General features: G+C 36.7%; 2 protein-coding genes across 2 annotated transcripts; one reads left to right on the forward strand and one right to left on the reverse strand.

Annotated features, from left to right (window-relative positions):
• Positions 1 to 55,042: 55,042 nt before the first annotated feature.
• On the reverse strand, positions 55,043 to 106,824 carry ADGRA3 (adhesion G protein-coupled receptor A3). The gene is made up of 19 exons (XM_027883353.1): positions 106,556 to 106,824; positions 93,207 to 93,278; positions 88,455 to 88,526; positions 87,002 to 87,073; positions 86,057 to 86,128; positions 84,343 to 84,503; positions 83,277 to 83,490; positions 82,267 to 82,431; positions 75,308 to 75,509; positions 72,050 to 72,199; positions 69,217 to 69,378; positions 68,751 to 68,954; positions 67,437 to 67,650; positions 67,082 to 67,290; positions 62,131 to 62,255; positions 61,458 to 61,581; positions 59,442 to 59,587; positions 57,180 to 57,275; positions 55,043 to 56,994 (listed from the first exon to the last, which is right to left on the reverse strand). The coding sequence occupies exons 1-19, from the start codon at positions 106,822 to 106,824 to the stop codon at positions 55,752 to 55,754; spliced, it is 3,972 nt and encodes a 1,323-aa protein (XP_027739154.1). The 3' UTR covers positions 55,043 to 55,751.
• A 25,949-nt stretch (positions 106,825 to 132,773) lies between these two features.
• On the forward strand, positions 132,774 to 143,400 carry LOC114057301 (cytosolic beta-glucosidase-like). The gene is given in 3 exon segments (XM_027883380.1): positions 132,774 to 132,897; positions 137,065 to 137,292; positions 143,381 to 143,400. Coding segments are annotated over 3 exon segments (372 nt in total).
• The last annotated feature ends 779 nt before the right edge of the window (positions 143,401 to 144,179 follow it).

Consider the following 144,179-nt stretch of genomic DNA (forward strand, 5'->3'; position numbering starts at 1 on the left):
CATCTTCCGGTTGCATAAGATTTCAGGAATTCATGCTGATATAAGATGAAACAAAAGAGTTACTATCCCATATCTGCTTTTTCCAAGAAAAACCTTTCCTATCTTTACATTCAGTTGGGTATGGCACATAAGTTCAGCTACCATTTGAATGTTCATTTGTGTAAGAAGCAAGAAGAGTTCATATGTCTACACAAAAATAATTCTGCAATGACCTTCTGTGAATGTTCTAAGACCAGTTTGCACCGTTAGTAATCCAGCATGAGGTCATACCTCACAAGTGAAGGCCAGTGGTTTAGACAGATAAAGGTTATTCTGTACAAGCTCAGTTATTGGAAAACTTGCATTCAATGTGGCAGATGATATCTTAGCAATGTAAATATTAGAAGCACCAAAGATTAAAGAAGTCGTAATTTTTGCGGGCATAAAAGTGTTAATTTTTTTTCACAATGTAAATTCTGATCAGTTTACACAACAAGACAAGGATTTTTAATAAATGTAGTTACCAATTTGTCAAACTTTACAGAAGACTTCATTCGGACAATCACAGAACACAAAGTGGGCAAAATGTAATTTATATTAGTACAAATTTCTAATCTCATAATGAAAAGAAGATACTGGAAAAAAAAGACAGAACTAGGTCACTCTTCACAAGGGTGCAGTAAAATGTGATGATGTGTATGCTAACTGGTTTAGAACTGGGAAAATAAGGTTAGTGGCTATTTTTGCTGCACCTGGTTTCATATATCATTCAATACATGTGTAGTTCACAAAAACTCATTATATTTCTGGAAGTAAAAAACATTCTGAAATATTTTGTGTAAAATAATGGATTGAGCTGTTCCCACTCATAGGCGAGATATTTCAGCAGATCTCAACGTTTTCCCCAAGGTACCAGGACTCCATGAAAGAACTAATGCAATAGTTATAATTAATTTTCCTTTGTTCAAAACCAAATTATATAGTGCTTAGTCAGTGGATGCCAGAATACAGACCCTCAAAGAACTTTGATACGATACAAATACTTAAAAATTACATAGGAGAGGACAGAAACCCTTCTTTGTAGGATAAAATTAAGTAAAATTAATTATACGAGGACTAAAATAAAATTGGCCCAATTGCTATTCCTGCCCCCACACATTTGCAATGAGGTATCAAGTCAAATCTCTGTTCATCCTTTCAACTGAAGAAAAATATTTTTGGACTTTCTTTCACCTTTATATTACCGACTACAGTTTTTCAGAAAACAAAAAAATTTATATTCAATAGAAATAATTTTACTTGTCATATTTTCTGCAGAAAATACCAACACTTTGCCTATTTTTTAATGAAAAAAGTGAGAGGGGTTTTTTAAAAAAATATTGCTGTTTTCTTGAGAAGGATACACTTTCCAAATAAAGTAGTTTTGTTTATTTTTTTTTTTTAAATTAGCTATGTTGAACTTGATTGTTAAAGAAGAAAAAAGTTAGAGAGAGGCGTATCTCGATTGTTACATAGTGTAGATGGCCCAGTTTTCAGACTACCAGAAAATACAAATACTCTTCTAATTACTTTGGACACTTTATGTACTGAGTTTAATACTCAGAACACTCAAACTTCGTGTACCTTTTTGTGTTCCAAAATGCGCACCCACTGAATTAATTCAGTCTGTTATTTATTATGAGAACCAGCAGTAGAATCAGAAACAAATATCTGTCTTTTCAGAGTTACCTAATTAACAGAAATAGCTCAGTGAAGTGAGAGAGGATAAAAGGACCAAGTTAGAAACACATGAGTTGGGAAGAGACACTTGGCAACAACAGCAGTGATATGCTCATTCAGACACAGAAAAGCCAAATCTTCTCTTAGTATCTCAGAAAGGGACAAGGGATTTATCATTTGTTGCAATTAAAGTTTAACAGCTGGAAGTAGCAGTTGGAAGTAAAAGTTGGAAGTAACATTGGACAATACTTGTAACCCAGAAGAATAAAACTCAACATTTTGTATCAGCCATAACCTTCATGTTTGTGATTCTTAACAGGCACACTGAAGTAGTCTCCTGACCACAGCTAGTGGAATCTGTTTTCCCACAGGTCGTGCCTCCTGTTTGATTGTTTCTTTCATAGATGAGGTATGTATAATACCCATTTTCCCATGAAGACTCTCTTAGTGGCTGATGTGATTTTGTGGCTCATCTGTAGCTTTTCCCTCACTGAAAGCCATTTGTGCATCTCTTTTATGGACCAGAAAACTCTTTTTATGAAATATGCATAAGTGTTTTTAGAACTTTAGTCCTCTACCGTGTTTGGTTGAAATTGGTAAGCAGATTGAAATTGGTCAGTAGATAGATATAGAACGTATTTCTCAAGAACCCAAAACGAACCAGAATTTTCAACTCCTTCATTATGATTATGATGTCTTCCAGAACTACCAAACACGTAAGGAAAAAAAGTAAACCCCCTAAAAGCTATTTCAGTAACAACCAGCTCTGAGTATTATTGATTATTTGAAGTAGCAAATCTACCCAAGTTTCCAAGTCTAGTTCAAAGATCAATGAAATGCAGTTGTTTGTGCTGTGTTCATAGCCCATTCATCCAGTAGAGTAAGTGTGTCATTTAATTTCTCCACCTCAGTTAATGTTCCTGGATTACAAGCAAAAGAAAACTGACATAGCAGTATAAAATATAAACTTCACATCCCAGAGTAGGTATGGCCTCCCAACCAAAAGCTATTGTTCAGGGTCATGATATCTTAAAATTTTTATTTGCTAATATGACAAATATAAGTCAGGAGGAGCTTTGAACATGTCTATGAAAGAGAATTGTCATTAAGTGCACTTCTCAATACCTGAAATTCCAGCTATAGTAAATGAGTCTCTCAGGGACTTATTCTGATGCTGAGCATAAAAGACTGACAGACTCCTTCACATGTCTCCTATATCTTCTTTACTTAATATTTAATAACTGAAAGACATATCAACATTCTCACAAGACCACTATCATTATTTTGCTTAATGAATGATATTTCAATCTTTTAAAATTTTCTTTCTTTTTTTTTTCTTTATTTTGCTATATCAGAGAAATTATTTCATAAGCAGATGTTCTTTTACTCTAGAATAGGCAACGACCAAGATAGGCCAGCTTATGGAAATGTAAGGTCTATTTTTTCTGCATTTTGATCATGCATAAGTGAGCCTCATTAGGCTGCCATGTTAAAATTGCTTCCTGCAGTGCAGGGCAGAAGTTAATAATTTGCCTTAAGATGACTCACTCTCGAAGAAAAAATTAAAGGAATCAAAAATATACAATGCAAAAAAATATTTGTCTGCTTACTGCAATAATGCAAAAGGGTAAGAATGCTATTTACTTTACAAGTTATTAATTCAGCATTGTTTGTCTACAATACTTCATAGCACTTTGGGAAAGATTCATTTTATCATGCTGCTTAATTTTAGTGTTTAGTACTAGAAAAGAAATAATTCATCAGCAGTTAAAAGAACAAATAATAATATTTGTGAAAGTGTACAGAAAGTGGAAAGAAACTGTACAAAAGTTTGCTAGAGATGTAGGTAAAGTTGAAAAGAAATTGAGTATTTATCTGCAAGAAGCAGTTTTGGCTAAAAGACTTGAACTAACACAAGATTCAAGACCCTATTAAGACATTACCTGAAACAGGGGGTATCGCTCTAGTCACCTTCATACAGGAAAGATGAACAGAATGAAGGCTATCATTATATATGTTGTCTGCAAACTGTTTGGGGGATAAAAATATGAAGGAAGGAGCTAAACTTGAGGTCGGGGATAAAGCTGGCACAGGAACATATGTGTGAATGACACATTACTAAATTGACGGTGAAATTTCAAGACACTGGAATTATCAAATTTGCTGAAGAAGAAATTTGCTGGAACAGAAATTTGCCTTTATATAGGCAAAGATTATTCCATAATTCTGTTTATTGTCAAAAGGCTAACAAAGTTACATATGAGAGCCAATAGATGTGCAGAGCTAATTCCTTTACCTGTTTCCTGTAATCTTCACAAAATCACAGAATTACAGGATATGTTGAATTGGAAGGGACCCACAAGGATCACCGAGTCTAACTCCTGGCCCAACACAGGACCATCCCCAAGATTCACACCATGTGCCTGAGAGTATTGTCCTTACACCCTGTCATGCTTGGTGCTGTGACCACTTCTGTGAGGAGTCTGTTCCAATACCCAATCACCCTCTGAGGGAAGAAAGAACCTTTTTCTAATATCCAAGCTCACCTTCCCTGAATTCCACAAGTCCTGTCTCTGGTCACCAGAGAGAAAAGATCAGTGCCTGCCCCTCCCCTTCTCACAAGGATGCTGTAACTGCAATGAGGTCTCCCCTCAGTCTCCTCCAGGCTGAACAGACCAAGTGCCCTCAGCTGCTCCTCATACGGCTTCCCCTCAAGGCCCTTCGCCATCTTCATTGACCTCCTCTGGACACTCACTAATGGCTTAATATCTTTCTTATTTTGCAGTGAACCAAAACTGTACATAATATTTGTATAATAAGCAGCTTCAGTTTAGTGATATCCATACACAAACACAACATTGTATATCACTGCTCCATACTCTACTTCCCAATGGATTCAGTTTATTAACTTGTGCTTATGAATATTTATAAGACATATGACATGACTGGCTTGACAAGAACAAAACCTATGGAGCATATCAAGCTGTAAATATGAATAGTGAGATGGTGAAATCATTAAACTCAACAGCACTTTGCCATTGAATTCAGGCTAAGTAAGTACAAGAATCAGGCTTCAACACATGGCAGCAGTAGAAGAGCTGCATATGTCTTTGTAATAGTTCCCACCTATTTTAAAAGCCCTATCAAAGTGCAGAAGAGCAACAGTATTGCAATGCTTTCAAAGACCTGAGGTTCTGCTGGCAATTGGCCAGCTATTATCATGGTGACAGAGCTACACTAAGTGCCACTGTCTCAGGCTGATACACAGTCTTTGCTACCTGGGAGCCAACACATGTCTAGTTTATTGCCAAGATTTTCTGAGAGGACTCACTCCCATCTTTTTATATGGATAGATATAGTGCATTTGAAATGGAGTTTATTTTCTTCACAGCAGTGGCGTGGTGCTCTGTTATGGATTTGTAGGTAAAACTGTTGAATATGCAGCAGTATCTCAGCTATAACTGAGTAGTGCTGAAATAGGCTGGAGTTTTTCTCTTCTTCACATTCCATCTCTGCTCCCAGCAAGTGAGCTGAGGTTGGGCAAGAAGCTGGGTGTGGACACAGCTGGGACAGCTGAGCTGGATTGAACAAAGGCATATTCCATACCCTATGTTGTTGTGTTCTGCCATAAAAGCAGAGGGAAAGGACAAGGAAGGAGGAATATTTGTGGTTATGGCACTTGACTTTCTAAGTTATCGTTACACACAGTGAGGCTCTGCTTGCCAGGAAGCGTCTGGACATTTGCCTGCCCATGGGAAGTAGTGAATAAATTCCTTCATCTGCTTTGCTTGTGTGTGCAGCTTTTGGTTCACTTATTAAACTGTCACATAAGTCTTCTCACCTTCTTCCTACTTCCCCAGGCCACAGGAGAGAGAGTGAGTGTCGTGCAGGTGCTTGACTGCTGGCCAGTGTCAACCCACTACAGACAAACACAGTTTATAGGGCTGCTCATGATAGAACAAAAGTAGCTGATGTCTGTGTCAGGGAATCCTCTATAAGGTTGAATTACTCTGCTAAATCACACTTTAAATATTTATTACAGAGCAGTAAACTGAATTTTATATAAATTATATTATGCCGAACAATATGATTTTTCCCTTCAGCTGTATGGTTCAGTTCCATACTCAGATATTTTCTACAGAAAGCTGCTTTATAATTCTTCTGCAGGAAACAGAGGCTACTGTTCAAAAGATTACAGGAGGGGTTGCAAAATGTAACTCATGCTACACATCTGTTCAGGAGAGATGATGAAGTAATATTCTAGACTGTTGATTATCCTTACTCAAATAGGCCTTTCAAACACATTTGGGGGGCCACACACTTATAAGTTTCTTCATTTTCTTATTGTATAACAAGAAAAGGCCAAAGATCATAATAGCTGATGTTACAGGCCACCTCAGCTAAAATTAGATGTGCCCTATCCCTGTTCTCAGTATTTTCCCCTGATACTTACCACAGGTTTCCTGAGCCATGTGAGTACCAGATAGGATGGATATCAACTAATTGCAGGGGTATTAAAACGAGACTGTGATGGCTGTGTGATATAGGAGTCTTCTGTCTGGCATTAAAATCTGTAAGTTTGTGGCTACATGGCAGAAAGTCAGCAAAAGCATCTGAACATTTACTTTGTAAAGTAAGGTAGGTATCTGTTTAGGAAAAATTTTTAGAATATCCTGTAAGCATGCATCCTATTCACAACAACCTTTACAATCTTTTGATTTTAGCATTCTTATTGTTCACATTTTCTTATCTAACCTTACTAAACATTGTTTTAATTCCATTAAAAGCCTTAGCTTCAAGTTCTGCATGAAACATCAATATTATTGATTCATGCTTTTTGTGTCCTCTGGGCATGGTTTAATTTCACATCAATTTGTATAATGAAAAAATGAGTGAATCTGCCAGAAATAAATGCTAACAGAAAACGCTAAAAATCAATTAAAATACCTTATCAGCTACAAAGATAGTCATATCCTTTTACTAATGACAGAAGATATATTGCAACAAAGGAAATCAGAGCTAATCTGATACCTGTTTCCACTAGTAGATTTTGTCCTTCAATTGGCTACAATGATTTTATGCTGATCTATTAGAATTTAATTTGCCCAGTATTAACATTAAATTAATGGGAGATTAAACAAACTTCAATTGAATGAAAATTGAATTATAAAATTAAATAATCAAAAATATTTTTATTCTTTTCTATTTTGTTAGGTATCTATTTTTGTTTCATCAGCATAAACCATTTGTACAGTATGACTTCTACTCACAGCCAGGAAAATCAAATATATACAAAAAATACATGTAGTTTAGATACTCCAGAATCCATTTTAAAAGTAGTATGTACTTTTTTTCTCAGAATGAACTCTTTCTCTTGAATAATTGTTGAAAGACTTGCCATTGAATTCAGCAGTGACAGTTTACCCTATAAAGTATGCATAAAATATGTTCATCTTGTAGAACCACAGAGATGCTGGTTGGAAGAAACTTGTAGCCCAACTTTCCACCTGATGTAGTGCCACTTGTCTAGGTAAGTCTTGAACACTTCCAAGGTTGCCATTTTTGCAGTCTCCCAGGCTAACTGTAAAGAGTGCTGCTGGATCAAAGGGATGCTATTTAAAGTCTGACATTCAAAACCCTTAACACTGGGAATTTACATGAAGTTAGGAACATCAAGTAGTTAGCTTTTCTCAAACCCACATCCTTCTTGTCCTCAGAGAGTTAAGTTCTCTGTTTTTCAGTTTCTTTCTCTCTGTTTCTTTAACATGGGGTTTACTGTTACAATTGGAACATATTTTGTGATAATAAAGGATATGTCAACCCTCTAGGTAGCATGGCCCAGCACCAGGACCCACTGTAGTGCCAAATATCAACACCACAAATGTAAATTAGTATTTTCTTATGATCTAGAAAGAGAATCTGTGTTGGCTATTATAGCTCCACCAACCTCTGTTAACTAGATGATGGATAGCTGGGGTCTGAAATTATATTCTGTCAGCTGAGACCCTGACAGAATTTTGTTATTAAGAATGAGTTTCCATATGGAAAGCTTTCTGTATAATTCAAAAAGTAAATTTTCATCTCTTATTTAATGTGATGTGTCTTAAGCTGTCATTCAGTTTTACCCCAGAAGTTATTGAAATATACTAAGTGGAACAGGATCCCTCAGTATATGTGAAGTTCTGATTGTTTGGCTATGTAAGGGCTATTTCAGAATAAAATGTGATTTTATAAAGTCAATAGCCACAGCCTTTGAGAACTTGTTATTTCTTGCTTTTAAAAATAAACATTGAAGTTTTTATTCCATTCTACTTCAGGCTTTAAGAACACTAACCCTCAAAATTTTTATTCTTTTAACTATAGGCTACTAGTGTATCACAGTGGAGGCCAACAGTGCACAAAATGACAAGCTTTTACAGTGGCAATTCCAGAATTCTATAAAGTAAAATTATTAAGGATTTTAAAATAAATGGGCAACTTATCTTAGGCCAGGAATATTGTGCCAATTTCATTAGGCAAGAAATATACTTGGTAATCCATCCTTACAGTTGCCATAAAATGTTGCATTTTCAAATTTCTTTAAAACCTTTGAAGGTGCATTTGCCTGTGATACTTTCAAAATTACTGTAACAGATTTGGCATATGGTGTTTTTGAAAATCACAGCAGAAACTGCCTACAACTGTTGAATATCTAATCTCAACAGCGTGTCTACCTAACATATTACAGCAGTGAACTATCACTGAATAACAAAAGTATGTACATACCTTTTGTCCCTTACTATGTCTCTGTACCTTCCATTTAATTCCCCTGGGTGATCTACAAGCCAAACATCATTCTAAATCCAAAGCGTAGCAGTAAATTGTGAATACAAATGTATTTCAATGTAAGAAAGACAAATATGAAATTTAAAGATAAACTTCTTTCTTTTTTTCCCCCTTTCTTTTCCAAATGGTGTAGATTCTTAGAGTTTAAAATCAGAAGAAACTTTTACAAATACTTTTAGTGATTTCAGTATAACATAGTCCATTAGACTTCCCTGTTTTTCCAATGGTACCTCAGAGCAAGAAAGTCGTTTTCTGTCAAATGGCGTTGATTGTGGTTTTTCTCTTTGTTATAAAGGAATCAGTTTGTTCAAATCTGTCCTGGGGATAATATTCAGAAATACAGTTAGTATAGGATACAGACATTAGTAAATTGGATTTATGGCCCTAAGAAGTTGGCTGTGAAGGCTTGTAAGTTGAAGTCTAGAATAAAAAAAATAAGAAATAGTAGAGTTGGGTTTTATGATGTATCTTCTTGCTTCTTATGTCATGGATATTAATGTGACCTTCTTTCTTGAGGGCATTTATAATTAGATAATAAAATCATCATTGGTTTCTGTATTCAGGATGTTCAGACTCATACTCAGGACTGGAAAACCTATTTTGATTACTGCATCTCAAGGTTTGACAGTGAGTTAGAAACTGTATTTGATTATACTTTCTTCTGTAATTTCTGTGCACAAATTTGAAATTATTTTGATGATAATCTGAATGCATCTGATATATCCTTGGCAACGCACTTCCAATGAGTTCACCAGGAAGTTTTTATGGGACAGACCATGAAAATCCTTACAAGACCCTATTTTTAAAAAGGGCTTGTTGAATGAGGGTACATTCTTTCATAGTTCTTTACGTTTCCCATTTTACAAACAAGGCAACTCAAGCAAGGGAACAGTATATTACAAAATACCATAGACTATACATTGGTCTTTTTTAGATGTTTTTTACATAAAGCCAATATTTGAACCTTCAGGTTTATTCAAGCTCTTTATCTCAATTTGCTTTCGAAGTTTCCACTGATCAGGGAGACCTGATTTGTAACTTATGAACTGGTATTTGTGAATTTGTCAATTTGACAGCTTGAGACTACTGAAAAGCAGAATAATTCAGTTTAATAATATGTGGACATTAAGTCATTATGAAATAAGTTTCCAAAATGCTGAGAAAATATATTTAGGATACATAAGCACACAAGCAAAAGTGCCATTTTTATATAAATTACATATGTTTCCGAACAGCAAGAAACTGAAGATTAATATAGGGGCAATTAAGCTCAGAGATTAGTTGTAAATTTACATTATTAAAATCAGCAATAAACAAGGAAGTTTGATAAGATGTTTCTTCTAGAAGCTGTTGATTCAGTGAAGACTAAGTGTCTTTCACAAGCAGTCTAAATTCACCAAAAAAAAAAACCCAGGAATTTTCTGGATGAGATTTTGCTGATGTATCTGGTAACATCTCAGAAAAGAAAACCTGGCAGATGAAGGAATTGCTCAGTTTGTAGGCTCCTTGACATCAAGCTGACACCAAGACAGTTCCCCATGTGGGCATTACCAGAACTAGAGTGCCTCTTTCTTAGCATTTTTGCATTTTCAATAGAATACAATAAGTTTTCCTGGTGTTGTTCTAAATTACATGGTTAGCCAGAAATCAAGCTCAGGGATTCAAGTGGCAAAATCCTCTTGCATATACTGAATGTCTGAGTCCAAGTTGATGTGGGTATTGACTGTTAGCTAAATAAATAAGGAAGATGAACAAAAGTGGAAAAAAGGTGAAAGCAATAAATACAATACTAGAGTTACAATGAAGCAAAGTCTTTGAATGTGGGAACATTTTAGGATTATATCCAGTATGTTCAATTTTAGGAATAGTTTTGACTATTTGTACATAAAAAACACTGCTGAGACCTAAAAACATGCTGAAAATTAATTTATCCAGTATTGGCTGGGTTCTAATTTCCACCAAAATGCTTGAGAAATATAATACTAGTTTTAGTGAGAGATAAACAAGAGTTACTTGTGTGATCCAAATAGCCTTAGTTTATGCTATTTGATTATTCACAAGCATTTAATCAACTGGTGCTTTCACACCTTTTTGCTAAAAACAACGTAACTGACTGAAGATACTATATTTACACTATAATATAACTGTTATGTCATAAATATGTAGGTCTTAAAGTGAGGGGTTTAATTTACGACAAAACCAAGAGAGAATGAAGAGAGCTAATCAGAGATACTTGTATGATACCCACATGGCTTGGAGACAGAAACTCAGAAAGTGAAATAAAATGGGACTTCTATTCAGCATACAGTATTAAAAAATCATTAAATTCAGCTTACTTAGCAGGTATTTGCTTCCAATTAGTCAAAATCTCCCTAAAATTCCATCTTCTGCATGGTTTATTCAGCACTGCAGAGAAGTGTATCAATTCAGTCAAGGCCCACATGCTATAACCTGCAAGTGCAATAGCCTCCTTTCTTTTGAAAAGCCAGGAATGAGTTATTTTTCAAATGTGGGTTTGTACAGTGAACACGAGCCATGTACTAAGGAAGTAGGAAGCTCATGTTTCCATCCTCTGCCTGAGGAGATTAAAACTCCTGTCTACTGTTTCCTGAAAGAATACTCAGACTCTCAAACCATAGAGTTTTTCTGTGCTTTTTACTGAGACTGTGCCAAAAGAAGGAAAACAAAAGATTCATTAAGCACAAATGAGAACCTTCTTGTACCATTAAGCTGCAGCATTTTTCACCTTGAAGAATAGATCCTCCTGTTCTGGTTTCTGAAAGAAAAGCAGCTTGTGTAATTTAAAGCAAGAATCCCTAACTACTAACTATTCAATAAAGAGCATTGGAGGATTAGATGGCAGGTCAGTGGGGTTTTTTAGTACTTCAACATTGAATTAAGGCACAATACCAGATCTCCCTGCTTGTGTCTTCTGACAGGTGATAACAGCATAATACAAAATGATTCACAGATGGTCCTTCTATTTTCTCATGCCACAACAATCTATTAGTGTATTAAAAGAGACCTATTGTGCTGGTTCCCTAGCAGGTATATATATTCATTCAAATATGAATTAATTGTTGCCTTGTTTCATACTATAGTAATTTAAACTGCAGTGATTTCCCCATTTACTAGCAACTTTAATCGATGTACCTAATTAAATTACAATATGATTAATAGATACTTGAATATAGACATAAGAAGCTTAGAAATACTGCCTGTTTTCTTCTTTATTAAAATATGGCATATTTTTGGCATCACTTCCTTTCAATTTTAATGACCAAGGCTTAGGAAGTGTTCTGCTGAAAGTGATTAAGAATGGAGGCGTAAGGTTTCTTACTGAATTAAATTAAGAGAGTTTCAACATCCTTTTCCCTGTCCAGAATTCACTCCAAGATCAACTGTTCTACATTAACATAACTTGCAGCTTCTTCCAACTGTCCAAAGTTTCTCTCGGTTTCATCTTTCAGTCTGAGAAAAACTGAAATGTCTTGCATTAATTTCGAGTCTTGCAAAGCTCTTAATTAGCATTATAAATAAATAATTCATCCATTCTTTAAAACAAAGCATTTATTAATGGTTTAAAAGAAAGAAAAAACAAAGCAGCACAAAACAGACACACTCCCCTCAAAAACAGACAAACCCTAACTGCTGAAAGCTCGGTCTGAGCAGCAGCTGGTTTTTGGTTGTCTGACAGAGGGCAAGTTATAAGGTAGATATCTAGAGACAGAAAAAGATTAAATCAAACATGTCCTCTTCCTTGCACTTGTGTTACCACGAGAGAAAAGAAATTTGGTTATTCATATTTCTACATCTTCTCCCCCTTTATTAGGAGGATAAGTGTCAGGACTGATGGACTGGGGAAAAATACATCTTTTCTGGAGTTAGTCAATACTTTGAAAATATATGACAAATGATGCTCTGCAATCAGAAATGGGAGGAGTGCAAGGCGATCTTGGTAGAGTTAGGTGCAGGCATTATACTTGTTTTTTACCAAAATTTCCATGCTGCAGCAAATTCTCTTTATCAGTCATTTAGGTGCTATCAGAATTAACTTAATGGAAGTTTAAGAGTCAAGAGACTGTAGATATCAATATACTGTCATTTCACAGTATGTATGCATTACACATTAATATGTGGCTGTGTCTCTGGAGCACTTTCCAATGAACATTGAAAGGCTGCGTGAATAACAGATGTGACATTATTTAAAAGATGAAAAATGTGTATAAGTATGACACCAATGATGCACTGAAAACTGAGGAAACTGATATCTGGGGTGTTAAGCATAGCCTGTTCCTAATGGAACAGCTAGAGCATGTGTATAGTTCAGTGCAGGTCTGATATCCCAGAAAACTCACAGAACATTTAATAGATAATTAAATTTCCTGCCTTACCACTTGTATTCTCTTTATGTAGTTCCAGCTACAGAAAGAAGCAGTTACAGGGAGAAATTACCACTTACTTTGAGACATCATAGAAGCATGAGAAGTTTCTTCCATATGCTAGCATTTTCATTCAATTTGTTGGACTTATGAAACAGTATATGTAGGATTTAATAGACACATACTAAAAACGCAAAAAAGAGTTTGTAAATATTTTTCTCTAATCAAAATAAGAAAATAAGATTACAGTAGTTTTCACTACGTTCATTATTCAAGAAAAGCATGCCAGTATAGTTTGTTTACCTCTTATTGTTTTAGACAATTGTAAAATATTCTGCAAGAGGCTAGATGATAGTGTAGTTGCTAAAAATCAACCACACACCACTGAATAATTTAATTCAGATTCATGGTGATATGTGTCTACTGAGGTTCTCGCTCCCTGACAGTGGTTTTCTCATACACGAGGTTCCCAGTTTTGCAGTAAGAGGGATCCAAAGGGCAGCAGAAATTAACATCTCACTGGGGAGTGTGGTGATTTGTAGTGTGTGAGCTATTTCTACTTTGAGTTCTCAAAGAAATTTTCCTTTTTGGCTTATGTCACTAATGATAAATGACTCAGTTGGCCGTTAAGCATTGCCAATCCGTTTCAAAGAGATAAAATTATGGCTTTGTAATAGTGAAAAGTGATTGCAAATTTTAGCTTGGTAAAGTTAATACCTCAGACAGAAAGAACCACCATCAGTCATTCTATTCTATTCTAAAATGAAAGCTCTAATTCCCATTGATATAAAATGTTGTCCAGGTCAACAAGATTCCCAGCAGAAGGTCCAACAAACAGTTCACTCACTCTGCTATATGGCAGATTTCCAGTATATATTCATTGTCTGATATGTGTGACAAAAGCAGATATTTCTTTTTTATACACCTCAGGACAGAAGAGACCTTTGAGTGGTCCTATCCTAATACTCCCCATCTTTCTCTAGTAATGGAGCCTTTTCTATTTTGTCTCTGTTTCAAGTGATGATTTACTGTAGCAAGCAAAAACGAAGAGTGTTTATGAGACCTCTTAACTCTCATACTGTCTGTCAGTGTTAGACTTCAACATCTTCTTTCTCCTATCTCTTTCCCCCAACTCCAGCTGTACAGCACAGTCACTGTGAAGCAAAGGGAATTGCCTCCCAGTATGAGCTGCATCCAGTGCATAAAGCCTGAGAACACAGACAAATGGGTCCATGTTCAGCTGCAGGCAGCACTGTACCTCCCCATGTTCCCATGGCATAGTGGGAAAAATACTCCTCCAGTCATTGCAATCCTGCTACTACCTATTGGCAGGGACACTCATGACCAACCTTGGCAACTCAGAAAACCTCCTTCTTGCATGATCTAGCTCCTTGCCTGAACGCGATGAAATGCATGTTGACAGTCCCCTGTGCATGAGGAATGATTTCTTCAATGAGGAATGCACCTGGGAAGTGACTTCTGGACAAGTATGATCTGGGAGGAACATTTTTCCCTCCTATCCAGATATATCCTGGCTTCCCCTTTAGCAACGAAACACAGATAAACCTATTATTCCTCACGTAATTTCCAAGGACTGAGAAGAGTAACTTGACTCTTTCGGATTTCATTAGACTAGGGGCTCCTGCAAAATGTGCCAATGGTTTCTAATTAAACTAGCAGGGGAAAAAAAATGCTTGATGTCGTAGCTAGTGCAGAAACTGTCCTATCACCCCGCTACTCAAATTCCACATTTTAGAAATCTTGACATGTCTGTAAATCAATGAGCTATTTTTATTTGTTTACCTGATGGTAAGCTGGTGAAACTCTGAATATATTTATAAATACTGATATATCCTGTGCTAAGAACTGCATGTTCAGTATAAAGCACACCTGAGCCCACTGAATTTTGTCAGATATTTATGTCATCTCATTATCTATCTTTTCAGACTACTTCACCTCAGTTTCAGTTTCTTAATGAAAAACAGTCATTTCTTCGGCTGGTTTTATTTAGTATTTTACTGAGTTTCATATTTATATGTAAGATAAATTCCCTATTCTGTTACATCTCCTGCCTATTCTTTAGAGTATTATTGTCAAAAGGTTATGCCAATTCTGCTGTCTATATAGCTGAAAAATTTAACAATTGGTGGACCTGAACTAGGACATCAAGTTGAAGCTTCCTTATATTTTGAACACATGGAGATGCAGTGCAAATTTTGATCCAAACTATCCAAAATTAAATATAGATTTGTGTCATTTTATTTTAATATTTCCCTTAGATATAGGTGTAAGCAAAGTCACAACAATGCATAGTCAGAAAAGTTATTACTGAGAAATCAGCACAATTCCTACACTCTAATTTTATTTTCAAGAAATAAATGAGTGTTTAGGGATGATTTTATACAGCAGCCAGTTGTTAATTGTGGTGAAGATTTAAGCCTGGGAGAATGACTGGAACAAGACGACACCTTTCCCTAAACATTGCCAAATTATTTGATTTACTCAGTAGACCAGGAAAGTGCTGAATTGCTTCAGTTTCTTGTTGCTGGTAGAAGACCACTTGGATGCGAGACAGGGTTTTTAGTTGGTGCAGAGGCTCCATGACAATTTAGAGTAAAATTCCTGTCTGGTGTGTGTTCTTTCAGGAAAGTGTGGCAAAGGGTAAAGAGAGTTAGCAAGTAGGGCTGTGCCCTCCTTTTAAAGATCTGTTTTTCAGGAACAGCTTTTTCGTCTTTTTGATGGCACACACAGACATGGTGTCCTCAAACACTGACATGCACACACTTAAATGTGCACACCTGCTCATGTGGCAGAGCCTCCTAAAGACGATGTTGAGCTGCAGCATATCTAAATATGAAGATTTGTAGGAGAGCAAATTCATTTCTTGATCTGGGTTAAATCATTGCTCAAAGCATTATTTTTAATATTTTTTAAAAGCCTGGACTAGCTCCAAGCCCTGTGTCCCACAGGCTTTCAGGTTTCTCTATCTTACCTTAGTTTCCTTCTATAAAAATGGAATCTGCCAGCATCTAGCCGCAGAATGTTGTAAGTAGTTCTCATTTCCTCCTCATGCAAGATTCCCGCAGCTGACAGCATCTCTACATCCTGCTTTGAACTCTATTCCAGCTAGCCCACGCTGCACCCAGCATGTCATAAGCTATTGCAGCAGTCCTCTTGTTTCTCTCCTGTAAAAATTCTTCACCTTCTCAGCTTTCTGACAGTTTGCCCTTGCTCTGACTCCTGCCTTTTCATAGTATGGTGTCACAGCCTGACAAAGATGGTGTGCCAAGAAAGAGGAACACATCTGCTTATACATCTTGGCTAGGTCAGCAGAAAGAGAACTGATTTAATAACATTTATTTTTGGAGATTCTACCTTTCCAGGATCCAATACAATCAAATCAAACAGTGAAATAATTCCTAAACTGCCTATTTTGCCTTCTGTGTTGTAACCATAGCACAACATCTCAGTTCTTCCTGACGTGTTAAAATAACATTACTAAAAAAATCTAAGGCACTTTGAAATTGAATTAATTTTATCTTAACCAGTTAAAAACCTGCATTTGGATTTTGAGGAGGTAAGTTGGATCTTTAGTTAGGAATAAGACTTAATTAATCTACTTACAATCATGAGCAAGACACCGTTTGAAAGGGAAGATTTCACCAAAGTAGTCTTCTAATTCCACTAGCAGAGTTAGACTAGCTCCTAATACTCTAGAAAATGCCACCCTTTGCTCTTGTAAAGTAATAAAGACTTCATGGTTTCTTTATATGGAGTTTATATCAGCTGAGTAAGAGGCAGATGAGGTTTGTATGGTAATAAGAGTTGGAATTCATTGCCTGGGGTAGGCAAATGAACACAATAAATTATAAAGCCAAATAAAATTGTCAAGATGCATTTTTGAAAACTCAGTGATTTTTTCAAAAAGATTTTCTGTACCTTTCACAGTGATTAGATGTGACTAAACCACTGGCAGAAAATGAAAGCTAATTGTGAGTGTCTGGGCAGCTACAAAAATTAACAATAAATTTGTGTTCACTGAATATGACAGAAATGCAGACTGTCCTGATGGGAGAATGAAGTCTCACTGCACAGTGTGAAACTGCAGGTTAGGGACAGTGTTCCAAGTGCTAGAGGAAAAAGCTTGTTTAAGCACCAGTAGAGACAAACTCCAGAAAGCCACTGCCAAACTTTATGTTTGAGCCTCATATTTTAGCTAGTTTTTATTTTGATTACTTATTAGTTTTTTAAGCACTACCTATATTTATGTCAAATAATCACAGTGGGAACAGAACTTTTACAGCCTCTCATATCACCATTTTTGTTTTGAGTGATCCCACTGAGTAGGAAGACACCCAGTGCTGCTGCTGATTTATTTCTCTTGCACCTTTGCTCTTCCAGTGTCTCAGAAAGTCTGGTAACCCTAACTGGAGTCATGTTCATCCTCAAAGGCCTCTAAGATGAGGTAAGCAGGGAATGTTCAAGAAACTGGTGCCCAGGTATGAGGAAACTGATTCAAAGGATGCATTCCCTGCTACCTGCATCTGCTGAAGCATATGGCTGGCTCTGCACACAGCAGCCAGCCATTTAGCTTGAAATGACTGCACACCATTTTATAGCTCAGAAGTTAATCTGATATAGCACAAAGATTTTTGCCTTTACTCTGTTCTAAGTTAATGACTACTATGTCTTAATTCACCTGATAGCCAATAGCTTGACTATTGATAGCAATGAGATCAGTGGCATCTCTTGAGATATGGCTCCAGGATAGTGAAGAACTATGTAAAATTTCTCAGGAATTATTTTCCACTGAGCTCTCATAGAGGGGATATATAAGCCAGCCTCTAACTAATGAGGATTTTGACACAGTTCTTCTTGCAGGTATTCCTAAACACATACCAAACATTTTTTTCATTTCATTGACTGAAGCAGTTAGTGATGTCTGAAGATGAGACACTCAGTCATCTGGCCTTGCTGCATCTATACCTATTGACTATGTGACCGATCCCTCACCAAACAATTTTTTAGAGGTAGAAACAAATTGAGAGTGGAACTACTTATGTAGAGTAAAATTGCTTTGGGTACATTTTTGAGGATGAATTTTGGAGTGGATCCACTCCTTCAGATAAAAGATTTCTGCCACTAAGGTTTAAGATGGCTTTAAGGTGGCCTTAAAGCAAACATACAGATAGTTGAAATGGGTAGGATATACTATGTATGGAAATGCAAAGTACACAACAAAAGGACCTAGGCTTAAGGTGTTTATTCTAGAGCCCATCAAGACATGATCTCAGAGCTCATTGATACCTGTGTGTGAGAATCATTAAAATAATCCTTTGTGACTAATACAGTGATAAGGATCATAGGTAAATTCATGAAACACAGACCACAGTTTTCATAGTTATTTCTAGGAACTTGAATATGCTTCTTAGATTCAGATCCTCACTGATAGAGGATGAATCTGTGGATCGGTGGAAACCATCTGAGAAAGACCTGGCCCGTGGAAGGGTCAAATCATTTTCTGGAGTTACTTGATTCACTTTTCACTGGAGATGTCTTATTTTGCCAATTATATAAGAAGTCTAGAGCAACTAGGCTCATGGAGACCTCAATTAAATACCTAAAATTTTTCAAAGTAAAATGGCCCCAGGAAAATGGTTCCAAAAACTTCAAATGCACCAGGCTCTGCTGTGATTCAGTTAACAGACTTTCAAATTAGTCAGAAAATGTGATCAAAGCATCACATTAAGGCACAATTAAGAGGAATACACTTTGATCATGACTAATGAGGTGCAAAAGCAAAAAAAAAAAAAGACAAAACTTCTGTGGAATAAAAAGATAATTAAATATGAGAACTAATCTGCCTTCAGACTGTCTTATTGACAGGGCGCAGGTTAATATCAGTGCATGGTTAGGTATACTTTATTATCTAATTCTCTAACCAATTTTTTTTTCATGAAAGCTGAGGCTACTTGTCCTGACAGCAAAAAAAAGAGATCTAACATAAAACTGTGGTGTTATAAATGGGTGGTTCTAATTTATTTTTTTCCATACCTTTTCAGGACTCAAGTATCAAGTCTAAATTTTAGTTTTGGAAAAACTGGTGAGGCCTTAATAATTCATGAAAGAACTAAAACTAACCAAATACTGAATACATTGATCAACCTTTGTATCTCTCTGTGAGAGGTTAAATAAGAGCCCCATTTATTAGCAGGAAACCAGAAAAACCTGAGGTGTTTGTTTTCTAGTAAAAAAAGAATACTTAAATTTTTTTGACTTTTCACTTATTTGCCAGATAAGTCAGGGCCTCTGGTTTATGGACAAGAAAACTGATATTGATGTACTTTGTACTGCAAAAGAGTATAGCCATGCTACTGGACAAGAAAGAGGCATCTGTGTTCTATGCTCTGCTGATCTAACACAATATATATGTGATAATAAAGCTAGAATTAAAGGGAATTTAAAAGCTGTTAATTTATCACCATTTATCTTCATCTTTTATTGATCAGAAAAAGGCTGTGTTACTAAAAAAGGAAAAAAAAAGCCTTATAAATTACATGAGTCAACAGTTCTGATGTATTGTCACAACAGTTGCAAGCATGAAAAATAATAAATATAACACAAACAGTACTCAAGGTCTTAGGTGAAATTTCAACCCAGCAGCAGCTGGTTGTGACACACATTTTTGATCAGTGCAACAAACTTTATACCCCGCTTCCCTACAATCAATTACATCTAGTAGCAACAATGATGTATAAATAATATATTATCCAATAAATAGCACATAATTATGATATATAAGTGTGCTATGCTATCTTTAGTAGGTGTAGTATAGTATATCTAAATATAGTGGGATATAGTATGAATATTATATTATCCTATAATTATACTATATATTTATATGACATATGTTATTAATAAAATTTTATTATAACATGCATTTTAAAAGCCAGAGTCATTAACATTTATGTAACCTTCTAGTAATATGCATATGATAATCTAAAAAATGATGTGGAGTCTATAGCTTGACTACGATACAGCATTTTACTGACCACTTCTTTATTGAATTACTGCATTCATATTTTTAATTTAATTAGTTTAATTAAACAGCTAGCTAAGAATCCCTTTCATATTGTGACCACTAAAGCTAGGGAAAAAATATTTAAATTTGCCAAGTTTTTTGCAAAGTCAGAATTTAATTTATGCAGCCTGAAAATATCATCCATCATTATGTCTTTTCTGTCTTTTCTCATTGATGAATGATGGGCCTTATACTGAAATAAAAGATAACAAAACCAAACATGTTTTTAAGCTTGATAAATGGAAATGCTTTTAAAGGGAGAATTAGAATTACCTTGTGGAACTCGCTGATAAAATATCACTGATCCTAAAAGTTTATCTAGGATTATTTGGACAAGATGACCTCCAGAGGTCTCTTTTAGCTCCAACATTCTGTGGTAAAAATGATTAAGAGTTTAAATAGCAAGAAAAGTAATACAGTAATAAATTCAGAGGATTTTGAAAAAAATACACATTAAGGGGAAAAAAATCTCACCTGCATAGTGCAAATTTCCACAGAAGAAGTAGAAAGAAATATTCCCCAGAGAAGTATTATCTTGTTATGCTTGCACTTTAAGCCATTGCTCAAAAACTTTCTTTAATATGTTTAAAACTTTATTATCAAATACTTTCTTTAATATGTACTGTAAAATATTTCAAGGTAACAGTCAGTTCTAATAGGAATTTGCAGGACATAGGCTCCAGGTACAGTGCAGAATTTACTTATGAAGTGTTACTGGTTATGTATCAGACTATTTTAGCTATGAATTTTCTTTCTTATCTACTTTTAATTTCCTATTTTTCAGCAATCAAATTTTTGAAATACTAGATAAGAGAGTGTGTTACTCTTCCTCTTCTTTATATTAAATGAAGTTGGTAGATTTTTGACCCTGAAGTTTAATTTTAGTATAGTAAAAACTCAAGATCAATGCTATGTACTCATTCACTACACCTATATGTTACCACAATCAGAGAAACATCTTATTGTTAGAAACTCTAGGCCATCATATATAAAAAGGGGTCTTGCCTGTAGATGTGAACTGGTTACCTTAACATGCCAAAATCTGTGCATTATGACAAAAATTCCAAACCATTGAAAGACATATTTTTTCCTTATGCCTTCAGGTAAATTTCAAAGAACACGAGGGGAAACATTTGTAAGGAGTGAGCAATGGGTCAAATCGCACTCAGCTATCCAAAGTTATTGCTTGGTTTTCACGTGAATGAACAAGCATATCAGTGCATTTTTAATTCACCAGCAGCAGGGAAACCTTGCAGAAAGAAATAGAGGGACAAAAGTCTGAAAATATTCTTCTCCTTAACATTCTGATAGGAGAGAAAAACATCATTTTCTAAGTATAACACTTAAGGAGATGTATTATTGCACTCGATATTTTAAAATAATGTACAAAAGACAATTCAATTAATGGTAGGTATATTTCTCCATCAGTTTGTATCTGTATGCTTTTAGCATGCACTCTCCTCTGAAAAACAGAAAAATAAGAATTTCCTTCAGAGGTAGCAAGTGCTGGGAAAGCAGAGGTGATGTTCATGGACAAATAAATGAGTCATGGAACACTAATTGTTCTGGGAACCCAAGCATTGTGTTAGTCTGATATAAACACTTCAAACTAATATCTTGAAAAATTAAGAATGTTGTGTTGTGAGGTACTCTAAGCTGTGATTAAATATTGATGTGTTGTATATACATGAGTCTTATGGAGTAATTTGCAGAGGTTATTCTTTTTACCAAGTCAGTGATAGTTCTCAAGCCAAGAAAGCTCCGTCTGGGAGATACTTTAAGTTCCATTTCATTGCCATATATCAAGCAGAAAAGAAAGTAGCAGCAATCCAACTATGAGAAGATGATAATGGGAGATTTGATAGGTAAATATGGAATCATTAGTGCACTTCCCAGTATTAAGAAATTAGGAGAGGCTCATAACGTCTTCTGCTTTCTTTCTCTCCTGCACTTCAGAAAGAAAAGGTGAGAAACAAGCCTTGTGATGTTTCTTGGCTTTGATTAACAGAGGTTCTTCAGGCTGGACGCGTTCTCCTTTAATTTGTGTTCACTCTCTTTCAAGAGTCTCTATGTACAGTTCCTCTCACTTTTAACCAGAGATTGGAATCTTTCTGAAATCTAATTTGGATTAAAAAGTCCATCTTCTTTGGATTTACCTCTTAATTGTATCTATATTTTAGGGGTTATATTAGCTTCTATTCATTGCTCAGTATTCCATTTGGTCACCTGTAAGTACTACACTGTTCTCATCCTTTTCCATGGGCTCCAGCAGCTTTTACAGTTCTAAAGTGTGATCCTTTAATCCTTGAAACTGTCTGATTTAGGCTGCTCTAATTATCAAATGGAAAAGATTATTTATTGACATTCTTAGCTTTTTGGTAAGGCAAGAAAGAATATCAAAATTACTGAATTAATTGACTAGAGCAGCAGCTTGTTCCTATGCCAAATTATCAATGAATTCCTCACTTCCTCACATTATTAGAATGTGTTGGGGAGCAGATTTTTTTAAAGAAAGCAAATAAGTAAAAGCCAAGGAATATTTTTCTATAAAGCCAATCAACATATCTAATAACCTTTGCTAACATTTCCATGAGCAACAGTGTTTTCCAGTATTTCTAAATAATTAAATTTCTCTTTGGCCACAGTGTTTCTGATTGACAGATGGTGGCTATGCAGTATATTTTGGAACAAATGCAGCTAACAGACTGTAGGTGGATAGTACACAGAGCTGGCCAGTCTCAGCATTCTGTCCATGTATGAATAGCACAGTGTATAAGGTAATTTTTTTGCTTTTCCTAATATTGAAAATATAATTAAATACTCTGAGTGTGAGTAGGGGAATTTTTTTTTTTAAAGCACCAGTTCTTCAGATGGTAGGAACTGTGTTCACTTGACTGATGAATCATGGAGCTAATGGAAACCTGCTGATTTAGGTAACTGAGAGTGTGACTACAAGTGTGTATATCAGGAGTCACAGGGAGATATAAAGAAACTTTACTACATTTTAAAAGTTTAGCATTTTGTCTTCTCCATACAGAATGAAAAAAGTTTGGTATGTTCTTTTGGTTTTATCCATCAGCTAGAAAAACAGCATCTCAGTCTCTGACTAGACTTTACAAGATGCTCTCATAACATGAATAAATAATCTGGATTGTATTGTAAGAACACCAGCAGGCCATCAGAGAGCTAAAAGTGTGCTGTAGAGCATTTAAAGGTTGGGGAAAAAAATGGTATATTCAGTTCTGCTTCTGCTCAGGAAACAAAACCAAAACATTTTTTCACATCTCCCAACAGAAGGCTTTATTGTACTCAAAGATGAGTAAAGTTTTAGAGAAAACAGGGGCAGAATTTAAAGGGATTCTAATTTATAAAAATTTGAATTCTTAGATACAAACAACTGAAATGTGCTTATTCTCTGATAATTCACATCCTAATCAAACTACAGATCCAAAAGCTCTATCAGTCCTGTTCAGCTGCCCCATCTAACCAACACATGCTTCAAGAGGAAGAGGGTAGCTTCTGCAGGAAGCTGTGTTGAATGCAATGATCAAATGAGTGGTAAGTTGCTGAAGATGGTTTTGATCTTGACTTCTTACAATGGCCTTGGCTTTCTGTATGCTGAGGGATCAGGAAAAGGTGGCAGTATGAATAGAACCTTTGTGAAAAGAAGAAGCAGAAAGAAAAGTGCTGTTCAAAAGCTGGAAGCAGGAAATGGCTGTGAAAAGGAATTTGGTTACCAAGATACCCTACAAGAAAATGCAGCAGATAGGTAAGAATAATGTCCAGGCAGGAAATTTGCAGAATGTAGAGGACATAAAACCAGTTGGATATTAATGTCTTCCATGTTGGGAAAGTGTTAAAAGCTCCTGACTTCTAAACCAGCATGAGAAGAAAATGAAGTAAGCATCAAAGAGAAGGGTAAAAAACTTTCCCTTCATTTAAGAAGTTAATTTTGAAAGCAGACTACTGTGCAGGGTGATAGAAAATGCTCAACAGCAAATTCAAAAAATTGTAAGTCAAGAATCGGCAGGGAAAATGGGCCCTGAATTTCTGAAGATCCCTTTCATGAATGCCAACTCATTTAACTATAGAAAGAACATGAGAGGTGTGTTTTGTAGTTAACAGGCATGAGGTAGAATTGGCTGCTGTAGATGAGAATGGAAGGGAGACCCAAAAATAAGGTGCTACCTGGAACTGGTTTTACTGTGCCAGATGGGTACATTGAGAGATGACTGTTACTAAACTCTGCTTCTGGTTAACTGATGCGTGAGATGAACTCTGAGATACAGAGGCCAAATAAGGGAGCAGCTGAGGGTCTGAAAACCATCTGGCAAGGAACGAGGTAAGAAACATGTTCTATATTGCAAGCCTTGGCCTGTACTTGAAAAAGACTCTAAGAGAAATGTGTACAATAGCTAGCTGGATTCTCTGTGGGTTGTGAGGTCTTGAGACTAGCTGTTAAGTTCTTGTGCTGCTTCACTGCTGATGGAAACCAGGCTTGTGGGTGGTTGGAGGAGGAGGATGAAAATCACTAGGCATTTTTCATACAATCTGTCAGGAACTCATCATATGCCACGAGATTCTGAGGTATACTACTGTCATATGGTGTTCTGAGAGATGTGGCTGCCATACACAATGAAAAAAAAATGAAAAATGACTGCATTTGAAGTTGTTTGCAGTGCACAATGTCTCAGCATGCACCTGTGAAACTGGAGCACAATCTAACAGCAGCAAGCAATGGCCACACTATTTACCATGATGACCATTAATGTCAACATTCTGTCTTTTTTTCTTTTAATTCCAGATAAAAACTTGTGATTCACTTCTCCCCTTGTACAAATAGATGAAGGTTATCATGTAATTGACTGAGTTCACTACCTACATAAAAGAAATTAACATGATTCTTCCTTCTTTCTGTCAAATACAAAATGTCCAAGAAATATGGCTGAAAGCAACTACATTATTGGCAAAATATGTTTGACAATTGCTTATTTGTTCTGATTTTGAAGGTAATTCAACCTTTTTTAAAAAGCACCAAAGCTTTGAAAGATGAAATAATCCTTGGCAAATATCTCGACTTCTGACTTTACCCCCTGCAATGATCCCAGCATTTGAAAGAATTTTTGTGAGGCAGCTATAAAATACCATGATTGATCCTTTTCTTTGGAGATGTATTGAATGGAAACTTAGGCCTGGTGAACAAGCAAGGCAAGCTTGTTTTTGTATTGAGCTTAACACTGGAATTACCATGGTAGTTCGCCGGGATTTGATGTAGATAGATTGGTGTGACTTGCTGCTTTTACAGATATGTGAGCTTAGTTAGTTCTTGAGGTGTCTCTGCAGAGAAAATCATGGATGTAACTGTCTCAGTGAATTACTGGGATGCAAATATTAAGTAATTACAGTAATGGCTTATTTTGTCTCTAAATATCATGCTTTTAGGAAGAGAAAAATACTGAGTGGGGCACTGAAGAAGAAGACTGTTATTTGAAAACTTTTTGCCTGAAATTTGATAAAGCTATGAAGGGGAGAAAAAAAAAATCTGTGGATTACTGTCACATTCATAGACAATGAGAGGGAGTGAAAAACACAGGTGAGAGAAACTACCTGCAAAAGGATGTAGAAAGCAGAAGGATGAAGTTGGGAAGTAATTAAGAGCTCAATGATTAAATTCTTTAAGCACAAATGAGGAAGGAACACACACTTTCAGAACAGTGAACTTCAATGTTGTAACTGGTGGGAAGGAGCTGCATCAGGTCAGGAGAACTCAAGTGGCTTTTTCCTTAAAGGAAAGTCATAATATTTTTGAACAGTTATGCAAAGAAAGCCATCAGTCATATTTTTTTAACAATGTGTTTCTAAAAATGTAAGTGTTTGGAAAGAGCTTCATAGATGGCAACAGGTAAAATGAATATTTTTTGAGATTTTATTAATAACACACTTCATGTTGAGAAGAGGAGAGGAAATACAAAGGTTTTGGAGCATGTGAGGAAGTTATTGAAAGAAAAAAGACATTAAAAACTGTACCAAAAGTTTATGGCTTTTCAGGGTCTCTAGAAGAGATCTAGTGGCATTTATACAGTGAGATATTAAAGGAAAGAGCTAGCATTTCACTGAAGTATAAAGGATGACCACTGGCATTTCAAGAGCAGTAATTATCTTGAATTCTGCTTGATAAAGTAGCTGTGGAATGAACTGCTAATGAGTTGAAGTTTCCCATTTTACCTGAATACTTCTTTTATCCACTTTTATACCTTGTTTAGAAGTCTGCCTCTTGCCTATTATACCTCAACATAGCTAATACTTGATTTGCAGTGCTGTACCTTGGAGTCATCGATGCTGCGAGTGAATAAACAGCTGGCATTTGCAGTAAGGTCATTCGTGTATTATGACCAAATGACTTACACAGGCACCATGGGCACCACTGCTCTGTGAATCCCAGCCCACATGAGAAGTAAGTTCTTCTGTAACTACCAGTCTGCAGACTCAGCCTGGGTTAATGATTATCCCACTGTGATTTTCTTTCCCCTCCTCTCCTCTTTGTCAGTTAGCACAGAGTCTGCAAGGCAAGCTTATGATCTATGCTTGAGTATAACTAGAAAAATATCTCTTAAATGTGTTTCAAGAAAATTGATCATTACCAGAGAACTTGCCCTCAGCTTGCAGTTTTTTGACTGTAATGGCTTCAATGGGAAAAATGGTTGTTTAAAATGTCAAAGAAAAATACTGGCTACACAAAATAAAGGTTTGTTGGGTACAAAGGTGACAAAGTTTCAGTCAAAATCAAGTTGAATAATAAGAAATTCAAGGAAGATTACATACAACCAAAGGATTTGACACTCCAGACTGAGTACAACTTCTATAGTAAAGTGACTTGACAGACAATTTAAAGACAAACAAACAAAACCCACTATTGCTTGCATATTAATAAGCAGCATATTAGAATATTTTCTTTCTGCTAGAAAACAAATAGCTGTGAGAGAAATAACAGCTGGTATGGGAATCAGTAACATTTTTGTCTCAATTTACACATACTGGTGAATGGCACCTTGTAAAATATGTGAATAACTAAAGTGTTATAAACCTCAGGAAATTTCCCAAATACTCAGTAGTAACTAAATACAAAAAATGGTTGCTTGTTAGTAATTTACTGTAATTGAATTAATATGACCCACGTGGTAATTTTATAATTACTGAATGTGTCCAGATGTGGAAACCTCTACTTTCTTGACAGCCTGGGAAGTATTACTTCAATTAAAGGTATTAAAAAGGACTTAATGCTCTTGACAGTTATGTTACTGATCAAATATTGACTGAAGTCTGCGGAAAGATTTCATTAATTTTATGATTTTTTGAAGCAGCCCTGAGACTACTGTTTTGTGTGTTAGAGACTTCTCAAACCAGCAGCCAAACAAGGTACTTGTACTGGAGGTACCAACATATCATAAACGGACATATCTAAAGTAAATTCCTCTGGCATCACACAGCTAAATAGTTGGTTTTGATGAGCATCTTCTGCTTTTCTTGCAGCTCAGCTACCTTTTATAGGTGACAGAGAAGACACCCTATTTGCATACCTAGAAAGTGCCCAAGGAGAGCTTTACTCCTCCCAGATCATGAATATCCTTTCCTCAGACATCTTACTCAGGCTGTGGATTGAACATGAAACAGTAGTTCTAAACTTGACACCGATGCATGATCCTAGACACTGAAAAGGCTAATTACTTCTGAGAACTGTCTCAAGTGCCTTGAACAGTAATCAAACAGGAATACTGTGCTAGTACTGTAAATGGAGTAAAGGTCTACTGAGTCTCACTCAACTGCAAGAATTTTTCTGTTGATGGGGGGAACTTTCTGCCCTTGAACATATAACTGATGGTTTTATCATGATTTTCACTTAATCAAAAGCTATCTGTCTTAACAGTTTTTTAATCATAAAGGTCAAAAGCTTTTCATATGGTTGCTATCATTATTTCAGTCTCTATTATTATTGAATATGTGTAGCTTACAGAATGAAATACGCACCACAAATTATGTTTGACAATTCTTTGTGTATTTCTGAATAAAACAACAAATCTTAGATCTAATATAAGAGGAGTACAGAGGAGACCTAAACATAAAAGCCACTTGAGAGAGAAAAATTAGCCAGACAGAGAGAAAGGGTAGACAGATAAATGCCCTGAAAATATACTCTGGGTCCATTATTTAAATGTTTGCATGTAATTACAGAATGTACTGTACATGCATTTTTAGACCTCATCATCAAAAGTGGATTGCAGGTACTTAAACTATTTCAAATTAGATGTGAAGCCCTGTTCTCCCTTCCTTTTGATGTCTGAATGCATTGACATAAGGTTTAAATTACAGTCTCTGTTTTGGGATGACTACATTTGAAACATCATGCCAGTTTATAAATCTCAAAGTGAAGTGACTTAATTCATCAATACCTGTCTTTGCTTCTTACTCTTCTTCATCTTCTTTTCCTTCTATATGTATAGCCATTTTATGTAGCTGTTCTGGTTTTTGTGGCATTTGTGAAAACAAGGAGGTGCCTTTTGGAAAATATGCTGAAATGGGATATAATAGATCTTGTACCTGAAACGTTATTTTTTGTTACTTTATGCACCAATGTTTAATTTTTTTAAGCCAGGAAATCACAGTACAAACTTTCATACAGTGATTAAAAACTTGAAGTAGACAGTAAACCAATGGTTTAGACATTGAATCACAGGCTCTGTAACGCATCAGGAATGATGAAGACTCATACCTCTTAGTTGTATACTTCCTCAGCAGGGCTGGTGGTTTGGCTACCTTGATTCAGTGGGAGATGTTTCTCTTTTTCTCTGCACCTGGAGACACATCACAAAGAAAGCTAATTGCTCAGAGCTTCAGAAAATCTTGATTAGCTTTGGGAACATTGAGGAATGCCTCCCCATACCACCCACTCTGGCTCTGTTCACTGCCGCAGATTTCTCTTCATGTACTCACAGTGTAGTTAGTCACAGCAATGTCAGTTCACTTCACAAGAGAATCACTGCACCCCCATTTACAGTTGATTTGCCAAGGAATGAAAGACACAGAGATCACTCCAAAGTGATCCAAAGACAGCAGGTGTTTACCAACAGGATGGGAAATGTTGGATAACTAGAGTCAGGACTACTTTGGATACTGGAGCTGCAAAATGGAACTTGGGTGAGAAAATACAGTTTGGAAGAGGCACCAGCATGTCTTCGAAATGTCTCCAGTGTTAGTTGTAGTTTCTCTGCTAAGAGTCTTTTCAGTGAAAAGCAGCATGTACAGCCTCCATTCATGTAATAACCTAACAGATGGTGAATCAAAGACCTGTACAAAGGGGCAGACGGAGTTCTAAAGGGAAAAAAAGCACCATGCAGCATAAGAGATGAGGGAATGAACTGGGAGAAACCAGGCAAGCAGGCAAGTGTCCTTTCTGTTAACAAAAATCCAGATTTCAAAGTGTAGTGGAATAGCCAATTTGGTCTAATCAACTGATTTTTTGTGCTGAGAGAAGTTATTTTTTTTTGCAGTCATGAATGGGAAGCTGCTTTGGCAGATCCCGTTGGTTACTGAGAACCCTTTAATTCCCTTTATGAGAACTGCATGCTCTGGGTTGTGTTTTCAAACATTGTTTTTACATCTTTGACTATCTTTATGTAATATGTTACCGTAGATGTCTAATTGAGTGAGGGTAGTGGTAGGGAAGGATGTAAAAGTTTGCTGGCATGTGATGTGCTTTAGATCAAGCAGAACATAACGTGCTCCTTTGGCAAGGTTCTTCTGCAGAACTGCAGATAAATACCAGATGGGTACTTACTTTTTTGGCTCACATTTTTTGTTTTGAAATGTGTTGAAACATTTTTCTGAGAAGGACATGGTACCATCCAGAATTTCTGTCAGCCTTGCCTCATTGACTTGACTGGATATGTGCCTTCGCTGTAGACTAATCCAGGAAAATTTGTGGATTGCACACCATGAGTACGTAATCTGGAGGACAGAATGCTGCTTTTGCTCTTGATGGCATCAGTTTTCTGAAGGGTGATAAATATGTACAAACAGAAAATTACAGATGAGAGTGTCATCTAAGTCTGAGAATGTGCCTTAGTGCTGGGGACACCTGCATTAACTTAGGAAATTCTGAGCTTTCTGCTACTTTGTTACTGTAAAATATCATCAGAACCATTTCTGTGGTAGCTTGGAAAGTTTGATCAGGTATATAGTATTCTTCCTACATATTATCACAGATACTCAATTTATGCCTCCCTCTGACTATCCAAATCCTAAACTAACACATACAAAAACCATGGGTAAAGGCACCCAAATTAAGCCCTTATATTTCTGAGGTACAGTGTTTTCCAAGCAAACTTAATGGTGCAGTAGGGATGACTTTTGAGGTAATGAAACTCTCATGGGAAAAGACAATTGAAATTCCAAGTCCTTAGCAGTGGGTCTTTCTCAAAGTTGTAATACCTGTCTCTTCTCTTGAATATCACTGCTGCCTTTCCCAACACTGAAAACATAGTAAGGGAATTTTGTGGCAAGGCTCATCTACACTTCCTTAAAAAATGAGTAAAACAAATGCACAGCCAAAAATACTCATCTTTTGTTTGCTGTATATTTTACAGTCCACCCTGATCTCCATCCAGTTTTTGCTTGCTTGCAGATTTGTTGACCTCCTTCGTCTGTTCGTAAATCACTTGCAGTGTTTTCTGAGTGCAGAGGAGAGAAAAAGAGAGACATTTTGGAGAAAACTGGGAAAAGAGATGTAGGTGTAAGAAACTTTTCATGTTGCTTCCTAATTCTTTTGTGTTCACTTAAGCTTTCTTGGCACGTTTTGGTCTCTAGTGTTGCTTTTTTTCTTTTTTCTTTTTTTTTTTTTTCCCCCACGTTAAAGAATTTATTACTTTAAAATAAAATAAATTACAGCTGTGAGAAAGACCCACCGATGAGGACAATTGCATTACAATCAGCTATTCTTATGTGTTTGTTTTTTTTTTTTTTTTTTTTTTTAAAGTGGCTTCTTCCCTGTAGCCTTCCTAGAAACACTTCAGAAACTGGCTGAAGGTAACAAACTGCCTCTTTTGATGAGCTATTGCTCTTTTCAGTAAATCAGTCTTTATTAAAGTAGTTATTATGTTCCGTTTCTCTCCCTTCTATGTCTGATCTCAGCACCTAAGCAAATAGAGCTCATGGCAATTAAGTATATCCAAGGAATTGTTTTGATCACTACTGCAACAATAGATTTATCTGCACACAAAATCCTTCTCAAAATCCAGAGAGTTTGCAACAAGAGTAAGAAACAACAGACAACTGCTACACAGTTGGACAGAAGATGGCTAGAAAAAGCAGTCAGGTCCAAGCTTCAAGAAAAAATTTTAAATGTCTGTGGTAAGTTCTGAGGCATGGAACCTGAAATGCAAACATATTTCTGGTTCAGTTTACCAGTGTTTTTGATAGAAACTTGCCTAGGTTTTAGGATGTGTTTGCGTGATCCTTTGCCACTTAGGACTTACAAGGCTGGGAGCTGAGCACTCCAGCAAGAATTAGCTGCAGTCACAGTGTGTTTATCTCTTTCCCCTTCACCTTTTGATTAGGCTTTCAAGCTCAGAATAGGACACTCTGACATAATTTCACCTAAACTTTCAGAGATCCCATGTTCCTGAGATGGAGTCCTAGAGCAGCAGTTCCTCCAGGGCTTTGCTCCTGGCTTCACCACAGGAAGCCAGAATCAGATGCTTCCTGTAACTCCCTCAAACACAGATACTGATACTGCAAACAGCTGAACAAATGATAACTATTGTCCCCTAATTCCTAAGTCTTGGTGGTGTTAGACTCAAATAACAGTCTGTTACTCCTTTCTTACAGCTTTCTTTTAGGAATTAGGTCTTCTGCCTTTGTTTCATTGAATATCTGTATTATATAGGTAGTGTAAAACTGTTCTCTTCAAATCATTGTTATAAATAATTCCACTTATGTCCATATGCCAGCACTGTAAATCTTCTTTTGTCTACAAATTTTTGAAAAAATGGTAGTTTTGTATCAGTTTATAATGACATATTCTAATCTTCTTAAGAGAAAACTATTAAATTCAAGCAAATGTCAGCATTATGGCAGTGAAATTGGAACTTTTTCCCCCTTTGGTTTCTGCTGCTTAATACCAAAGGGAACTGCTGCCCTTATAAGAGGACTGACAAATCCTGTTACAAAACTTGCTTGAAAAATTTTAACACCATATATCTTATCTACCCTGCTCCCTTCTGAAAGTAGCAAGCTGGGAAATTATTAAGAAACAACTAGTGTCAAAACCAGCTTAAGGTGTGTCTCTGCCCTCTGAACCTTATGTCTCTCCCCTTACTGGCCCAACTCAATTACTTTTCCCAGATGACAGTCACTATTAATGATTTTTTTCCTCATGTGCAATGTATACGCTGAGCTAATTGCCTTCTAAAAAGAAGAAAAATCTTATCTATTTCATAATAGCTAGAATGAGCAATAGTGATCCCAGCCTATGCCATGTAGAGAGAACTTAGTGAGAACTAAGCTGAGGAGAGAAAAAGGGTTCTTCAAGTAGTCTTTACGTATAGACCTGCTTGACAGTGACAAATATTGCAGGAGGCAATTGAAAAAGCAGGGCTAGGTAAACAACTGATTGTAAAATCTGTGTGAAGAGTGAAATATTCCTCATGGGGTTTGCACAGAGTCTAGGGGCAGCTGAGCTTTCTATCTTTCAGAAAGATCCATAGGGAGAAACCACCACTGATTTGGGAATGAAAATATGATGTGTATTTTTTGTAAGTAAATAAAATGAACCAAAGAAATACCAGATCCCTTTCAGACCAATCCAGTTGATGGAAATAACCTGGTGAAGGCCCATTTATCTGTTAGCTCTTAAAGGTCAAAAAGAACAAGCCTGTCTTCATCTGGATGGCAAAAGCGAAAGGCTTATCAACATAGAGCAAAGCTATATTGTGAGGCAGAAATTACTTTAACAGAGTTAACAACATATGTGATTTAAAACATTCAGTTTGGGTGTTTAGATATTTAAGCTTGGAGTATTTAATCCAAACACACACACCTTTCCACTAAATTAAAAAGAATTTACCGTAATCAAGACCTGCATCATTATAACTTAAATACCTATCTCACAGAATAGAGCTCTAAGTTGACTTCATGCTATGCATGAAGTGAACAAATTATTTGAAGACGATTTACAAGAATCTGCTAAGAAAAAAAAAAAATCCAGAATTATTAGTAGTAAAAACAGTAGCAGCTCTTTTTACTGTGTTTGCTAAATCATTTCAGTCCACATGAAAACACCTCATTCATGAGAAAGCCATGTTGCTCTGATAGTGTCCTTTTTGCCTTTTTTTTTCTTTCAATTTAGCTTTGCTTTTCAAAGCTTAACAGATTCAGCAGAAGGGAATTGAAACATGTTAATCCAGTGCAGCAGAAAAACAGCAGTGTGTGTTTCTTTTTGCTATGAACATGAGGGAATGAAAGAGTTCTGCCACATCTTAAGTGTTTTATACAGTCACTCATTGCAATAAAAAGGATTTCTTTGTGACCAAGATTAATTTTTGAAGGGAAGAAACAGAGTCTTGTGGGATTTGCTCCAGTATGGTAGATTCACATCTGGAGATTCCTATAGGATGAGGTAGCTAAGATTACATGAGGAAATGTCTTAGTGGATCACAAGAAGACACAGGTATCTTACTAATAAAAAAGGTTTGGGAGCTTCAGTTCTGTACTGTGTGCAGTACTGCTGTGGTTGCAAAACCAAAATTGCAGTGCTCACAGATTAAATGGTGAAGTAGTAAAAGTTTTTATCTTCAAGGAACTAAGTTCATTTTGGAACTATATTATCAAATAGTGTCTCTATAGAAGTGTTAAGAGAGACACATTAAGCAGTAAGCAGGATTAGTACTCATTTCTGCATGGACTTTATCCATACCTTACTTTAAATAACATTTCCTGCTCTAATGTATTCTGCTGGCACATTCACTCTAAATTGCAAATAGCAGAGGAACAATGTAGCTTATGGTATCTTTAATAAAGCCTAATGGTTAACAAAAGATAATGTCGTAAAACAATCCAGTCACTTTCCAACTGAAACTGATTTTCACATCCATGATCTCTAAACACTATTTGGAATCCATAAAAATGATATAATGTTTAATCAGATTAGAGTACAAAAATCTATTGACTCTCCTTTGAGACTTTTTAAAATTACAGCATGTGCTTTGTTAATCAAGCTCCCTGTTGCTGAGAACAGGAACCACTATCCTCTCAGGAATGGCTTTCTGTGCCCATTTAGTGCAGGAAGTGACAATGTACGCTAATTTTACTATATTGGTAGAAAGCTTGTGACTTCATTCTTTTACTTTCCTAAACTTAAATTTTCCAAAAGAAATGCGTTGTGTTATTCAGGCTTGTGGAATTCCTGTGCAAGGAATGCAACTAAACCTGTAAATCAACTCAATGTTCAGAGCTCTAAAAGATACCTCAAAACTATTATCTCTTTTAGCCACGGTGAAACTCAGAATCAAAGAATCACAGAACATGCCAAGTTGGAAGGCACCCACAAGGATCATCGAGCCCAGCACTCAGCTCTGCACAGGACCATCCCCTAGAGTCACACCATGTGCCTCTTGCACTTTGCCCAAATGCTTCTTGAACTCTGTCAGGCTTGGTGCTGTAACCACTGCCCTGGGGAGCCTGTTCCAGTGCCCAACCACCCTCTGGGTGAAGAACCATTTCTAATATCCAACCTAAACCTCCCCTGACACAACTTCAGGCCATTCCCTTGCGTCCTGTCACTGGTCACCAGAGAGAAGAGATCGGTGCCTGCCCCTCCTCTTCCCCTCATGAGGAAGTTGTACCTCCAATGAGGTCTCCCCTCAGTCTCCTCTTCTCCAGGCTGAACAGACCATGTGACCTCAGCCCCACCTCATACGGCTTCCCCTCAAGGCCCTTCACCATCTTTGTTGCCCTTTTTTGGACACTCTCTAAGAGCTTAATATCTTTCTTATATTGCGGTGCCCAAAACTGAACACAATATTCAAGGTGAGGCTGCACCAGTGCAGAGCAGAGTGGGACAGTCCCTTCCCTTGACTGGCCTGATGCCCCTCAGGACACAGTTGGCCCTCCTGGCTGCCAGGGCACTGCTGACTCATATTCAACTTGTCCTCAACCAGGACACCCAGGTCCCTTTCCACTGAACTCATTTCCAACATCTCATTTCCTAGTCTGTATATACATCTGGGGTTGCCCCATCCCAGGTGCAGAATCCAGAACTTTCCCTTGTTGAACTTCATATGGTTGGTGACTGCCCAGCCCTCTGATTTGCCGAGGTTTCTCTGCAGGGCCTCCCTGCCTTCAAGGGAGTCAATAGCTCCTTTGAGTTTTGTGTCATTTGCAAACTTGCTTGGTACCCCTTCCAATCCTGTGTCCAAGTCATTTATGAAGATGTTGAGCACAGGGCCTAAGATGGAGCCCTGTAGAACCCCACTAGTGACAGGTCACCAGTCTGATGTTCCCCCATTCACTGTTTCACTCTGTGCTCAACCCATGAGCCAATTGCTCACCCACCACATGATGTGTTTAGCCAGCTGTGGGCTGGACATTTTGTCCAGAATGATCCTGTGACAGACAGTATACAAAGCTTTACTGAAATCCAAAAAGATTACAACAATTAGCTTCCCTTGGTCAACTAGGTGGGTTACCTTGTCTTAAAAGGAAGTCAGGTTTGATAAGCAGGACTTTCCTTTCATGAAGCTGTGCTGGCTGTTACTGATGACTGTGTTGTCTTTCAGGTGCTTTTCAACACCTCCCAGAATAATCTCCATAACTTTACCAGGCGCTGAAGAGAGACCTGACAGGCCTGTACTTTCCAGGGCCCTCCTTCTTGCCCTTCTTGCAAATTGGGACATTTGCCAGCTTCCAGTCAGCTGGGACCTCTACAGATTCCCAAGACCACTCAAAAATCATCAAGAGAGGTTGTGAGATAACATCAGCCAGCTCTTTGAAGATTCTTGAATGTATCCCATCAGTCCCTATAGATTTGTAGGGATCCAGCTGGAGCAGCAGATTCCTCTTTCATACCAGGCTCATTACATATAATTTGGAGCACCTCTTGAAGTACAGTGAGTGATATCTAATATCACTGTGAAGCAAGAGTTTGAAAGAGTTTCCCGATTTGGACCAAACAGTGCATTCAGTTTTCTTTCTGATATTCCACAAAATGCATTAAACAGGAAAGACACATTTCCTGGCTACATTAGGACTGACTGGGAATGACATGGACCCTAAAGCTGTCATTGCTTAAATACACGAGCTGAAACATCTGTAGGACTTGCCTGAGGCTGTTTCCTTTTACCCATTCCTCAAAATCCCATGTCTGGCCACCATTCTCTCAGTTTTGTACACTAGTTGTTTCATATATCCAGCTAGAGTAATGGTAATTAAGAATAATTGGAAAAATGCCGTTTTTAATCTTTAAATGAAACAACCAATGGAATGTAAACTGTAACAGGAGTAACAATTACTGAAAAAAAGTTTTCTAATATTTCTCTCATTAGACTGGATTATCAATAACAGTGGCTCATTCCTCTTGTAAGAAAATATAACAGCGGCAGGAAATCAATGCTTTGAAATAAACATGAAATCCCACTCCTGTCTGACAGCAAAAAAAATGTGTTCCTTGTCAGTACAGATGATCTTGAATTTATAAATTATGTTTATGCCCCACCCTTACCATATTACTATTATCACCTAGCTATAAACTCCACACACATAAATACTTGATAGATTTAGCCCACAGGAATAGACCTCCAACTTTCAAAAGCAGATCTTAAGTCATGTTATATTTTTGTTGAGCTGGGATGATAATAGTAGGTGTCAGCCAGCAGGAAAGAAAGATTTAATAAGTTTTGGAATTAAAACAGAATCATACAATATAAATTCAGAGTTCTGTTCAAGAAAACATTAACATTTTATAGGTCTTTTGGTCTTGTTCTCCATTTTCACAGTTTAGGCTCCAGGCAGTTCAGGACGTTCAATTTATACCAATTACATATGATTGCCTTGTGTACTCTGTAATGCTTGGAACAATCAGGGGAGGTAAGCATCTCTGTTTCCAAAGCAATAATAGGTTTCATTTCAAATATGTTCATTACATAGCACATACTTCGAAAGATAGATAAATCTGATTACTTTTTTTGTTTACATCCAACTTACATGGTAGGACATTGCTTGCCTCTTAACACTCTGCTTATGGATTATCGGCAGGGTAAAAATCAAAGAAAAATAAAGCTCTGACGGATTTTTCTTTTTTTAAACCATCAGGGTTATAACCCAGTCAGTAAAATACTTCATTTATCTGGGAACAAATTGTATTCATTTAAGAAAAATCCAACATTAACAATATTGTAGGAATGAGCTACACACCAGGCTAATGTTGCTTCAATGCATTTCATTTGATTCAATCAGCTCCTGTATTAACTAATGAAGAGGTCAATATTACTTAGATAAAATCTGCCTTTATTTTTAACCTTCTTATTATAAATTAAGGATTTGCATTTCATTTATTTAACACCAACACGGCTCTTGACTGGAGTCTTCTGAAACTGATTAATTTTCCAGGTCTGCCGAAGGGAAGCAGACTCTTGCCCTTCTCCTTGAACAGTGCTGGAAATGCCAGGCTTTGAGTGTGATCCATTAGCCACCCCTGTTAGTGGATTCCCACACTGGCAGGGTGTGTCAGAATGTGCAAGATGAAGCATGGAGACATCTTGCTGCTCAGAGAATGCTCATGGAGTGTGGATGAAGACACCAGCGAGGACTACATATCACCTGAATTGTACAGAGTTTATGGAAGCAGTGTTCATAGCAGAACCTTTGATGCCTCCTCTCCCAACCAGACTTGCAATTAAAAATGCTTTTTATCATATTGCAGTCCTTTGTGTATGTGCTCCTCTGCTCTGTTGTGCTTGGTTGATCTTGGGATCCTTTTTCTACAGCCACAAAGAGGGAGGGCTCCCTTCCTGAGTGTGGAAGTTTTCTCCTTCCAAGTGGTGTGGATTTGAACTCCTCAGCCTGAGGGTAGGGGCTGAACATACATTCCTGCTTCCTTACAGTCTGATGTTGCACAGGACATTGCTGCTTCTATCCCAAATATGACCACCAGTACTGTTTTCTGTGTATAATCTGTCTTATGTATGGCACAAAAACACCTATGATTTGGATCTTAATGAGTCTTGTGTATGGACTGAAACAACAGCAGGTTCCTCTGCAATTTGTTATTGAAGCAGTAGCTGGAAAGAAGAGGATCGGAGAAGCAGGAGTGAGACCTTATGTGTGTCAAACACCCTGAACATTACAAAGATGGGCCATGGATCACAGGGATGCAGGGGCTGGTGAATTTAAGCAAGCAGATCAGGCACATGGCAACCTCTTGACTCCTTAATAACTTGAGAACTTTTTCTTCTCAGTTAGCAAAATCCCCTTTTATCATGCATAACTCCAGGCAACCTGATTTGAAAATATTTAATTTTAACCTGGATTTTTTTTTTTTCTGTATCAGAGGTTTAGGGCCTTTGGGACACATACTCTTGTATATGACTACCAAGTTTACTCCTGGTAGGAACAAAGATGTTCTGAATAGAATTAACTTTAGAAATTACTAATAGTTTCTCATACTTTCTCATAGTTTCAAAGAAAATGAAATTGATTGAGTAAATTGAATACTCAGCATAAGGGTTTGTAAGAGCAGGGCCCGGGACAGCAGCCTTTGTCAGTTCACTTCCTTTCAGACAGTTACATAGCAAAAAGTGCATTGAGACTCTGGCTTGTTTTTCAGAGATCAGGTTAAAATACCTTTATGCAATTTATCATGAGGAATTTTCAAAGGTCAGATGGCAGGCTGGAAAAAAAATAGATCTTTTTTCTGAGCAGAAAAATAGTCCTATCTAGCTAATCCATTAGAGATTTAAATTCTTCCTTTTGTGCTCCACAAGACTTAGTCTGATTTTATTCAACCTGTGTTGCTCTTCTGGCCCTCTAAATCTTTGCAAATATGAAAACAAATGATATTGTTTTATAAAGGACAACTTATTCATAAAATCATTCACATTTAACAAAGTTTATAGGTTCATGGTTCATGATGTTACTCTTTTTCTTCTTATTCCTCTGTTTCCACAAACATACTCAATTATTTAATTTTAAAAGCCACTAGTTTCATCTTAGTAAAACAAGTTTCCCAAAAACTAAAATATCCTTGTTTAAAATATTATAAGCAGGTGAACATCAAAATTTTGAATGCTTAAAAGTCAACTGCCCCAAGTATTGCCTCAGCTATTGGTGACTCTCACCAACTTTCTCACAGTGCAGATTGAAATCTCCTGCTACTTCTTCTCTCTCTTTTTACTTGGTATCGTCTTCAGGTTATGGGCACTGAAAAGAAATGGAGCTGCACACCACACGGAGTTCGATTTCAGGATTTGTTCACCAATCTTTTTCAGTGTTCCTCTTTTATTAGGGTTCCTTTGTAAACAGCACCTGGTGTTGTCATTCAGTTAACCAGAATTCCCAGGATCGTCCTAATCCAGTGCACTGATCCCACACATTGCATCATGTGGCAGCGGTGTTCAGCCATGAGAGAAAAACTCATGCAGACTGTTAAGTGGTTTTCCACTTTGAGAAACACAACATTCTCTTTATCAAAAACACCAGTCAAGGCCAAAACGCTCCTTGTAGATCCTAATTAACTGAATACAGGTGCTGCTGGCTTAACTTTTTCCCACACAGGTTTGTTTGTATTTTTTGTAATTGATTTCCATTGGCCATACTCTGTACTGGCTACACTGCAGGGACTGGCACTGCAAGGGTATCTTCATACCTCCTGCAGTATTCATGTGTGGTGAGATCAACAATGCTCTGTTACTGCTCTGTTACTGTTCCTCAACAATTAATTGTGGCTAGTGACTCTGTTCTGGTCCTCTCTGATTCCTCTGGACATGCTAATTTCTGTTAATCCCATCATAAATCAGGTTGTTAAACAGTTGCTGTGCTAAAATAGATGGCATTAGCTTTCAATTTCTACAGTTACTGATTATGAGGCAGCTCTTAAAGGCTACTGAATGACATATGCTAAAGATGACTTCTTCACACATCCCAAGATTTTATTGCGTAGGAGTCTTGTGAAAGTAAAGAACAGAACAAGTACTCATTCTAGATTTTTTTCTGTATTTTTGACATTATATTTTCTGCCTTTTTCCCCCCCTGAAATTAACAGCTGGAGACTGCAGATTTAACTGTTACTCAGTGGTTCATCATCATGACAAGTGTCTGAATTCAACAAAATTGACTTAAGCAGAAGCATTGAAGTCAGTTGCATGACAGAATTTGATTTAGAAACCTGACTACCTAATGCCTAAATTATGAGAATGAGATTTCTACACCAAAAAAATCTTTTTTGTCTAGAAGTGCATTCCGAAGGTTTAAACTTGGAGAACTCTGCATACTGAAATGAAGAGCAAGAAAAGATAGAGGAAAAAAATGCACTGGATATGGAAGCAGCATGTTTTAGTTTACTATGTCTGTGAAAATGAAATTGAAAACATTACAGGGAATGATTTAAAGCCAAATTCCACTGAGGCAAACTGGGAGAGTACTTGTTATCTGTTTTAGAGGCCCAGTGAAGGAGCAAGAGCAGTGATCTAGTTCTGTAAGTGCTCTCTCCAGTTCTGCAGTTTCACCTCTGACAGGCCGTGGCAGATCTGCTTCAGTGTGTCTCAGCCCAGCTGCTTTGACCAAAGTAATAGTACTGAACAGGCACCTTTAGCAGGAAAGGGAGAAAGACAGACACATTTTGCTGAATTTACTACAGCTGATCCTTTGTCATGCATATTTTGATGTGCTGCATTAATTTCAGATAGGTAATAATAATTTAGAAATCTTAAAGTTGCTTTCAAAAGTTATCAACTCACTCCTTAATAAGAATTAGCCTTGAAAAGTGCCTGCCTAACTTGTGTCATTGAAGCGGAAGGGTGAGGCATTGAATGTGATATTGATGCAGAGCAGAACGCTGGCAGTCGCAGTAAAACAGCACTGTGCTCGCACTGCTTGGCCTTGCTCAGAGTCAGGACTTGCCAGCTCAAGACCAGCACCACGCTGATGAATCCTGCTGTGTTGTTATCTCAGATAGCATCACTGTACAGTACTGCCCAGAACATACCATGTGTGTATACAACTGTGGCTGGAATACCTCAGAAGTCTGACCCTTATATCCCACATACCCCATATTGTGATATGATGTGCATTATGAGTTAACTCCTTGTAGTCCTTCTCTAAAATGCTGCTCCTTGAAGTAGCTGTCTTCTTAATCCATTTCTAGTTGGAAGAAGCCCATTTTAAATATTTACTGGGAACTTATGATCTTTTCTCCTTCATAACTTACCATTTACAGTTTGTCCCAATCACAAAAGTATGTTTTAATTTTGCAACATTGGAAAAAAAAATCTGTAAAACTATTTGGTATTGCTGTTTATATTACTCTGTCCAGTTTTACTAGAACAGTGCTATTTCAACTGTTTCCATTCGTCTTCCAGACTTCTTTATGTTTCAGTAATTAAATGAAGAAATTACAGATCCAGCTGGCTTTACAAGACAAAGCCAAGATTTTTGTAGCAAAATATTTAAAATCATGCTTAGATATGAGATTGACCTGAAAATATTCTGTTTAAAGTATTAATAAGTGTTGGTTTTGTGCATTTAGCCATGATTTATCACTAGCCCTACAGTGTTTTGAAGGGGTCTTGAAGATGACTTTCAGCAACACAAATCACATACCAAAGTCTATATCTTCTATTTTAATACGCAATTTACACAAAGTATTGCTGACTTTCTGTAGGAAACAGTGGTAGTCAGTCTATTGCATCAAGCAGGTCCCAATCTCAGTCTGATGAGTAGGTGTCACTACTTTCTAATGGGACAACACTATCCCAAATCAGTCATGATCTGCCTAGGGAAAGGCACCCCTGTAACACGCTGATTGGAATGACAATAGGAAAAATCTCTGAAGGTGTATTCTGGTTCTATGTCAGTCTGTTGAACCTTCTCAGGCAACTAATAGTCCATTGTCATGTGACTTACAGGGGTTTAGAGTTGTAACTTGTTGGTCAACTTGTCTATGATGAGTTCTAAGAGCTCCTTTCTCAAACAAAATGAGCATGATATTAACTGGCTTAGACAACGGCGTCATCATTTGCCTAGATGCAAAATGACCATTAATTTTATTATTATTATTATTGCAGTGTAATGAGGTAAAAATTCATATTCAAGGAATTTCATGCTAGTTTATACATCTCTAATGCAAACCATTTCCACTCTGACTTCCACAACACTAAGTAAAGCTGCAGTAGTTCTAATGAATGAATTAATCACACAGTTTCTTTAAAAACTACTTTTGTAATGGTAATAAATTCTAGAATTGTCACTGTTGTTCCTAGGAAAATGAAAGTGAAAATCCCGGACCCATTAATTAACCCACAAATTTGAGGCAAGGTTTTGGAAACAGTCAGTTAACTGTTGCTGTTTTACTTTAATTCATGCATTCTCTGACCTAGTATTGTGGTTCAGCTTGCTCAGAGCCAGTTCTTTTCTTGGGGCAATTCAATTTGAGAAAATTGCAGCATGAGATCATATTTTTTGTCTTCTTGAGCATGGGCTGGAGGTGGAGAAAATTCAGTTTTGCCAAGGTAAATTAAGTTCCTCTCCTCATTGCCACTTTTGTTTAGGCAGGTAATAGGATTTGCATTTTGTTAATTGCTTACGGGTGAGAGGTATAAAAAGATTTTATTTTAACAAAGAATCTAATTTTGGATGGCACCCCTTCTCTCATCAATATTAATCTGAGGCTTTACAGTATTTTCAAGGATTAGTGCTAACTTGGGAGAGAGAACTCCTCTTTATACCATGCTGCAGTGGTGGGAGGACAAGCTCAGTCAGAGATTCGGGGGAAAACAAAGCTGCCCTTGCCAGGGGTTACCCACATGTTCTGCAAAGATTCACTGACTGTAAGGCTACTGGGGTAAAACAACGACCTAGGAAATATTTGCATATTGGCTGCATATTTCTCTGGCTCAGCTGCCTGCAATGTATCACACATGAAAGGATTATACACTGCAGTATAGAAAAATGTGCACCTTGCAATATAGCCTTCAGAGCCATCTTCTGGGGAAAAATGGACATCTGTCAATGTAGTAAATTGTATTTTATAAACAAACAAAAAAACAGCAGCAGCAAATAAAACCTTGATGACTTCTTAAAAAAATCAAAACACAAGAATGTGAAATGAGATTTTATAGTGTGCATTGTGAGTCAGAAGAAAAGATGTCTGTGATCTCTGTGAAAGTAATTTATCAGCTCCTAAATCACCTGGGATCTTCTGAAAATATCCATAGGCAATTTTACATTCTTTAATTAACTACCAAGGGATATTTGGAAGAGGGTGAAGCTGATGCATTTTATACACACACCCACACATGCATGCACGCAACCCCTCTTTTAACTTGTAACAAATCCTAAGAAATTAGTAAAAAAATATAGAATTAGTAGAATTACCCGGAGAATTTGGGTTCATTTCTGACATCAACAAACATGGTCTTCTATTAGCCTGGACTCAAAGTTCTGTTCTCTGTTCTTAGCCCAAATAAAGTTTCTGTTTGGCTACCAATAACACCAGCAACATTTCCTTGATGAGTGGCTGGTTTATTTGTTGGTCATGGCTTTGTGCTCCCTTGCTTATCTTGTATCTTGAGTTTCAGTGGCTTTTAAGGATAGCTGAATATGCTTTCACCACTACTGTTGGACCCGGGGAACACTGGAATCCATCAAATGTACAAGTTTGTCAAGACTCCCCTGAGGTGGGTATGGTAAACATATACATAATTTGAGCATTTGAGAGCTATTGTTGCAAAAACACTGTTGTTGCTCATGCAATGAATACTTGAAACTCCTAAAACCTTAGTGCTTTAAGCAATACATTTCTTGTATCTTGAAAGAAGTTTGTCTGACAAAAATTGAAGTTATTATCTGACTGCATAGGTTTAGAGATGGCATTACTTGTTTTAACCAATGCCTTCATTAGCAAATAATCCCATGAAAATTATCATGACAACTCAAGACCTAGGAGACTCCTAAACAGAATATAAAATTGACTCTTCTAGCTCATACAAGATGCATGTGTATAGGTTGAATTCCATTGCTTTCCTAGGGCTCTCTAAGGAAAGTTTTCATTTCCTGGTGTTTCTTGATCATTTCGCTGCCATTTTAGATAGAGTATTAATGAATGCTACACTTACGTAAAAATGACCAGGAAAAATCCAGAAGACCAAATTTTTTATGGCATGGTTTATGACATGGGTTTTGTTATTGTTGCGTCCACATATTTCTCTTCTGAGATTAAAAGGTGAATATTTCAACACTGTACTCTTTCAGGAGTGCTGGGTTGCACTGAGGCGAGCATATTCCTGTCCCTAGCTTTGAAATTATTTCAGAATCATTGTCATTATGTTACAGTTAATAACAGAAAAGAATGTCTTTCATCTCCAGAACCAATTTACAGCTTACAATAAACGGGCACATAAACTCTTCAGAAGGATCACTTTGTGCATTAACTTCTACTGCACCTTACCAATCTATTTAACCGTGAGAGTCAAAATGTTTTGCTGAGCAGACATTGGAGCCTGCAGTTCTTTGATTAAACTTCTCACATGGTACTGTGAATGTTAGAATAGCTCCTTAATACAGGTGCAGAATACAAAAAAATACAAGTTATGCATGCTGTGATTCTGAGCAAAAGCTTTGATTTTTGTTAATCTGCTAATACAAGAATAGCATATGAGGGGCTATTCTGCACTTTGGTGGCATTAACGTTGGAACCAAACTTAAGCTTTAATACCAAGGCCAGTTGTTATCTGTTTCCCTACAGCTTTAACTTCAGTATTTTGATACATTTTAGGGAGTGCTGATTTTTATTGATTACGAATCACCTCAATTTATTTGTCTGACTCAATTCTTAACACATAAGTGGCACATGCAAGATGAGATGTCACCATAAATCAGGTTGCTTAATGCAACAAATATGTTGGGAAGGGCTGGACAAGCAAGGCTGTTATCTGTATCTGGGATTCATAACTAGACCTTTTAAGTATTTGGAGTTAATTTTTCACTCATTTCATAGGTGATCAATGAAAGCATCAAAGTAATTGAATAGCTTATCTACAGAATAATGTAACTATTGGTTGGGAATGTTGTTGTTCTAATAGGATTTCTATAAGAACCCAAATGCAAAGACTTTGGCAGTTTGGGTGGGGGATGTTGGGGATTTTTTGAGCTTTCTTTTTCTTCTATTGCATCAAATTCAAATTAGGAGTTCAAAGTTTGGTAGTGCAAGATTTTACAGAGCTAATAACAATAGAAGGAGCAGAAAACAATTTTATGCTTTGAATGCACATTAGTAAAGGTAAAAACAGTGTAAGGATTTATATATAAATGCAGTAATACTTGCCAGTTTTCTGCCAGAGCCGCATGCCACTCTTTGTTTTCTCTGCCACCTCTATAACTGAAGTAGACTTTCATTTCTGGAGATGATCTTGACTGTGCTCTTATTTGGGAACTTCTTTCATTTTAATGTGACTGCAGGCAACTTTGGAAGTCTGCTCTCTATTGAAATCCATGGCAACGCTCTCTCCGTGACTGAAACTCTCTATTGTGACAGGCTTGCATTGCCTCCTTACCATTCTGTTATTACTCACACAGTTACTTCAGATTATTTATTTATTATCATTATTATTATGTTCCATCTGTATGTTTGTGATAAGTTTCCAATCCTTTATTTTGCCCACAACTGGTAAGAGTGGCATGTCATTAGTAACATAACAATATATTTATAACTTTGTCTTAATAAATTTTCTCCTCTATTCTTCCTTCTCAAATCCTCCTGGGATCTTTCAGGTCCTTGAAGTTATTTCTGCAATCATAGCCCTTTGGAGGCATGGGAGGACTGCGAGGCAGGAGCAACAGTAGACAGTGGAGTCCGGTCCTAATGCCCTCAGAGCCCTGTCCTATATGTAAAATCTTTCTATGAATCCCCTTTCACGTTTTCTTCTATTCCCACTTCATCTGTCCTTTTATGTTTCTTTGCTTCCTGCTTGCTTTTGCATGAATAAGTGGAGCACAGTTCTAGGGAATTTTTGTCTCCCCACTATCAAATAGATTGGGTTGTAAGGCTACTGAAAGCGTAAGTATTATTTAAGTCTGAACAAAGGAAATGTCACACAACTTGTAACTTGAAACATACCGACTTTAATTTTGTCCTTGAAATGAAGAAGGGAATCTTTACACTATTAAAGGCTGGTTTTTTTTTTTTTAATTGCAAATTTCCTTAAAACAGAGGCTTGACATACAGATCTAAACACTGTCCAAGTACTCTTGGTTCAATTCTTTGCTCTTCTTATTATATGTAGAATATTGTCTTGCCTGACTTTGTATGCTTTTAGATGTCCTTCTAGGTCAGAGACTAGCCGTTGTCATTCAAAGTCCTCAGAAATTTGTGGGAAAAATCAGCATTGCTGGCTTCTTCATCACTGGGCTGTAGGCAGCTGTCTTTCTTTGTATGAAGCTTATACTCCTGGAGGAAAATAGGAGAGCTGAGATAGGTGGTGTACAGTACACTGCATCTTAAGCTTGTTGTATAAAGACATGGATAAAGTTTTGTTATCAACCTAAGATTTCCCCTTTCTGTAGGTCATTTGGCTGATACATGCACTGTTTCATTTTCCTTATATTTATTCAATATAATTTCAAATGAGTCTTTCTGTAATTCCTCCATTGGATGAGAGCTGCCAGGTGGTGTGCTATAGTGACAACTCTCCAAGGGACAGCTTTTCCAGATTGAAAAAAAGGCTTGTTACTTGCAACTGTTATATGTGAGGTCAAGGCAGATCAGCTGTGCAGGTTAGGTTTTTGGAAAGGAGAATGAATTTTCTTCCTGCTGAATTTTTAGTATGTTATTCTGGGTGAGCAATACCTTACAGTTAGCAGGTAACTCTGACTGCCAAGGCTGGATTTGATCATGGCTAGCGTGAGAGCATCAAATCACTGATATTCCACATCTGTGAAACAAGGAGTTGGGGCCTCATTATCACAAGGTGCACGGTACCAGCAGCTCCCCTTCAAAACGCCTGCCTGACAGCACCCTGACTTTGATTTCATCTGTGCAGAACATGCAATGGAAATGGCAGAGCACAGGGAACGAGGTGTGGGGCATTAAAAGGCACTCACTGTAGCTCTGCAGTTCTGGACACCTACTCTGTAATAAATTGAAAAAGTTGTCCTAATGTAAAAATACACCCTAACGGCAACTTGGATCTTTTCAGCAGGCACAGTTTTTTTGAATAGAGCTATATAAACAACCTTTTTAAAGTAGGCATGTATTTAGAATTTCTGTCATGCGCATTCAGTAATAAAAGGGTTGGGCTTTTAATTTTCTTAGGTATTCTTCCATGCATTAAGAATGATGATTTAATATTCTCTTGAGAAGACAAGGCTGAGGTGATACTTGTGGAAAAACAGAAACACCTAAGAAAATTAACAGGAATAATATAACAGCTCTTAGAAACACCTCCAGACAATCTTCCACATTTCTGGTCCAGACACAAAATGATACCATGCTACCATAGAGCCCATCATCTTGACATATGTAAACAGTTGTTGTCTCAGAGAAGAAATCCTGTAGCCTTGCAGAAATTTATTATCTCTGCTTTAATTCCAATAATGTTGAATAAAGCTTTTAAAAAAACCACTTCACAGTAAATAGAGCCACCCTTCAGCAGAACCAGTACTCCTGGGGGAAAGGGAAGGTTGTGCAGGGGACTTAGGGTGGGCTTTTTGGGTTTTGCTGATTAGACTACACTACTTCAGGAAAAAAAAAAAAGTATTTTAGGAAAAGAGAAAATTAGATGGATCCTATTAGGACAGATACTTGACATCTGTGTTTAACAAGCTGAGCTACCAACTTGCTGAGTTAGCAGCTGTTACCTGTTAACTTCATGGAGGTGGGGAAGGGAAAAAAACTCCAAAAGGGCCTATTTAAGTTGAGCACAAGCTGTTTGACAGCAGGGAAGAAACAATTTTAGCCCAGTCCTAGGACTGTGGTAATTACACTGTCCTAAAACATGGTGTTTTGGGAACACAGAGCACCCCTCAGATCACTTTGGCCATTAATTGCTATGGTGTTTCTGGCATGAAACCTCACTCCAAGTAATTTTTTTGTGACACTCCTGGGTCTGCCTGCCTGTCTGCAGACAAAAGCTTCAAAAACAGGCTGGTAGGGGCTGAATTAGAGCCATCAGATGTCAGCAATTAAACTCCAGCATTATCACCACGTCTAGACACTAGGCACTCTTAGGGCACCTCAGTGCAAGGAGCAGCTTCATCTCTGTGTCTTTACCACAACAAAGTCACTTCTACCTATTAGGCAGTATTAAAATTTTGCTCTCACTCCTTTTGGGATCTACATCAGAAATATGTTTGGTTTCATTGCTTGGGAAGGCTTTTTGGTTGTTTGCCAGCTTGGGGTCAGATTGTGTTGTTGATTTGTGGTAAGCATTGGACTAAAACTCTTCCTATCTCCTTTATCAGAAATACTGGGCAAGATTAGAAAATTCTCCTCACAATTCCCCAAGTTTTCCTTTATACATAAGGTTAATTAGGAGTTCTTTACAAAACTAATGAGCAAGACATAAGCTGTCTTTCCCAGTCTTGAATCTAGGAACACAAAATATAAGGTGGTAAATATAACAGGCAAGAGGAAATCACACCAGTTGAGCTAATATATTTAATTAATTAAACTTGCCAGGTAGCTAACTTACATAAAAGAAAGGTGAGAAAAATCTCAAAGTATAAACCAGTTTTATCAAAAAGATGGAGACAACAGCATTTACTTCTCTGTTGGCTGCTGAAGGTGACAGGAAAGCTACTGAGCCATGCACTGGAGGGAAAAGCTGACACTACATGTTGTTATTGTTGTGCAGGGGCCTTCATTTTTGATGGAAATATGCATTTCTTGGAAATCAATAACATAAAACTGTCCTAACTCTGAAAGAGGCATTTTTTTAACGCTCATTTGTGCTATGCATGAGGTTCAGAGAAAGCTTCAGCTATGGGATAACCAATGACCTTACTTTACAGGATATCATAATGTAAATCACCATTAGGGATGTACTGGTGGTGGCTCCCACACCCAGATAATTTTTGAGCTGAGAGGTACTGGCCAACATCATGGCATTTTAGGGCAATCTGATGGGTTGTTCATTATCCACATGTGGAAGGAACAAGGTACTGGTGAGTACACCCATTTTTGTTTATCAAATCTTGAGATTGTAATGGCCTCAGAACAGGCATTTTTACATCTGCAACTGTATTTAATGAAGATGGCCTTTCAACTATCCTTTTCTGCTTCACATCAAAATCTTCTTCCTTGCAAACACTATCTGCCTGGTAGTTATAAAGCCGTGATTAAACTCAAGTACAGTTTTACTTGAAAATTTTAACAGTAGTACATCTTCAGTCTGTAAGAGCTGAAGATTTAACTGCAGCCTGATCCAGTCAAGTGCTATGTGTCAACAGAATCGACAAATTCATGTATTACAGCTCCTCTAAGAGCCTGTTGAAGTTGCATGTCTGGGACCTTTACAGATAAGCCTGTTAATGATTAGATGCATGCTACATCCGAGTATTTATTCTAATTTTAAATATCTTGCTCAGCAGCTCCAGATGTTACCAGGGATGCCTCCTCCCCTGGGAAGAAAACTGTCCTTCCTACTTGTTTCTATTTCAACAGTTGCATCCAATAGAAATGGAGATGAAATTAAGTATCTGCATACTGCAGACTTTTGCTTCTCAGATCTGGACTCTGTTTGATAGGAACAACTTACTCATTTGTGATTTAAAGGGAAATGGCTGCCACAATTCAGAGAGCTGCTCCACAGTGTCACAATACAGAAGCATGCTGGGGACTGCAGCAGACAATCTGTGTTAATTTGTAGCTGGTAACAGATGAGGAACAAGGCTGCAGGAGGAACATTTGATACTGACAGAAACAGAATGATCATAGTCATCAAAGAGAACTTTAAGTGAATAAAGTGAAAATGTCAGGTAGGTATTTTAAAAAAGATTTGATTGTATCAAGAATCCCTTAAGTGACTACACAGCAGGTGCTTTTTAGCCTTTGCAAGTGGGCTGAAGCTTTCCTTCTCCAGGTGAAAGCTCAAATTTACTTCGAAGACAAAACATTTATACACAAGAGAAAAACAATACTATGTCTTTACTCATTTTATGAAAACTATGTCTCTGAAACAATCTCTAGATGCTTAAATATTAATCTATGTTATTTTAACATTTAGTATTCTTTCATTCATGTTAACTATTGGATTTGAGGTTTTCCAGTGATGTCCCGTTTGATGAAGTATAGCAACATTTCACTACATTCAGTACTTACGTATCAAGTGCAACATTTCAAGCATCTTGATTGAATAGAAACTAAAAATTTCCCCTCAAATTTACTTCACTAGTATCTTAAATCTTGCCTCATCTATTTCACTACAAAGCTCAAAGACTATAAGATTTATAAGTATTATTGTACTGAGTAAATGCTGACTTCAGAGAAAACACCACATTCAGCTAAGCACTTAATTTGTATAGTCAAATTGTATATTTGGGGATTTAACTGTGATTAATTTTCAAGGACTTCCATCCTCATTAGCAACTGCTGATTAAAGGTTGTTTGGATTTTTTAAACTTAAGTCACACTAGACACGTAATGAGCTGGCTGTGAGGCACACTTTGAGAAGGTCAGCAAGCTTCATCTCCGCACCTGTGTTTTAGCTTCTGTCTTGCAACTTTAAAGAGCCACTCTTCATATGACTCAAGATTTTGGTCTATGATGCATGAGACACAATTGCAAGCAGCAGAGAGGTCTGATCAGCACCATCAGCTCTGCAAGGGCTTTTTAAGAAGTGGTCAGTCAGTGGCCAGGCAGAGGCTGCTTCCCTCACCTGTAGCCAAGGACGGCTGTTTCCTACCTGCTTGTATGGAGGCAAGTTTCAGCGGTGAGGTGGTGTTGGTGGCCTAGTACTACAGAGGTAAAAGTTTGTCATACTTACAATCTTACTAATCTAACAGTTTTCAAAATTTAAGTCTTCCATATAAAATAAATTCTACATCTGTATTCATAGATCCCACCACTCAATTTCCTCCTCCATCTCCCCAAATGTGAATATTCAACCAATCTTGGAACCAGAGAAGGTATATAAACCTGATTTAAACTAAAACCAAACTCCTACAATACAGCAGACCTCGTTTTTGAAGACAGGGATTAAAAATTCACATCGAAATTAGACACGTTCTTCATATTTTATGTTAATCTTGAACTACAAGAACAGTATTTCTCACAGATATCTCTGCTAATAATCTCTAAGATCTAGAAATTGTGACCCAACAAAATCAATGCAAATTGATCCTTCACTTTGCTCAGGGATGTGAAAAAGCAATATTATGCATCAACAGCTTCAGTAAGCAGCAGTGTTAACACAGAACTGGTCAAAATGGAATTAAGTAAAAAGGAAAGAACTTAGCGAAAAGTAATTGTTTCTTCCAACACCTGAAATATTTCTTAACCTACACAAAGTTAAAATAATTAGCATCAAGGCATTCTGACAACACATTACCTCTGAGCATACAGTGATACAGAGAGTTCTTCATTCTGTAAGAGGCAAAATATCCGCACCTTCATGTCTTAATCATACATTCAAGCAATGAGTGTTAGCATGTGCTAATTGTCTTTGCAGATGTTCATCAAACAAGGGAAAAGTCCTTTTTGAAAACATCTCTTTGGTTATAACACTTTCTTCAAAGGTATCTGTCTAATCCAAGAGTGAGTTATATTTTCTCCATGTTTTTTAATGCATTCCCTGAGATTACAGTTAACAGCACTCTGACGTGATGCCTTTCTGCTCCCCTGTACGTGTCACTTGCATCACACACCATGAGGCCGTCACAGTTGCTGGAGATCCTTGGCTCATCTGTTCCTCTGTAAATGCCTGGTTTAGCTCTCAACTTGAGAACTGTCCATCTGGCTGCAAAACTCTAGTGATTTTTCACATATGCCTCATTTCAATCAACTCCTTTTCCCTACTGACACTCTTTTTTTCCTCACCTCAATCCCTATCCTTGGTAAAACCATCAAAAGTTCCTTAGGCATAAACCAGGGTGTGCTTATACCCTTCCTTCTCTAAACCTGTGACACTTGCTTTTCAAAGTCTGTTTCTGCCACTATTATAAATGGGCAAATACACTCACTTTTATCAGGGTGACAACCAGCTTTAACTACTGCTGGTTCTAGTCTCCCCCCTTTTTTTTTTAAGTAATACATACTGGCCCACTTTGTGTCATCTGCTCTCCTTTAGGTACCTGATTAATGACTAGTTATTTTCTTGTTGTTTCACAGAAGGGCAAAAATGGGTTTCTTGTGTGGTGGTTTTTTTTTTTTTCACTGGAGTGATGTAGGAGGTTTTTCATGCAAAGCTTAATTACAGCTCTGAAAAGAAGCTTGCTTTACACTAATAGGAAAAAAAAATATATGAAGAAGCCTGAAGATTTTTTGTTTCCAATTTCCTTAATAAGATACTATACTGAATAACTCAATTTTTTTTTTTTTTTACTCTAATAACCTGCCTTCCACCTTTTGGTTACGTAAGTTTTTTCAATTTAAGATTCTTCATGAGAAACACAGCGGATAAGTGTATTGTGCAGTGTTTGTCTGCCTGTATCAGAGAATAACGTCCTAATTTGTTATCATCTGAGCCAAAGCACTTCTTATATTAAAAGCAAATGTAGCTATGTATATAGGGGTGAGTGAACTGAGCATGTTTATTGGTGCGATGATTTCGGAAATATTTTTACATTAATGACCCTGCATGTACCTACGTACCAAGGCTAGTCATAGTTATTAGGTAGTTAGAGAAGAGCTTATTCTTCTTTATCTTATCAAAACAGGGCAAATTATCAAGCTATGCAGACGTATTACACACAGAATTAATTTTAAAGGCGTTTTCAGGATCAGTTTCAAGAAACACTAAACCAATGTTCAATTCCAACAAAATCAGTGCAAAAGCAATGGGCAAGTGGATTCTAAAGGTTAACTGATCTTACCCTGAGTCCCTATCACACCTTGTTCAGATAATAAATAATCGATGGCTGTTTTGACATTTTTCCACATTATATATGTTATATATATTATATTTTTCTAGCGCTATAATTTTAAAGATAACAAAGTAGGCCTAAATTATTTGTATTAGTATAGAGAGGTGATTAGATACAATCTAAAAGTATCTGAGTTTGGGCTACAGACTATATCTGAAGATCCCTCAACGATTAAATTGCTGCCAGTTGTGCAACATACAAATTCATCTCAGAGATGACTGCTGCTCTTAGCACATGCCCTTACACTTGCTGTCTGCAATTCAGTTTCATGACCTGCTGCACTTGGGATGGAATAGGATCAAATTTCTGGGTCTGACTTCTAGATCCAAAAATGTGTTTTTTGCCACCAAGAGGAACCCCCCTATACCAAATAACAACCCACAAACAGCAATTACAAAGCAGTCAGTTGTCTAAGATGCATTAGATATGTTGCCAAATAGCTTTAAAATGTAGATATTTTATACATATTTGGATGCTTGGTTAAAATTATTTTCTTTGGTAATATCTTTAAGTTTCTTTTGTTGAGTGCCTGTCCATATGGTAGCTGTAAGGTCAGATAGACGCTAAAAGCTACTCTCTTGGAATCAGGAAAATAGAACAGCAATCCAAACTGAGTCATGCACTTATCAAAATGTTCCTTAAGGAATTCTTAAATGGTAACTGCTCACAAGAAGGAAAAACAGAACCTAAATCTAAACAACACTGTCCTATGGCAGAGGTTTGTACAATGCATCCAAGATCAATTCAGACTATCAAACCTACTACTAGAGGCTGCAGTAATTAGCTGAATGAGTCCATACACTGCAAATTATTTAACACAATATTTGAGTAGAGTGTCAGACCTGTAGCTGTGCTCAGATACACTTAACTAGAACACCCAACAGTGACAAATCTGAATTGGGTAACCAAGTACCCAAGTACTTAAATCCAATTCCATTTGTTGCTTAAAAATTGAGTTGTGGTAGCAGTACTATATTATACAGGAGCAATTTTGTTACATAATACATGTGGTTTTAAAAAACAGGTATCAGTACCAGAAACAGGTACAACCCCAAGCATTACTCTGCAACTGCAACACCAAATTTGTCACAGCAGCAGGATGACACAAAATATGATCTTGTTTACACTGAGGTGTCAGCAAGTATGGAAAACTATAATTTAAGTATAAAAACCTCATAATTGACAAATAAACTATTCTAGACTTCATTTTATATACAATACTTTTAGGTTGACTAATTTTTAATTACACTGCAATTAAATTTAAATTAGCTTAACTACAACTTTTTTTTCCAAAATTTACATTATTGTAACAGATTGCACTATTGTACGTTATTGTAAAATATTAGCTATTTGTTTTGCAGGAATTTACATTCTTTTAAACTGATAACCTGATTAATATAGTTCTGCTACTGAAACTTCCTTGGGAAGCAAAAAGGGAGTAAAAATTAAACTCAAAATGCTCTCTCACAAGTCAGCTTGTACCGTGACACTAAACCTGAAGACTGATTCTGCATACTGATCATACTCTTACCAGGTTATCCCATGACCACCTAACAAAAACACCTGCACTATTATTCTCCCACACTATTGCAACAGAATGTGTTTTCACTGGTATTTACTGATGACCTTTGCAAATAAGCATCTGTTGTCTGTGACTGTTCATAACCCCCTCAAATACAAATGATTTAAAAAAATTAGAAAAACCCCACGAGTCAGGTAATTATGAGGGCAAAACAGATTATTATTCAAAAACATTACTGAGTAAGCTGAAGTTCTGTGCAATTGCAATAAAGTCAGTCACAACTATCTAAAAAAATAACTAAATTATACTGCAAGTACAAGACAATGATATGGAGAAAACAAGTTCTCTGTATACTAAAAAATTCCTTTAAAACAAAACTTCTTCATTTCAACCAGATTCTAGGCCTTATGAAAGTGATTGAGCTATTTGCATTGTCTGTTTGAGACACCAAGCATTTTCTTTAGTAACTGAAGCTACTAATTTTCAGGTACTGAACTAGTAAAATCCAGATGGCATTCACTGCAATAATATTTAAAAGAAAACCAAAAAAATGAGTCCTACTTTCAGCCACTAGGGAAAGTACTATTTATTATACATTTAAATACAAATTTGAAATGTGTTGTGGACATATCTGCACGGTTACAGGTAAAAAATAAAAATGTACAAAGTTGTGTTCTGCATCTCTCAAGACTGATGCTTCAAAAGAAATTTTCACAAAATACCAAGAGTTCATCTTTGTAAGAATAGGAAGGATAATAATGCATACAATCTTTTGCTTGGCAGATTATCTTTATTCCCTCCCTGCATAAAGTACCTAGAGTTTGTAAACAGTCCTTAGAAGCGTTAATAGCTTTCAGGAATGTGTAATCACAGTTTATATGGACTTGTCCCACAATGAATTACAATGCTACACAGTAGTTTCGTGTTTCCATAACCCAGTTCTAATATTACCGGTACTGTCTGCAGTGAGCAAGGGTCCATCCTGTCCACTGCTTTTAAGTGGTCCATTCTGAATGGCTAAATTTAAGCCGTAAGATTTTTGTTGGTTTTCCAGTTCAGCCGCTATTGGTTTCCTTGGAATATCTTTTTTGTTGTTTGCAGCTATTGATTTTTCAGTATTCCTGCTACTTTTTGGAAGTGTACTGCAAGCATCACTGCTGTCTTGCTGGGACTGGTTATACTGGCGTTCTCTATATGCCAAATAGGCTCTTCGGCTCCTCGAGTGTCCTTCACTGTTGCTTTGTCGAGTTTTGTGTAAGCCATTTTGCACACTTCCTTCCACACTTGTGGGAACATCATACGCATATTCCCTCAATACTGCAAGCCTGCTGGCACGATGTCCCTTGCTTCTGTTCTTGTGATGCCGACTCGGGTGCCCGTTTGTCCGAAACTGAACCTCTAAGGGAGCTACATGCATTTTGATATCATTATCTACTGAATGTTCAGTCAGACTGTTATCAAGCTGAGGACCTGTGTTCAACGGCAGGGAAGTAGGGTGGCACTGAGCTGCTGCAGCTTGTAAGTTAGTCAGTTTACAACCTTGAGATGAGTTTTTTAGGCTTGAGGCACTTTTATTTGTGCATGAGGATTCTGCACTACTGTTGGTGCATTTTGGGGCTTCTCCGTTGGTTCCACTGGAACTCGAGGGCTGCACATTTACTTGCACTGAATATGTACTCCTTCCCGGGCAGCAAGTTGTTATCCAAGCATGCCTGATATCTTCCCTGTTAATGCAATGGTGCACCATAAGAAAGGCACTGAAGCATAAACATGTTGCCCCAAAGAAACAGCTGAAGATCAGGTCCATAGGATAATACAGGGAAACGGACAGAGCTCCAAAGATCCACAGTGTGACATACAAAACCAAAGTAAGGCTGACTCCCAGAAGCTGTGCTTGAAAACTGTGCTCATTCTCCAAAGCAGATGTGGAAACCAGTGACACTGACAAAGAATCCTGATGAGCCAATTCCCCGTGTTCACTGGTGGCCAAACGCTGCTGCTCCTCAATGGGTTCCTTAAGTTCATATTTGCGTTCAGGGTGACGTTTTAGTTGTATAAATATGCTGAGAAAATACATACAGTTTATGAAAATTATAAAGCTAGCTGGTCCATAAAATGCTCCTAAGCTAGGTTCCCAAGTCATCCAGCAACTGTAAAAGAAACAAAATAAAGTAAAATTAACATCTTCTCGCAAGTCATTTATCTTTCATTGGTTCATTGAAATAATCTTGGCTGTGCTACACTTTCTGGAAGAATCAGAATTAATTGCAACAAGTATTTAGAGAAAAGCAAACCTATGAAATCTTTTCAGAGTTCTTAGTTATATGGTACTTACTAGGGAGCATTAGGTCTGCTGCCGTAATTTCGGATGTTTGCTGCAGCTGTTATTCCACAAACTATGATAGGGATCCCTCCACCAATAAGGTAGAACCTAAAAAGTAAATCCAATATATCAGTGTCTGCTTCATGGCAATGGATTTTATTCAGTCCCTATGAAAGACGTAAGAGCTTTCCAGGATTTGAGAAATACACAAGTTCTTTATGAAAATAAGGTGAATAAGCTTTGGGCTTTGGCAATATCAGTTGTTTTCTAAGTCTTCCTCATAACAATTTTTCTCCTCCTGTTGTAAGTCACCTCTCTCTCACAGCTGCTCACTCCCACTTCCTACTTGCAGACACTGAACCGAAGTACACGGCATTAGAAGGAAGAAGCAAAAGCTGACAGTCAGAAGTTGTAAACTGCTACAAGAGAATATGGAAACTTAGAAAGAGAATAGTAAGTGATATGTCTCGTGTTCCAGAGATGAACTTGCCTAATATAAAGTGTAATGAACATCAGACATAAGAAGTCACGCTACTTGGAATGTTTTTGGGGTGGATGGCAGGGTGGGTTGTTTTTTTATTTTTAATGGATTCTGTAATTTTATAGTACACACCTCCTGCTTCCCTGTGGAGGTATTGACGAAAACTATACACCTTCCCAAGAACAAGGGGCATATGTTGTTGGAGTATCTTTTCATTCCAATTTCTATGAATTCACACTGAATTCATTAGTGGTAGGTCAATAATTACTGACAATCATTCCAATTAACAGCACTCAGTCCTGCAGCTTATATCAACCCAGTACAAATTCAGATCAGAACACACAAGTGAAAACTACTACTGTGGCATACAGGTGAACAGTTTGTTTTATCAGCAGGAGACACCTAGATGGTCCTGGATATTTCACCAGAAATTACTCCTGTATCATCTGAGATACACAACAACAGTCTGAAATAAATTAACACTTTCTTGCAAATTGAGATACACTGAGTGTATTATTTAGTTGTTGAATCCTACAAACATCAAATTGTGACACTGGTTTATTCTGTAGTTTGATGCAGTAATCAGAAGGTGGGCAGATGGAGCAGATCTTTGTGGTAGTATGGGTACTATAGAACAGGCAATTTTATTCTGAACATACGTCTAGAAAACAACAGGGAAAAAAACAACAACTTTCTGTGACCCTTCCATATGAGGTGTTCAGGTCTGAAATGGCATGTTTATGTCTTGCAAAGCTGAGCCTGTGAGACTAGTAAGTTTAATGCAATATTTTCCAAAGTAAGAACTTCTAAACAAATTTTAACGGATGGAAGAAAAAAAAATCATAACAGATGTTAAAAAGGCTATTCAGTAACCTGCTAGAAGGCACAGCTGGTGGTGAGCAAATAGTGAATACAACAGATTTACTTCTTCTTAAGAGAAAAATAATAAAAGTTAAGGAAGGCAAAGACTGTAATGAAGTAGTATAAACAGTTATCTTCTATCTTATCAATTAAATACTTCTACATGCTTGTATACAGTACTGCAAATTTTACTTGGAGATAATCAGAAGAGCATTTCTGTTTTTCTGCAGTCTCCGTACTTTAAAAATCAAGCTCTTTAAGTATTTGCCTAAAGCCAATCAAAGGTAATCAACTTCTGCCACCTTGTGGAGAATTTCAGCGTAGCAGTTTTTAATTAATATCCCGGGGCCCAGGAGGCAACATGAACCTTTAAGTATGTTAGTATTTTCTATGAAGAACATTTCACACCAGGTAAATTTCATAATTAGTTTTTCTCATCACCGGGATTTCAGAAAAAAAAATTCTATGAGGACTGCTTCCAAAAGAACACTATTTTCTATTGATTTTAAGTGACACCCCTATTTTTCAAATTATTTGGAAACAATGTTTGGAAAACATATTTAACTTTATTTACTTAAATTGCAGCATTTTAAAACTGTGTGATAATACAGTTCTGCACATTCTTTCTTCTATGATAATTTAATAGGTTGTGTTGCTATCTAAAGTCTTAATCAAACCCTCAGTGTGATGCTGAAACACTATCAATTTCTTAATTGACGTATCATCAACACACCTTTGCATCCATAATATATAAAGACCAAGAATCCTTCAGCTCACCCTCCCTAACATAATGCTGAGGAACAGAAAAATCTGGAAGGAACTTGACTGACCTGGAAAGAACAAAGTAGTAGTGACTTGTTACATTTTCTGCTCAGAATATACACACAGCAACCTGGGAAATAATGACTCACAAAAACAAACAACAGGCTCACCTCAGCATTGGTCTGGGTGGAGGAGGTGGCTCATCAGGATCTTGACACCTCTTTGCCTTTTTGGTTACCTGCTTGTAAATATTACGAGATGTCACTCCCAACCACAGTACTGTTGCAAGAGTGGAATAATGGAGAATTATCCCAACCTTAAAACAAAACCAAACAATAAAAAAAGAATTAACTCCCAAACACTTTCTTTCCACTGAGTTAATATATTAACCATTAAACATACAAGTTGCCATAAAGGAAAAAAAACCCACCTTTCTTATTTTATGACTAAGTGTCAAGTCATTCTAGTTTTCGAAAAAAGTAAAATATGTTGTGCAAACTCATTTTCGCATCAGTTGAATCTGGAATGGCTACACAGCTGCCATTGCCTCTACTGGAAGGATAACTTATTAATGGGGGAAGAACATTACTAGAAAAAATTTTTCAGATTACATGTCAATCATACACTTTAGGAAACTCTTTTACAAAAGACTTAAGTTTAAAATGTCTTATGGTACAGGTATTATTCCAATTGAAACAAGTAAGGGAACAGCAAACTAATAATACCGTGATAAGTATGCAGCAGGTGGCAAAATACAGACAGCGATTTCAATAAAATGCAAAAACAGAAGAAGCGTATTAGGTATTTAACCAGCCCAAACACTAATGCAAAATCTTCTTCACAGCAGAACCTGTTTCTCCTGTATTGCCTTACTTATAGGGCAACATTGCCATAGCAGCACAAGTGTATGGAACAGGTAACACTTCAGTTCCTGATGACTGCAAATGCGTTTTTTGCAACTTTCAATCACCACCAAAAGCACAACTCTCAAACAACTCATCTGTATCCCAGCATTTCTCCTGAAGTATTACCGTCTTAAGGTAAGAAAAAAAAGTATGTGTATATCTGTGTGTGCATGCATGTGTACATAGGAGAAAGAGCAGGGATATTTTTCATTGCAATATTTTGACCTGTCAACCTGGTGACTACTGTAAATTCAAACAAAAAGCATGATGGAATATTACAGTGAGTGATTAGAAACTTTTTTGAATCATTGAACACAAAAAGGAAACCTGACAAAAAATTCACTGACATTTTTCTAAAGTGGTAACTGTTATTCTACTAAAATACTGCAAAGGAATTGGAGACAGCCAAATCTTAGAAGAGCAAATCATTAAAAAAGAGAAGTCTCAAAGCTAGTGATGTTTGTTTTGAGAAAGCATGCAGGCTTGAAACACTTGTCTCTCCCTCCCCTTCAGTTATACTGAGCAAACGGAAATATTTTAATACCAGATTTCACATGATCTGTAAAGGCCACATACAGGCCTATAAAATTGTTTCACAATAAGTAAGCCTCAAGAATAAAAACAACCAACAAAGCTTATTTTTTGTGATAGAATTTTGGGAAAAAAATTTCTGCTGCACTTCTGAAATACTTTTCCTCTTTCAAGTACTGAACTAGTTTTATCTTCATGACTTCTTGAAAATAAAAGAAAATCTAATTTTGTTATAAAGACAGAAAGAGCTGGGGTTGTTCAGGCTAGAGAAGAGAAGGCTCTGGGAAGACCTTATAGCACCTTCCAGTACCTAAACAGGGCTACAAGAGAGCTGGAGTGGGACTTTTTACAAGGCCATGTAATGACAGGACAATGGGTAATGACTTGAAACTGAAAGATTAGATTAGAAAGAGTAATATGGGTGCCAAAACACAAGCATAGGTTGCCCAAAGAAGTGGTAGATGTCCCACCAAAGGTCAGGGTGGATGGGGCTCTAAGCAACCTGATCAAGTTGAAGATGTCCCTCCTTATTGCAGAGGCACTGAGCTAGATAACCTTTAAGGTCCCTTCCAACCTAAACCATTCTGTGATTCTAAAACCAAACCAAAACATCAGTTTTTTGTTTAAATTTTACATTCTGATGAACGCCTATCCAGCACTGAAGTTCTGAGAAGGCAAGGGGTACAAATACCATCATAGGAGTATGAAACTGATAACTAATTTTTTTCAAGTGTTTGTATGTTTACTTACTGCTTGGCAAATGCTGGCATTCCTGGTCTGAGTTATGCCTCCAATAAACATCACACACGTCAGGAAAATATGAAAGCTTAAGTTAACTAGCATATGCCAGCTTTTTACACTGATCCTGATCACACTGTTAAAAAAAAAACAAATTAGACAATATAAAACACAGCTGACATTACTGGTTTTCAGAAACTAGGAAGATACATGTGATAAATGACATATGATTACTGTTAATGATTGTTTGACTACCACATACTTTGTAATCAAATATAATCTCTGGTGTCTATCACAAGAAATTAAAACAACCTCCTATTAACCAGCTCTATACATCTATTTGGGGTCTGATTTAAAAATTTTAGGCTTTCAAGCTTTCACATCAACAGAAATGTAAAAGGCTGAACAGTGTTTTAAATTCTACCATCATTTTGAATGGTCTCTTCTTTCATCATGAAACAAAAGTGAAAAATTAAAGGAAAGACATGGTTATGAGAGCTAAATTATCATACTCAAGAAAGATGAAATAGCTATTTGCTTAACTGTTAGTTTGCATCAACAATTTTTATAAGGGAAAAAACACCAAATGTACATTACTATATCATCCTCCAATCAAAAAGAAAAGGTAGTCAGTCCTAAGCATAATAAACCTAATTTGTTTTAGTCCAGTAATTTTGATTCATACCTGTGATGATATATGTAACTGACCATGATCATCAACAGACACATTAGCAAAACCATGGCAGTGGCATAAATTACTGGATGCAAAAGATCAGCTGGCTGTGTATATAATTCAGCTCCTGTCAAGTCCTGACAACAAAAACAAAAATAACATTAGTCCACCGTATCTTACCATTTTTTTGAGGGTGGAGGAATGACAAAGGAAATACAAATTAAGAAGTAACAGGAACCTTCTAGATGAAATGTCTTCTTTCCCTCCTCACTCCCCCCAAACCAACTCTGCAATTATTCATTTGATGTTCCTGCATTTCTTCTGCAATTACCTGCTATTCTGGCTGACCTCTATAAATACAGTCACTAACCTTATAGAAGTAAACTTCATATATGCTTGAAGTTACATAAGAGGTAAGCAGCTTATAGACACACACCATTTTCTTCATCTTAAAATACTTGTATGTACAATATGAAGAACAACTGGGTTTTCAAGTTACGCTTATCTTCAACAACCCAAAGAACATTACCGAAAGTGCCCTCAGCAATTCTGTAGATGATGCTATAGACTGGGGAGACTGATCAACAGAGTGGAGGATACTCAGGGGGATGTTGGTGAGCCAGAGAAATGGGCTGATAAAACATCATGACATTTAGCAAAGGAAAACATTAAAGATCTGCATCTGGGACAGAATAACCCCAGGCACACAAAAATACTGGCTATGCACTGCACTGATTAGAAAACAACCGAAGAACCACCTGAGGTACTGGTAGAGAAAAGCTGACCCCAAGGTGCCCCAAAGGTGACACTGCACAAAGAGACAGCACATGGGTGAGCTGATCATTCCCTTCTGTTCAGCACTGTGAGACCATCTTGCAGCACTCTCCTCAATTTGAGGCTCCCCAGTACAAGAAAGGCACTGACATACTGGATGGAGCAAGTCTAACAGATCACCGGGATGATCAGCAGGCTGAAGCACACAGTGTCAGAGGCTGAAGGTGTCTTCAGTCTTTAGGAAGAAACGGAAGATGGGAGAAATCTCATTATTATATTGAACTACCTACAAAGGTGGTATAAAGAAGACGGAGTCAAACTCTTCTTGGAGCTGGACCATGAAATGATGAAAGGCAACATGGAAAAGTATGATTAGATACAGGAAAAAAAATTCTGAAGTGGTCACATACTGCCCAGAAAGACTGTGCCCTTGGAGATACTGAAAGCTTGAATAAATATGAGCTAGAGCACTAAGATTTGATTTTGAAGGTAGTCAAACTTTGAGCAGGTAACTGGACCAAATGGCACCAGATGTTCCTATCAGACTGTTATTCTATGATTAGTGTTTGACCAGAATAGATAGTTGATTATTCAAAAGAATTCAACGGCTCCATAGGCTGGATGTGGCACTGAGTGCCATGATCTAGTAATCACAGTGGGGTTAGATTAAGGGTTGGACTTGATGATCTCAGAGGTCTCTTCCAACCCAGTTAATTCTATGATTCTATGATCAATTAAGTTTTCTGAATCCACTCAGAGGTGACATTTTCATTTTCTGAAAAGAAGAAATAATTCTGTTTGGAAGCAGATACAATTTACTAGACTTCCAGGGGTGGACACAGTGACTCAAAAAAACCCCTTCAGTCCCTTCCAGCACAGAATAAAGTAATTTTTCTTAGCTATGATTAGTGGAGAAAACTACTAAAAATAATTTTTCAGAATGGACAGGATACATAAAATTCTCTCACCTATATTTCTGAGTTAGTCACTCAAAGCTCTAGAGCTGGCAAAGTTCAAAAGTGTGCTGGGGAAAAGGAGAATAAACTTGGCATTCAGAAAGAACAGTAAAAGATTATGAGAAAGTTTCAGCTTGTTTTGAGAAAAATCAGTGATATACAATCTGGTTTTAAGCTTAAAACAGGTAACCTAATTTCATAAACAGAAGAAGAGTTTCTGAACTGAGGTTTACAATTAAATTAGAGTCAGTCACCTCTTCACCATTCCTTGAATTGTTCTTTCATCAGAATATAAGTGTATTATTCATACTAACTCAACAACCTCATTTCAAACTAATTTCATCAGATTGTCAGTTTGATTCTTATGTGCTTCGTTTTCTTTGGCACCTGGAAGAAGAACATAAGATATTATGCCTCAGGCAGCCAGTGTCATCTGATTTCAACACTACCCATGGCCTGGTTGATATCCAGCTGGAGATCTCTGGGAACTCACTGCTCTTACAAGCATGAGCTAATATTTTGTCACACTTGGACTGTGATTATCAGGGAACTGAAACTGTGGGACAATTCTGGTTGCTGCTTCCGGACTGGTGTCAGGTAGCCTGATGTCATGCACGTATTGGTGCAAATTTCAAGAACAAGAGCTAAAGAAAACCCAAACCCAAACCCTAAACAAACAAACAAACAAAAAAACCCCACAAAAACCCACCAAAAAAAACCCAAGCATAAAAACTTTGCCAAGCTAGCAAAGGTCGTGACCCAATACACACCAAATCAGCGGAATCCTTACCGATTACACTGACATTCTTCATCAGACCTACTAAACAGAGTGAGAATAGCTAATAATGTTATTTCTAAGCTAAACTGATTCTAAATTCAGTAAAAATTTCAGTAAAATAACAGTAGAGATGACATGAAGAACACTAGCGGGTTTATACTCAACTTGCAGAACTCGTTTCTTCTTAACACCATTGCTGTTTTTTTAACTTCGCTGCAAGCCTATAATAATGAGTTTCCAGGTGAACCTCCTGCTTACCTCTTCTATTATTAAACAGTAGTAAAGATAATTTCCAAATAAATATAAAGTTTTTTGTATCTGTCTAAATCATTAGATCAGACAACTAGGCACTCAGTGATGTTTCCTTATCACAGGACTTCACATGATGTTCTGAAATGTATGAAGACAGGTCAATACATTATAATGTGCTTTCTTCTACACACATACATACTAAAGTAAAGTAGCCTAAAATAGAGTGAAATAACTCTGATTAAGTTATTCACCATCCAGCCAGCATGATGGACTACCATGTTCAGGTTCCTCCTACCACCGCTGTTCATGTATTTAACGCTAACTACAACTGCTGACTTGAAAAGCAAACTTCTAAAACTGAACTCAAAAGAACTTCCAGTGAGCCTGGGACCAGAACCCAGCCTTTCACAACATGATGAGAGTTTACAAACGAAAAAGGTTATTACGGCTTTTTGGTTAATATAGAGATAGGCATTATGAAAACCTTTTCCAGCAGCCACTTAAGACATCCAGAGCTGCTGCAGTCTGTGTGCAAGGAACATCTATCAGCTAGTATTATTACTCTGTGCCCTTCCCCCTACCCCCACCTCTCTATTCTCTACATTTTGGGAAGCAGTAAATATTAAAGGAATACCAGTTTCAACCAAGTGTACAACGAGAGATACCAGCAGAAAGAGAAGAAAAGTGCCTCTTTCTCTTTTTGGTTTCTGATTATCAACAGTTCTCACTATAATTCACAAGAAGATATTAATATAATCTTGCCACATACTGATTTAGAAATAGCCTTTACAGAAGCATATTGAATATTCTTTTCATTTTTGTTCCTCCAGGTGACAGAAATGTGACAAATTCAAAGCATAATCTCCCTTTACATGCATTCTACACATACAAATGAAGTTTAATTCTATTTTAAAGAATGCTGTTATATTTTAGGAAAGGATTGTATATTTTAAAAATATCAAAAAAAAGGAGCTACGGGATTGTAACAGTTTAAAGTAATTTAAAACAGTACCCTCAGAGGTAAAGTGAAGACTTGCTCTCTTTGAGCATTTTTTAAAACCTTGGCATGTAAATCAATTTTATTTATGTTTAGCTTTTTAGTATTCTACCATTTAATTCTCTTTGGAGGCAGATTTTTGAAAATTTGAGTTGCTAAAGAAAAATAGCAATTTCTCATCCACTAATCATCATAAAGGAATCCTCTTTCTTCCACACGATTACACAAAAATATATATGTAATTCCACACAGAGCCCTTTAACTACAACAAAACCCATATGAAATTTAAACTTAACGATTTCCTAAACCTCTTACTATGTCATTCAGCTTCCCATCAGCCTACCATTTTTAAGTATCACGTTTTATCATTTAGTATCTGTGGTGATTACTGATAAGCGGAGTAGCAGTCATCATCTGTAAAAAAGGGTAACTGCCCCAGCCAAATTCTGAAATTAAGAGCTATGGAAACTGACAGTCTTCACAGTCTGAAGTCAGTCTTCACAACTGAAGAGCAATAAAGAAGGTGTCTTGCTCCTTTTTCTTTTCTATGACCATATTTTAGAACTGGTTAACCATTTTACTGATATCAGTATGTTAAGACTAGAGTTCAGATATTTGTTTTAAGCAATATTTCAAAGATATTTTTGATAGTTACTCAATATTTTGACTTCTTTTTCTATTTCAATTGATGTCTTCTGGTAACAGACCTACATACTAGTAAATAAACCGTTAATTTGCAATGAAATCCATCACTGGTTATGGATCACGGGAAAAAAAAACCTGGGAAAACACTCCTGTACTGCCAACACATTAGGTCAACATATTTAATCTAACACAGAGAAGATGGTTTAAAATAAAGGTAACAGTTGAAGAAAATCCATCATTACAAGACTAAAGTTCATAAAAGCCTATTTGATCCAGGAGCTCATTAAAATGTCTTCCTATAATATTTCACATATGAAAATAGTTCTGTGTCTAGTATATTCAGTAATTAATTCAACACAGACAGATTTCCACTTAAGCCTCATCTTACCTCTACATTTACATCAACACGAGCGAAAACTAAAGATTTATTTATTACGTCTAGTTTTATGTGAAATGGAATGTGGGAATGTTTGTTCTCTTTAACGCAAGAAAAACCCAAATAGAATTGCATCTTCAAGTATTTTAAAGTTCCAGAAAGTAATGCAATTCTAAGTGTCATACCATTAAGACGGCATAGTTGCTGAGGGAGTAGCACTGAATGGTAGTAATATTTTCGTCGGATAGAAGGATGTGACAACCATCAGATTTCCATCCTCCTTGTCCGTTCAGTAGATCGAAGTCCCACTGAGCTGCAACAGCATCTGCTCCATGCGCAATGCGCCGCAGTGTCACATTTATGGGGACATGGTGACTGGCCAGGTTCAAACCATCTGTTACAAAGGAAATGTATATGCACATAAATTTCTCAACATGTAAGGCATTAGACGCTAAAACCTTTTATTAGATTCACACTAGTCAAAACAAGGGTGTCAAAAATGCTTCTTAAGGTCATAAAAAAGTAATAATAAAAACAAACCGATCTTGGTGAGAATAACTGGAGTTACAACCGTGCGACGTTTCCCATCATCAGCCAGATTTGTTGAATTTCCTGTTGCTGGAAAAAGCTTTCCATTCCGAAATGCAATAAGCTGAAGCTTGTAGACAGATTCATCTGCTGGTCTGATTTCTCTTTTTTGTTTTTGGGTGAAAAGGGAAGCTGGCAGCTGGATAGAAGCCTCTACAATTGTGTTCTAGAAATAAACAGATTTTTAAAGTTCTAAAGAGAAAGTGAAATTCTTTACAGAGACTAAATTGACAACTCCTCTATCTGAACAGTGTCAGAGATGAATGCATTTAGCAGACTGTATACTGTGACAAACCTATTCGACGGTGTTTCCAAGTAATCCAGGATAAAACAGCTTAATCAAGTTATAAAAGTCTTAAAAAACATTAAAAATAAATAAAAGTTAAGATTCTGCAATTGCCTTACTTTTTAGAGAGAGCAAAATTGAAGTCAGTTTCAGTAAAATATTACAAGATTTGACTATTGGCAACTAGAAACAGCAACCAAGACAAGTAAGACAGACAAATGCTGTAATTGTGCACTAATACCATTCAAAACAGAATACACAGAAATGCTGTATACAAACAGGATTTAATTTGTATATAAGTTATACTTGGGTAGAGAAGCATGCACATAATTTCATACAATTAGATAAGTGTAATTTCTAATATACACCCTTGCAGTGACATTCAAGCAAATTAAGTGATAAAAGCAAACTGCTAAGTTGGGGAATGTAACTGAGAAAATACTTTTATGGAATATGAGGAAGTTTTTTCATTTTATACACACCCACATAGATATATATATATGTGTGTGTGTATACACACATGCACACACACACATGCAAAATTAACCTTTCAGGTCAGTTTTCTGTTTCATGCTTATTATAGCATCACTCTGAGAAGAGTATTTCAGATATTTAAGGAGACTGGTAATATCTTGAATATGTAATGAAGGCGAAAATACAGAAAAAAGACATTATTATGAACTAGGGAGTGTTTCAGTTTCCATCCTTATGAAAAGGTCGGAAAGGACCTTTCAACTCAAGAACACTGAATACCTTTCAACAGAAAACCACACCTACTTATTAAAAGTTGTGTCCATTAAAAAAACCTAGTTTATAATCAAACTCTAATATCCTTTGTCCTTTAATTCTTGTCTCAGTCATTCTGGATTACATAAAAATGCTCATTTGACATTAAAATCAGTAATTATAAACTTGCTTTCCAAATTATTTATACATAAGGTATTATTACAAAGTCTGTAGGGAAACAAAGAGTATCCGACCTTTAACGCCAGACTTGACAGTGTATTTGAAACGTTGCACTTAAAGCTTAATTGTTTATCTAGATTTCCATCAGGATCTCTTCTCCCATAATCACTGAGTCCTGTACGGTCTGATGTAGCCACTTTCTGAAATACGGTGCATGTCATTCCAGTGAAGCCGGCAGCCTTTATTACATAGGCCTCAAGAGCAATATTTGGAGAATACTGTGACGACAAAAATCAAACACGAAATAATTTCACACACCACAGAAAGGATAATAAATAAAGGAATTCTCTGCCTTCACAAAAAAACCTCATCATGAAGACTTTTCCTGCTTATCTGGCAGGGATAAATCTGTTCAGAGTATTGCTCTTCTCCCTAAAGGAACAGTAGACATTTCAGAAAATGTCAACATTAAGAAAAATAAAAACTATTCAAACTCAAGAACAAGCCAACTATCTTTTAAATAAATAAATTCATACTTACAGTAGAATAAACTTGAGCTCCGTTTGCAAGCCGATACATAGCAATTTTTTGTAAACACTGAACAATTCTGGTACAAGCTTTGGCTTCCCTTTGTGCCATCCACAGAACACGTTCATCAGCTAACATAATGTTACTGGCTATGTCCACCATCACGTCACCAAGCTAACACAGAAGAGAAATAGGACTCTTTTATAGCTTTGAAAGCATTTATCTAGTAGGATCATTATCACAAAATACAAAGTGACTTGTCAGCACAAAAAGAAAAAGGAAACTGGTAGTTCCTGTTTCAATCACCTCTTGTCATCTTGAGATACTCAAATATTTTGATTCAGACATTTACCTCCAGTGAAGAAAAATGCTGTGTCCATGTAATTTGTCTGTTTATGTTTTACTTAGAAAAAAATCCATGATAAATACAGATATTAAAATCAAAGAGAAGACTATTCCATTACAATCAACTTTAAAATCTAAAATAAACTATAAATTAACAATGATACAGTTTGCATGTATGATGGAAGACAGTAAGAGTAATAGAGGCAAAAATTAGCATGAAACCCTCCTGCTTCACTTCCTTTCAGCATGTCTAACTTTTTTTGATTGCTTTCTTGCTTGCCTTTTATTTTGCATGACCTGTTTTAGGTCACAGATATACATGAGACAGGCAGCAAATATCTCTAAGTAGCAGCGCTGCTTTCAAACCATGAATTACATAGTTTTAAGTTTATGTTCATAGCCCTTGCCCTGCCTTCTGTATGACAAACAAATACAAACTATAAAGGGAACTCATTTATTTAGGCCACAACTCTGCCAAAATTAATGAGCGCCTACGTTGACCTACACTGGATTTTCAAAACATTTAAGGAGCAGTGATGAATACTGGGACCAAAATCAAAGGTGAGTGTATTTTCTAGTTAAATTGATTGAAATGCAATTCACAGTGGCTAAATTTAGGGACTGGAATTTTCTGCTTGAAGAGAGACAGGGTAGGATAAGGAAGACATATCCTTTCCCATCCAGGCTTCCCAATTTCTTTTCAGAGTATTACTAATAAAGAGAGAACACAGTAGTTTGGGGTGTTTTTTGTTGGCTTTTTTTTATCTTTAAAAATAAAGGCCAGAATTGGAATATAAAAATATTTACTACTTCTAGAACTGTCTCTCTGAGAGACAGAAGTTATAATCAGTAAAAATTCTCAACAACACAGAACCTCAAGTAAAATCGGTAGGCTGTAGCTGTTTTCATTATATTCTCAAGAACAAATCACAGTTAAATTAATTGAAGGTCCTTATTATAACTTATTACTACTTGAAAAAAGGTAGCAAGTTTTACACATCAACAGTGATTTTACAATGAATTATCAGAATAAGGATCCTGAACTTGAAGAACTCAAGTTGTTTCATATTTTTAAAATATATTACATATTATTCCTTCTCCTGCTTCTCAAGTATGCACAACTTTTTCCAACTGTATTGTAACAAGACAATTTGCTAAGAACTTTCTGAACATTTGTCTTGTTTATTCTGATATGAAAGAACTATTAAATGAACGTTTTTATAGTTCATAGAACTAATCTTTCAGAATAGCCACTGTAACACAAACTAAGGAACTAACAATAAGATGGTATAGGTAAACAGATATGAATAACAGTGTCAAAAACAAGTTAATGGAGTAATACCCTCATAAGAAATTGGTCTCATTAATAGCTACTAAAATTATTACATGAAACTGCACTCATGTTACTTGAATATACCAGCAAATCAAAGGTTGGCTTCAAATCAAACCAACTGAGATAAAAAGAAACACCAAGACTGAAACTACCTATGAACTTAACCTATTTTCCCCTATTATTTATTACCTTCAAACATGGCAGAGTAATGCCAGATTATGTCACTCCACAGACAATAAATCACAGCTGAGAAACAAACATCCTTATAATGTAGTAAATCATGCAGTAATCTAGAACGTTTCTATTTTAGACTAGGTAAAAAGTCAGCCATTTAATGAACTGTGTGTAATTCCAAAGTATGCCAAAAAAAAAATCCAAGTTCTGATTGTAAAAAAGGAGATTTAGCCTGAAAATTCTCCAAGGAGTTCTGCAAAGGATGTAGAACCAGCATTTATGGTTTGCTGAGGGGTGGATGGCTAAAATTTGCCTTTTATTTTTTTGGCAAAGTTTAAAAATGAGGTTTTGTAGTCTCCAACTTCCCAACATGCACTGTACAGTGAGATCAATAAAACCTCTGTTCAGCAGTGAAACAGAGAGTTCCTACCCATTGGTGGGACTATTCCACTACTTGAATTTTTCTCCCCAACAATGAGCATTCTCTAAGATTTTATTTTAATGTCTTGTCTTATATCCTGCAAGATAGAAGAATACTGAAAACCTTAGAGATAAAGCTCAATATTGAATAAAGACAGCCTACCATGGTGGAAGGGGAGAAGATAAGTCTTGTTTTATTCATTATTGAGAGGATCTCTGAGGCTTTCATTATTTGTACTTTTAAATAAGAATATACCAATGAAAACCTGGGTGACCCACTCCATAGTAAATAAAAACAGACTTACTGTACCTATCTCCCTGCTCCAGTGCTGACCAGAGGTGTTACTCACATTACAGGTCCAGTGAATGCTGGATCATCTCAGCGCGAATGCAAAGTCTGTGACCATGGGTCAGCAACTTCAGGGACCTACTAAACAAACAAAAACATGCAATAGAATCTGATAATCCACTAACTCAGTGCCTGCATCTAATGTTGGGAAGGTTTCACTGCTCAGAACACTTAAGGACAAACACTATGATTATCTTTAAAGTGATGGCAAATTATCCAGTTACCTCTTTATATTTTTCAGCAAATCTTCCAAATTTCTCTATCATTTCAGCCACAAAAATAACATCCATCTTATCAGAAAAATTTGCTGCTTCAACAGTGTAAGCCAAGAGCTGTCTTGCTGTTGCCACTGCATTAGTAAGGTTGAGAGGCATCTACATAGAGAACAAAACATGAACGTTCTGAAGTGAAAAGTACAAGGTAGATACAACACTTCATCAATTAATAAATAAGCATTCTCTCAAAGAGCAATTCCCACAGGGATCACAGCGTTTTAAGCAGCCAAAGACTACCATCTTAAGATTTTAAGTAAAACAAGGCAGAGAACATGCAGATTTGTACCTGCAGCCAGAAACTGGGTTTTGTGCTGTTGCCCTAGAAGGGAGAGAGGTATTGCACCAAAAACGGAACAGAAATCCCCAAAACAATACTGTCAAATGCTTATTTTAATTTTCAACAAAGCCTAGGCATGACAACAGAAAGCTCTTAAAATATTGCATTTTATAGCAAGAGAAGCTAAAACAAATTGAAACACCACTGCTGTAGCATTCACTCTCAATTCTGTAATTATAGAAATGTTTAGAATATAATACACACGCAAAAACCAAGACAGATCTCCTATGACAAAGCTCATGATTCCTAAAGCAAGCCACATCCTGGAAAATTCTTCACTAAATAATACACAGCATTAACATGCCTGAGCTAGCAGGGACCTAAAAAGGGAAATTTTATATAGTACAGTGGAAAGCTGTGCAAATGTTATCAGCTCATGTTCAGATGCTGTTTATCCATGATAATCCAAACTATAGAGATTCTGTCTCTCTGGTTTTTGGTGTACAGATATCTAGTCTGCCCTACTGAATTTGCAATGTGCTATGTAAGCACAACTCTGTCTTTGTCCCTGCTGGTCTTAGCACTTGCACATAGATTTGAATGCAACTAAAGGAAGGTAATTTTTGCCAATATGCTAGAAGTCATGCATTTAAAGTGCAAATAAAGTTCAAAGTCATAACGCATGTTGAACAAAGTCAACTTTCAAATTCAGATATTCCGTATAATTTCTCTGAATTTTTTCTTTAATCATCAATTGCTTTTCACCTAAAACTATACCTGTTCATAACAGAAGTAAAAACAGTGAAATATACATGTTCTTATACAAATATTACATGGGCATCATTCCATTTTAAACTTAGACCCTTATTCGATTTAAAATACTTGGCAAAATTCTAATGTTCAAAACAGCTCAACTACCTTTTTGTTCAGAGGCTCTAAAGATGCTTATGATTACATTTAGTATTAGTCTTAGAGGCAATAAATTTCTGTGCAGAATACTACTAAAAATTCCAGACGTACTACACGTAAAAAGAAGGTGTCTCTAAGAAGTAAAACCATCTCTAAATCCAAACCATGCCACTTCTTACCATAAAAAAAAAAAAATTGAAACCTCTACTGCAGTGTACCATACCTGTGTACACGTATTTTTAAGCAGATAAGAGGAAGTTATCTACTTCACAAATGAAAATTACAACTCTGCTTTTTTGAAGATACCAATCTAACCCTCACATTTTAAACTTCCTACCACGAAATTGGCAGTATTATTCCACAACCAGACAAGTGTTGGCTAACCAAAACCAGTGATAATAGGCTTAAGTAATCTAGGTTCTTGAGCAGCTGGACTACAGTACAGAGGAAGGAGTAGCATTGAGTTGTCACAGGTCTTGCAGGAAAATTTGAATTCCCAGCTGAGAAAAAAAAACAAACCAGCATCGTCAAAGCTCTAAATATGCAAACACTCAACCTTGCTGTGTCCCACAAAAGGACAAACTGATTCCCAACATCATCTTTCACCTGCTAAACAGTCATTAAGAAACACCACCCTTAAACATGTTTCTTGTGACCAATGGCATGGTCACAAAATCATGTGCTAGGAATAAAAAGCAGTAAAACAAAAATAATTGTGTTTAAAATAAAATGAAGTTTATCTTGGGCCAAAAGAGGCATTTCCTTTCTTTCCCTCCCTCGCCACCTTTCTTAGACCAGTTCTCATGGGTTCTCAGGGAATCAGAGCTATTAAAAAACTATGTCTGCATTAGTAAGCAACTGAACACAGGGGAAGCAAGCCAGCAGCAACCCATCTACACAGTTCAATGCTTTTGCCTCATATTGGATTTAGCCTAAGCAGACATCAAGACTTCACTATGTGTATAAATCTAAGACATCCAAAAGGGAAAATAGCAGTTTAAATCCCAGTTGTGTCAGTTAGGGGCTGTGGTGCTTCAGATATGCAGTCGGAAGTTTGCCCTAAATGAATGTCATCTCACAAACGGAAACACTCTAAACCCACCCAACACACAGAAATCCTACCCTGGGGTCAGACAACCACCATGGTCCCACGTTAAATATGGGTGGTGCTACCAACATCATCAATGCAACTGACCAACCTGTATTATTAAAAACAAACAAAAAACCGACCACCATATAAACTCCCAAAATACCACACCGAAGACAATGTCATCTCCTTAGTTTCACCAGCTGCACTGGTATTAGTGATCCAGTATTAGTGGACTGGTAAACAAGACTGGTAAACAAGAAGCTTAAATCAAAGGTTCAAAGCTTTACGGAGTAATTTACAACACAGCATCTAAACATACAAGGTTGGGTACATAACTGCAGACAGTGCTTCTGAAAGTCTGCATTAATTAGATAAGCCTCAAATAGAGCCTGGAGCTGAAGAATTTTGTTTCATAGCTACATTTAAATTCTACAATACTCTCATATCCTGGTAAGTGCTACAAGACTAAAGAAGCCTATTTAATGCTCACTGGTTTCACTAGTTAACTCTCACTGGTCACAGAGGTTTACAGCAACAAAAGCAGAACAGAATTTGACTACTCTATTAGTATAACGATAAGAGCTGTTCTCCACTACAGCTTGAGCCCACCTTGCTTCTTTATAGCACATGGGCAGGACAGAGCATCCAGCTGACAAAAATAATCACGACAAGAACCATTCTCTTATACTTTACATGAGTACAAAGAATAAAGTTTCCCTTGCACTTTCAATCTGGGGCACTCAAAAGAGATATCAAACCAAGCTCTTAACCTAAACCTACAAGTTCCACTACAGTACTCAGAGGCATGTGTTCATCACAACTCATCCAGACCTCCAGTATTACCAGCTCAAAAAAGATGAAGAGTCCTTTGAGGTTTTATTTTCATTAATCTGATTTTCATAATGTGATTTCAAAGAAATGCACAAATTACCTGATTGAACATATAAAGAACTCGAGTCACATCATTTGCATACTGGCACCTGGAGTAGTCCTCGTCTGCCCAATACCCTCCCCTGTCACATCTGCGCCAGGCTCTTCTCTCATCTTGTGAGTTGCCAGGATAGATCCCACTGCCAGCAGAATAACGTGTACACAGCAGGTATGCTGTGATGCCTGCCAATGTTCTGGGCCACCTGGGGAGTCAAAAGGAAAAAAATCCCCACATTTAGACAAATTTACATGACAAGTAAATAAAAAGATTAAGCACTACAACATGAAATGAAGAGATACTCAAAACTAAGCATCTCTAAACTGTTTAAAAGGCCACCTTGGCTCTTCTTCAGTATTCTCAAGCTGTTCATATTTGTGTCTATTAACAAAATGAGTTCTAATGCTAGCATGCTTTTTTAAAATTCTTTCATGAGGTTTCAGGTGGAGAGAAGATGCTTATAAAATAATTAAAAATAGTCTACTTTTTCTTATAAAAACCCATACCCATTTAATCAAAAAAATCCCTGTTAACACTATAAAACCAAGCTGAACACCAGTTTTTTACTTGTCCTGTTCATATGCATTAATGTAATTTTCAAACAACTGCATTCATATCAGTACCAAACTGCAGATACGAACAGAAGACTACATTTACAGTACTTAAGAAATAGTAGTAGCAGTAGTACAACCACTTTGACCGCTCCTGCAAACAAACAAAATATCAAACAGAAATTGATGGGAAAAAAATTTTTAAAAAACGTTAAGAAAGTAGAAAATAATTCATTTCACTCAAGGTATATGAAACTAAACACTTTTTAAGAAAACTTCTAACATTCTCTCCATTTTCTCCTCTAATTTTACTGTTAATTTTATCTGTATAAACATATACACAGATAAAAAAGAAATAAAGAATAAATACAAAAATTAGATTGCAGTACAGCTTTAATGCAATGATCACTTGTGAGAGCAGAACTGATTCAAGGAAAACTAAGAATAGAAGGAAATCGTGCCTGAATTAAGCTGTGTCATGGGTTTGCTGAGAAGAGAGAAGGACAGGGGCAAAGAATGTCCTGATTCTGGCCCTCTCTCCTTTTCATATATGCATAAGCAGTATTTTATCATTCAGAACACTAGTACTTAAATTTATTAAATTATAAAAGTACAAAGGATACATACCTAAATTGCAGAATGCTAAGTATCTCAAATCCAACAACCCAGTATATAAGATTTAACTAAAACTGAGAGCAACAGAGCTTCATTTGATCATCCCGTTTTCTGTGCTGAAAATAAGTCAAGCTCCTTGAACAGCCCTACGAGCTAACACACTTTTTCTCAGTTTTAACTATTTCAAAGGGACTTATCCAAAGCATCTGCATTCAAAAACTGAACTGGGCAAACAAAAAATGCCAGTGGATTACACTGTTTTTGCAGGAGGATGAAGTAAACACCTTTCCAGGAAATTAAAAATTTAAATAATATCGCCAAAACAGACAAACTGAAAAAGTCAGGACCATTTTCACTCCTTATTCATCAGTTAAGTAACTCCTGTTACTGAAGATGCTAGGATTAATCACAGTTCTTCCTCAGAGAAGAGAATTAACTCTAGGACAAAGGCAAAAGGTTACACTTTTCAATTATATTAAATAATAGAAGAGACTGACCTTTTGAGGTATACTGAAAGTCGTCTCTACCTCAAATTCCTATTTATTCTTAATCAATTCCAAGAGAACAACTTTAGCATGCTCAGTAATGGAAGAAAGACTCTTACTTCGGGCCTTTTTGACCATTATTTAGGTTTGGGCAACAAGCAACAAAAAGATGGCTGCTGGTGGCATCCCTATATTGCACAGGTCATTGCAACAACTATTAAAGAATTTAAAGTAAGAAATACAATGCAGAAGACTAAATGATAAATACAACAAACTAAACTGGAAAATAGAGACTTAAATTTAACTAAATTATATCACAGTTTTGGCATTACAGGTAACTTCTTTATATTGTAGTAATATAATTTTGTTAAGACACAGACTTGTTACTATGACCAGAGTATTTGAAGACTAGAAGAGATAGCAGATTATTTGGTTATTCTAGCAGAGCTTCATCCAGCCTAGCAAACACTCATTCCCTTACATTCAGAGCCTCAGCAGCCACTTCAAGTAGTTAACAGAAGTGTCATCATCAACCAGTATCAGAAATGAAAACTTATACCAGATTTGGTGGCAATGGAGGTTAAAAGAAAAACGGTAGTTTAAAGAAAAAAAAAAGAAAAATTTAAGAATAATTAGAACAGATTTTAAATGCCTCGAATTACATAAGAGGTATTTTAGAGAATGGAAATTAATTAAAAGAACAGGTATGGATTCTGCAATGGTAACGTAAGTTTTTTACCATCTTTTTGCCCATAAAGAAGAAAAGGCAGCAGAAAAGACAAAAATCTTCCTTAGTAAAAATAACAACAGCCTTGTTGTGAATTGCCAAAATCCCAGTAGTAACTTTGGTGCAACATTACGTGCACTCTAGCAAGTTAACAAAAACATCACACTGGATCATGTCTGGCCAACTCTGATCACGGAGAGAGCAAGTTACGGATGTCCTGGTGGGAAGGGAAGGAGGGATAGGGGGATACAATACATATAAACATATCCAAATCTCTGAAATTCAGTAGGCACTGATTCAACATAGAAATAAATTCTGATTCAACACAGACTGGAAAAACAAGAACAGAGAAGAAATACTTCTATGTTCCCAATTCTTGTGTATCCATAATAAGCCTTCAATGAATGAAGCCAAAAAGAACACAGGCAGACGAGGACAAATAATAAATCAGCTGGCACAGCTGTTAGAAGACATGGAGGCCCACAAATACCTTGCATAATACACTCAAATTTCCACTTCCAGAATGCAGAGTCAGGCTTCCAGAAACATGCCACTGGAGTGCCAAAACAATTTCCAAAACCATTTACCAATGCTGAAATTTTTATATTAAGTTTCCACATCAAAGATGTCACTTTGAAAGGGGTATTTGTCTCTGCCTTTACAGACAGTTTTCTAAAAGTTGTATTTTTCCAAAACGTTTTCAGTTAAAGTGTGGTCGGCTCAGTTTTGACTGAATGTATTGCCTCACAGACTGGAGTGCCACATGGCCTTAGGATAATTTAAATTCTGTGGTCCTGACAGATGTTTCTGACAGAACCTCCAAGATAAATATTTTCACTGAAAAATGACACATGCTGTTACTTTTCTCACTATTCACATTTAACGGTACAGAATTAGAAAAAGAGGAAACAGTTTCTCTCTGGTTTCTCAGCTTAAGACTCGAATGAAAAAATAAGTTTTTCAGGAGAGCTTTAATTACTACGTTCCTAAACAAGTAAGATTTTTAAGTGCTCTCTCTCTCTCTCTCTCTATATATATATATCTTCTGGAATTTCTGTAGCCATCAAATAGAAAAAAGTGAGAGCTTCAGTATTTAACACTACTTCAAAGGCTATTAGATTACCATAAGATTATTTATTTGCCTTTTCTCCCTGCTTTTATCTCCACTTTCCTATTTTTATTATCCCTGTCTTTGTCTTTCGTTACTGTCCTTTTATTTCCTGCTGAGTTTCCTTTATGTTTATCTTCCTACATGGCATTTTATCATCTTTTGCCATGACCTTCTCAAAATAATACAAGCAATGCCAGACAGTCTTATAGTCTGTGCTACCTTTAGAACAAATTTCACAGAATCACAGAATATGCAGAGTTGGAAGAGATCCAGAAGGATCATCGCATCCAACTCCTGGCCCTGCACAGGAGCATCCCCAAGAGTCACACCATGTGCCTAAGAGCATCATCCAAACTCTTCTTGAACTCTGCCACCAGGCTTGGTGCTGTGACCACTGTCCAGGGGAGACTGTTCCAGCACCCAATTACCCTTTAGGTGAAGAACCTATTTCTAATATCCAAACTAAACCTCCCCTGACAAAACTTCAGGCCATTCCCTCAGGTCCCATCACTGGTCACCACAAAGAGATCAGTGCCTGTCCTTCCTCTTTCCCTCACAAGGAAGTTGTAACTGCAATGAGGACTCCCCTCAGTCTCCTCCAGGATTAACAGACCAAGTGCCCTCAGCTGCTCCTCATGCGGCTTCCCCTCAAGGCCCTTCACCACATTTTTGCTAAATGAATGTTAAACTGTACCATTCTGTCATGAATTGTTTCCTCCCAATGCCTGTGTGAGACAAGCTGAGGAGGCATTCTCTTTTGATGAGCTGGACAGGACATCCATCCAGCAGGGCTCAAAGGGTGAATAATGACATGAAATTCTCACCATCCAAACAAATGCTATGAAAGTCTGTATTATTAATTTCTTGTGAGTCTAATCTTGAATATCTTTCACAGTTTACCTAACTGCCAACAGAAGTGCAAATGTGCAAATGTGGATTGTATTAGCACTCTCAGTTCATTACTCTTTATAATTAGGTGCTCAAAATTTATCACATATACATAAGAGTAGACAGCTGTGGGGGAAAAGATGGCTCATTTATGTTTAAGCACTGTAATTTCATTTCAGGGAAAAAAAAAAAAAGCTAGTCCATGAGATTATAAAAGAATTCTTTCCTTTATATATATTAATTCTGTTTTGAAAGCATTAATTTCTTAAAATGAACAATAACTTTCAGTTACAATGAGCTTTTATATCATAATTTAATTAGCTTACAGATAGTCCAGTATTTTTTAATTATTACATCTTAGTAATTCTCTAAATTTAGTATGATAATTACAATTTTAAAATATATTACACCAAGGGAGTAATAGCTCTCAAAAAGTTAATTCTTATATTTAAGAAAGAATTCTATCAACTATCAGCATAAAATTATGTTAAACATAACAGCTAAAGGATTTATTAAAGTAGAAGCATTTTAACATACAAACCGTATTTTCAATTTAATAATTGATTGTAACACATTCAGGGATATCATCTGAGTAAGACTTAAAAGAATATTTAAATTAAAGCAAATAGATTCCACGATGAAGTTTTGCCTAACCTTTATAAACTATGCTAAACTGGTTACTGTGTCAAAGACACTGAAGACAAACATCTTTTGCTACTTTCTATCCCATCTCTGCAGGGATACATAAAAGTCTAGATGCCAGTTTTGAAACACCTTCCAAGCTAAAATGACTACCCAGTTCCAACTAAAAAACTATAAAATCAAATTCACTTACGATCATTTACAACCATCTGCTCCAAACCATTTCTCACTAGTCAAAGCCTTATTTCCATATGCTCTCAAAGGTGAAAAATTACTCTTTATTATTACTCTACCTAACCTACTAGTGGAAGTCTGTTATAGTAAACCCAGATATTGTGAACTTTTTGATAAGCTGAACACTTCCTGAAATCTTATTTCTTTCTGCTGAATTCCAGAGGGGGTAAATCCTATCCCACTGAACAGTCACTGAACAGCACAGGTTAATTTAATGGAAAACACTTTGAAATAAGCCTTTACCATCTGTTTTCACCTCTAATGGCAAATCAAAGAAGAACAATTCACACTTGAATCATAAAAAATGCATAAGTGATTTAAATAGATGTGTTCTTTGATGAATACAGCATGCATCTGTTTGACTTTCTTCGCCTTTTACCTTAAGCAGGAAGTTCTCATTTTCTAACGTAATGCTTATCCCTGCAGTTGAAACCACTAGAGTGTAAAAAGAAGATATGCACAAAAGTTTCTTATATAAATAACTCCTTTCAATGTGAAAGTGTAGTTCTTCAGTAGTTCCAAATTGCCTCTGTGCAGCAAGTAATCTTAAAACTACTTTCTTTACTAATAGCTGCTAATACTCAGACAGCCTTCTTCTCAATTGTCCAGCGAATGAACATAAAGATGAACTTGGAACTAATGCTCTCAACCTGGACTTTACTTAAATTTTAGCTACAACTGGAGGAGGCCTTTTGCACTTGAAAGCTTGTCTTCCCTCCCCCCATAAATTATGCCCCAACAACATGCTTAAACTTACATTTCATTCTTTATTATAAAAGATTTATGGTCTTAGATTGGCTGTATACAAAAATGATGACTTCAAAAAACTCTAATGTACACAGGGAAAGGAACAAAAGATTATAAAGTGTAAACAAAAGACCAAGCAGAAGATCAACACAGCCAAGCAGCATAAGAAAAGTGAAATGAGCGGATAAAAGCAGTTTTTACAATATTAAGAAACCCTATGCACCCTAGGGAACACAATGCTATTACATACACCAATTCTCAGTAGGAGCTATTGCAGGGAGGTATAACACAGAGTAATTATAAAGGGAATTACCTTACATATAGAGAATCTATACAGAAGCTATCTGTTACAGCTGGCACCTCCAGAAGTAATGTGTTGTTAGAGTAACCAGAAGCAGAAAGATCAGAAAAGGGAAAACAGGTGAAGAGACAAGAACAAAAGATAAAATACTCTGCAACACCCAACACAATGGAATATCAGAGCCATCCCTACAGTCCCAACAATCATTAAAAGGAAGCAGCACCATTTATTTTACTTATACTAATACAATGGGGGAAAAACCCCAAACTATGTTGTGTACTTCTCATATAGTGATTCTGTTGTATGTGAGCAGAAAGATTTTAAACAGAGAATTATCACCTGGCGAAAATCACTCTGTCAGCATGTAGTCCAACTCTAACTTACAGGTAATCTAAAAACGTTTAATTCTATTTCAATAATTTCATTTATATATTTCTAATATAATAGCTTACTTTCCATATCTTTCAAGGATGTGTTAACTGGCTGAAATTTTAAAATTTCATGGTATAGTTTCATGCACTTCTGTCAACACAATACTTTCAAACAGTTAATCTATTACACTCATTTCTAAGTGAACATTCACATAGGTGCCTTTAAACCATAAAATCTTAGAAACGAAATGAAATGGACTGCCTTCTGAAAAAAAAATGAGGTTACTCACCTGAAATCCCCTTTATTGTTCACAACTCTCTCTGGAGGGCAGTACTGTGCAGAACTTTCTAAGACCACAATGTCTACTGTCCTTGTGTTATTCCCACGTCTGGTTTGTACGTGGCAACCCCAGTTTCCTGTAGAGCCAGCCTGAATGTTTGAGATTGTCAGTGCACTGGGAAGATAAAAAAAGTAAAACTCAGTCTTGCAATAAAATTTATATAAGCTTTACCAGAAGATACAGTACAGAAAGACAAAAAAACAAATTACATACAACCATGAGTGATCTTACAAAACCAGAGCTATCTACAACTCAATGTACTGTAATTATTAGAGAATTATTTACTAGTCTTCAAGCTCTCAATTTTGCCAAGGTAGGGAAGAAAAAGAACAGCCATGGGAAAAAGTCCCTTGACCTCAGAAAGAAGAAATGAGAAGTCCAGATTCCTTATGTGTTATCACTGCTCTTTAACACAAAACTTTCAGTCATTCAGAAAGGCCAAACTATAATAAATTCCCAAATGTATGATTTGTTACAAAGATCAAAATACTAACTTACTAAAATAACTACTGGTCATATAACCACTCTGTAGATGCTGAGTAAGTCAAGAGTAAAGAATCCAAAAGCAGTTCAGTTAAATGTCTTGTTTTCAACATTTTCATAATTTTAATATTCTAAGAGAACAAATGTAGCCTACCACAAACATATTTACCTTAACTGCATTGAGTAAAACTAGAAGAAAATTAAAATCCTACTGTAACAGTCCTGGGCAACCTGCTCTAAATAATCCTATTTTAAGCATGTAGCCTTGACTAATCAAATCTCTAGACCTCCTTCCTCAAAATTTATAGTTAGCAGGAGATATGTGAAGTTATAGACTACTTCCCTACTTGGGATGTTTCTGCCTACATATGTGCACTCACTGAGGATATGAGAGGACCTTACTGGTTATGGAAACAGTCAATAAATCAGAGCAGAGAACAAGGAGTGGGAAATACATTTTCTTAGTATGGATTCACCTTGCGATCAGTGAGCAGTTATGAATCATGTTTTTTTCAACAAAAATACCCTGGGACTCATCAGTTTCCACTATCTTCCCATCCTGATACCACAAGACTTTCATGTCTTGATCAATATACGAAGCCATACACTGGAAGGGTAAACTATCTCCTTCAAAGACAACCTGACGATGAGATGGAGTCATATAGAAAGATGGTAATTCAAGCGGCGGTTCTAGAATTCAAGAAATAAATCCACAATTAATAGTAAGAATGCGTTAGAGACATCATTTTCAAAAGAGGAGAAAAATATACCGAGTATCAATACTGATATAACCTTGTAAATTGCATCTGCAAGATTTATATAAACATTTAATGCATCAGATATTGAAAAACACAAATTATCATCATATTCTTCTTCAAAATGTGTACTACTTTAATATATTTAAAAAATCTTTTGCTAGCCCACATCCAAAAGAGTGAAAAAAAAAATTGAAGGAAGAATATATTCATGCATTTTTGTTCTTCACTTCTCACTATTAAGACTCAAAAATGACAAATACATACAGTTTTTAATTTTTACAGATTGAATAATTGTAATAAAAAGAAGTTAAACAAGTTAATAATGGTTCTGTCACAAGAAGTCTAATCAAGAACAGAATCACCATGTAGGAAAGTAATTCAAGATCTTTCTAACTTCAGAAATTTGGGGTTAGAATAAGTCACACATCTAAAGTCAGATAGCTAGATTCTGGAAAGAAATTATCAGTTTCCACTTCCTCATGAAGTTTAGGTAAAGATCTCTGAAAAACAGGGATTAGCAAAAAAAGGAATTTATCTACAGAGAATGCTACTCATCCTTTGCTTCTACAGACTAACACCCATAATCATCAATTTACTTATTTCCAGAAGCAAGCAACACTGAATCACAACTAAAATTCAGCCTCTGAAAAGGAGTCACTATTGCCACTGTCATACAAGTGCTGAATTTTCAGAAAACAAAACAAAGCAGAAAAAGTTTATTCCCTAATACTAGCAGAATGTGGAATGCTTTAGAAAACAAGTATCAGTTGCCAGGAGTGCTTACCACAGGTGAGAAGCTCCTGCTTAACACCAGTCACTGTCTGTGACTGAAGTGACTTGGGATAGGCACATTTTGTCTCACGTACAGTTATATTTCTTTCTTTTAACCACTGATGCATCCACAGTATGTTGCAATCACAAAGAAGGTAATCAGTCTGAAATTCTCTACAACAAAAAACAGGTATTTACAGTGACAAACTGCAAAACTCCAACGTCTGAAAGGTTAACATCAACAGCTGTGCAATGCCTTTCATTGTCATAGACACACAGACAATAAGCAGTGAAACTCCAGAATACAGTGGAGTTGACTGCCTCTAACCACTAGAATACACTCTAATCCTCTGCAAACTGTGGTCTGAGAACAAAACAACATACTCCCTGAGGAAAGGAATTCTCTCCATAAATGAGGAACATCTAATACCAGCACATGAAAAAAATTCTAGCAGTTTCTTTCATGGAGGGTGTTCATGCATATGCATCATCATAACTTAAGAACACACTTCATTGCTTAATTTTATCAAATGTTTTAACAGTAAAATCAGCAGAAATAGCTTCTCACCCACTTCTTTTTCCAGAACCACTATTCACACAATGTTAGTCTGCTTTATATGAAAATCATAAGGTTTTTAATTGATTCATAAAGTCTTCTCTGTTAATTTACTACTTTCTACTAAAAAGTTATACCAAACCGTTGTTGCCCGTTGAACTCAGATAAATTAAATTACATTAATATTAATTAATTTTATGTGTTTAGAAACAGTTAAAAACATACCAAGACATACGGCTATGTCTACACTGTTTCTTACATCTCGTGAAAACTTTTTTTTCATTTGCAAATGTCTAGAGGATATCGTAACCTCACAGGCAGAACACTTCAAACCTGAAATCAACATTCCTGTGAAACTTCATTTAGTGCTTGTTCACAGGAATTTCTCCAGATACACACATTTTTAATGGCAAGGATTATATCCAGGTTCTTCTGTCAGATCTGGGTGTTCTTGGACAGTAATCTTTACATTCACAATTAAAACACCAGGAATAACAACTTACAAACAATTAAAAGAAGATGGAGGAGGAAAAGAAACATTTGCTTTTATAAACAAGAAATTAACTCAAGTGTCAAAGCCAGAAATCAAAGCTTCTGAGAAAGTCGGTACAGTAAGCCAATTGTCATGACTACCAGGAAAAAATGCAAGCTAATCATCAGCACTGAATTTTCCTCACTTACTTTCTTCCTTACAACTCATGACTCTCTTAAGAGAGAGCAAAATAACATGAGGTGAAGAGGTACCCACTGTTACATGTAACAAAACTATACTGTTATTCAAAGACTAAGATCTTCCTTAAAGTATTTGTTCCCTTTGTTATATTTTTATAACTTAAAGGCATAAAATTTTACACCTTAAAGGTATAAAATGCTATTTATTTACTATAAATGATAAATACAGAATAAAACTTTTGGAAGCCCAGATGCCTATAGAGCTTTTTTCTTTCAGAACTATGTAACCAATAGTGAGCAGCTTTTGAAGGGGGTTGTATAAAGACCCAAATATCTGTACATATATACACCTGCCAAGTGCTTATTCAGATTAAAAAAAAAAAAACAACCAAACAGGAGGATTGAAAGTAAAAATACAAAACAAAGGAAGTCTATATAATATGTTTTTTTGTTAAGAACATGAGGGATCATGCAAATTAAGATTACATGCAGTACTTACAGAGACTTCAGTGAACCAAGATGATCAAACGTTCCCTGAGTAACTGTAGAAAACAGATTTCCAGAAAGATTCCTGAGAAATAAAAGTATCATGATTTGAACTTATGCTCAAACAACCGACACATGAAATGAAAAATCCCCACTCTCTTCAAGATAACACTATTTTTAAAAACTACAAGATACTATTATGACATTCTCTTACAGTTCACAAGACTGTAAGAATAATCAGGTGTCAACAGCTTAGCAAAAATCCCAAAATAAACTGTTCCCCGATACTTCTGTTTTAGCTGAAGAATTTTAAGACTGTGAAAAAAAAGTGAATGCAAATACTTTATTTTTATTTAAAGCAATAATCAGCACATGTTGAGCATAGCTTTTGAGAAGTTTGAAAACTTCTCTGTTCACAGCGAACTGATGTTTTCCTATTAACATGCTGTAAGAAGCAAGTTTGATCTATCAGAATATTTAAAAATACATACACACACATAAACATTTCAGTGAAAGCACTGTCTGAAAGGAGCCAAAAACCAGGGCAAGGAAACATTTCATAATCGTACATTATACTCCTAAAGTAAATGCAGAACTACAAAACATGCAAGAAAGCCAGCAAAACCTACCCAGACCAGTGCCATGTTAGAAGGCACAGATATTAAAAGATTCTATAATGCTGAAATATTTTTCTAAGGAAAATATTTTGTACAGTCTGCTAGTCACTTCCACCTCCCCTGCTATACCTTTTAAGAAACTGGAAAACTGTTGCCAAGGCCAACAGAGCACCGAATAGTATGGTTTGGGTTGGCCTCACTGCTCTTTAAGCTTGCTGCTGAGTAACAAAACTGCCTGTCTTTCAACCCACACTTGAACGTACTACTCCACTTGAAACAAAGAATGTTAACTGACATAAAGCTAAAACTTAGGTGTATTTATATAAAAGAATTATACTTACAATCTAATAAGGTTTACAAGTCCTCTAAATATATCTGCATTCAGGCAGCCTATTCTGTTATTAGTTAAGTCTCTATAAAGAGGAAAAAGGAAAGATTAGAATAAACTGGTTTATTTTCAAATTACCTTCAGTCTGCTAACAGAAGTATATGAACTAACATTCATGAGCAACAGATTGCACCACGTATATATTTGGTCTTTTTCAGCAAAAGCCACAAGGTACTGCTATATTGCTGTATACACATGCATACAGACTCCTTAATGCATTTCTTAAGTAATTTTAGTTTGCCCACATACAGTTCAATAGGCCTAGCCTTACCAGGAAATTCCCTTAGAAAAGGATAGGCTTACATCCCTACCAAGTACACTTCCATATTCACACAGCATATTCATCACATGTGCCACATCACTTAATTTTTTAATGTCAGACACCTATACTAGAGCATTTATTATACATAAATAAGACCACTTCTATATTTATACCTAGATAAATATTTAAATGTTATATATTTTTCAATATAGGTCTTAAATCAAATTGCCAAATATTCTTAAAGGAATAAAAATTAAGCTTGCAAGTAGTAATGATCTAGAACTGGTCCTTCAATTTTATTTTTAAGGTATTTAAAAGTGCTATTACCAGGATACTTTCCTTTTAAGTGAACCAGGCCATCTGATCAGTGACAAATGAACATATATACACCATAAAAAAATTACGAGAAGCAGGGGTGAGAGGGAGGTAGTGGCCAAATCACCAAGACTTAGAAGTTGTCATAGACATTCCAAAAATCTGGAGTGTTAAAAAAAAAAAAAAAAAAAAAAAAAAAAAAAAAAAAAAAAAAAAAAAAAAAAAAAAAAAAAAAAAAAAAAAAAAAAGGGGAAAAAGGAAAAGAAAAGCCAACATGCTGAATTCCTGTTTTTCTAGTTTCATCTGGTACAGAACTTTTACAGCCAAGGCATAAATCCCCCAAAAATGTGTTAATGGGAATTTTGGCATAACCTTCAATAAAGCAGCATTAACGGTGCAGTAACTTCAGCATAATATTAATAGCAAGGGACTCTATGTTCCACTATGACCTATGGAAAAAAAAAATCATAAGGAGCTTAGCATTTAACAAAACAAGACTTGACGGCATCAAAGCTCTGAATAAACATTCACTCAGTGATGTTTCAAGCCACTGAAATACAAGAAGAAAGGAATAATACAAGAGACTGTCAGTGAGAAAAAGTACAACTGCCAAGCCACAAGCAGCAGATGTTCTTCAGTCATAAGGCTGACGGCAGGTTTTGTTTTATACATGTGTGTATGAGTGTGTGTATAAATTTAGACAGCATATATAATTCAACTTTTAATATATAATAGCTTTGCTGTCTAAAATTTCCAGAACCTAAGACTTACTCTCTCTGAGGGTTGTTGTTTGTTTTGTTTAAACTGACTAGCCAGATATACTACTTACAGTCTTTTCAGAGATGAAAGCCCCAGAAAAGCTCCTGGATCTATAGTACTAATAAGGTTGTTCTTAAGATCCCTGTGGGGAAAAAATTAAGACATGACATTTACCATAAATTACACTTTAAAACAGATATACCTGCATGAAGATTACCAAACTTGCCTCAATTTATTTGAGAATCTCCAAGAAAAAAACAAAACCAAACCAAAACAGATTTTTACTTTCTCTAATGTAGCACCTTTCAAAACTTGAAAATCTGTATTTTAACTATAAGGAGGAATAGAAACAGCATGTGTATTCCCTTAAACATACTATCAGTTCATATCACATGAAAGAGTATAGAGTTAAAGTTACTTTGCCACTGTGTCTGAATAGATTACAGCTATGCAGGGTGAGACATTTGCTTATTACACAGCACGATACTGTTTAGCACCATGTTTGTCTTCAGCCTATCCGATTTTCAATACTTCACTAGTGCCCGACATCTACCAAAAGAAGCAAAACATGATCCCAAAAGTACACTGATGACACAACATTGAAAATTTCTACCTACACTGCTGGCACAAAAGCAAAGCCCTGGCTGAAGATCCCAAATAAAGCTGGTGAAAAAAACTCCAGCAGATTTTTAAATCTTAAGTTCCCAGGGATTGTAAGGAAAAATGTAAAGTAACCAGGGCATTAAACTGCTTTACAAGTGATATAGTACTTTTAACTCCTAACTTCAGATATTCTGCAGATACAGCTTAATTTGAAAGGTCACAGAAAGCAGCTGAAAGCATTATATGGTTCTGAACAAACTTTATCACTGCATGAATGCTAAAATTATTTCTACCTCCTTATTCACCCAAGATTTTTATTAGACTACTATCCAAAACTTCACAGACACTTATTAGTACAAGTAAAATTTCTCAGTCCTACGTAATAACCGAACATTCTACCTTCGAAAAGAAAATTAGTAACTTCATTTAAAAGCACTGCTTTAATATGCAAGAGTAGAAAAAACATCTCCTAAATCTACCACAACATTAATAATTCTTCCTGAAAGAGAACCATACAAGAGGATTACATCTACCATCACAGAGATATGCATGACTGAAAATATAATTCATCCCAAGATTTCACAACAGCATTTCCTGCAGACAGATTAACAGTACAACATCAAAAATCACAGTACAACAGTATCATGGCACGTGGATCACACCTGAAGTTGTAAATAAAAATTTTAAGTACTTGAAATACTTTAAATTTACCTTGCAACACATTAAATTAATTTTCATATCCACACTTCTCTTATTCCAACTTTATTTTCTTCCCCTGTATAATGGCAGTAGCAGGAACCTGAAGAACTGGCTCTTTCAAGCAGGCTTTTAAACACAGTACCACATCAAGACAAATCTGAGAATATTAAATGTTATTCATTGCTTATTTACCCACAGTCTTTGGAGTAGGGAAGAAAAATCATACTTACTGTTCATATTTTAAATTTCAGCTTAAAATCATGTAACTTCTATTTAAAATCTCACTGTTGAAAACACAGGGAGAAAAACCTTGACAATATGCCTTGGAAATCCACTGGTCCAGACTATCAGTGATCTTTATTTCACTCCACAAATTCAAAGAATACTCCTTGATAAAGCTCTTCCTGAAATCCATTGAAATGGATTCATACAAATGAACGTTCAAAGTGTTGGAATTTTCTCAACCTACAACCACAACAGTTGGGAAGTCTCTGTTTGGTTGTTTTTTTTTTTTTTAATCCCTTCCAGTGGCAGTCTTTCGTGGGCAATAGCTACACATCTATCTATCAAAAAGTACTAGGAGAGGAAAACTGTGAAATAAGGGATACCTAAAGATCTCAAAATTAACAGTGATGACACATTTGGAAGTTCTTCAGAAACAATAAAAGATATTCATACACAGGCTGGTACAATTCCCAGGAGACCAGCATCTAGGGCAGTTCTGACATGAAGAAATTACAGTAATGGTTAAACCAACACACTGATATAATTCTCACATGAAAGGGAGGTGGGGGAGATAATCTCATTAGAAAGTTGCATTTGGCTTTAAAGTTTTCATTGGTTTTACCACTTATAAATACTTATAAATAGTTTTAGTAATAGAAAATGAGTCATATCAGACTTTGATTTTAATTTTTCTTTAGCAAAGTTCAACCAACAAGATACAGTTGTAGATACTTATTTTCCCCAAACAGAAGTAGATCTGTCCAAAAGAAATACAAAAAATGAGGATTTGAGTTATGGTAACATCTTTTACCTTACAGCAACTACATCTTTTGTCTAGCAATTAAAAATACTGTGTTTTTTTAAAAAAAGGGGTCGTAGAGCAAGCTGACACTGACAACCTATTAAAAGATTCTTAATTTTCTCCTTAATCTAAATAACATTGCAAATAAGGATGCCCCATATTTATCAGTGAAGGTGACTAACTGATGTTACAACAGCAGAGAAACTTAGTTTTTAAGGAATGTGTTGAGGGCAGTTATATAGTCCAAATTCTGGCTCAAAGTACAATTAAATCAGAGGAACTGCCTCGCTGTTACGTACAGTAAATCCCTAAAAACCTCAAGGGATGCAGATTTCACCACCACACAACTCTCTGGTTAACCATTCTCATTATAAAATATATTGCTGGGTCCAAATGGAACAGTCCTTTATCAAATTCGTGATTTTTGGGCAAATAGCAACTTATTAACAAGACAAAAATATTTTTAAGAGCCTCAATGCCACACGTAATGTTCTTGTTAAGATGTGAAAAATATCCTAATGAAATATTACTTAAATTTAACTGTGGTTGAAAAAGGAAATCCTTTAATTTCATTAGACTTGAAAATGAAATGTTTCAGTAGCCAGTTGCCTATGATTTAAAAGTTAGCATCACAGAATCTTCTGAGTTGGAAGGGAGCCACAAGGATCTTTTGAGTCCAGCTCTTAAGTGAATGGCCCATATGGGGATCAAACCCACGACCTTCATGTTATCAGCACCATGCTCTAAACAACTGAGTGCACATATAAATTCTTAAAAACTTAACCGCTTTCTGTCTCCGTACAATGAATACTGTCTTAATTATTAATAAAGCATCCTGCAGGCACAAGCAAACTATGTATATATACACATACTGACATGTATACATTATTTAGCTTTCTCAACTGCCATTGGATATATTATCTTTTCTTCCTTAACAAAACTTGAAAATGAATGGCCAAGAAGAAACATCTGAGCTACGGAGCTATAGACATCTGAGCTATGGACTCTTCTATATGAAATGCCTTTTCAAAAGGGAAGTGAGGCAAAAGGACAAAGTAAGAAGTTGCAGGAATAGATTGCACACTAGTTCTCCCTCTGTTGATGATGAAGACACCTGACCGTTATTAATCCTTTGTTGATGAACTAACTCTTACAACAGTGCACATAAAGAGTTCTCATTCAGATGAGACCACCATACCTTCTAAAATACTCCTATCCCAGCTCACTTTCAATGCTCCAAACATGATGCCTTCCTGATGTCTTTTCCTTTTCATGAAAGAAGATACTAAAATAACCTAAAAAAAACCCTTACAAAATATATTTAAAAAAATCTTACAAATGACAGGAATTAAATGGAAGAGAGCTGCATTCCTATGATTTTAAAGAAAATCAAGATTTGGACTCATGGAGAAAAGGTAAATTATCATCTCAATCTAACTAGAGTTTCAAGTATTACCTGTCTGAAAATTGTAATGAGTTTCAACAAATAACAACTGTCAGCAGATGCCTTTATTACCTAAGCAAATGCCATCACTGCTGATAACCTGGCTTCTTTGGCACAACAGCTTACTTCTCCAACAAAGCTCATCTGCCAGTGCAAAGACAAATCTTTCTTCTGATAAGTGGGAGAGGAAATGGTGGAAGTGTTTGAATTTATTTAGGCCAGGTGACTGGGACTGGAGTCTTAAAGTTTTAGAGGAAGAATAAAATACTTTTAATCCCCTGAAGCCAAAAGTCGTTTGGAACTCTTCCTAGATGCTGTGAGATGATTATGAAACTGGCTACTTTCCCAGTCAAATGGCCTAGAAAAACCCTTATCTCTAAAGTTTATGCTTGCTCCCAGGTAGATCAACCTGCCAATCCTGACCTTCTACCAGATGGAAAAAAGCTGACTGTAACAGAAGCTACAATGCTGCTTCTTATCCCATAGGCAATATATCATCTGAAAGGGAAAGTGAAAACAGGAAGCAAAAGATATCCAAGAAGCTACTCCCATCAGACTCACTCCTGCCCCCTGTACATTCAGTATATGCCAAAATTGTGAAGTAAGCAGTAAAACTTTTAAAATATATGTCAACAAATTTAACATAAATCTAGCCTCTTTTAGAGGCTCTGACACATCTGCTTCCCCTACAATACTTTCCAATTGTTTGACAAAGGGTTTGACATTTCATAAGAAAAGAAATTAAAGAAGTAATTTTTTTTTTATTAACATAAGCTTTTGTATTACAAAACCACCACCATCATAGCATTCCAGTGAACTTCCCACTGAAACTGCCCTCTCACCTGCAGGTGAGATAATCCCTTTTTGCTGTTACATGCCATTCATAAAGAGAACACTTAACTATGTTAACTCTTCAATCACAAAAATATACATTAAGATAAAGAACATATCTCCTATTTAAAGCATTTTGTTCTCAGAGTTATTAATGAAACTTCAACAGTATACCACTTAATTTTTAAAGTGAAAATCGCTTTCTAAGAAGTACTTACAGTCTTTCAAGAAGGTGTAAACCAGAGAAGGAGCCATTCTTCAACTCTGTTATTTTATTGTTACTCAAAATCCTGTAAACAAAACCAGACAAGAACAATATATTATAAGTCTGGTAACAAAATTCTTTGCTGCAGCTTACACTCTGATGTAAAGCCTTTCGTTTAGCAGCCTGTATATCAAACTACAACACCTAACTCATTGTCTTGAGGTGTATTCAACACTGCTTAAACATTACCAATGAGAAAAAAGAGGATTTTCTATGTAGTATGTCCTAAGTACCATGCAAGCTTATATATTTACTATCTGAAACCAAAATATATCCATCTAGGATTATTCTAATGAAAAAAACCCAAGTGGTGGAATAGAAAATTAAGTATTAAAGAACCAATCTGTACATTGATCATGCTTTTCTTCTGCACCCATTTTGGTTTTCCAAACTAGGCAGCACATGCCTGTTTCAAATTCCTCTGCTGCCACTTTCAGCCACTCACACACACTTCTCCCAGGTTGTGCCCCTTTCCCAGCCATCCTTCACTCTTTCATCCTACTGCAAGTAAGGATGAAAGTAAACTGCAAGTAAGCTCAGCAAGCATTCCTATCTATCCTTTCTTCTCTCTAAGGACGACATAACTGTGAATTTCCTCTTCCATTGAAATAACTGGATCAGGCCCATCTTGCTGAGTACCCTGTCCTCCAATCACAGCCAGTCAGCAGATAAAAATTATCCTCAAGGTAGGAAATCCTTTGCATAGCTGGATGTTTCCTTACTTAGAAGGATCTGCTTTCTATAGAGCTACATAGTTCTCTGTTGAAAAGAAAAAAAAAAAAAAAAAAGTGCCTATTTTCCTTTTAAATCATGTAAAATTTTGGCATCCACAACACTCCTTACAAAAGGCTTTGCAGTACAATGCTTCATTCCATAAACAATGCCTCATCTCACTAGTTTTGAAAACACCTTCTGACAGCTTTATTTGATGTTCCTCACTTCTTACAGTGAAACACGCAGCAATCAATCCCTACCTACCCTCTCTATCACGTGCAATCAATCCCTTGTCTTTAGCACCATAATGTAGAAAACTAAATGTCTCCTTAAACCCCATGCTTTGCTTAATTATTCTTCACACAAAAGTCATTTGTGCCACTTAAGCATTTCTGAGCTCTTTCCAGCTTTATTACACTCAAAATTGTGAAGTAAGACCACCAGAACTGATAGTATTCAACACACAGACAAGTCACAAATCTACATAGTGGAATAACGATGTCTGTTTCCTACAATTTCCCTTATCTGCGTTTATCACTTGGCACAAGATTCTAAGATTCCTGGTCAGTTCAGTGCCGATCATCCTGTATATTAAGATAGAATTGGTTTCACCCTGATACATTTTTCATTTTTTTTCTGCAATGTGCTGCTGCTGCCATTTTATTGCCCAATTATTTTCATAAACTTCTTCCAAAATTCTTTGTTTTACCCTCATCCTTATTACATCAATCAACTCACCCAACTATATCAATCTCTTACTCACAGTTTTACAGGTCATTAAGAAACAAGTTGTGCATTGCAGATCTCAGTGACTCCATTTCACCAAGAAGGAGAACCATTTACTTCCACACCCACTTATATCCTTTAGCAAGTTAACTGCTGATATGATAATCCTCCATTTAAGACTGACAGAGTATTTTCATCAAATGCCTTTGGCAAGGGACTGAGACACCCCTTTTGGAAAAGCATCTCCGTCTCATTATACTTCATCATCCTTGTAAATATTTTGCTGATTCTAAAGAACTCCAAAGATTTGTGCGGAAGAGCTTCCCATTAGAGATGATGTAAATTTTCCATGGCACCTGTACCTTTATCCAGGAATTATAGATTCTACTGATTTGTCCAACAGAAACATCAAACTTGGAAGGTAGGTGGTGATGCACTTACAAAAATAAGCATTTGTCCTCCAGTCCTCAAAAATCAAGTTCATTCTAAGAAAGACTTCAGACATTCATCATATGACTTTTTCATCCCTGAGTCCTTCTAAAAGCTCTCCAGTCACACCATCTTGTCCTGGAAATTTATTCACTCTCTTAGACTCTGCCACAACTTCTGCTACAGTCACTTCCATTGCAGACAGGTCCTCTATCAAGTGCATCCTGCAAATGCAACATGTCCCTGCACTTCACTTAAACCAACTACACCTTCAGGTTGGATAGCTATTTCTGCACCCAAAAACTGATACTATGAGATTTCTTTCTGGTCTACAACATCTTTCAAACATCCTTTACAATAGCCATAAACCAAACACACCCCCACTCCTCTCTTTCCTCCAGTGCATATAATTTACCATCTAATGACAAGGATTAATACTTCAAAACACATTATGAATAAGAAAAACTAAAATACAGAAATAACAATCCAAGAAAATAGCATCATTTTGACACAACTATATATTACTCTAAGCAGTTTTCTTCTCCAGGTTTCTCAAAGATTGTCTCAAACCTCTGTGGTTTATATAAACAAAGAGCAGGCACATTTATTTCTAAGAGCTCTGGCTTTGAGTCACTCTCTCATCTCACATACAGAATCATGACAGTTGAACAAGCTACTTGAAACTTCCCCTGATGGAGGGAATTTGAAGCCAATCTTAAATCATTAACAAAGGTAACAAGTTCTGATGCCAAAAGGAGGAGATCCTATTCCTCCTCCTCCTATTACAGTATTTCTGCAGGTCATCTTAAGTCATCCCTGGTGCCCACTGCTCCACAAGCAATGACATTAAACTACACATTTACCAAAGGAATCTTCCACGAGATATATTAGTATGTAAACTGTAAAAGTGTGATCAACATAGTACTTATGCTACACAATCCCAGGTGAAGACTGGTCACCAGAATGGTGAAAAGTATGAGGGGGAAAAAAAGACTTAAAAGTATACTGAGAATTTGCTACTCTATGTGCCAGTAACGCCTGTGACACACACCGGAGCATCAGCTGAGAGCAATTGCTCTTGTGAAAATACAGTTCTGTAGTCAAGTACACTAAGCTATCTTACAGGAAGAAAATAAGAAAATTGCCCCTTGGCTGCAGCTGCGATAACTTAGATGACTGAATAAATGAAACAGTGTTGTTTTTTTAAAATATACATACAAAGCAAGGAAGCCCAGGTACTTTTAAAAAATGCATATGTATTTCAAGGAAGGTACAAGATGTAACAGAAAACCATTAGAACACATTTGCAAGAGTGCAAGTGTGGTAATAATAATAATTATCTAATTGGAATGCCTGCAAAGCTAGTAAAATTGAGATGAAACATTAAAACCAGATTGAAACTACTCTCACTTCTACTCAAAGATGAAAAGGTTGCAACTTAATAGTAAGTATTATCTGTAAAAATACTAGGTACAGGATTCATTCAGTAAACTCAATAAAGTACACCTGTTTTTCAACATCCTTCCTGGTTTCAGAAAACGTATGCAGGAAGAAAAATAATAATAATATATATAAAGAAATAAAGGAAGGAGCTTATAAAAAACATTATTAGTTAATGTAAAGCGAACATAAGGCATAACAGCAGCAGCAAGAAAAGACAGACCAATTTCAGACTTATGGAGAAACTTAAAAAACAAACCATGAGGTTCACAAAACATCTAAATCAACACAAGAAAGCAACCAAATTATAAGCCTTAGTAGCACTGAAGTAATTTGGATCTTAGTTATAATCTACTTCATCTTAAGACTTATTGATTTATCTGTACTTTTGACAGAAAAAGAAGCTATTCAAAATGCAGCTAGAACCACTTCAAAAGTAGATATAACTGACTGAACTAAATTTAAACTAAATAAAAATTACAGTTCTGTAAAAAAAATTATTTTTCTGACATTGCCTATAAAATAATAGGCCTAAAGTAGAAGCCTTTGAATATCTGTGCACAAGGTAAATTTCTCTCTTGAGTGTGATGTACAAATTACAGTCAGGTTGATTTAGTATTTTCTCTGCAGAGGCTGTTAGTTGCTCAACCATAAAGGTTTAGTACAATAAACGACAAATTTTACAACACTCCATATAACCTAAAACACTTCATCACACTTAATGTTGTAAGTATAATCTTAAAAAAAATGCAGTTTAAAACTTGCTATTAATATATTTAGTCTATACATTATTTGAAGCATTAAGAGATGTGGCATAAGAAGACAAAAACACGATAAAGCATTCACCTCAAAGTAGATGTTTTATAGTCACTTTCACAGTTTCTGTGCATTAATGTACAGTGAAATGATGGACTATTATGTACTACTTAGACACAGGAAATTATTTGTGATCAATAATAATTCCAAGTGACTAGTTTAAGACTATATTTTTTTCTATGAGGGAGGTAATTCTGAAAATATGTTAACTTTTCCACCTTTAAGAAGTTTAAAGAGAAAACAGTAAAGAGCTACCACTGAGATGAGAGCTCCACCCATCCCTATCTTGTTCAACTCTTCTTTAACAAATGACTTTGCAACTTAAATGATGTATATGAAGATTTCATGAAGGGGTTTCCATAGCCCAATGGCATTGTTGCTCCATATCAGACTTTTCTTTTCTTTTAAATGATCAACAATGCCTGCTTAGAACACAAGCATTCTGCTTGTCCAACCCTTACATATCAGAAAATTAAAATTTGGAACTAACACAGGCAATGTTAGTCCCTGTGTTAAAAAACACATAGCCGTGGCAATTAACACAAAAAACTTGGAAGAACAAGCAGCTGAAAAGCAGGTTCTAGAAAGAATCATGGGCATCTCGAGTCACCTCACACAACACATTTCCCTCTTCCTTTGATTGAGCAGGAGAGTTGTGGAGACAGAGGCAATCTGAAGCAATGCACCTCAAGAAAAAAATGTAACACCCTCCCCTCAAATAACACCCCAAACTCCCCCCAGCTTTTCACCTATTCCAAGAACATTGCTGAAATGCTTCTTTATTGAATATAGCTCAGATCAGAAATCCCTTTTTCCATTTTGCTCTGTAAAGTGGTAGAAGACTTTGGCAAACCTCTTCAAAGAAACAACTCTGACTCTTCACTTATTGGTGAGACCTTTGGCAACAGATGAACAGTAGGTAGCAAGTAAAACATAAATGCAGTCAAACCCAAAGTCTGTCCTTTGTACTACAAAGAATTTTAGCAATAGACACTAAAGATGATGTACTAGCTTTTTCATGTAGAAGGAAAAAAAATCACAGCTGGATCTCTTTTTACCATTAAAATAAGGAAGTAAGGACTAAGTAGAAAAAGTTTTGTTCTGTGAAACAATTTTGGCTTGTCAGCTATAAAACAACCATCGCTAAGACAGCAGTCAACTAGGCAGGAATTAAGAACGCATCTCCAAACTTCACATATGAATCCTTCAGTGTATATTATTAAAACACATACATCCACTAACACTCCTACCAAATAGTCAAAATGGCCATCAAGAAGCCTGTATGAAGACTGGGACACTAACTTTTAGCTGAATGCTGAAGTAGCTTCCAGAACACATTTTAAGATATTCAAATAGAGAGCCAGGAGACAGAAAATAAATCAGATCATTTCACAGTGACTGTGTACTCTAAGGACTGGAAAAGCAGCCAGTGAGTATTTTGCCTTCTAGTGAGTTACACGTGTCAAAAGCAACCTAGTAATGGATTGAACAGAACATGAACAGTACTTGCTTAGAAGTAACTCTGAAATGAAAACACTTCACAAGCTTTACACCAAAGCCCCTAATGAAAGGAGACAGTATTTTCCAATTCAACAAAACCATTATAATTGAGGAAGCTGAGCAACGAAATATTTGCAAAACAGAAGTTTGTAAGAGATAAAAGATTTCCTGTGCTATTTCACTATAATGCATATTAAACAATATTAAAATTGTAAACTAAACCACTCGGAAGTAATGAAATTAGAGAATCAAAGCTGTGTCTATTTATACTGCTCCATTTTTTACCGGTAATGTGCTAACTTTATATAATCTAATGAGGCACCCTTGATTTTCCTATACAATCCCTACATCCTTCAAGCATCAATGCTCACTATGCACTCCCATCAGAGAAGTTTTTTCTTGATATTCAGTGGCCATATGCTTTATTTATTGCTTTTCATTAAAAACAAACTGTTCTAAGGACAGAAATTTATTTCTAGTGAAATAGAGTGTCAATCACTGAAGCAACTCTGCCAGTTTTCTATGTAAAAGTACTAAATTATAATCACGGTACTAAATAAAAGCACAGAACTGAGGGGCAAAATTGAATGCAAGAATAAGTAGCAATGTTGCTGAAACTGATACTACTTTCAGAAGAAATTATTGTGAAATTACATCCTTACCAACCAAACCTCTCTTCCTTATACTCTTCCCAGGTTCAAAAGCCTACCTAAGAAAAAATTCAGAGGACAAAGCAACATCCAATTTTTTCCAACACTAACTCTGAGTTGCTGCTTCTAAAGCTAACAAAAAGCACAGATAACCTAACCCCTGCGACCACTGCACTCTAGGAAGCTTCCTCCAAGTTCTCTCTCCCCTCCTTTTATCTGTAGCATCTGCATTATTTTAAGAGATGATTATCAACTTTCTCGGTAGTAACTATCCTATCTTACTACCTTCTGTTCCCTCCTGAATTTCCCACTTAGCCACCATGTGTACACTTTTCAGGATTCTCACCAACTTGCAGTTCAGTGCAAGTTTGCCCAACCCTGAAAACTTCCATACATACATGCCAAGAGCATAACTCACTAAACAGGAAATACTGCACATGGATGCCTAGCCAAATACTCCTAACTTTAGCTGTTATGGCAAATAAATTCAATGTGTCATATCACAGAAGTATTAATTATAGCATACACTGTCACACCCAGTCTTACATGAATTTACACTTCCTACCAGGTGTACCTGCTCTCTAAAAAGTGCTTTGTCTAAACACATTAACAAGCACTTCCTGTCAGATGCTGGCACACAAAGATACCTTTACAAAAATTTATATCCTAATCCTATAGAAGTAAACAGTTTTTGGATAGTTTAACTCCCTGAACTGACTAGGCATGGAGCCAGACAAAGGCTGGGCCAGGGAGGGGAGTTAAAAAACCCACAAACATTTCTCTCCCAGTGAGAGACTGGGAGGTGAAGGTACAAACATCAGCTCCAGTTTGGGCTACAGTTTTACTGACAGCTGGATGCAGATGTAACATTCCTTACTCAGAGGGAGAGATCTCCTCTATCCTGTCCTTGCTTCTCATCATCCCTGTGTCAGAAGCAGAGAGGGTTGAAGGGAACCTCTTTTCTCCAGCACAGAGCTGTAAGGTCAGTTCACTGCAACCCACAGAAACTTAAATGAGCCCATCAACACACAATTTTGAGAACTGCTTTAAGTTCATTTTAACACCAGAGGTTATTATCCTAAAACAAAAGTTCAAAGTATTGGAATCAGTTGTCTGGGATGTCTGACAGGATGCTTGTAAAAATCTGAGTTTCAAGGTAAAACGTACTCTATAAAAACACAGGTTAACCAAAAATGAGTTCTTGTATCTGACAGAAATAAGCCTTTGTGTTTGATGGAAATAGTGGAATTAAGCTGCCTATGTCTTAAATGTCTTTAATCGATCTGTTTGGGCTTTTTCCCCACAAAGAGCTCTTAGTTGGTCTGTCTTACTGAAAAGGTAAAGTTCCTACTCCAGAAGTGACAACTCTGCAGCACTGCCAAAACTGTCTGACCAGCTTGGATCACACACACCACCAGAGCAGCTTGGCTACTTTGGTACCTAGAAGCTCTGCACTGCAGTGCACTGGCACCCTACTCACTCTAAGGCAGCCTGGAGATGTGCAGGACAGCAGTGTACTGCACCACTGGACATGCCCTGTGGCGCTACAGCAGGCGGAGCCACAACATAGTAATCCATATAAACAGTAATTAATGGATATGATCTCTATCACCCTAAAGGCAACAAGACATTACAGTTTTCACTGCTAAACACACAAAGAGTGAAATATAAAGGTGAAAATAAAATTCTCACCTATTTACTGTGTAAGGACTAAAGATATTTAGTAGATTATTTAAGATTTTATAAATCAACACTTAAAATTTATCATTTATCTCACAAAAACATACCTTCTCTGAAGTTCTTAAATTTAAAACAATTTATTATCACTGATGAAAAGAAGTGCTCAACTGTTTTTAATCTTCATGGATTAACTACTAGTACAAAGAAAGCATTTATACTGAATAGATTAAATTATAGACTATTATGGTGATGATACAGACTACATAAGGCAGTAATGACAAAGCGACGAACCTGCAACATATCCGGCCCATGCAAAATACATTTAAACCATTAAATTATGAAAAATCTAAACTTGCAGCTCCATAGTTGTTTTAATTACAAAAACACCCTCTGAAATATGAACAAATTGCAAGCAATGAGTCACAAGTAGTGATTTGTTCTTCATTCCTGCAGCACAAATTCTAGTTTGAACTCTTTTACTCTTAACATTAAATAAAAGTTTTAGTATTTTGCAGTTCTGCCAAACTGAAACAAAATCAGAAGTACTACTGATCAATAAAAGACAACAATAAAAGAAAAAAGTATTAGTTGTGGAGATAAAATCTGCCTTCCTGAGGCTAGATACAGCATAACACACTGAACATTAAATACTCACTGAAGAGTTTATGAACACTTAAAGGACATTGCTTATGTAGGTAGCTTCACAGGAATAAAGGTATTGGACAATTTTACATTAATACTGTAGCTCAGAGAACTTAAAAAAAATTTTCCTCATTACAAAAATTTAAGTTTGCTCTCCAGAATTTTGCATAACTTATCTCTGTCCTCCTCCCTCATTTCTATCTCAGCAGGAACCAACATATAGCTCTGATGCAAAACCTGAACCTTAAGCTTATTGTATCTATGGTACAGAAGCCATATTTCTAATTACCGCATGTATTTAATCAAAAGTATGATAATCTCATTGTAAAAGGAACCTAAAACAATTTAAAAATGCATATAGAATAGTCTTTTGAAAAAAAAAAAAACAGTATGAATTGATACAATCATTATTGCATGAAGATTATTACCAATTATAACCCACTACGTATGTTAAAGCCATTATTGCAACACTACAAGAAATAAGAGAACACTTTTCAAACTTGATTGTGTGTCCCAGTGGATATATAAACAATATAACATGCTGTCTTGCAAAGCTGAATAGTTATTCAGATAGAACTAAATATTGCAATTTAGAAGAAAACACTGTTCAAATTGTGACTTCAGAATTTTCTCGCAATGCTCAAATGGACACAGAAGTGTACGAAGTAAGAGAATACTGTATGTACCCAATATTCTATAATAACAGCAATGAATCAGTGTTGGAAAAGTACATAAAGAAAAGCACAAATCTGATTTTTAATATGGTTATCTTCTCAAAGGTTAAAGCCATACAAAATCTGATAGATGTATACAGAATAGGTCTCCTAGAACACAAGCCTACCAGAAAATGAAATATTCTGATGACTTTGAAGAGTTGGATGTCACTGATAAAAAGGCATGTACATGGACTTGTGAATTACTACATTGTGTCTACAACAATTGTCCAGTACTACTCCTGTAGTGCCACATGCTCGTAAGTACAAAGCATTTGGCATAGCCTGCATGTCCACTAGTCAAAGAAAATTTTCAGCTTTAACGGGAGTTAGTAGCACTTTGTACCTTCCAAATACGTTATCACTGCCCAAGTTATTAGTACTGAGCACTTAAATAGTCTAAAATTGACTATTCTAACAAAAAGGAAAAAAAAAAAAGCCAATAGCTGTAGCTGTCAAGAGTACCATGTAGTTAGTAATGCACTTTAAAAGAAGAATCAAACTTCCATAGAAGACATTTAAATTACACATGACTTGGGTAGTTACAACATAGTCCCAAACTGTGATACAAGCAGCTTCTTGCAATATGAGTGACATTTTGCTTTGAAACTCCTCAAAATTTTGAATTTGTGTTACAAATGGAAAAGCTGCACAGGTATTTGGAAAGCCAAGTAAGTATGCCTTTGAGCTGCTTAACGGATGCAGTTTGATGTGATTTTATTTAAGAGCTGAACACAAACTGTAACATTTTAAGATGTTTCCCAACAGCAACTCAGTTAAGTGTGTCTTTGAACAGCTTTGAACACAAATCCAGGCCAGCGCTCTGGCTTGTAAATCCTATCACTTTTGTAAGTGGAAACACTGATACTCCTATCCTATAGGAGTGTGTGGTTAAGCAAAGTTGTTAGTAGAGCATTAAGGCTCCTGATTCAGAAACACAATTCTTTACTAAATATATATGCTTTTTCTGTGTTTAGACTCCTATTCCAATAGCATATGGCTTCAGCATCTACTAAAACTCAGAGCATGTCAGACAAAGCATGGGGTTAAAAACACTGGGTGAACATATCTTCACACCAAAAGCATCTCATCTGGCTGGTTAAACTACAAAGGTCAAAGTCATCTATGGTGTTCATGGAGATACACCCTTCATTTGCATCCCAATCACTTGCTATTATATAAAACTAAGAAAAAAGTCCCTTCCTTAGCTATAACTAAACTTGAATTCACCTTGGAATTTGACCTACTCTGCCCAGTAAAGCAACAGCTAGTTCTACCTGGATTCTAAAGGAATCTCAATTTACCATACTGCCAGAAATTCTAAACATTACTTCATCTCCCATAAATGTCTCTCTATACTTTAATACTCCTCTTCCATTGTTTATTTTGTCTCTTATCAATTGAAATCAAGGTAGGATGTTTTTTCTGAATTGTAATTCTAGTAATTGTATTCTAATAATATGGGCCTAAATTACTGGGACAATAACGTGTTTTGTGGCAAGCACAGGCCAAGAAATTTCATAAGTTAAGTGATCTTGCCCAACATATTAACAGCATCACTGACCACTAACTACAATGGTGTGCAAGAAGGAAAGAAGCCAGTCAGCATCCTCAGATACTACTCATTTATCCTAATTCCCAATACTTCTCTCATTTCCTCACTTTTTAGAGACTTTTGTACTCAAAAATATTTGACTGGGGAAAAAGAAATTGCCAGTGCTAAATGTTTAAGAGTCTGACCAACGATAAGGACTAAATTAGGATTTCCAAAATGCATATAATCGCTTCATTTGCGTCATTCCTAGCTCACTCAAAACATAATAAGTTATATAAAACTACTTAGATCCTCCTATTTAAAATTGGTTTGTGCAAAATAAAGAATCAACATAAAAGAAAACTGAATTAAAATGCAACTGACCTATTTTCAGCTATTTATCTCTGAAGTGCTCCACTAATCCAAAAAGATATAATAGAACTAGTACTTATCTTAATAGAAGAATCCCACAAGAATCAAGGTTCAAGATAACTCAAGGCAGTTTGACTCTAATCAGACAACCTCCCACTATCCACCAAGTGCTGCGACTACCAGCTTGGAAGAAAAAAGTAATTTTTGGCAAAAGATCAGATTAACGATTAACCCAGCCACCACTAATCATCATGTTAGTGAAGTGGCACTTGGCAACAAACCCAATAAATCATCAACACTTTCTATCCTGGTTAACATGAATTTGGTAATAATTAAAAAAAAAACAACACACACACAAAAAAACCCTACACAACCAAACCACAACAAAACCACTCAGAGATATGTAAAGTCATGCCTCAAGAGTCAACAAACTCAAAAGATTCTAAACCTGAACATATCAGTTAGTGTCCACTCTCAGAAAAAGAAGGATCATTGAATTAACACTCCCTGCCCTATATTTAAGCAAAATTTCAAAGTGTTCATTACATCAACACAGTTATGATATTTACTACAAATAACAGTGAAAAAAAATCACAGTTTCTTGCTACATCTACTAAAAAGCTCAAAATGGAAAACTAAATGTTTCAGAAGTTACTATGAACTTCAAAGGTCAGTTAAGTGAAAGCAACTAATCCACATATGTAGATATGCTCTAGATACACTCTAGAGATTGAAAGAGTATGAATACCAAGATGAAAGATGAACCATTCTTCCAAGTTCTTCTGTCACTGCAATTATGAACAAATATCCACTTACAGCAAGGTTGCTGTGTTTTGTATCTGCTTGTCTTTCACAGCAATCAGAGCTTCAAGTTTTCTGAATCAGTGATTCAGTTTTTTGAACCAAGACCCCCCACAGTCAACTTCAGCATATAAACAATATTAACATCTACTTATATCAAAGTTTTTACAGATAATACCATATTTTTAACACTTAATCAGCTGCAAAGCTCTTGAGGCTAACGAATACTAAAATATATTTGTTGTTCAAACAGCTGTTACCTTCTACTTTTTACTTGGTTTTCTACTTTAGAAACTTGACATAGGAACATTTATGATCACTGACTCTCACAAGTAATTTAGAAATACCCTCTGAACCCTTGCAGATTGTCAAGTGAGAACTACTACTTGAGCTCTTTTTGGCTTTTCCTTTTCCTATAGGTCTAGGTCCATACATCTGCTGGGTCCTCACCTAAGTAAGGCTTCCTGAAGGAAGCTCTTCCTTGTTGGTGTTTCGGTGCTGTGAAAGTTCACGAAAGGAGCAGTCAGATTGTTGTTCTCAAGACAGAACTACATACATTCTGTACTTTTTAAATGTTGGATTACTAGCAGATCTTTCAAGCTTGTGTTTTCCACCTAAGCAAATAAGTATCTTGAGCTAGACCCCATAATTCAATTTCTTTCCATCAACTCTCTTGCCTACTACTTGATGGCACGTGTGGCTGGAGTCCACTTTTGGGACCAATGCGATCCATCCACGGATGCGATCCAGTGCCGATGACGATCCTTGCCCGTCGGGGGTATTGGGCCATCTGATCTTTAAAGCTCCCTTCCAACACAAACCACTTTATGAACTTCTTTGCTAGAGCGACCAGTTAATGTCTCACGAAGGAAAACGACTTGCAAACCCATTTCTTACTTCGGAGTAAGTCGCGCATCGTGTTTGAAACTTATTATTCAAATGAGTGAGCGAAGTTTGCCCCCACACAAAACCAGCAGGCCTATCGAGAGATGCGGGGGAATGTGGGGATGCTGTTCCACGGGGCAGGAGGGCCTCCGCGGGACGGTCCCGCCCCGCCGGTGAGCTACGGGACGCTTCATCCCCTCCTAAAATCACTATCCCAGGAAGCTAAGGTAAAACAGGAAAAGCACATCCGTTCCTGGGGCTTTCTCCAGCGGCGGAGGGGGGGTCACCCACGTCTCCAGTGCCCCCCCACCTCATCCTGGTGTACCTCAGCCCACCCCCCCGCCCCGTCCACGTCGCCCTGAAGCCTCTCCCCTCTCCCCCCCGCAGGGTCGGTACTCACAGGGTGACCGTGCGGTTGGGCAGCGCCTCGGGAGGCAGGACCTGGGCGAGCTCCAGGTTGCTGCAAACCACCTTCACCTCCACGGCGCCGCCGGCCGCCGCCTTGCCGGCGCTCTTGGGGCGCCCGTCGTACTTGCAGCCCGGGGGCAGCGCGGCCCCGCCGCCGCCCAGGGCCGCCAGCAGCAGCAGCGCGGGCAGCAGGAGCCGCGCCGGGCGGCGGCGGTGGCAGCGCGGCGGGCGGCAGGGAGCGCGGCGGCCCGCGGGCGGCATGGCGGGGCAGCGCTGGGCCCCGCGCCGCTCCTCCCGGCCACGGGCGGGACAGGCCGGAGGAGGGCAACGAGAGAGGGAGGGGGCCGGGCCCGCCCTGGCCTGGCCCCGCGGGGGCGGCGCCGCCGCCATGCGGTGCGGCGGGAGCCGCGTCCTTTGTGTGGGCCGGGCGGGCCGAGCGCGGCGGCAGCGCCGCCTCCCGCCGGGCCCGACCCCGCGCACCGAGCGTGCCCGCCGCACCGCGGGGATACTACGCAAGCGCCGCCGCGTGGCCGTGCCCCCGCGCCTGCGCGACGCGGGGCCGGGGGCGAGGGTGGCTCTTGGCTGAGCTGCCCCTCAGTGCGGGTTTCTGTGGGACCCCGCCGTCCGCGGAGCCCCCCGCCCCTTGGGCGCTTCGTGCGCCCTGTCCCCCTCGGAGGATCGAACCAGAGCGCTTTGGTTGCCCTCTCTGCTTCCGTAACTTGCCTCGCACCCCTCGGCTCCACTCTAGCAGGTGGGGCCGTTGCCGTTCGCGCTCCGTGCGGAAAGGACAGTCCCCCGCCGAAGCGCTGAACGGCTTTCCGAATTCCTAGCGCCAAATAAGCAGCACTTGTGAGACATTTGTCCTCAAATCATCCCTGTAAAACGAAGTAAGCAGTTACTCTCGCTTGACAGCCAGAGAGTCAGAAGGCTGGGAAACATTATCTTAGTATCAATCTCAATTGTGTAAAAAAAAAAAAAAAAAAACAAAACCAAAAAAAACCCCCCAAAAAAACCCCAACAAACCCAACCCAATCCAAACACATAAAAACGTACTAACCGCCTCCCCCCCTTACACACACACACAAAACCCCCAAAACCACCACCATCACCACCTCAAAACGTACCTACAACGTGTGTTTTCATTGCACACTTGGGGCTACTTCTCTGGGTGTAGTCAGGTCATGTTCTCACATTTCTCTGCAGCCAGGGCAGCCAGGCGTGAACGCTTCTGTGCCAGTGACAGCTGAAATTCTCAATACGTTCTTTGCCTGGGGTAGGTGTGAGGATAATAAAAGAACTGTTACCTGTAACTCGCAATCAAATTACAAGAACTGGCAGCATCTACTTTAAAAATTTTAAGATAGATTATGTGGAACTTGTAGCAAGTTGTGGTCCCTAACTCAGAACTTAAGAGGGCTCCATCCTTGCAAAAGAGCACTGGTAAATAGCACCCTGCAAACTACCTGATATTACACAGAAATGCCATTTTAGATATTGGCAAAAAATCTAAAATCTACAAAATCTTTAACTTAAGATGTCCTTGAATAATGTTGAGCACTCAGATGTGACTCAGTTTTAAACATAACCTAATGAAAGATACTGGCAAACCATCAGAATTGTGGATTGGAGCAAGAAGAACAAGGTTACAGTAAAAACATCATAATCACCCTTTACTGTAGCCTCTTACAAATGAAAATGGAACCTGTCCCTATGAACTGAGATTATTGACCAGAGTGCAAAGAGGACACAGGTCCCTGAACTTTAATATTATGTTTGTGTGCCACTGAGTCACTCAACAGGACCAACCTGATCTGAGTGAGATGCGAGGCCACTCTAACACTTGAACTAAATTAGGTCAGGACACAAAACACAAAGTTGACAATGCTTTTCTACTCTTATGCTGTGGTTATACCAACTGTAAGAGAAGAGAGGTCTAATTAGCATAAAATTCACCAGCGTAGAGTTAATTCTTCCATTTGGGGCGCTTTTTTTAAAACAAATTCAAGCTGTAGAATGAGTTTGTATTGGAACAGTGCATAGTATCATAGAACCTTATCATTTTTTATCTGGCACCAAGAATTTTAAAGCTGGGTTGACTGTATCAAACCATGGCCCAAGATACTTTTTCCCTCAGAAGTAGTACTGGGTTAAACACTTCTTCCCTTTTGCTGCCTTCTTCCCATAACCTTTGGCTGCATCAGTAATGTGACCTGAATCACTGCACAGCTACATAAAAAGCTTTTGCTGGGTGAAGGATCAACATGGAGTAAGGCATAAAATTGCCTCTTCTGGCAGCATGGGGCAGTTTGTGCCAGTTTAGACCATTGATCCCACCATAATTTTGGCTTTGCTTCACCACAATTTCAGCACAGCTCATCTAGATTGTACTATTGAAAGGAACATTCTCCCGGTTTCTCTCAAGATACTTGCTTCCCTACCTTATCTTGTATTTGTGGCAATGCATATGTTTTGGCCAGTTGTATCAGTGAGATGATCCATGTGGTCACATAAAGGTGACGATGGGAATGGGCAACTGTTGCTTCTGGTGTCTGTGACCACAGCCCATCTTAATTCTCCATGTCTCCATAATCCTGGAGAGTCAAATTTGTTGTTACAGCTTTTCATCTTAATGTCATGTCTAGTTCCTTTCATTATAATTTACAGATTTGCGTGTTACTCACCGTTTATATTTATGAGCTATCTGCTTTGTTCTTTTCTTCTCCACTGAAACCACCCCTTACTAAGATCTCTGACTATGGATCCCAGTTGCAAAACTACAATTTTAAATTATGTCTCTTATTAAACTGCAGCTGTTGGAACCTACAAGTGTTGTTCCCTGATTTTTATTCTAATTTTGACTGCTTCTGCAGTGAATAATCCAAATATAACCATAATCCAAAATATAGGTTGCACAGGAGTCACCTAACACATTTCATGAATGGGGGGTTTTTTAACTGTGATATGCCTTTGTCAAGTTTATTAGGTCACTACTTTTATTGTAATTGTAGTGGTCTAAGGATATAAAAACAAAGTTACATCATATGTCTACTTCAAAAACCAGAAAGTCCTGTTGCTCCTAGCTTCCCAACAGCCCCTTTACCTGTAAGTTATATGCCCTCACTCTTGCTCCACCTGCTTTAGTTATCTGATTGTTCAATAAACAGATTCAACTCAACAACTAAGCTAGCCTTTTTTTGTGTGTGTGTTTAGTTTTCTGCCAAGTTATTGAGTTGAATCAACTTAGAGAAAGGTTAAAAGAGTATCAGAGGTGGAAAAAGGGGAGGGCATGAGAGAAGAGAGTAGAACCTCCCATCTAGGCAGCAAAGTAAGCCATCCTAAGTAACTTCAAGAAAAACAAGGTTTGTATGGGGAGGCAATATTTTTCTGTATTGATCCCCTCATTCTCCATCAGTGTCAGTAATTTTGTTGGTGCTTTCTTGCAGTGAGACATTAACTTGAATTTTTTTTAATGCACTTTGCTTCCAGATTGCCCATAAACATACTTTGTCCCTTTCTGTGGTTTCTCTTCCCTTTTTAAAATTTACCACTAGTACATTCAGTTTTGAAAAGTAATTTTAAATGAATGTACTAGTGGCAACTAGGGAAAACCACAGAAAAGGACAATTTTTCTTCCCTTCTTTCTAGTCTACTGATTACTAACTTTTTGTATTCAGTATATCAAGAAGAAGGGTGTGGGAAAGAGTAGAAGGCAACTAAATTCTTATCAGTGTTTATGTGTAAACAAAGGTAGCTTTGGCAGCACTTCAAATTCTTTATTTGTCCTCAGATCACAGAGATAAATAGGAGCTTTTATGTGATTTTCGTGTGTCTTGCATTTTGATTCTTTTGTTACGCCAGTCTTTTTCTTTTATCATCCCTTATTTTATATCCTTGCACATTTTCCTAGGCTATCATCACCTTCACTAAAATGAGTGCTCCCTAATTCTCCTCTCAAGAGACTACCGTGTTGCTTCATATCTTACGGGGGTTTTTTTCTTGCTGCCACAGTCTTCTACCTACCACATTTCATGGACTGGGACATCATCAGCTATGTTTTGTTTACTACAGCAATTGTCAAGGAAGAGAAAGCATTTGGTTGCCCTCAGCTATGTCTGCAATACTGTGGTTATTTGATATTCCAAGTACAGGGAGGTGATGATAACTGCTGACACATGCTGGCTTGCTGTTGGTAACCACTAAATCCAGGCATGTGCAGAGTCACCTTTGTACAACAACTACTTCTTACACAGCTGCAGGTTGTAGTATTATATCCCTGCCTCTGTCAGGCAGTTCACTGAGGTACCCCAAGCTCTGCTCTGTGGAATAAACGTATATTTCCAGATGCTTGGCTTTGGTGTTTGTCATGTTGGACATTCTCCATTTGTTCTCAGACACAGAGATACTCTCTGCAAGCCCCTCTCCCCAGTTTACTGCAGTCAAAGGCCAGAGATCCTTAGTGTCAGTAGTATAATGGGGAAAATAGAGTTTTTAGCCTCAGTTGAGAGTCTGAGGAGAAACACCATTTCCCTTTACCTGGTTGTTCCTTTAAGTATACATATTTCAAGAACACCAGACATTCGTTGACTTAGTTTGTCTTAGAGAAAAGTTTTGTGAAATGTTTAAAAGGAGAATGCTCTCCAGGCTGTTTATTTAGAGGTGTTGGGGTTTGGATACCAATAAATCCCAAATTAAGTGAGAATTAGACACTGAAATATTTTATATTAAAACTTGAAATACCACTAGATTTCTGCAAAAAGAATAGTCAGGCCCTGAACATTCTATGTGGATTCAGCAGACTCATATAGGGATCTCACTCCTCTTCTGTGGTTCTAGTCTATAACTGTAAATGGAACACTTTGAAACACAGTTCCATCACTAAATTTTAGACAGCAATGTGCACAGCTTGAAAATATGTCAAATATATTGTGAAAAGGTTCTTTTTAATGTACAGTTCCATCATCACTTTTCCAGTGTTTGGCTTCCAAGTAATTGTTTCATGCAGTTTTGAAACATCCTGGCTTTCAGTATGTCTTATGTGAATTTTCATAAAAATAAAGCTATAGAAAAATATATTTGCATGGAAGATGAAGATATAAATATAGTTTTCATACAACCTAGCATTAAAAATTTTCTAAAATGTGTTACCATCATTCCAGCCCCTTTTGGAAATATATTTCATCTGTTAGGCACATTACTCAGCATTAATGCACTTATAGGTTTCCGAGCAATAATCTACTAATAAAAATGGAAATAAAACAGTTTTATTTCTACTCCTCATCATACTTTGTTAAATACTTTAAAAGATCTTATATTGTAAGTAGGTTTCAAACACGCAGAACTGTTGGGAAAAACAAGGATGAAAACAAAACCTGACTACTTCATTACTAACACAGTAGCTCTTATGGCTTAAAAAAAGGCAGTGGTATTCCAAGATGATGGTGATTATGTCTGGATAGATAGATGTGGATTTGCACTGTTGTGTGAACAATGCATATGAAAGAAAAACTGTCTGATGCTTAAGCAATTCAGATAGTTCCGAAGTTAAACTTCCTTAACAGGAATACTTTGAAGTATTTCCTTCACTCCCAAACCTTATCACCTTAGATTTTACAGAACATTAACCCTAGAAAAGTCCCAATTTTATTGGCTGCGTAATGTCGCCTGAAGCAAGAGATTCTCTTTTTCTTCTCTGCGTGACATCTCAAACTCAGGCAGAGAATTTAGATGGAAAAACAGAAGGGAAAAGGCTAATATAATAATGAAAATAAAATAGACTACACTGGCCAGAGGCAAGCAGCAGCTGGGTCCCACACTGACGTGGGACTGTAGCTCAGACAATATCCTGCAGGACTTAACCAGGCCTGGGCAATAGTACAAATGCTAAGGGGGATGATAAGAAGCTCACCTGGACTCAGAGGTGTACCCACAGCCCATGGAGCAGGAGTTGTGAACACACCGATGGCAACAAATAACAGACTGCCTTTGAAAGAGAGGTTGGGGTCCTTGCTGTCAAGAAACCAAAATGCATCTACACTCTATATGGCATATGGATACATGGCACAGTGAGTACGATGCAGAGATGAAGAGGAGGCAGACACTGATCTCTCCTCTGTGATGACCAGTGACAGGACCCAAGGGAATAGTCTGAAGTTTTGTCAGGGGAGGTTTAGGTTAGATGTTAGAAAAAAGTTCTTCACCCAGAGGGTGGTTGGGCACTGGAACAGGCTCCCCAGGACAGTGGTCACAGCACCAAGCATGACAGAGCATTTGAACAGTACTCTCAGACACATGAGACTCTTGGGGATTGTCCTGTGCAGATCTAAGGGTTGGACTCTGTGATCTTTGTGGGTCCCTTTCAACTTGGCATATTTTGTGAATCTGTGAGATGAAAAAAAAAAAAAAAAAGCAGTCAGTGAATGGGAGAAGCAGTGAGTCTTACCGTGGCACTCCTTCAGAACTCAAACCCATACCTTTCAGCAGGTGGAGCCACAGCAGTAGGTTATAGCGTGCCTGTCTAGTTGCAGAGCTATGTCATTAGAGAAGTGATCTCTGTGGCACCCTCAATTTCTAAATAAAGCCACAGTCTAAACAATCTGCAGTGAGACTTGTACTGATCTTTTCTCCCAGTACATTTTATCCATAGGATTACTTATAGTTCTGGTAAGCAATCACAAGGCATAAAAAATGAAGCAATAGGAAGCATAATAATAAATAGCAATTAATACATCATTATAGGTTTGCTTCTCAAGACAGAAGGAAATGGAGAAAACAATGCATTTTGATGTCAACATCAGCAAAATTTCTGGATCCTGATCTTTGGGTACTTAATCATCCTGACATCTAGGCACTTTCACAGGAGTTTTGGCAGTGAAAGTATCCAGGGAAAACTTTTTGTTCAAGCAGGCCCTGCAGACCGCTCATTTTTTTCAAAAAAGTGTGATTTTATCTTGATAAACACAGCACGGTAAACGTATTTCAAATTGTCTTTTGTGCTTCCCAGGCCATTGAGATTCAAGTATTTAATTTAGACTTTATTGAACAGTTATTATATATTAAACAAATAGCAGCTACATACTAAAACATATTTGCAGAGTATTATGGCAATGCAGTAGGTCCATATCAATTTCGCTGTTATGAATCTATTGCATAACTTTTAATCCTTGGTGAGTGTTTAATAATCAGTATTCACATAACATACACTAACTGTCGTATTAAATCTGAATTAATTGTGGCTCAGGGAACATTAATTTAAAAGGTTACCTATTTTCCCAGCAGATCTGATCTTTGTTTCATATTTTTCCATTAAAATTAGTGTTAAAGACAGAGTAAATTTGTTTCATTTAGAATATAGTTACTAGGTGCTCTGAATACCTGTGAATCATGTTCTGCTAAGCTTCTCTGCTAAAGATTCTCCTCCATTTTCTTTTAGTGAGTGTAATTAGCATTACCTGGAGATAATAAAATATCACATAGTTGTTTAGGAAAAGTAATCGCTCTTGACTGAAGGAACTGACGTTCAGCAGTTCATTAAAATCAGAGTCAAAATTTGTCTCTGGGATTTGCTTATTTCTGGTTTGCAAAGTGACCAACTCCCAGGAAGGGATGTAAGATTGTAAATTTTTGAAATACTTTTCTTCTCTAAATGAATCATGATCACCACAGCAATGATATAAATGTGATTCTATTGCTGCAGTCCTCTGCACAAGGAATATGAGAAGCTGCAATAATGCTGTATGTAGACCTTGAAGACTGTACAGACAAGAGCAATAATTAGCATCAGAGTGTTTTGGTATGAGAAATGAGATAATTCATTAGAGAAAGGGTCAAGATTTCTTGAAATTAATGCCAGGAGAAACGAATCAAATAATCTAACATACACTATAAGAAGACATCACAAGTCCATATTGACCGCTGGAGATTCAACTGTGAATTGACCATATCTGATTCAAGCTCTCTAGAAAGATATTTCTGAGAACATCCAGAGGTAGAGAATTCATTGCTTGTGTTTTTAAACCCATCAGCCATCAATTTATAATTTTTCCCTGTTAGTCAGTTCAATCCTGTGTGGAACTTGTGTTATACTTTTTCAGATTAAAAGTTCAAGCAGGTCATTATGCCTTGAATACTGGCACAACAGTAAGACTGCTTCTGTTCTCTAAATTTCACTCTGCTTTACAAGACATTAAATTGAACACCCCTGAGTAAGAAAAATGCTTCACAGACTCTCCTTGTAGTCCCATGCTCAAGGTAATTGAGCACTGAAAAAGAAAAGTATCCTTTATAGATGCTTTATGGCATTGTCCATGCCCACAACAGAGACAAAATCAAATATTTTTACAAGACTTCCAAATATCTAGTTTTCTAATGTATTTTGTTTGCTGCTTTGCAGACCTGTTAAGTTTATCCATTGGTTCGTATTTTGCATCATCTTGTAGCTGGGCTGTGTTCTCGTAAGTTTGCAGTGCCATGTTGCACTTTTTCTTCCACTCTATAGCACTGAATACCAGATTGTGTTGCCACTGGCAGGCTGAGTCACAGAACAGGATAGAGGCTGGCCTGATATGTCACATCAGGTGAGCAAAGGATTGGTGTTCAAAAGCATGTTGCTGAAGTGTAGATAAGAACTGTCTGGCTTCACATTTGTTGTATAGAATATTATTAGATTTTGACTCTGTATTTGATGCAGAGATAAAACAGAGATAAACAGCATGAGGATCTTTCACAACGCCTTCTAGGGTCTCAATTATCTGGTGCTTGCTCTCATGGAAGTTGAATATTGAGGGAGCTGATGGCAGTCATTGCCATGAAAGAGTGCAAGCCTCATAATCTTGTCTAGTCTGAGAAAATAGGGAGTGTTTAAAAAGAGTTAAATTGTGCTAGTTAAATAAATCATAAAAATAGATTTTGCTGGCTGGGGTTAAACCAGAGATTACAAAATTTCTGGCTCTTGCCACCTATTTCTTGCACTCATGTTGTAGCTCTAGCTCTAGTTTGGCTGGAGCAGTGATCTTTACTCTCAGCTGATTCATGATCTAAAAATACTAAACAAACAACAGTGCCAACGTTTTACTTTACTATCCCTCTCACCCTGAAGAAATACACACTTACAGAAAACAAGAAGTACAGGCGTCAAGAGAGGGTATGATCTTGTAAGCCAAAGGTGGCAGGCACTTCTCTAGTTCTGTTTAAGCAGACCTTTGTTCTTTGCCCACTAAGTCATTTGTTAATCAAACTGGATTTTATTAGTCAAGTCCTACTGTTTACTGCTCAGTTTAATATCCATCTCCATTTCTTTGCCTCTGGAAACCAAGCAGAGTCTAAAATATTATTACAATTTAAAAGAACAGAAAAAGTGAGGGTTGAGGAAAGATGAAGAAGAATTATAGGCCACTAAATTTAACTTCAATACCTGACAAATAACTAGAACAATTAGTAAAGCAAGAGCAGTCAGTATGTAAACAGGTTGGAGAAAATGCAGTAATAAATTGGTAACACATTTGTAAAAAGCACAAATGAAGTGAAACCAAACTAATTGGTTTCTTCGATGAAATAATGAATGCGTAAAGCAAAAATGGAAGACATAATTTCTTAATATTGTTAAAACACTGATGCTGGTTGCACATGGCATTCTCAAAAAGAAGCTAAATAAATTTGGATTAAATAGAACCAACATAAAATGAATGCACAGGTAAATAAATACTGAAAAAAATTTTCCAATTGAGCTGATAGCTTGGAGGAGATCAAAACCACCTTGCATGATCAAATATGTTACATAGCTCAATTTAGACATGAAGAGGGTTGTTGTTTTTTTTTTCAAAGTAAAAAACGCCCCATAAAATAGCATCTAGTGTAAGAAACACCTAAATAAAGAAACTGAGCAGACCAGCAAAAATGACAGCCATTTTGGTTCTATGCCAGCACCAGAACAGCTTACATCAGCATAATTTTTCTGCTACACAGCTGAGTTTCTTTATTTAGATATATTAAATTCTCCAATGCATATCTAAGTGGAGCTTTGATTTCTGTAGGATTATCTCAAATTTATTTATTAACGTTGCTTCTGTTGACTGATATTTTTGTCCATTCATCTAAAAATCACAGGATTCATTAAATGTTTATGCCTTTTTGTTTTGACTGAGTGAGGAAATATGTCTAGTGGTATCACATGTCTCTAGGATCTTTTGCTCTGTCTTCTTTATAAAAGGTAATATTCTTATGATTATCTAGTTGTTTTTACAACAGCAAATAGGCATGCTGTTGTCAGGTATGGCTACCAATGTGTTTTGACACCTAAGAGAATATTTTGGCTTTTAAGAATACAGAACAAGAACTTGTTCTTTTCCCAACAGCTGATGTGCTAAGAGACAGGAGGTGATAGACATGAGAGCCCAAGATATCAATAAAAGGGTCTTTGTAAGACTTATAGACAGTACTTGTAGCAGGAACATCAGAGGCATCATCATTATCAAGACTTTTCATCGCAAATTAGAGGAAAGAAACATTTTTAGAAGACTTAAAGGAGGATTATAAACTTTCTTTTGCAGATTCTTGTGAGACAACCTTCTAAAGTGGAGGAGCATAACACACATCTGAACAGGAAGTGAGCTACTCAAAAATGACAAGAAAACATATGTATTTTAGATGTTAGAATAAAAATATGGTATTGAAAGGGCACATCGATTAAATTAAAAAAAAATGCAGAGCGCAGAGAATAGGCAGAAGCTATTAACAAAACGTTTTACACAAAAAAAATTAAGCAAATACCGTTAATTGTTAAACAGTTGATTTTGTCTGCACATAGAGATTTCTGTAGTGTTTATTTTAAAGTATAATGAATAAATATGCAACAAATAAAACTCTGATCAGTAAAACTTTTGCCACAGTCATTTCTACACTCTTAATATAGTCCAGATAGCATTAAAGTTGAAGTAAATGCGAAATTGCTTCTGACTTCCTCAGAAATGGCTTTGCACTCATAAGCAGCGTGCCTTATAATTTCAGTACCACATGACTTGAATAGTTAATTTTTAAAAGGGCAAGGATAAAATATCATTAGATAGATTGAGGTTACAAAGTTAGGAGCGTATATTTAAAAGACTAGAAATATACTGCACTGAGTTTTTTCAGGGCAAGTATCACATGTAAAGATGCAAAGAATAAGGTAACTCTTCTCCACCATAATGAATGCATTCATACCGGTACAATCACAATATTATCTTAGGATAAATTTAAAAGTTCAAAACATGTAATAAAAATGAATGGATTTAGGTTTATTCCCTCTTATAACTCAGTTTCTAGATAGGCATGTTTGCTTCATAGGAAAGCATACAAATACATATTAGATTGCAAGTGCTGCTTGCTGAGAGCAAAATAAAGGATACATGCAAATTACAAAGGAAAAATTTTGCTTATGATGAAGGGACTAGACAGTAAACAAGAGTGACAGTGGAGTTGCTGCTACTGGAGACCCACATGGCTGAGAGTTGATGCAATGTAAAAACAGAAGACATGAGATCTGTTAAGTTAGTCTCAGCAGGTAGTAAGGGCATTTTAAGAAGCCCACACTACCTCTTTTTCTCTGAGGAAGTAATGTGCCAGGCACTTTTTTCAAAAGTTGCCTGGGAATAGTACACCCTATTTAATGTCCCAAGTTTTACATTCCAGTTAGTTGCCAGGCTTTTTTAGACACTGGTATTTTGAATCAGCACAGTGAAGAGAACAGAGAGTTACATGGCCTCCAAAGTTTACAATTCTTCCTTGTGAGTTATCATGGATACAGATACTTAACATTCTACTCTAGAACTAAACCCATTACTTATAGCATACCTACACAGATTTGTTCATAGGTAACAACACTTTTACTTAAAATATACTTAACAGCACCTGATTTAGGGAGTTCTGGTCAAGCTTATAGCTCCAAATACTTTTTAGGAATGCTTCCTGGAAGATATGGAAGGGTAGGTTTTTCCCTTTTAATTGAGAACCTGCAACATAAACCTGTATGTACAAACACACAGATAAGTAGTTCTCAAACAGTTTTAAAGTGATTTTAAAATCTGCCCCACAGAAGTGCATGTGGTCACATGCAAAACAAGATAACAGATGTTAAAATAATTATACCTATGTCCTTTCTAAATGCCTGCAGCAAAAAAAAGCAAAAAAAAAGGGCCACTGCATAAGGCAACGGGGATTGGGTGATTCCCTGAAGGTGAATAAATTTGAATTACATCTGTATATGAAATTTCAGGCTCAGATCCTTATTGCTTATAATTACTGTTTTCCAAGTGCTAGTGTACAATGAGAAACAGAAAAAGTTAAAACTTGGAATATTCTGAAGTGAATTATTAGCATAATTCATTTGCAAAGACATACCTCCCACAAATCTCTACCAACAATATTTTTCCAATCAAAGAGCTTCTTCTGAAGTGTTGCAAAGAGTACCATGCAGAGGTCTGCTATACAATTATCTAAACCAAGAATCAAAGACAATATCTGAGTAAGACTAGGTGTCAGGAACAGAAAGATTTTCAAAAAGCAGAATTACATTAGCAGATGACATTTAGCCAAGGGAAATAGTACAGTGTGTATTATCTCAATTTCATTGAGTCTAGTCAATCTAATTGCCATTTGCAATCTGGAAGACAGCTTTTCTAACATAGCCATGATTCAGATCTCTCGTGGGACATATATCCAAGACATGCAAGGCTCTCAAGACATGAACTGAAAAAAAAATAACCTATGAAACTAGCCCTTGCAGATACTGCCTATAGGAGATGCACACAGCTGTGTATGGCTGTATGGCCATGGTAGCACCAAGATCAGTGCAATCTTGCCACCCAGATATTTATGTGACTCTTTAATAGATTGCTAAGCACAATTGCTATCACAATAAAAGTGCTAATAGCACTTAAACTAGTTAGCTGAAACTCTAAACTCAACCTCTGTAAGTGCACAGAGCTAATCACAACCTTTATTACAGAATAAATTTACTGCCAGAAGGAAGAGCATCACTCCTGACATGTGTTTGAGATTCCCTGTTTCCTTAAAGTGCCTTTTGTTCAGTTACTCAGCCTAATTTCAGATAGAGTGAACAGACCTAATTACATGCAATTGTCAGCTTTAGTACACAGGGCCTAAGCTGTAACATAGGGTGAGAGAAAGTTCATTTGCTCACTGGAGGTTCACGTGTCTTCTTCTGAAAATGCCGATAATTGCCAAACATAGAATACTCACATTGCCGGATGCACAGAATCAATCCAGTGTATCGTTCCTTATGATCCTAGCTGATTTCAGGTTCCAGTGAAAAAGTACTAGTTGTGAAAATCCTAAGAGAAAGGGGAAGGTGGGATGACCTTCTCAGGCCAAGTGCAGCCATAGGGAGGAAACCTGCATGAATTACAATTAATTCGTTGATGACACAGGAAAAAAATGAGTATTGAAAGTGACTAAAAGACTTCAGTTTATGACAAATTAAATTATTCCATATGTGAAAATAAAATGCTTATTTTAGGGTCTTAAAGATGCACAGCTGAAGACCTTCTTCTCCTAAATGCAAATGCTATTAAAATCACTTTTTCAGCAATTAAAAAGCATTAGGTAGACTTTCAGTTAAGATAAATTTACCTCAAAAATGTATTCATCACTCTCTTCAAAAGTAAAGCCCCAAAGCAAAATGCACATAGTTGCCAGCAGCTTTAGTTAAAGCTAAAATTAGCCATGCTGATTAAGTGGATTTTGCATAACCTTAACTATTAATCCTTCATATTGGTCTTCTTTTCTTTGAAAAATCTTCAAGTACCAATAACCTAAAGGTTTATAAAGTCACTTTTTAATACTACTTAGTTAAGATTTAATCCTTTGTATAATAGTTAACATTGGCACCATCTTTTAATAGCCCAAGATTTCTAACATGCACTTGCTGAACAAAACAGACATTTTCAATTCCAGGGAAATAATGGCAACACACATAGAGCAGGAGAACTTTGATTTAAAGAATTAAAAAATGTACTTACAAGAGATAAAATGGAGCTAACAGTAAATTAATCTCTCAGTTTTCACCCTTTCCTTAAATAGTGTTCTTTTCATGCTTAATTCTTTCCCCTTCCATTTTCTTTAACTCAGTTCCTTATTTTCTAGTGGCCAGATTGCCTCCTATCTCACCTGGCTAAGCAAGGCATAAATTACATTTTCCAGGGAGACCAATAATGACTTTGACATCAAGTCTCTTCTTGAAAGCAGCCCCTGTTTTATAGACACCTCCTCTGAAAAGGTGAGATAGTACTGAGGCTTGGATCATTCCATTGCTGTCAGAGGGAAATTAAATTACTGCCTTTAGAAGTTGAAATTGTTCCTATTTTCAGAGTAGGTCAAGGAGGAATAAGCTAAGTTGTTCTTCATAAAGTGATGCATCTTTGCAAACTTTGACTCTTGTTTAGGGCTGGTCCTGCTAACAGAGGGTGCTCTCCCTAAAGATTTATCTAACAACTTTTGCTTCAGATTTGCTCGAGGCTAAGAGTGCAAATATTAGTTACCCAAGCTCAGCCGACACCTGGAAGCTCATTAGTTTACCATAACTCCTTTGTGTGCCCCAGCCTTGCCTCAGCATTTCATAGCATTTGCTCATCTGCCTGTTTTTTTTACAAAAAGTAATCAACCTTCACATTTTGTAATAATTTGCATTTTCTGATATTTATTTTTTTTTAGCACCAATAATTTGAAAAGAGTTTGGCAGCCTCAGTAATCCTGCTCCCTTTACTTTGGAAATAATTAACAGAAATAAAAAAAAAAACGGGAGAGCTGTTGTAGGTAGCTGGTAATTTTAGCTCGCACCTCTGTTTTGCCAGTCAAACAATTAAAAAAATCAATTAGAAGGCAAATTATTAATTGAGCACTAAACAGTTTTGCTCTTTTATATCAGCTAAGCTTTTTTCATCTGTGCTCAAGCATTAATTCTTTAATTGTTTTAAACATCACTTCATCAGCAGTAAACTCAGAGCAGCTGACAGTTGTGTTTTGTTTGTATATTTGATCAATACAACCAGCTGAAAACTTTCAGATCATTGATCATGTCATGTTCTGCTGAGTAATTGGCCAGTAAAACTGAATGTTTGGAAACTGATGACTTAGTGGTTCAAGGGTCAGTCCAGCAAGAAACTGAAGCTGACTAAAACAGACTTTCTTTTCTTCTTTGTCTTTTTCTTCAGTAGGTGGTCTTGTGGATGATCCATGATCTCATCTGCAGTCTTCATGATGCTTTTCCTTTTTATTAAGGACAGATTGTTGTTCCATTGATCATCTTAGTCTACTGTCTGAACTGCATTGTAAAAGTAGTAGTAATGCTATTTCAGATGGAGAGCATAGTGACATTTATAGGGGTTTTTTAATGTTTTCTTTCTATCCTTTCCAACTACTTATGACTTTGTCAAACTTTCACATTCACAATTGAAATTTCTCAGATATGATCATTGACCAAAGGTCGATTTTATCCTAGGTCACTAGGACCTAGGTTTGAGGAAAAAAAAATTAATTCAGTTTTGTGATCTGAAGTCATGTAAAAGTTTGCCTTCTCTTACATAAAGGGTTTTGGATTTTTTCTTACAAAACTTTTAAGCAGCACTCCTATCTGATGACTTTGAAATTTATACACTTAGTAGAGATATTTTTTCAGTGCTTTATTGTCAGTCTGTTCCTATTTGGTAGAGTTATACAGATTATCCAAGCTATTTTTCCTTTTAAGTGGTATGGGCCATGTGTGGACAGAAACAGAGCTTTAAGAAACAAATGAAATTATGAAATTACCAGTGTTTGGGGACTTGAGTTATTTCCTCTCCTCTTGATGGGGTTCCTGTAATAAGTGCATGCAGGTATTTATCTTGCTAAATGATGCAGTGGCTTTGCATGAGAAACAAGCACCTAGGAGAGATTGCACAATGGTCCAAGAATCATAAAGAGACATAGTGCCTGCAGAAGTGAGTGGGATGAGTGAACTCATGAGATTTTTACAGGTATCAGATGCTGTAAGTGGGATAATGGCATTATTCCATAGAATTCTCTGAATTGTGCTCAAAAAGCCAAACCTTTTTTTTTTTTATTTTCAGCTTTAAACAAAAGTTTCCTTCATTTATCATAGTGGTGAATGTCTACACAAATCTATGAATATATATACAAATAGAGAATGAGAAGAGCTTGTATTCAAGTTTTAATGATTGTCAAGTGGATAAGTTTTATAGTGGTAGTTGGGCAATTATAGAGATAAACCACAGTGGAAAAGCATAGCAGTTTTTTGATGCTGCTATTGTTTGCAGATAGGTTTGTCACATCTGTTAAAATTCAAGTCCTATAGTCAAATACTTATCCATACTCTTAGTAGATTGTGATCACAACTCACTTCAAAAGCAGTTATAATTATGTCTTTTATAAAATCACCTCTTTCCCTTACAGACTCATAGGAGAAATTTGAATGATAAAAAGGTAATCTCTAATGTCATTACAGTTTTTATATTTGAATTGGTTGTATACTGAACACATGCATTTAATATTTCCTTCTCCACAGAAGCTGAGATTCCGTAGTACTGACTTAAATAGGCAATCATTCAACTTTTAAAATACAAAGTAAATTAAGTACAGGAGACGCTATTGTGAAGTTATGGATGAAAAGATACATTTCAGCATCCACTCAGCAGTACATGCAGGTTACTGCAGAGAAGGGCAGAGCTATATGAATTTGGGTTTCAGGTCTTCTTTCTGACATTTTAACATTTCAGTTACAAAGCTCTGTTAATGTCAGTTTTTGAAGCAATGTGTGAAGCTTCATATTCTGTTGAGCATTTCAGCAGATGTGCTTTCCAGAACAAAGCAGAACAGTATACTTACTTTCAGAATATACATAAATATGAAACACAAAACTAACAAAAAACTTCTAGCTTTCCATTTTTCTTAATTACATACTGTAAATAAGCATATATCTGCATGTTTCCATAGCTCTTCAGAAATGTGCTCAGTGCCAGGTAATTTTGTAGTAGATGTGAGAAGGTACAGATAGGTATTGTCCTCTGAAAGGGACATTTGCTTGATGAAAGATCTAAATATTTTCCTAATCCTGATATTGATTTCTTCTGTGGCTTTTGAGAAATCATTTCTCTTTTCATTAGGAACTCTTTTCTCCTGTGTAGTGTCTTTCCAGGGATAGAGAAAGATCTGTGCATAACAGCATTAAAATATTTTTGCACTGGAGTGCTTCCAGTATTGTGGCAAGAAACAATTGGTATCAGTTGATTTTATTTTTTTAAGGATTCTTTGTCTTTTGGCAGTGTTATTTCCTACTTGTGTTCTCCTTCCTTTCTTTCATCTGTGAACTTTTCTCATTTTAAAACTCAGCACATTCAAGGGAAAAAAATGAAAAAAAATCAAAAAAATTAATATCGCCTTACTTTTGAATACAGAACAAATCAATACCTAGAGAAATTAATAGCTGTAAAGTATGCCATGCAAATAACCAGGCATTGCAACAAACAGGAGGTACTAATCACAAGATCTTCTCCTAAGAAAGTGCTCCCAGCTTGCTTTGTCACGCTGACATTCTCGTTGAACTATTGTAGGAGAACAAAGATTTTGTTCTGTTTAAACCTTCTCCTTGAATGACAAAGGTATGCTTAAGGCACTAATCCAGCTGGATAACAATTGCAAGCTCCATAACCAATAGCACATGACAGAGCATGCTGAGAGATACACACCTTGGGTCTGTTCTAGGCATCAATCCAAGGCTCTGTGCTGTAACTGCAGAAAAAATACTGAACCTGCAGCCTTTAGGAAACCCTTAAAAATCTTATATATAGCATATGGTTATGAGGACTTGGCTAATCTTGATTGGAAGAAAGGGATTGAAATAAAAAATGCAAATCCTTTTTGCAATACCCATTTAACATCCTACTTCCATAGTGGAAGTTCAGCCATGTTGAAAGAAGACTGCAAAAATAACTTTAAAAATGTCAGTAACAGTCATATGAAGAAAGATATTTTAATTGAAGAAAAATTTGGGTAGCATTTATGTGTTATTTTCTCCTTTTAGTCCAGTTGATTAAATTTATTTTGGTGAAGGCTAAGATCTAATCCAACTGCCAATGACTTTAATGAAAAGCTTATATTGATTTTGTTTGTAGAGCCTGTGTCCATATAGAGTCCAAAATGGAAACCTTTTGGTATTCTACTTGTGGAAGTGTGGGGGGAAAAAAAAAAAAGGAGAGAAATTAAAAAGTTCAGTACTGGATAACCAACACATACTGCTTAAGACACTCACCTGGCTATTGAGGAATGCACATTTTAACCTGACTGAGGCTAAACAAAAACTGGATTCTTTGAAATCTTTCAGCTAGCACCTCTAATAATCACTGGATCTATTCTTCATTGTTTTGGACCACAAGTCTGGTATGCCCTTTTCTTTTCAGTTTCCAATATGTACAGTCGGTATGGATCAGAAGTGTCTGAAACATGAGGTTTTTGCTGGAAGAAGACATTATAGCTTTAGCATCTCTAGACACTGAGTGAGGAGTGAATCAGAATTGGGACACCAGTGACTCATGCTTGTCAGCATACCTCTCTTTCCCTATCTATTAAGATTCCTTAAATTTGGACCCAATATAAGCCTTGGGGAAGAAATACATGTCACATAAGCTCAGTGGAGAACTTCTTAATTTTTGGGTGTATAATCTGGCAAAGATTCAGTCTGCTTTGAAAAAGCTTCAGCCCCTATCAACTTCTGTGCATTAACTGGATTGGACTGTTTCTACAGACATGGAGCAGGCTCCATGCTAGAATTCAGAGGCCCAAAAAAATTTTCCCTGCCATTTTTCTGCTTTTGCCAAAGGATGTATGTTAAAATAAAACAAAACAAAGCTGACACTAAGTTCATGAATACAGGCCAGAAGCAGTACAAAAATAATTGATAATCAGTAGAACACAATCCGTTGGAGAACTTGGAACTCAGCGTAAAGTTATTCACTCTTTGGCAAGGAAACAAATAACTGAAACCAATGACAAGCTGCAGTAATAGTCTACATAAAAGGTAACAGCTTTGTGTTGCTACAACTTCTTGCCTTGGTGCAGACTGAGAGAAAAATGATGTGAGTAGCAGCACCACCAATGGACAGATTCTAAATACATTTATATGCTGCTATATTTATTCTGCTAAAATAATGATAATTTACAAAAATCTACTTTTCAAAATAAAAGGTTGCTTTTGCCCTCTCTATCCCAACCTATGCCATAGATCATGATATAGTCTTCTATTTACATAAGCACCCATGATTTTTTCTGCAGACCTCCATGGGAATGTGAGAAACAAGAAACATTTCTAAGAGCTCAGTGTGTAATGGCACCCAACATCTACATGCTCATTGCTCTAAATGTTGCTTTCCATGCAGTAGTGATTACTCAGAAGCCGAAAGCTTTAGTACAACAATCATCACCAGGTCTACTCACTGGTTCAGTCTGAAAGAGGCAATTAAGAGAGATACAAAGGAGATGGGTACAAATATAGGCTTGCTTACCCCTAAACAATTTTGTTGCGTGCTTATAAAAGTCTGGAGTATTTCATCACAGGGGGAAACTGTGTATGATTTCATCTACACTATATGACTGTTCAATTTACTCTGGACCAACCTAAAACATGAGGGAAGATCTAAAGAGCTTAAATGAATGGGATGCTGTATTCATTCATGTGACTTCTTTGCTAAGGAGACAATCTCTAATGGTAAAAAAGGCAGTGCTGCACCATTATACCTACCATATACTTTAATATAATTTTTTTTATTTGTGTATTGAAATCAGGCAAGAGAGAGCTATGCTAAACAGTTGTGTCAATTTTTTTCTTTTGATTCTATTAGTTTAGCTTCAGGGTCAGGTACATGTTTTGTGATATTTCCAGAATAACATAATCCTAAGACATCACTGCACATCTGTAATGCTGTTTAGAAGACTAAAGAGAGAGAGACAGATAAAACACAAGTTATTTGAAAAATAACCTGTATTTACTGAATTTCAAATAGGTATTTGAATTACTTTGTCAAATTAAAGTACTGCCATATTACTTATCTCCCTCTCCAGGTGCAAGAAGTAGTGTTCACTAATATTTTGCAGGATAAAATTAAGGAGTACAATGTATAGTATTTCTTGCAAAAGGAAAAAAATACTTACAGGATAATGGCGTAGCACAAATCTTTTGAAAAGTAATATCAGCTACTGTCTCTCATAGTGTGCTGCTGCTTAATAGTAGATAGTTCTATACTGCTGATATAGGGAAGTGAATTTTATGTAAATGCACTAATATAATGGGATTTCTTAATCCTGACTGTTGGAAGAAGCTTTTCAAGCATATTTGCTAAAGTCATAGTGAATGTCATTAGTCATAGTCAGTGACATGACAGACAGCATTTCTATAAGAAAAAGAAAATGTAAGATACAGTTTCAGTGCTATAAAAACTAGTTGCACTATTTCAAGCTAATTCTGAAAACAAATTGTGAGGCTCTGCAGAACTTTATACATATCATAAATGTTGAAATCATTTTGTTTTGTCACTATATCCCCAATACAAAATTGGTCTGAGCAGAATCCTTTCCTTGAATGTGCTAAAATAAATAATAATGGTAATTAGATGTAAGCATTCAAACTTCCCACCAATGTTTTTTACCCACCATGTGATGTGATGAGCACACACCTCTGTCTCCTGACAATGCAGTGGTAGCAGTGGCTGCTGACATCTAGTTGATGGCATGTGGGGTCAGAAGTAAGAAAAACAATTCCTGTGCTAGAAAATATGTAAGTTGTGAATGTAAGAATGGGAGAATAATATAGGCATGATATGTATAATCTTTCTGCAATAAAAGACAAATAGTATGACAGGTTTCTAAGGGTAAATGGGATTTAGCTATTAACAAGGGAGAAGTTTCAGAAGCACCAAATCAACCAGATACTGGGCCTATGTTTTCAAACAAACCAAATTTGACCTCTGATTTTGTATTCATATGGACACTTAAATGATGATCCAGAATGAGGTAACCCTTGGATAAGGTGCTGGGATTTTGAAGCGTACATAGTGGAAAGAAACGGGCATACTGGTTTTAAAGCAGAACTTGGTATGTGCAATGAAGATTCTATGTACACGATTTTGAAAATTTAGCTGTGTAGTGAAATAGCCTACAGATTATTCACATAAGTAGGGAAATAATGCTGCTTTCAAACATGTGGAAGACTTTGCCTTGTATTTTAAAAATGTTAATAATTTTAGTTTAAGATCATTCAGATGTGTCTAACTGTTGCAGTGAATCTGATTAGTTACAGCAGATATTCTCCTGGCAAAATCGTATCAAGCAAGTTTACCAGTAGGTAGCTCTGCAAACATCCTAAAGCTCCCAACTTCTAGAAAATGTAGACAGCTCTCCCTGAAACATCAATGAAAGGGTGCTGTCTCATCAAACAGGGTGCATTCAAAAGAACCAGGAGTCTACCTCTGCTTCTGGTACTTTTTGTATTGTTTTTCATATATACATATCCTCCTTTTTTTATCCTGACATTTTTGCATGATGGCTCATTGTTTTTAAGCTTATTCCCCTAAAAGATGAATGCTCCAGAAGTGTGGAACGGCAGGACATGCCGAGATATAAATGAATAGAGCATGGTTTTACATGAAAGGGCTTCTGCCAGGTTTTCTACTGAAGTGTGCAAATTTAAATCTGTGGATCAATGCCCTGCTCTCTGCACACTCACTATTGGGTCACAACATACTGACAGTGACAAACTCCTGAGCGGACAAGCCCACTTAAAAATACTGTATGGAGGCACTCAGCAATAAAGGACAATTGCCTTCACAGCCAAGAACTACCAAGGACTTTTGAAGACTGATGACCAATATGGAATATCATTTTACATACATACTATACATCCTAATGCTGTTGCCATGCTGAATTGCCAAAATTGTCTCTGGTACAGGGAGTGATGTAACATTAGTTTCACCCTCCACTGTAGTTTCTGTAGAATTATTCCCAGCAAGATTAATTTGTGTGAGCTCCTCCACTGCAATTAACTTGCTCACAACTAGCTTTAGCTCTCCAAGATATTGTATACATATATCTGACATTGGAAAGCTTATAGCAGCTGGCATCACATTGGCAGTTTCCTTAGCAATATCAAAATATTCAAGCTGCATGATGCAATTACCAGAAGCAGTGGGAGAATATTTTATTTCTTCAGTCTCAGGCTTTTTTATGGTCTTTTAGCCAGTGGCTCACTGTTATGTCATTCACTTCATGAAGGACAACACTGTTATATGGATGGCTTACTTCTAAATTTTCTTCGAGGAGAAACATCCATAGCTGTAAAGTCTCTAACCATCTGACTGATAATCTGTTTCTCCAGTGCCCATGCTATATGCAGAAGAGAACTGATGGTTGTAGAGCTGCTTTAAGATGAGTCATTACTTGTTTACTTTTTCTTTAATAGTTTTGCCCAAATTTCACTGTTTATATCTACTGCTCAGTTACAGATTCTTGCCTAGTTTTCCTGATGTTCTTAATTTTAAATCTCTTCCAGCATTACAGCTCTCCAGATTTTTACCTGTTACCATCTGTTGATTTTTTACCCAAATATTATTCATCTGTTTTCTAAATGGAATCTCATTGCAATATTCTGCCTGTGTTTCTAATTTTCCCATGAACCCTTGAATTATTTCTCCATTTTCAGCAGCGTGCTCAGCTCCTCCTAGTTTAATAGATCTGCAGATTTCATTAATGTACCATTTACTCCCTCTTCTAGCTCATTATTGAAGCTATTAAATGAGATCAGAAGTAATACTAATCTTTGTGTACTGCACTAAATGTGTCCCTTCAAAGTTATTGTTTATCATTACCCTTCATAGTTTGTCATCATCCTTTGTTTCAGTCAACATGATAGTTCATTTCCAATTTGATTTAAGTTTGGGAACAGAATTTTGACACGTTGGAGATGGGAGAAGAAAGGCTAATCAACAATCCAGCAGAGGCTTCTAATTAAGGCTCAATTTAGAGGATCAGAGTTAGGAGTCCTCTGCTGCAGCCACGGTGGAAGGTGGAAACTGTCTCCATAACTTAACTGAGAGCACTTTAGGATCAGTGCTAAAATATCCTAAAAAAAACAGTATACTGCTAAAATTCAGATATATGCCAGTATAGCTTCTGCTCTCTATTCATTAATTTTGTATTATTATTAAAAAATCAAGTTTGTCTGGCAGACTCCAAAGTGTTTTAGTAAATTTGTTTTCTCAATAGCAACTCCATTATGTTGCCAGAGAGGGAAGCTAAATTTATGAGTAGCAATTACAAAGAGAACTCTCAGAAGATATGAACTTCTATCTTTGGTTGTTTCAGAGACATACAGTCTTGCTTCCAAAGAAGCTATATCTTTGTGCCGTTCCTTGCACGGTATAAAATTTCAGGAACAAGATTTTAATTTTCAACACCCCTTTAAAGTTCAATTTCTAAACTCTGTATTAAATACTATTAAACATATTTATGATACATCATTAGGAAACATCAATTCAGTGAGGAAAATCTCCTTTTCTCAAGATGCAATTCCTCTGATAATAATTAACCCCCATGACTTATAATCCGACACAAAGCCTGTTCATCTTTCACCTTAATAAAATATCTAGAATTTTGTAAAGCAAGGTTGCCGGCCCTTAGCATCAGAGCCAATTACTCCTGCTCTTCATCAAAGTGCCAAAAAAAAATCTTTGTCCAAATACATTTGGATACCCAGGAACTGCTTGGTTTTTTATTATGAGTACTTGGTTTGAGCTCATTTGGTTACATATAGTCTGTATCACTGCAAATGTGAAGGCCTTAAACTTAGTCTGGAAAAATATTGACTCTAGATAGAACTTACAGGTCTCATAGTTTTATACATACATGTCCTGAACAAAAACGATGGGAAATGAATATTGAAATGCAGGTTGGGGCCAGGTTATTTGTTGGATGTAGGGAAAATAGTCAGAAAGCTGGTGCGTCCTGGAGGCCATCACATGCAGTGGGTCTAATGGAAATATAATTGCAAGCCCCTCTACTGCAATAAGGAGCAGGTTCATGAATTTAGAAATACAATCAGAAATGGGATCACAAATGTAGAAATTAGGTTGCCGGAAAAGTTTGAGCTTAGTTGCTATAAGTGCAGCTTCTCTGAATTTTGAAGCTGTGCATCTTTCAGTATCTGTCTACTTATCTGACATAACCTGCTATCTCATTACTGTGAATCTGCCTTAACCTCTGAGGCAAATTTTGTTCACTCTTCCCCAGACTGCTTATGGAATATTTTCCTCCTACTCAATCTCTCCTAAAGCCCATCTCTGTCTCTGTTGATTCCTGATAGGGAATCAGCAGTGACACTTTTTAGCCTTGTTTTTATGGTTAAGCATTTTTATAAAACTTTTTATTGGATTTTTATTGCTACTATCTCCTTTCTGCCCCTCTCCCCCCTCTTATTGAGTTAGATGTTTATTATATCTATTGTGAAATTGAATTGTATTATTCTCTGGGAAAAGATTTAATGTCCCATTTTCAAAGGTGCCTAGTAACATTTAATGATGTAAAAAATAAGCATTATTACTCTGGTTCATTAATACTTATTAGTCATGATTTAAGATGTCCCTGATGAGTTTTACTGTAAACTGTCCTTACCTTGCAGATGAAAGCCTGAGGAGGGTGATTCAACCAGAAAACATTAACTAGTTCATTGCATTGGTTTTTGGTTGTCTGTATAATACATGTGAGGGATCTGTATGTTTGTCTAGACCATGTGTCAGCATGTGTTTTGGGAATAAGTTAGTAAGTTGTACCTCATTTCCCCCTTTGTTCCTTTGTATTCAAGGTGCTTTTACCTTTCCTTTGAAAGACACTTGAGGAAATACTTGCCTGCTGTGAAAGCCCGATTTATTTTGCATTGCATCTGCACTGTCTGGTTCTGCAATGTGCATTTTGGAATTAAATCAGCTTTTCTGCATCTGCACAAAGGATTTTTTTTGCTAAGAAGTTGGCTCTTTTATTGTGTGCATTTCTGGCAAAAGTATGTGCATTGACTTAAACAGTGGCTTCTCTGTGTATCTTAAGGTTTATTTTTTTCATTATCAGAGAAAGTGTCAGTTACATGTAAAATGCTTAGCGGAAGTAGGTCCTCACCCAGAAAGATTTCAAAATCAAGAAGGTGCAAGTGGAGTAAAGAATAAAAAATACTACTGGCCATACATTACAGCCTAGCAGTCCAATATGTGCAGATACTGACCTTGGCAAAACCAGTGTGAATGTAATGGTATAATAAATGCAGGAAAGCTCCAGTAAGTAAAAAAAAAAAAAAAAAAAATTGCAGTAGTGCCATCTAGTGTGCCAGGTGTTGCCGTTTTCTGGGAGGGGACAGTAAGCTACTTTCAACCCATCTCACTTGTTACCTGACTCTCCTCCTGCTGCTGCTCTCTTTTCAGCCTGCTGACAGGAGAGCAGTAACAGCATTGACAGAAGGTAGAGGAAGAGACCTGAGGGCTGTTTTGCAGATGCTGATTCTGGCACACATGCCATAAGGTTGTCATTGCTGCTCTGAAAAAATGAGCATCCACGGGGTTTTAAAGAAGGAGAAAGATGGCTTTTCTGTCTGTACTCCCATACAAATCTTGCTCTTCTACTCATTGGTTTCCCCTACGAAACACATAATGGCTAAAACATCCTTTCTCAGCCACTGCAGGCAAGTTTTTTTGGTGGTGGGAAAGAGAAGAAAAATAATTTTGGTGCCAGAAAAGAAGAAGGGTTGCTGGATTTTGAAGCTTACTGGAAGAGGAGGAAATTATTTTTTGCCTGGTGACTAAAGGAATTATGTTGAGTAGAGGGTCCGCAAAGTCCTTTTTATGGGAGGTGGGAGGTGAGAGCGAAGTGAAAGGAAACAGGGTTCTGTTCTGTGTACTAATGCTTTGTACTAGGAGGAGCCCTTTTACCGTGACCACCCTGAGCTTTTCCACTGCTGCCTTTTCCACTTTCACTAGTAACTCACTGAACCTCTCTGCTTTAATCCTGAGATACGCAAAGTGCATGGCTTACCCTTCAGTGTGTGAAGCTGCACAGGGTTTATTTTTGTCTTCAGTTTAGAATTGGCTAGTAACAGGTGGAAGAGCGATCAAGCCAGAAAGCGTTGTCTGCAAAAGAAGATGGCATCTCCACAGCACACATACTGCTGTGTATTCACCTGTCCTCTGCAACTGGTGCCAGAGGATATTGCTTTTCCAGTTGGATTTGCTTGGGGTGAAGCTACAGCAGCATATCAAATTGAAGGTGTCAATTTTTAGCTGTCAAAGTGTTAAGGAAGTTTCAAGTGAATGAAAAGTCTGGATCCCGGAAGGAGAGTGTTTGATCTTTGCCTCGTTATGTAGACACTACATCTGATGCAAATCATGGAGCACTTCTATTTAAACACTTCTGACTTGAGCAGTAAGAAGAGTGTAAAGGATGTTTCAAATCTCAGAAATGTGGCTAGGTAAAGGAAATGAAGGAGGAACCCTTCACTAGCTATTGAAAGCAGGGTAGAAAAAAGCAGATATAATTAATTTTTCAACTATTTCTTGCACATTTCCTTTCTGTAGAGCTAATTTAGGTAGATTACTATTGGCTATTCTGGGACTGGACAGGAGAATTGCCTCATCAGACATTGGTACTCACAAGAAATCTTTGGTTAGAAATTAATCTCCAAAGATTATGAAAAACAATTAACTGAGAGTTTAACAGTTGGATCTGTGAAGATCATCCCCCAGGGACATGTGTCATGTTCCCAACTGAATAGAGGGGCTGATAAAGTGATTTGTTAAACTCAATATGAGAAGGTGCTGCAGGTTAGGGAATGGAAACACATAAATATGGAAACACAGGGACACTCACAGCCATAACCCCTCCAAATTTTATCTTTTCCTAAATGTGTCTTTAGAAATCTTCAAAATACATATAGGCCTGATTTTCTCATATTGTGCCCTGCAGCATGCAGGCACTTAAATCCCATTGATTTCCGCACCTAAATGGAAGTTGTGGATACTAAATTGTCTTTGAGGATGTAGCCTTTAGTTCTTGGTTATTGCTGAAATTGAGAGCACTTGCCCATGCTCAGTACCTTTTAACGAGCTCAGTTCACTTCACTAATAGACTGCACAGCTCGCTGTTCCCAGGAAATCAATATTCTGGGCCAGATTGTAACTGGAGTCCTGCAATTCACACAGCTCTACTAACTAATTTTTAAAATGTGAATTGTGTGTGCATATAGAATGACATTATAATTTCCTGCCTTTTGAGTGTCTAGATGTGCAACTTTAATGTTCTCTTAATGTATTTTTAATGAGCTTTCTTAAGGCTTCTGAGTGGGAAAAACGTAAAAAAAAAAAATAAATCTATAATATGGTCTAGACACTACTCAAATGACCCTTTTCTTGCAGAAGTAAGAAACTCAACAGGGAATTCCTTCTCCTGAAAGCTTTGGAGGCTGTTCAGCTTCTGACTTAGAGGCAGCATGATTGAAGCAATAGTTCTCGTAGAGTCCAAACTCAGTTCCTGCACATATCACAAGATACACAGTAGATGAGGCAAGGGCTGACAGGCTACTTTATTTTTTACTGTCAGCTATGTATTTATGCACAGCACAACCTTCTCCACTCTGTATATTTCAAAGCGCTAAAAAATCATACCAATTGTACTCTGCATGCTCAAAGTGCAGATTTCAAAGGTTCATGACTCAGTCAAATCAAAATCAATTTGCACCAGAACACTCAAAAGCACTTCTTCTTACTGAGGGCCATTTCTATGCTAAATTTCAACTCTCTGCTTGATTTTTTTTTTTTTTTTTGAGAGGGAAAAGTTGCAATAAATTCTTGTAATGTTAAAAGTGGTTTTCTTCACTTCTTTCATATGCCAAATAGTCAAACTGCATTAAAAAAATTTCACTTTTCGGTCAGAGACCAGGCCAAGAAAATTTCACTCCAAGAGGTGAAAGTACAAATGAATTAGAAGGAAGTGTACTTTGAAAAGTGCATGAAAACTTACACACTCTGGTCAGTAATATTCCTGCTTTACTAGCATTTAAATGGAAAAGCACTCTATTTTGTTGTGTTGTAATAATTGCAGGGAATGGGGAACATGTATCATGTTAATTTATATTATTCATTTCATGTGCTGATTTGGTATCTAAGTCTCACCTAAGTGTTTTAAATGTAAAATCAGTTCCTTTTCACTGTTCTTTCCTGGCCCCAATGCACACTAAAACTCTGGTTATGTCTACACTATGAAGTGCTGTGTAGCATGGAGGTTTCTGAGCATACTTAGAGGGGTAAGCTTGGTTCACTGAAGCGGAGAGAGCTGTGTGCAGACTAATTGAGGCTCAGCAGGATGTGTTAGTGTATGTAGAGCTTTCTGTTGCCTTGGCTGAATTCCTTCCTACTCTTTATTTAGGTAGCTCAGATACTCAGCGCTGTACAGAGAGGTTCTTCGAACAGTATGAGGAATGCTTGAAAGTGGGTCTGTTTGCTACAGCCCCTGTCAGGCCTTTGTAGTGGCTAATGACCACTGGAGTAGCACTGTATACTCTGCTGAAAATCAAATGCCTTTCCCCCTCCCTCCCATCTCCTTTGCTGGAGGAAGGCAGGCAGGTACAAAGAAATCATTGAGCATCTGCTCTAGGTGATGGTTCTTAAATGAAGCTGTGTTAGCTGCCCGTTATGGCAGCTTTTGGCTTTCCTTAACTCCAACAATAGTGAAAAAAAAGAGCTGTATCATACTGATATGGTGCAAAAAGCCTGCTCTTAGAGGCTTCTAAATTCTAGGTACCACCAAAGAATTACTGTTATTTGTTATTTCCTGCACTTCTCTCAAATGACTATTTATTTCAGTAGTCATGTTTGAAGTCAGATGCAGGATATAGAAAACTTTTAGTACTGTATTTTTCCAAGGAGCATACAGAGAGAGCACAAAGTCTGTGATAAATTCTGAGATTAAGAGGAACTTGAACTGTCTGGATCTAAAATGTGACCTACTTTGAAGGTTGTCCCATGTAAAGTTTAATTTACTGACCAACCAAATATAGATGTATCAGTGCTCGTGTGCTGCAATAAAAGTCTGTAAAGATCATGAAATGTGACAATGATCTTTGAAAAGCTAGGATATAGAAATGATATTACAGATTTTAGTAACGATTTAAATTAAGTGTCTTCAATATGCTTAACCTTGCATTAAACTTAGATTTAATAAGACAGATGTGTATTAAGTACTGAATATACTTAAGGGAGCAATCTTGTGTTGGCAGGGGATGGACTCAATGACCTCCTAATAGTTCTCCTCCATCTCTAATTTCTATGATACTAATTGATTATTAAAACACTTTTATTGAAGATTGATACGTAGCTATTATATAGGTATTAATCTTACAACTCAACTGATATTTAATTCATACATAATTTTAACACACAGTATCATTTTAGATTTTAAAGAGTAATCTGGAACCATGCATTCACTGGAACTCTGAAAAATCTTGGCGGTAAATGAGGTTGATCATTTTGAGGTTAATTGCGATTTTATGATTAAAACACACTTTGCAGGGGTTTACAGAGTAAACAGTAAGTTCACAGAGCTCTCCACATAAAAAAAATGAAATATTTTTCTTATCCACAGCATTGCTCTGGAAAGACAAAGAAACTTGCAATGAAAAAAAGGTGCATTTATTTGGATTAAATACTATATGTTTTTAAATGTCAGACAACAACTAAATTTTGAATATTTTAAAGGTAATACATCTATTTCAATTTTAGAATTGTGAAGAAATTTCCCAAAACTCTGAAAGTTTAGGGAAAATGGTGCAGTGGTTTTGAGCATTCAAAATTCATTTGTGTGAATGTCTGGCTAAACAAAAAGCAGAAGTTTTGCAGAGCTGTGTTATTAATTCAACTTGTATATGCCTAGGGCCATGGCTCATAATGGCATTTCTTTCTTTTTAGCAAACTGTCAAGCTTTTCAAAGGACATCCCGAAAGCCATAAGTGCCTATTTGTGGATGTATTTCTCATACCCTAAAGGCTTTCTTTGATACGGACTGATCTTTTACATTTATGGATGGAAGTTACATTAGAAAATTCCCTTTGTGAAAACCTGCAATATCTTAAGAGTGGCAAACATCTGATTTTTGGCTAAGGAACCATAAAAAGTGTTACAACTCTGAATGATTTTTAAAACAGGATTTTCAAATAGTTAGCAGCAAGCAAAAATATTAATAAATGCAAACCCTAATGCAAATATGTATCAATGCTTGAAAGTTCCTAGTTACTTTAAATAAAGTAAGGAGTGGGGAGGGAATACTGCTTATTTTGCCCATGGGATTTTTAGGGGTTTGTGCCTACTTTGTGATAAATATTTACATGCAACATATGTCTTTTGATGTCAAAAGTGTAATGACCAAGTTTTGTTCTTCAAGCAGAAGGCTAGAATGCAGATGGAAAGGGCCCTAATGTCTGGGACATATTCACCCATCAGGGAGGAGATCGAGTTTTCAAGAACCAGACTGGTGATGTAGCTTGTGGCAGCTACACTCTGTGGGAAGAAGATTTGAAATGTATCAAACAGCTTGGATTGACTCATTATCGCTTTTCTCTTTCCTGGTCACGTCTGTTACCTGATGGGACGACAGGTTTCATCAACCAGAAAGGCAATTGTTTCTTAAAAATAGAAGGTTGCAGCTTTAATTCAAGGTTATTGCTGCAGTCTGGCATAATTAATCCAGTATGCTATTCTGCAGTGTAGCTTTGAAATTGCAACTTTTTTTCAGAGTAATTATGGGATGATTTTTTATAGGTTTGCAACAACTTACTAATTAATATTGTAGATCCCCTTGGATAACAAAATCTTTTGGGATAGGATTATTATTATGTTTCCTATGTATCTTTTTGCTTACTTCAGTTTTTTTAATTGTAACTCTAAATCATTTTGCTTCATCAGAATGTTTATACTTACCGGGATCCTAGCCATGAGAATATTTTTGGATGACTTACAATAGACAAGTTATCCTATTTGGCAAGTGCGTTTAGATAGCTTATCAGTATACTCTAATGTACTGAACTTCACATTGATTATTTTGCACTGAGGGACGTACTTTTCACAGACATTTTTCTTCAGCAAATTAGAGAGGATTCTTCAGACTCAGATAGGAACTTAGTTCTCTAACAAACAGAAGCCAGACCCTGCTCTGAAGAGTTTTCACAATCTCAGCAGGCAGTGTAAATATGCAAAGGGATACAGACCATAAATAAGCCAGTCAGATTGCTAGAAAATTTGTTTCACTTCTGATTCATTTATTTTAATTCCATTGGTGTGGACTAGGGGAGAGATTAAGGTCACTCACTAGGAAAAGATAGGAAAAGGCAGTTGTTCCTACAAAACACAGGGAATGAAAGAAAGTAGAAATAAAGAGAATTGTGAAGAATAAAAGCAACTGAAGCTGAACCAGCCAGGATGTGAGAATCAAAATAGTTGGCTGAGGTCTCCTGTATGCTGGGAGGATAATGTTCCGAGGAGAAAAAAAGCAAAGTGTATTTGGATGAACCTCTGAATCTCACTCCTGCCTCCTACTCTTCTGCACCTCAGTTCTACCAAGAAGATATATATCGTTATACTTCTAGGGTAGTATTTGGATTGGAAATTCTTTTCCTGTTTTGAAGATTGCAAGGCTACAAGGCATAAGACTTCTTAGCAAATGTTCTTTAGGTTATCCTTATCTGTGCTAGGTTGTTACTAGCAGAAGCAATATTTTTTCCAGAATTTTGGTCATGTAGAGCTTGGCTGTTCAGTAGACAGCAGCCTATCCTCTGCGTCCTGCAGATTAGGGTTTTCACCAGAGAGTGGAGGAGCCTTTGTTTAAACATTTCAGAAAGGGAGGCTGGTAAATCTGCTGTAAACAGACCAACCAGCCATTTTTTCCTGCGGAGCCTGATTGCAAAAACCGTGCCAGTATCCCAGAGAGGCTTGAATGGAAACCTTTTCTTTGCCACCAAAATTTACAATATGTGGCCTGCTTTCACTGGCATAGCTTGCCATTCCCTAGGAACGCTTTTTGTGGTGTGTTGAATTTAAATTTGGCTGAGTCGCTGTGGTTTCTTTGCTGTGCTGATATTCTTTCAGCTGGGGCTGCAGGCACTGTAAAACCCCACCAAGCTCCCGACTCAGTGGGCTTTGTTACTTAGTTGTCAGACTGGGAGATAGCAAGCAGACATTCTGTATGCACTTTGCAAGGAAAGCTAACATTTTAACAAAACTCAGCTTTAATTTCAGAAAATGTTCACTTGATCCCCAGTATAAGCAGTTGCCTGATTAATATTATGAACTTTACATTTAACGAAAGGGCATTGGCGGAACTCCAAGTAGGCCAGCTTTCATTAGGCAGGAGTTCACTTCTCTTGTGCAGTGATCTGTTGAAGCAATTGTAACTGCATAGCATGGAAAGGCCATCATCTTCTATATAAACATTTTTACAAAGAGCATGTGAAAAATTAGAAAGCTTAAAGCTATGTCCTTTCAAATAAAATCATTCACACCAGCTGAATCACTACCAATTTCACACCTAAGATGTAGGACATTTGAAAACCTTTAAAACCACTGTTTCTAAGTTAGTGGAGGTAAGGTCTTTTAGAAGAGTGATCTTGTAGATGTATTGTTCCTAAGGCATGTCAGGTTTTAGGCTCAAGCTTACACCAAGTTTTAAAAGTATTTCTGTACAATTACTTTTACCCTAAAAGGTGCTCTGTCCAGAACAAGTGAGCTGCTAAACATTAGAGGTTGGTGCAGAAAAAGACGGGTGTTGTAGACATGGGGGTATTGAGTCTGTGAGAATTTGATGTTATGCCTCACTTCAACATGAAGATGGGGAATCAGGATGGGAAGAGAAGATGACAGAAAGGAGAAAAGAACATCCTTCACTTTCCAGTGACAAAGTGGTCCTTAATATCTCTAATTCCCAAATTTTGCAATATCTCCACAAAACCGTTATAAACACACTTTCTCTGAAAAATGTTTTCTTCCATATTTCTGCTTCTGCCTGACCTGCAGATACAGCCAGAGAAACTAAATCAGCCTACTCTGGAAGGTATGAGACAATCTGGAAAATTGACTTGACATTCACATTTTTCAGAGATGCAGTTCTATTTCTCTTCATTTCCTATCAAAAAGCATAAATCTTCTTCAATATTGGTGTTTAATTGAGATGTAAAAAATAAATGATAGCTGGTTGCACTTAAATGTTATAAATTGTACTGTATAATTTATAATCTGAAAATTAGAATGAGAAATGCTAGTGTCCTCTAGGTAAGCATTCCTCTCAGTATGGTAGAAGAGGATCGTGTACCAGCAAAGGATTTCTTTTTTCACAGTTTAAATTTATGTAGTCAAATGTGTAGTCCCACTAGCAAAGAGTTAACACACATCTAGTCCCACTGAGGTCAAATGGGTTCCCATTCAAAAGCTCCAGTAAAAAAATGTATTTGCTGCTAATTGCTCTTGCAAATGGTAAGAATTCACTTTTCAAAATTTAGAATTCTGGTATATTCCTTTCTCTTTACGTGGGTGCGTGCTCAGGCACACGCATATATTTCCTCAAAAGTTTTTTGGTGCTGCATTCAAAAGGAAAAGCAAACTACCTGTGACATTTATTGTGAATTACTTTGTAAACATTCTTATTGAGTCTTGCTGTGCTTAGGGATGTGTATGCACTTGTTTGTTTAGGACAAGGCACTGTCTAAATCTGGTGTTCATAACTGATTACTGTTTGGCAGAAGCTATTTGGCAGAAATCCTTAAGATCAATCATTTGAAGTAGGGTTGAAGTCCAATATATCCTTTTAGGAAGAAAGTAGTATGGTGTTCTGCGTTGGCATTTTTAAACACCAATACACAGTAAACTGAACTTGAAAATACCAGGAAATATATAGTAAAAGTATAGAACAAATTTCCTTCTTTGGATTATACAAATTTTTGGTTCAGAAACTGTTAAGAATAATGATCTAAGCCATACAGAGCCTCCTAAGCGTGTATTTTATTAACTTCCAACTTACTCCTCCTCCTTCTCCTTTTTGCTGTGCTTTTTCTTCTGTAGACCTTTCTCAGTTCTGTGTTTCAGTACAGCAAGACCTTGGGATACATATTTCATAAGCACCTATGACTTATTACGATATATGGTAGACTAAGACCCACAAAAACATTATGAATTTTAGGTTTCTGAGGTTATCAAACACTTTGGTATATTCAGCTCAAGTATATTCAGCTCAAGTCTCTGAAGCAAAGGCTGACTGATTTCTACATTCCACCAGCATGATAGAGACCTATTCCTGGCTAGAGCCTCTTAGCTTAACAAATAATAATTCAAAGCCACTGTTGGCCTTTTCCAATTACAGCACTAAACCAGATAGTTCAAGTTAAAGAGCAAGCTAATTGATACTCTTTGAACCAGAGCTTATGATGTGTATTTCAATATCTAGTGTTTTCAAAAGGCTTAAAAGCAATACAGTTGTGTTGGGATGTAAGCAAAATCAAAAATGCCTATTTGAGGGCTTAAAGTATCCTGATATTTAAACTTACAGTGACCTCTTAGCAGCATAAAAATAGTCCTTTAGGAAACATATTCATGTCAGGCACTGCTAAATCTGAACAGAAGGTGAATTCCTTTTAAGCCTCTAGAAATACATCCCCAGTGCTGGCTAGCTTTAACGACACATCCAGGAAATTAAAGTTGATCTCTGTCTTAGCAAGAGGGGACAAGAAAGGTTGGAAGTCATGAGCTTTCAGAGAGGTGAGCTAATTCCTTCTTGCAGTTAGAGGGACTGAGCAGTCTGCAGCAGTGGCAGTGTAAAAGGATGAGAGATGATTTCTCTGATAAACTATTGCCAAGCCATTCCAGTTGATGGCTAAAGAAACCAGTGCCTGAAACTCCATCTAAAATCTAGTAGAACACAATGAAAAGCTTTAATTATCATATAGATCTAATGAGGGAACTTTTGAATTCACACCACTGCAAAACGTTGAATACGTGACTGTATCTTTGTCTTAATGCTGGTACGGTGATGGAGAATAGAATATTCTAGAGAAAACAGCTAATCCAGCTAACCAAGTTCAAATTGTAAAAGATCAGCTTAGCTACCTTGCTCAGTGTGGCATTAAACTCTTTAAAAGACACAGTTCTCAAGGAGAGAAATGTTTTCATTAGAACAAATCTGCCTACCTGTAATGCACTCAAGCATCAGGCTTTTTCTAACACTCTTGTATCTTGCACATGCAGTCAGGCTGCCATTCAGGCATTTAAACGAAAGGATTATATTTTCATGTGACCAGCACCCATCAGAATTACGTTTCTCTTGGGGAGTTGCTGTCCACTGATCTATTTTGAAAATTTGCATCCTCATTTCATTTTATGTGCCTGGTTGGAAGATTTTGTGTGCAGAGCATTTTTGCCAACTCTGGGGTCTTGTAACTGCAGTCAGCATGCAGTTGAGAGGGAATATTTGCATCTTATAACAGAGAAAATATGCAGTGAGGTTTCTTTAAATGATAAAATGTAATAAAGTTACTATTAACCCTTTTTTGTTTCCTTTAATATTTTCAGGAGTCAATTATTAATGCAAACCTATTAATAACCTGGGAAATGGCATCCTGCTTCCTGTATCACTTTGACTTACCTCTATCCTTAGAAAACAGAGGAGACTGGAGATCTGGAAAGCTCATTGCAGCCATCCATATTCGTGTTAATTATTGCTTCAGAACATTTGGAGACTGAGTGATCATTACTAATGGGCCTTATGTTGTTGCTATAGGTCATTGTGGAAAAGGTATAGCCCCAGTATTGGTACCAGAGCTTATAAGGCAGATTATAAAGTATAAAAATCTCATGCTAAACCCTGGTGCAGTTGTGGTAAGGTATTTGGAGAAAAGACTATAGATTTGTTACTATAGCTCTGAACTCAGAATTCTGTATGAATTCTGTTGAAGATTTCTGAGGAGCCCATCTCAATGGCAAAAGACATTGTATAAGATATAAATAAACAAGTCACCTTGGGATTCATAATTTAATTTTTGCATGTTGCCTATAAAGAGTAGGAACCTTAGGGTTTTCCTGTTGCCTTTTTACTCGATAGCAGTTGTACCATTTGAAATGACACACCACTGTTATGTCATCTTTTGAACTACAGAAATGATCTTTCTGGTGCCAGCAGTAAGGCTTTCCTGGCATGCATCTACTCCTGGCAATGGGACGTGTGGTGACTGCCAGTACCAAGGGGTTAAGGAGCAGTGACAATAAGCAGATGCTAATGTAGAAAAGATATTTTAGTCTTCTCATTAAAATAAGTCATTTCACTGTCTTCATGGATATTTGCACAGTTTTGCTTTTCCATTGTTAGTCATAAAAGGTCAGTTCATGGAAAATTAAGTTAATAGGGTCAGTGCAATTTGGTGAAAACTAGTTTTAGTTTGTAGCTTAGAAAAGATAGAGGGTAATGCATCTGATTTTATGGGCTTTCTTACATCTGTTCTGAATAAAACTTCTGCTCTCTTGTTCTAGGATACATATAATAACCCTATAATTTACATCACTGAGAATGGATTTTCCCAAAGTGACCCTGCTCTACTTGATAACAGTCAACGATGGGAGTACTTCAGGCTGATTTTACAGGAAATTTTAAAAGGTGACATTTAAAATTATGAAAGATTAACTGCGCAAAGTTAATATAATTTTACTTTGTGCTTATTTTTATTCAGCAATGACCAATGATTCTTGAAGCTAAAACGTATGTAAATCAGAGTAAAGTGATATGATTGGAAAAAATGTTTAGCTGAAAGGAAAGCAAATAGTTTTAATCCTGTCCCCCCTGTCTTCGTGTAGAAACAAATGAAAAGGTGCTCCACATATACATAATTTCTAAACTCAGTTTTGTAAGGTCAAGTTCTTCATTGAGCAAAGCAACCACATTCAGAAGTGCTTATCATTCATGCTTCTCATTGTGAAGGATGTAAAATTGTGGGTATCTAAAAACCTAACCTGCATCTTATAATATCCTTACACAATACAACCTCCTACACACAGTGAGGTCTGTGTAACAAATTGTTTCTGTACAGGGCCATTAAGTCATTATAACTCATCTTCTGCCTTTATGTCAGTGTGGTCAACATTGGTAAAGCTCTGGTTTTATGCTTTACCTTTTTATATTGGTCCATTTTCTAATCTTCTAGAAATTCCTTCCTTACCTTCCTTCCATTGGTAGTATTCTCTAAGGTAATTTACAGAAAGTAGATCTTCTCACTATATATCCAAGGAAATGTACTTTAAGATGCCTGTTCATTTAGATAACAGCATCCCTGTTGTATTTGTCCGAAGTGATCACAATCATGAATGTCATATCATAGTTCAATAGTTTTTTTGTAGCCATTTTTCCATTGTCATGCTTTTTTTCTTTTACTTTTGCTACTTATATTCTTTATTTTATCCTTACTTTTTTGTTAAAATGTTCACTTAAAAGCTACCTTTCTATCTTCCTTTATGTTTAAAGTTGCAATTTAC

The sequence above is a fragment of the Empidonax traillii genome, unplaced genomic scaffold (assembly GCF_003031625.1).
Source record: "Empidonax traillii isolate 1590-97213 ecotype Southwest subspecies unplaced genomic scaffold, ASM303162v1 scaffold125:size1524877, whole genome shotgun sequence".
NCBI classification, from domain to species: domain Eukaryota; kingdom Metazoa; phylum Chordata; class Aves; order Passeriformes; family Tyrannidae; genus Empidonax; species Empidonax traillii.

Bases quoted from the DNA above. Each gene is read 5' to 3' on its own strand.
- ADGRA3 (XM_027883353.1), bottom strand. From the start codon at position 106,824: ATGCCGCCCGCGGGCCGCCGCGCTCCCTGCCGCCCGCCGCGCTGCCAC. The intron at 67,291-67,436 runs GTTTGTTTTTAT...CCTTTGTAACAG, and splicing joins AGTTATTCTCACCAAGATCG to ATGGTTTGAACCTGGCCAGT. The intron at 56,995-57,179 runs GTAAGTACCATA...TTTCTTTTACAG, and splicing joins AGCAGACCTAATGCTCCCTA to TTGCTGGATGACTTGGGAAC.